General features: G+C 34.5%; 18 protein-coding genes and 2 long non-coding RNA genes across 42 annotated transcripts in view; 9 read left to right on the forward strand and 11 right to left on the reverse strand.

Annotated features, from left to right (window-relative positions):
* Positions 1-709: 709 nt before the first annotated feature.
* On the reverse strand, positions 710-6,906 carry LOC109546766 (blood vessel epicardial substance-A). Of its 2 annotated transcripts, none has more exons than XM_048665035.1 (6): positions 6,474-6,906; positions 5,899-6,079; positions 3,095-3,240; positions 2,794-3,014; positions 2,525-2,737; positions 710-2,463 (listed from the first exon to the last, which is right to left on the reverse strand). In XM_048665035.1, the coding sequence occupies exons 1-6, from the start codon at positions 6,584-6,586 to the stop codon at positions 2,252-2,254; spliced, it is 1,086 nt and encodes a 361-aa protein (XP_048520992.1). In that variant the 5' UTR covers positions 6,587-6,906; the 3' UTR covers positions 710-2,251. The 2 variants fall into 2 exon arrangements, with proteins under 2 accessions (XP_048520992.1, XP_019773432.1); XM_019917873.2 differs by having other exon boundaries at positions 710-2,466; positions 6,474-6,905.
* Positions 6,907-16,187: 9,281 nt separating this feature from the next.
* Positions 16,188-20,672, reverse strand: LOC109546716 (methylcrotonoyl-CoA carboxylase subunit alpha, mitochondrial). Its single transcript, XM_019917790.2, has 11 exons — positions 20,538-20,672; positions 20,300-20,483; positions 20,020-20,237; positions 19,817-19,965; positions 19,531-19,763; positions 19,292-19,475; positions 17,393-17,593; positions 17,216-17,337; positions 16,863-17,163; positions 16,587-16,780; positions 16,188-16,534 (listed from the first exon to the last, which is right to left on the reverse strand). Exons 1-11 carry the CDS (start codon positions 20,570-20,572, stop codon positions 16,226-16,228), a joined length of 2,130 nt encoding a protein of 709 aa, XP_019773349.2. The 5' UTR covers positions 20,573-20,672; the 3' UTR covers positions 16,188-16,225.
* Positions 20,673-22,107: 1,435 nt separating this feature from the next.
* On the forward strand, positions 22,108-23,251 carry LOC109546721 (chromatin modification-related protein MEAF6). Its single transcript, XM_019917795.2, has 4 exons — positions 22,108-22,382; positions 22,440-22,643; positions 22,703-22,739; positions 22,957-23,251. The coding sequence occupies exons 1-4, from the start codon at positions 22,308-22,310 to the stop codon at positions 23,196-23,198; spliced, it is 558 nt and encodes a 185-aa protein (XP_019773354.1). The 5' UTR covers positions 22,108-22,307; the 3' UTR covers positions 23,199-23,251.
* LOC109546718 (osteopetrosis-associated transmembrane protein 1) lies at positions 23,238-24,406 on the reverse strand. 2 transcript variants are annotated; one of them, XM_019917793.2, is made up of 6 exons: positions 24,315-24,406; positions 24,076-24,262; positions 23,912-24,026; positions 23,634-23,851; positions 23,420-23,582; positions 23,238-23,368 (listed from the first exon to the last, which is right to left on the reverse strand). In XM_019917793.2, the coding sequence occupies exons 1-6, from the start codon at positions 24,362-24,364 to the stop codon at positions 23,337-23,339; spliced, it is 765 nt and encodes a 254-aa protein (XP_019773352.2). In that variant the 5' UTR covers positions 24,365-24,406; the 3' UTR covers positions 23,238-23,336. The 2 variants fall into 2 exon arrangements, with proteins under 2 accessions (XP_019773352.2, XP_019773351.2); XM_019917792.2 differs by having other exon boundaries at positions 23,238-23,582.
* Positions 24,407-24,523: 117 nt separating this feature from the next.
* LOC109546720 (gonadal protein gdl) lies at positions 24,524-28,448 on the forward strand. Its single transcript, XM_019917794.2, has 5 exons — positions 24,524-24,787; positions 24,841-25,001; positions 25,567-25,703; positions 25,763-25,926; positions 28,118-28,448. The coding sequence occupies exons 1-4, from the start codon at positions 24,708-24,710 to the stop codon at positions 25,898-25,900; spliced, it is 516 nt and encodes a 171-aa protein (XP_019773353.2). The 5' UTR covers positions 24,524-24,707; the 3' UTR covers positions 25,901-25,926; positions 28,118-28,448.
* On the reverse strand, positions 25,941-29,194 carry LOC109546717 (1-acyl-sn-glycerol-3-phosphate acyltransferase gamma). The gene is made up of 6 exons (XM_019917791.2): positions 28,748-29,194; positions 28,520-28,692; positions 27,483-27,644; positions 27,093-27,431; positions 26,818-27,037; positions 25,941-26,758 (listed from the first exon to the last, which is right to left on the reverse strand). Exons 1-6 carry the CDS (start codon positions 28,923-28,925, stop codon positions 26,658-26,660), a joined length of 1,173 nt encoding a protein of 390 aa, XP_019773350.1. The 5' UTR covers positions 28,926-29,194; the 3' UTR covers positions 25,941-26,657.
* Positions 29,195-31,080: 1,886 nt separating this feature from the next.
* Positions 31,081-33,298, forward strand: LOC109546767 (general odorant-binding protein 70). 2 transcript variants are annotated; one of them, XM_048665037.1, is made up of 6 exons: positions 31,081-31,245; positions 31,862-31,964; positions 32,029-32,120; positions 32,725-32,760; positions 32,817-32,973; positions 33,026-33,298. In XM_048665037.1, the coding sequence occupies exons 1-6, from the start codon at positions 31,180-31,182 to the stop codon at positions 33,106-33,108; spliced, it is 537 nt and encodes a 178-aa protein (XP_048520994.1). In that variant the 5' UTR covers positions 31,081-31,179; the 3' UTR covers positions 33,109-33,298. The 2 variants fall into 2 exon arrangements, with proteins under 2 accessions (XP_048520994.1, XP_019773433.1); XM_019917874.2 differs by having other exon boundaries at positions 31,082-31,245; positions 31,868-31,964.
* On the reverse strand, positions 32,612-34,092 carry LOC125503904. The gene is made up of 2 exons (XR_007281152.1): positions 33,886-34,092; positions 32,612-33,109 (listed from the first exon to the last, which is right to left on the reverse strand). It is a non-coding gene; the product is annotated as an uncharacterized LOC125503904 (long non-coding RNA).
* Positions 34,093-35,560: 1,468 nt separating this feature from the next.
* Positions 35,561-39,724, forward strand: LOC109546770. The gene is made up of 10 exons (XM_019917879.2): positions 35,561-35,899; positions 37,089-37,266; positions 37,329-37,554; positions 37,608-37,802; positions 37,860-37,981; positions 38,038-38,199; positions 38,257-38,751; positions 38,807-38,992; positions 39,047-39,137; positions 39,190-39,724. The coding sequence occupies exons 1-10, from the start codon at positions 35,783-35,785 to the stop codon at positions 39,398-39,400; spliced, it is 1,983 nt and encodes a 660-aa protein (XP_019773438.2). The 5' UTR covers positions 35,561-35,782; the 3' UTR covers positions 39,401-39,724.
* Positions 39,725-40,649: 925 nt separating this feature from the next.
* Positions 40,650-41,915, reverse strand: LOC109546769. Its single transcript, XM_019917877.2, has 4 exons — positions 41,864-41,915; positions 41,742-41,804; positions 41,089-41,335; positions 40,650-41,035 (listed from the first exon to the last, which is right to left on the reverse strand). The coding sequence occupies exons 2-4, from the start codon at positions 41,748-41,750 to the stop codon at positions 40,737-40,739; spliced, it is 555 nt and encodes a 184-aa protein (XP_019773436.2). The 5' UTR covers positions 41,751-41,804; positions 41,864-41,915; the 3' UTR covers positions 40,650-40,736.
* Positions 41,916-45,159: 3,244 nt separating this feature from the next.
* Positions 45,160-53,461, forward strand: LOC109546759 (myb-like protein X). The gene is made up of 4 exons (XM_019917863.2): positions 45,160-45,366; positions 47,724-47,806; positions 52,446-53,125; positions 53,192-53,461. Exons 1-4 carry the CDS (start codon positions 45,343-45,345, stop codon positions 53,422-53,424), a joined length of 1,020 nt encoding a protein of 339 aa, XP_019773422.1. The 5' UTR covers positions 45,160-45,342; the 3' UTR covers positions 53,425-53,461.
* LOC125503879 lies at positions 48,862-50,255 on the forward strand. Its single transcript, XM_048664955.1, has one exon. The coding sequence runs from the start codon at positions 48,866-48,868 to the stop codon at positions 49,862-49,864; it is 999 nt and encodes a 332-aa protein (XP_048520912.1). The 5' UTR covers positions 48,862-48,865; the 3' UTR covers positions 49,865-50,255.
* Positions 53,462-55,050: 1,589 nt separating the features above from the next.
* On the forward strand, positions 55,051-60,669 carry LOC109546765. Its single transcript, XM_048664915.1, has 7 exons — positions 55,051-55,153; positions 56,218-56,501; positions 57,277-57,524; positions 58,171-58,475; positions 58,540-58,729; positions 60,143-60,325; positions 60,382-60,669. The coding sequence occupies exons 2-7, from the start codon at positions 56,233-56,235 to the stop codon at positions 60,606-60,608; spliced, it is 1,422 nt and encodes a 473-aa protein (XP_048520872.1). The 5' UTR covers positions 55,051-55,153; positions 56,218-56,232; the 3' UTR covers positions 60,609-60,669.
* On the reverse strand, positions 60,660-63,931 carry LOC109546764 (cilium assembly protein DZIP1L). Its single transcript, XM_019917871.2, has 6 exons — positions 63,730-63,931; positions 63,105-63,337; positions 61,906-63,050; positions 61,764-61,853; positions 61,535-61,709; positions 60,660-61,484 (listed from the first exon to the last, which is right to left on the reverse strand). Exons 1-6 carry the CDS (start codon positions 63,836-63,838, stop codon positions 60,855-60,857), a joined length of 2,382 nt encoding a protein of 793 aa, XP_019773430.2. The 5' UTR covers positions 63,839-63,931; the 3' UTR covers positions 60,660-60,854.
* Positions 63,932-64,194: 263 nt separating this feature from the next.
* On the forward strand, positions 64,195-69,911 carry LOC109546753 (endonuclease/exonuclease/phosphatase family domain-containing protein 1). Its single transcript, XM_019917851.2, has 6 exons — positions 64,195-65,059; positions 65,410-65,582; positions 66,985-67,218; positions 67,279-67,460; positions 67,519-67,749; positions 69,427-69,911. The coding sequence occupies exons 1-6, from the start codon at positions 64,520-64,522 to the stop codon at positions 69,705-69,707; spliced, it is 1,641 nt and encodes a 546-aa protein (XP_019773410.2). The 5' UTR covers positions 64,195-64,519; the 3' UTR covers positions 69,708-69,911.
* A 249-nt stretch (positions 69,912-70,160) lies between these two features.
* On the reverse strand, positions 70,161-72,374 carry LOC125503768. Its single transcript, XR_007281055.1, has 2 exons — positions 71,943-72,374; positions 70,161-70,807 (listed from the first exon to the last, which is right to left on the reverse strand). It is a non-coding gene; the product is annotated as an uncharacterized LOC125503768 (long non-coding RNA).
* Positions 72,375-72,400: 26 nt separating this feature from the next.
* On the forward strand, positions 72,401-98,560 carry LOC109546746 (PDF receptor). 6 transcript variants are annotated; one of them, XM_048664568.1, is made up of 15 exons: positions 72,401-72,483; positions 75,928-76,253; positions 89,953-89,980; positions 92,380-92,484; positions 92,557-92,717; positions 93,089-93,180; positions 93,641-93,770; positions 94,300-94,517; positions 94,895-94,964; positions 96,093-96,178; positions 96,751-96,931; positions 96,985-97,109; positions 97,390-97,455; positions 97,513-97,599; positions 97,753-98,560. In XM_048664568.1, the coding sequence occupies exons 3-15, from the start codon at positions 89,956-89,958 to the stop codon at positions 97,790-97,792; spliced, it is 1,386 nt and encodes a 461-aa protein (XP_048520525.1). In that variant the 5' UTR covers positions 72,401-72,483; positions 75,928-76,253; positions 89,953-89,955; the 3' UTR covers positions 97,793-98,560. The 6 variants fall into 6 exon arrangements, with proteins under 6 accessions (XP_048520525.1, XP_048520524.1, XP_019773389.1 ...); XM_048664567.1 differs by lacking the exon at positions 72,401-72,483 and adding an exon at positions 74,925-75,606; XM_019917830.2 differs by lacking the exon at positions 72,401-72,483 and having other exon boundaries at positions 74,925-76,253.
* Positions 91,157-91,799, reverse strand: LOC109546748. The gene is made up of 2 exons (XM_019917838.2): positions 91,482-91,799; positions 91,157-91,414 (listed from the first exon to the last, which is right to left on the reverse strand). The coding sequence occupies exons 1-2, from the start codon at positions 91,706-91,708 to the stop codon at positions 91,276-91,278; spliced, it is 366 nt and encodes a 121-aa protein (XP_019773397.1). The 5' UTR covers positions 91,709-91,799; the 3' UTR covers positions 91,157-91,275.
* Positions 98,561-99,220: 660 nt separating the features above from the next.
* On the reverse strand, positions 99,221-117,994 carry LOC109546747 (trissin receptor). Of its 3 annotated transcripts, none has more exons than XM_019917836.2 (8): positions 117,823-117,994; positions 104,697-104,909; positions 101,393-101,537; positions 100,826-100,985; positions 100,575-100,769; positions 99,920-100,057; positions 99,552-99,856; positions 99,221-99,485 (listed from the first exon to the last, which is right to left on the reverse strand). In XM_019917836.2, exons 2-8 carry the CDS (start codon positions 104,854-104,856, stop codon positions 99,335-99,337), a joined length of 1,254 nt encoding a protein of 417 aa, XP_019773395.1. In that variant the 5' UTR covers positions 104,857-104,909; positions 117,823-117,994; the 3' UTR covers positions 99,221-99,334. The 3 variants fall into 3 exon arrangements, with proteins under 3 accessions (XP_019773395.1, XP_019773396.1, XP_019773394.1); XM_019917837.2 differs by lacking the exon at positions 117,823-117,994 and adding an exon at positions 108,984-109,045; XM_019917835.2 differs by lacking the exon at positions 117,823-117,994 and adding an exon at positions 108,457-108,621.
* Positions 117,995-119,554: 1,560 nt separating this feature from the next.
* The window catches only part of LOC109546699 (tensin-1), a 123,938-nt gene continuing 105,674 nt past the window's right edge, over positions 119,555-137,818 (reverse strand). For 8 of the 13 annotated variants that reach the window (XM_019917762.2, XM_019917755.2, XM_019917759.2 and 5 more), the window contains 14 exons: positions 136,331-136,462; positions 134,379-134,635; positions 131,955-132,113; positions 128,858-129,096; positions 128,630-128,797; positions 125,133-125,299; positions 124,877-125,076; positions 124,233-124,556; positions 123,915-124,117; positions 122,864-122,926; positions 121,224-121,489; positions 120,867-121,167; positions 120,444-120,806; positions 119,555-119,858 (listed from right to left, as the gene is read on the reverse strand). In XM_019917762.2, the coding sequence (XP_019773321.1) occupies positions 119,699-119,858; positions 120,444-120,806; positions 120,867-121,167; positions 121,224-121,489; positions 122,864-122,926; positions 123,915-124,117; positions 124,233-124,556; positions 124,877-125,076; positions 125,133-125,299; positions 128,630-128,797; positions 128,858-129,096; positions 131,955-132,113; positions 134,379-134,635; positions 136,331-136,462 (3,002 nt within the window). In that variant the 3' untranslated portion in view covers positions 119,555-119,698. The remainder of the gene's footprint in view (positions 119,859-120,443; positions 120,807-120,866; positions 121,168-121,223; positions 121,490-122,863; positions 122,927-123,914; positions 124,118-124,232; positions 124,557-124,876; positions 125,077-125,132; positions 125,300-128,629; positions 128,798-128,857; positions 129,097-131,954; positions 132,114-134,378; positions 134,636-136,330; positions 136,463-137,818) is intronic. The other 5 variants (XM_019917757.2, XM_019917758.2, XM_019917763.2 and 2 more) reach the window with 5 other exon arrangements.

The raw sequence follows: 137,818 nt of genomic DNA on the forward strand, positions 1-137,818 counted from the left end.
GATTTGAATTATTGCCATACAAAAATTTGAGCTAATAAATACCGAAGAAGCACAATCTCCAGATGAAACAAAGTTACGCTACTCTAAGTTGCAGGAATTTAAAGAAACTTACTAAAAAATAAGCTTACTAATTGAGCACAAACTGAAAGACATCGAGGAATAAGGCAAAGCAAGAAAACCGGCACTTTGCAGCTTTTCATAGAGAGGGGCGACAGACATCAAACAAGTCTAATCAACTTTACACTCGAACATTATCATTTCGGCAAATAAAAGTTTGCAAAAAGTATTTTTTAATTTATTTCTACTTATCTTTAATGGACGGTTGCAACACTATTCTGCTTAGAAAAACATTCATTCCAAATCAAGGTGAAAATTAATTTTCAAGTTATAAAATAACTCGATAAGTTCTATATTCTTGAGGCGGATTCATTTTTTTATAAACATCTTGTTGGGTCTTTCGCCTCAAAAACGTTTGTCTATATTGGTTTTTTACAACTTTTTTACTACTACCCAACAAGAAGTTTGTATATAAAATAACTGTTTCACATGAGATTTGAATGCAACTCAGTATGCGGAAAAATTTTAAGTTGCTAAATCAAAAAACACTTTTGTTATTAAAATTAGTTTATATTTCCTTTTACAATAATCATTATATAAACGCGACAAATATAAACATACAAATATAAATATATACAACTATTAACATTATTAATATTAAATACTATACATAAAAAAACCAGTTGCAATGGAGATCATTACTTATAAAATATATATAGCTTATACTCTTTGGAAGGCAAATTGTGGATTTTTTGATCGTTTGAGATGTTCAGAGTCCTTTGTTAATTACTAGTCTATATTAAAATGCATTACAATAGACATTGATTATTTACCTATGTGACATGTTATATCGGGGAGTAAAATAAGTTTAGGCTATATTAGACTGTATAAATGTATCTTACATATAGTGAGACAATGTACAAGTAATTTCAAATGAGCTTTTCCTTCGATAAAATCAAATGAGAAATGTATTTGTACATTTTTTTGTATACGTATTGCAGCTACGACATTTAAACACGCACAACATAGTCGACAGGCTACTCAATAAATTAATTGTGCTTTAGATGAAAAACGAAACTTGCTGAAATGCTTTTGCTATGTAGGGTTCTTAGACCAAAGGCACAATTTTGTTTTGTGGTCACATAATTGGGCATTAATTATTATTGAGTGACTAAATTTTAAGTATCATTAATTTGGGGAAAAAAAATTTCGGTTTGAGATTCAATTTAATGCCACTTTATAATATCAAAAAATTATTGTTTTTACAGGAATAATTAAAACTTTAATAGTGCGAGAAATTTATAGCAAAGCAATTGCGCTCGAAATAGAGCACAGTTGTAGTTTGAATCCCCAGTCATTTAAAAAGGGTCCAAATTGAAAATATGTCGATGTTATAACATTAAACCCTTCACGTCCATCTAAAGCCTCTACAGTTTGTTTTCAGCTAATGCAACAAATGTGTTTTGAAGGAAAATATCAAAAATGTTTACGAAGTTCTCGAACAACAGCACTCAATTTCGAATAAAAAGGAAATTTCAGGAAACAAATTGACTTCATAGGAAAAGCAAATGTAGTTTATCACAGCGAGCAGTGCACTAATTAATTATATTACAAATTAGAAAAACCAGTCGATGGTAAAAAAATTACGCCAAATTCCATTATGAGTACAATTCGCATCTCTATTATACTGAACACGTCGATGTTGACACAAAAGTTAACTCAGCTAAACGTAGTTTTCCAAAAATGTCTTCTTAATGCAAGTTTGAAACGAAAATCAAGACTCAATTGTGCAAAAGTTAAACCTAATTCGAACAATTCCAATAATAACGAAATCACAATGTAGACCCTATAAACCCTAAAAATGTAGTAACATTCATAAACAATGTTTCAACTTCTAACGCGTTCCCTAAAACTTTCACTGATTAATACCAAAGACTCATCAGAGTATTACTGGATATTTGCTTGAAAACTCAGCTCAGTGATTAAATAAAAATTAATTCCAAACGAGCAAGAATCCAGTAATACACAGTACCACTTAATTTGACCATTCGAAAGCCGGCATTTTTCGATTTCCATCCTGCTAAAAAGGCATGTGATGTGGCACTGGAAGCTTATCTTAAAGTTGCAAAGAACTGTTTGTCTCAGCTACAGTAGTGGCTCTTCCAACTTCTTGAGTCCTCGGTATTATATATTCCTATTTTAGCGGCGCCTTAAATTTCACTTCGCGATCTTTTTTCGATCCTTTCAAGGATTTCGACCGCTGTGGCGGCGGAGTCGAATGAATCTCCGGTATTCGAAGACTGTTTGTAGAGTTTTGCTGGATAAATGGAGACTTTTTCGGGAACTGCGTTGCCACCACCGGTACCCAATGTTGGGGCTTGTGGCTCTGGAGTTTGCCCATCGAGCCTACTAAATCAAAGTTGAAAATTTTATGAAGTTGATTGTTTGGAAGCAAAAGTTAACTAACAGTTTGGGCTGAAAGGAGGAACGTTCTTGAACGAAGCTAGTTTGTATGCCTGAGAGCGCACCAAGCCGGATGTCCCGGTATTGACTGCATCCATTGACATGCTTCTGCTATTGGTCTTTGCCCACAATGCGTCTCTTTTGCCTCTATTTCTTTCATCAGTTAATCCACTCAAGTGTTCATTGAGCGCATATAGCTTCTGCGTTATGTCTTTGCCTGAAATGCGCTTATTGTCTCCAGCAGTTTGGTTGAAAGTAACAGTGATTTCTTACCTATAACGGCGTCGAGGACAGTTTTGAGCATCGGTCTATGTCGTAGAACTCGTTCCAGTTTCATTCTCGGCCAGCAAATGTATGTGGAGTCCTCTTCGGCGGTGATTGTCACTTGGAAAACATCATCAGACTGTTCGTGATTAGCCTCCCATTCTGGTGAGTCGACAAATTGATGTTGATTGATAAAGTGCAGATGAGTATCGTCACACGTAACACGTAATCTGCAATAGGAAAACTTGTTAAAAGTTGATTGAAGTGTTTTAACACTGACACAGTAAAAAGGAGGAATAAAAGCATGTACCTTCCCTTGAGCAAAATTGATAGTCTCTCATCCGCAGGACTTACGTCCTCCACAGCATATATATCACCGCATTCTAAAGTCTGAACTTTGGCTTCTCTAACCAGTTCCTTAAAGTGCTTTTTACTAACTCGAAGAGGCTTAAATACCTAGAGCAAACAAAAATTAATTTAATTTCCCTTCTGTGAGGCGCCAGCACTAAAACGCGACTTCTCATTATCGAAAAACAATATTTGCGAAAAGTTTACTGTTTCAGCGATATAAAATAAACAACTTGGGCAACTTCATTGAGCATTTCTGGAAGCCCTCCCTCGATGTTTACACGGCCACAATGAGACCACTTTCAAACACCTTCCCACAACACGCAAAGTTTCAGAATGCATTTAAAGTTGAACCAGAGCTTTGGTAACCTTTCAAACTTTGGCACGACTAGAATAGGATATCCGGCAGGCAAAAATAGCGCTAGTCAGATTTCAAAAATGAATTTTTGATATTTCCTTACAGAATGTTAGGCCTATAGATTGAGAGCACTGATATCCTGATTTATTTGCTGTGAACACGTGAAAATTGGATTATTTTGTGGGAATGTTTAGTTTTCCTGATGTTTCACATGCAATGACATGGTATGCGAAATGTTACACAAAAAGGTAAAGCATTATTTAGTACTTGTAAATATCACACTAATTCTTGGAATTTTTTGTTTCTTTGAGATTAATTAGCTATTTGACTGACTAATTGGGAACAAGCAATATTAATTAATTAATGGGCCTATTAATTTCCTTTAAGTACACTGAAACTGCATGCTATTGATTGTCCCATTAAGGGAACAATCCAATCTAGGGCGTCATTGACGATCTTCAGGTTAATTAAAATTAATTTGGCTCGGAATAACATTATAAAGGAAAAATTGGACTTTATATTCATATATTTGAAGTTGTTGCTGATAATGCAACATAGGGTTCAAAATCTGTTTGTTGAAGGTGCAATGACAAAAAGAATAAATATCGGAGAGATGAACGCAGCGACGAAATTTGAACAAGAATTCAGCTAAATGAAAAAATGTTAGAAGAAACAAACATTTACAAATACCGGAATAATGTTGTTTCGGTGCAGCAAAACTATCGATTATAGTTTTTATAAGTAGAGCATTCAATTTTGAAACTAATATTAGCAAGAAACAATGAAATTATAGCAAAACTCTAACAATACCCAATGACGACGATAACTTAAGTAACCAAGCATATTTTTGCCATAGCATAAGATTGCAAATATTAGAACTACACGCTTAGTTAAGCAGAGAAATAGAAGATTTTATTGAATTTGAAAAACTGGCAAATACACCAAATACAACTCTCAGAAACTAATATCTAATGAATTAAATAAAGAAACTGCATACAATGAAAGTTAAAATATGAACAAACAAATAAAAATATAGTTGTTTATAATGACGGCAACATTGAAGAAAAGACGCCAAGACAACAAGACATAGGAACTCAGACATAAAAGTTGAAATTTAATAATATTCTGAGAATAGCGAAGCAAAACACCAAGTTTAGAGTTAGTTTTAACTGGAAATGGAAGATTTCACATGTAAAAAAAGCTGTGCAGCTACAGATAAATCTTAAATAATGATGAGAGATATTAGATAACAGAAGACAATGAATTAAAAATAAAAACGACGAATTGAGAATTTAAGCGCAAAATCTAAAAACAACTAATAGAAACCTACGGATTATAAATGGTCAAAAACGTCGACAGAAGTTTAAAATGTTAAAAGTGTAAGAACTAATTAAGCTAACTAATTGAAAGTGTTAACATAAAGTGACAAATTAGCTAAATAGTAAGTAAAATGATTGAAACAGTAGAAAATCTAACACAAGCAAATGGAAACCTTTGAAACGAGCTCAAAATCAGAGCTGCGCTTTCCTCTAATTACAATATTATGGGATGAATCATTAACAATTAAACGTAAAAGCGCAAAAAACAAACAAGAATAACTAAACAAGAATTAATTGCGCAAATGTAACGAATAATTTAAGTGTTTAAGGCTTTCAGCAAGAGTCGACGGTGCCTCATAAAATTTATGAGAAGTTAAAGCCTAAGAACATTCTTTCTGTAAATGAATGTTTCAGCCTCTGTGAGGAAACAGCTGAGCATGAGCAAAATGTAAAATTCAAAAAAGTCATCAATATATGTAAAGCAACTAGTCAACAAATTCACATACATATAAAAGCTGTCAAAATACAACATTAGAGGCTAAAATTGAAAATTTTGCAGCATACTTTTGAAATTTTAAATTTTTAAAATTTTACAGCAAAAAATAGAATAACTGTAAAACTACACGCTCAATTGCTTCTTTTGAACCTTCTGAATAGCAATGAATCACAATAATTGTGCAAATCGCCGCTGAATAGTAACTAATTGAAGCTAAATACTCGACCCATATTATGCATCAACCCCCAAGTCATGCTATTGTGGTAAAATGCAAGGGTAAGGGCATCGAAAGTCACGCGAATTTTCGTATAAATTTCAACTGAATGGCTTTTTTCGCCTGCATTTAACTTTCTTCGGCTCCACAAATCGCTAATCTTGAGCAATTTGGTGTGGAAACGTATTGAAGCTAATTTAACGCAGACATGAAGATCGAATTCGGTAGTTATTTCGCAACTTACTCGGCAATTATTTGCTAATTGAAGTAGACGGTTTTCAGAAAACGCCCTTCCCGACTAATGGAGAGAATAAGAGCGAGAACTTGGTAAAGTTTTCGCACAAATTTCAATTGAATAAGTTCGAGGTTTATTTATTACCTTAATGTAAAGTTCGGTTAATTCCAGCGTAAGGGTTGGAGGTAGAAATCTCCAAGTTAGCAAGGCAGTATGTGTACAATTTAATATCACGATTATTAAATTCCATAATAAAATATCGGGAGCACAAACTTCGATTCCTCCCCAAATGGCCAGGAAGAAATATCCGAACGAGAGGAGAGCCCTGAAACAAACACATTTTATAAAGGATATTATGTTTCAGTTCATTACTGATGAAGTCCTTTGTTACCCCTAATTGTAGCAATGAATACGCAACACTGAAAATCGCCAAAATCGAATTACAGCAGTTGATTTGACCGGAAACGATCTGGAAAGCTTAGTGAAGCGTTGAAGACAAAGTTCAAAGCACCCGAACGAAACGCAACAAAGGCTCTTTGTATTTTCGGTTTGTTAAGGGGTGTTCGCACAAAGCACTTTTTCCGTTTCCAATAAAGGGTTTAATAGTTATGATCATTGATTTTTTAATCACGTTAACCAAGCAATAGATGCATATAAATGCGGTTGGTTTCACTGCAGGCTTTTGATATTTGGCAAGTGCATAAAACCTTTTTACTCACCTAACTAAAAGGACGCTTTGCTTAAAGCTCCCAGGAACCAAAAATGCGGCAGCGAAAAAGAAATTTGCCGTCTGGAAAAGGCTGTGTTGTGCTGGGGTCCATTCTTTGCACATCGCCCAAGACGCATCGTCTATCGTCCCTAAAATATATCTAAAGTAAATTCGGGTTTTGAGCAACAACACTCTTTGCCTGATTCAAATTCTAAACGTTTTCTCGGTTGATTTCTGTAACTTATCGAAGATAATCGAATATTCTTGTCCGATTGCAAACAAAAAATTCCTCTTTTTCTTTCTCATCAATGAGTCATCTGCTGTCGCTGGAAAAGCCAAGCGAGCTTTTTCCCTTTTATTACATACGACAAGGCGACGTCTGGACGCTTCCAAGAGCTGGGAGCTTCCAACTTTGGAACGTTATTATACTCACAGTTATTTTACCTTCGCCTTATATCCATTTATTAATGCAATTAGATAAAGCGGAGAACTTTTGTGTAGCTTGCCAAAGTACTCTTCGAAGCAATTTTCCGTGAATAAGATTTTGTTATCAATAGTGCTTACTGTGCGAGCTAAGCTTGAAGGTCCAAATAAAAAATATACTGGTCATGAAAGCATGTCGCATTGCTTTGAAGCTTAAGAAAAGGTGGGTTTGGAACCAATTTTTAACATTTATTTTTGCTCAAGATGTCTTGATACTGTGAGTGAAAGAAATAGACGTTAGTTAGATGTCCTAAAGTGGAAAATCGATGGTGATGAATTCGAGTAATCGCAACTTCATTTATTTTATTCAATTAACGAGGGTTGAAATTGGGGACGAAAACTAATAAAAATGCCAATAATTCTCACAAAAAGCTCGAAATTTATAAGTTTTGTTGTAACAAACAATTTCACTTTCCCACTGTTTATTGCAGCATAAAATATTTAGAAATTCGACAGAATTTAGAGTTTCGTTCTAAAATTCCCATATTAATTTCTGAAAGCTTAATAAGTGTGCTTAATCAATTCTTCAGCCGCAATTTTTTATTAGTTCAAATTACATTTTCTAGCACTTTCAGATTTCTAATTAAACTCATCTCAGGCATTCCCAAGACCAGTTTCAAGCTTATTAGCTCTAATAAGGTTGGCACTCTCACAACTTGTTCCTGTATTTCGAATAAAGTTTCAAAACGTGTTCTTAGTTGGATCGGAAACCTTTAGCAACTTTAATGATACCCAAAAGTTTTCTCATTATTTATTATTCAAAACGTTATAATTTGAGTTTTCGGAGGACACTTTGACACACTAGATTCTCGTTTTTTTATATATTTACCATCAATTTTTAGAAGCAGAGCTTAAATATTTTCTAGGTCAATAAATAATAGTCAAATACAATAATATACAACAAAAATAAACCACAAGACACTTTAAACGTTTAATAAATATGTTAACACAAACAATCACATGCATATCATTTGAATTGCCCTCGAATAGCGAACCAAGTGGTTTTATCAGCACAAACTGATCATTTCCATATTCCATAGTCACGACAATTTTGTAACAACGTGCTGATGGTACAAGAGCAAACATGTGACTATATTTAGTTCCAAAGTACGTCACTTAACAATTTCCTCAGCAATTACGAATGGGCACGTCTGAGAAGTGCTGGAAAATGAGCAAACGAACGTTGCCATTCCGATTCTATTTATACACATCGGGGGCCTTAAAGCTGGATTTAAGCGGAAAAAAATGTCGTACTCTTCGCGATTTTTTTTAATTAAAAGAAACTCTCGGCGGAAGTTAATCATTTTTAGAGCTGCCGATTAAAATATTTTTAAACTTTTGCGTGCTCAAAAAAAAGCTGCAAATCTGCATCATCAATCTAATATGATAAATGATGGTGCCCTTCATGCACCGACAATTAATCTATATAAGTAATTATGATTTCGTTTGGCGCTAGACTGTTTGGATTTGTGAAGCTAAATTCGATTAATAACCATAAGCCATTACCCAAAGTGGTCATAAAACTCTCGCGAGATATGATTGCTAATTAGATTGCGTGACTCTATAAAATTCATAGCAAGAGGAAACACCTCACACAAATGTTAATCAAACAGGCTGCTATACGTAGAAGAGAGTAAATGTTGAAATAGCCTCTGAATTAGGTGGAACCTGTTGCATGCATAATGGCGCCTCTAGAACAACATAGTAAAAAACACTATAATTATACTTGCCATTCATCATTTGATAGTCATAATCCAGTTCCGTGCTGTTGGACACATTGTAGTAAAAGTCACTAGTATTCCAAATGGAAAAATTTTCTAAATATGTATAATTTGACTTGGTTGCATTCAGTTTGGAGATTGTACGATTCAATGTAACGTGCATGTTGCTTTTCGGCTTCACTTTTAGCTTGAAGTTAGAAAAATTCGTTTTTGAAGGAACCAAGTTGGTAGAATAAGTCCTTGATTGGATCACAGATATTTCCATAATTATTTTACTGAAACAAGGAGAAATGTATTATTTTTGTAAATATTTCCATAACATGGCGTGTTATCTAGAATCTAAATGAATGGCATATGAAGGTTCTTTGGATAATTGAAAGCTTTTATTCTACTAGGAATTAAACACTAAGATTTAGTAAACGCGACAGAAACCACAGAAAAAAATAATTTCACACTGTTTTAACAATTTCAGGTCTTTTGCTTGATGATGTTGTTACAATAGTTTTGAGAAACAAACAGAACACAACAACAAATATTTAACATGTTCATTGCTGAAAAGCAAATGTTCATATGAAAGTGAGAGATTGAGACCGATGAAGAAAAAGTTTGATTTTCTTCTTGACAAAGCTTTTTGAACGTTTTCTTCTAGTTGTCTTTCTCTTTCATCTCCTCTGTTTCGGTATTTGGACAGATCAATATATATGGAATCAAGTGTAGATATATACTGTTGTTGTAGTTTAAAATTGCGATTTACAACTAATTCTTAAATATTTTTTGATCGAAAAAACAAAAATAACCTTTAATTTCATAACTTAATCTGACTGGTTTTAAAAAAAATAGAAGGCATAAAATTGCAACTCTTTTATATTACCTGGTAAGTATAATTAAAACTGTTTTTCCATCAAACGCAACATAGAATCATATCGTGTCAAATTTATTCATTAAACCGCTTCCCTCCTGCTGAAGCCTTCAAAAGAACTTCTTTGTTCGCTCGCAACCTTCACAAAAGGGCTGCTCCTGCTTGATGATAAATTTAGTCCCACAGAATTTTGCATTTGCGTGTCTTTAAAACCACCGAAACTGCCGCCTAAGTACTATGTAATCATTTGCTTTCACTTAGAAACGTGTTACTTTGTAATTTTTTGCGAATAAACCCCTATTATTAGGCATTGTTGTAGGCTTATCCTGAAATCGGTAGTTGTCTGGAAACTGCCTATAAATGAGCTGGATTATACGTTTTTATTATTCAAGGTAAATCCTGACAGAGCCCGGTTCTTATATAATTTAACTGTAAATTTCGTTAATGAATTGACGGAATTTTAAATTTATATTCACAAAGGAATTTTCAACTCATCGTCATTGTGGGGCATCTGCGTTTTGTCATCAAAAACTGCATACTAAAAATGTCGCCAATTATTTTGAGTATGAAGCTTCCAGTCGGCCGGCAATTTATTGATGAACTCTAGAGTTCAACTAGAATGGGAAAGTTTTATCGATTTCATGCGTTCGAAACTCAATTAGTCCATAGTTTCGTTTGTACCTTTAATCATAGTTTTCGGTTCTGACCTGAAAATTGGCATTAAAATGACCATTGAGCCAAAAATTGAAATTGCAAATTATCCAACACCATTTTTTTTGCTGGCAAGAATTTAACAAGCTCAGTAATAGATACATAAATCCCCCCAGACCCGGAATTACTAAAAAATGTGCCCCATTTTGTGCGCTTTGACTATGTTGCTGACGATTTTTATAGACTCAAATACAGGGCTACGCAGTACTAAAATATCGAACTTATAGGGATCGTCCACTGCATAATACAAGGCACTTGGATTGAGCCCGCACCGCCTAAGAAAATGTTGGCCTATTGTTCTGGATCACCCAGTATATTTGAAATGCTAAAGGTATATTTCCTTTAATAATGAATCAGCCGTAACTGCAGTCGGTCCTTGTAAGTTATCATACTTCTGGTTTTAAGTTATATAAAATGGCCCAAAGTTTTCTTTTGAAACACTGCCCGTGAAACATTTAGTACTAGAACTTGCATCGGAAGTTCTGAAACTTTGGAGGATTCTTAACTTTAAATATGATTTCGTTAGTAAGCAAACACATTAAAACAAATTTAACGAGTAATTTATGAATGTTTGTAATCACGCGAAATGCAAATATGATTGATACTTGAGAGTAACCGTGAAAAGGTTTGGCTCACGAATTGTGGTATTTTGACGAAGTTTCTCAGCAAAGAAACATCAATAAAAGTCTCGTTTGGGGCTAATGCATGCCCTTTTTCAACATAGGTAATGTGTCTATTATAAGAGGAGGTTAAAGCGTGGCAGCTTAAATTAAGGATTTTCGACACAAAGAGATGATACCTAGTATTAAGGAAATGTTATTTAAAGAAAAAGCCTTGAAACTTCAAAAGGAGGGAATATTATTGAAGCTTCAGAAGTTTTGCCTCTGTATGGAGCATCTATTTCACCGCTATTACTTTGATCGAATGAAAAATGCCATAGGGACTTTCTTATCTAAAAGTACTGCCAATCATAAAATAAAAAATTTAATTTATTAGTCTCTAAAATTGTCTGCTCATAAGTAAGTATACGAGTTGATAAAAAAGCTGGCGCTTAACCACAGCAGATAGCTTATCTTGACTTTAATACATTGATTGAAGTCGACAGGGATTTATCAATCCATTAGAATCTAAATACCAGTACAACCCAACGTGAAGACTTCGACAAAATAGAGATTTATAAAAGCCCGACTTATTAAAGCCTTAAACTCATGAATAAAATATACACAGTAAAGGTTGCCAAAGTGAATATATGAAGAGAATATATAAAAATATGCTTGCTTTTCTCAGTTATTTAACGATTTTTTTTGCCATTGAACAAAAATTAAAATCTAAATACACTTTGGCAGAGAAAACACCAAGTTAAAAAGTGGCAAACCCACGAAAATAAAGCCATTAATTTTCGGAAGTTATGCGGTAGAACACAACTTTTATTTCTCTAATTTAAGCGAGCAACAACTTTAGGTGTTTGATATCACGCAAATACTGACTAAACACCTCCAATAAAGATAAATTAGTGTTTATAAAAGCGCAATAAGAAAAAGCTATGGTTAAAGAAAAAAGTTCCGTTAGTAAAAAGTTGCTTTGTTTAAATTTATTGATTTCACGCTATTTTTAAAACGCCGAGGAAAGATTATTATGAAAATGTGCTATGCAAGATAAGACTTCGTTTTGTACAGTTTCCGGCGTTGTAACTGTGAACAGTATTAATTCGTGCAAGCATTTACCGTTGCATGATTCCGCACTATAGAAAAAATCTATTCTTTAAAATCACATAAATTAAAAACTATGGAAAAATTAGCTGAAAAACTTGTTAATGCAAATTGTTTTCGCAGTTAGTTTATGTATCCAACTAATAAATATATGTTGAAAATTTTTAATTAGGAACCAACCAGAGGGTTTGTTAAACCATGTAAGCAATAAAAACGGAAACTTACTTAAAAGCGTTTAAAAAATTTAGCCCGTTTCCATAGTAGGTTTTCAGAATGATAAAATTGTTAAAAAATTTAAAAATCGTACTTGTTTTATATTGAAAAAGTACTTGATTGATGCAATTTTCCCAGCATCTCAAAGACTAGCCCTAGTATATCGGGCAAGAAAATCAAAGACAGGAATTTTCCATGGCGACTGATTACCTGATAGAGGTCAGACTAGAAGTTTTTTCATTCATCTTTTGGCTTATATGGATAAGAATTTAAGATAATTAGTGAATTTGTATATTATAAATTAAAGTATTTTTTTGCAATTAAGACATATTTTTGGATGATGTTATGCAAAGAAGAAAAGAAAAATGATTAAACTCTAAATTAATTTTATGTAACGAGAAAACGTCCTTAAAAAACATAAGTGGTATCGGTGGAAAATTCCAGCTTATTGCAAAGCAGATTTTAAAGTTCACTTAATCAATAAGCAAGAAAGACCTACTAGAATTTTTCAGATACCAAATAGAGACACGCCCTTTGTAGAAATAAAAATATTTTTCTCACATTTTAATATAAATCAACTCCACATATAGTGAGATATTGCTGAAACATTCCTTAAACTTTTTCATTTAACCATTTCAATTGTGGTGTTTAACTTATGTGGTTTGAATTAAAATTCTACCAGCCGGTGCAAGATAAACATACAAGTTTTCTTTTATCTTTATTAATTTAACTACAAGTAAAATCAGTCTATTCAAGTCCATATTTTAGATCACATTGACTTTGAGTCAATAGGTTTTATGTAAAATGGTTTTTAGTATTATGAACATATCAAAGGCCAATTCAATCGGCTAATGTTGGCAAACGTACAGAAATTTCATTTGGCTGATACTATATTTTATATGCTAAATTGTGGTGGCAAAGTTGAAAGGATAGTTCGACATGCTAATATTATCCTAGATTAGCCAACATTGTGGTTTCCATACTAAGTGAGTCAGTAAAAGTGCATTTTTAATTCCAGACATCATATTGATGCTAAATCGGACAATAAGACACTTTTGGAAACATATTGCTACTAAAGTCGCGTATTTAGAAGAATTGAAAAAATTCAATAACTGGATATCTTGCTAGTAGCAAAAGCACCTTTAGGATAAAATATATTTGTCGAGCATATTTTATTAAAATCGTCTACCTTACTCATGCATGTGACTTTTATAGAAAGGCAAACTTGATGAATAAAACATCGTTCATTCGACTTGCATGCTGATAATAAAGTGATCTTGAACAGACTCCTGTTAATATGTACGTTTACCCACACCACACCTTCCTAAATACATAAATTACGACGATTTTCATAAAATAGTCCACGATATAAACAAACCCAAAAGCCTTAAATTTTAAGAGCGATTTATCGTCCAAAAGAAATACTTACAAAAAACGTGTCACACATTGTGTTAAGTTTTTACAGGAACTGAACACTCTAGGAAAATTACATCCACCTTTTTCATAGCAAACGTGTCCAGAAACTGTTTTGAAACGTATCCAGAGAATTTTCTTGTGGCGGCGTGGCTGCCCTTACGACACGCCCCGGACTACTGCCTCCCAGAATGTTTTCCGAGACGGATCCGCATCGATTTTCCTGGTTGTTTCAGTTGGTCAACTACCCCATTGTGTTTATACTCCGAATCGATATTTCAGAAAAAACTGAATCAAAATTTCAGTCGTTGCAGAAATTCCATCAAGGTGTATTGCATTTAAAGTACCAGAAAATTATTAGGAAGAACAGTAGTTAGTACTGCATAACAAAAGTCGTATGGTTCCCATGAGCGAGTTGGTACGTTAAAAAAAAGAGTGGTAGATTTTCAAAAATTCTTAGCATTTTTTTCTGGAGTTTGTTAAATTTCAAAAAATAACATTTCAGTCTCTAGTTGCAAAAAATGCATTTTTCAGTCGCTAATGGAACATCTCTTTATTAAATTTTCATTTGTTCCGATTCTTCTATTTCCAGCCAAGTCACTAATTGCATCTAAAATTCCATTTATTTCCCAGCAATGACACTTTACCAGTTTATTGCTAAGCTAGAAAATTTCAAGTCAGTTTATCTGCGTTAAAAAATTCCATTGTAAGATCATCATTTAATTGCATCGCCTTCAATCAATTAATTCCAGTCGCGTTAAAACAAATAGTAAACTTTAAAAGGCGTAACTTGAATTTACTTTTGGTCTGAATCGTAAATTTCATTTTCTAAGATAAAACGTAAAGCAAGTCGAAACTGTTAAGACTTCATAAATCTTCGTAGTGGAATGGTCGAATTTATCAGCTTGTTTATTGGAATGGAAACCGAGAAGGAATTTACACGATTTACCTCCTTCATTTGGTGTTTAAAATAATTCATTGTAGGCAAAAGAGTAAATAGAGAACGAAGCGTGCATGCGAAGCAATTAAATAAAACATCGCAAAGTCCACAAATTGTAAAAATGAGGAGTGAACCAAAAAATTGTCGCTACGTTGGAAAAAGAGTTAAGCTTGAAGAACAGCGAGCTTCTCACAACAAGGAAACTGTTGGGTCGAATGAATAAATGTTAAATGGAAAAATAATTCCTTTATAATGTGAGGAAATTTAATTAAAATTATGAAAGCAGTATAAAAAGCTAATAAACTGCAAATTCATGCACTTTTACGATAAGTTTATGTATTTCATTTTCAATAAACCTGCTTATGAAAGATCAATGTTCGAATTGGTAATAATTAAATCATTCTCCGCTGAAAACCGCACAAAAATTACTACACAGCTTTTAGTATTAGTAACGTTCATTTTCAAATATCGTTTTTTTAATTTGCAAATAATATTAGAACAGTAAACACTTTAAGTTAGTCTTTACACTTTCAGTACTTAATGGATATCATACATCCTTAAAGTGTGCAATAATAAAATGTTCACAGTTACGGTATAATAAAAAATAAGGCACAATTTAAGCCAGTATTAAGTTATTACTATAAAAACTAGACACTTGAAAGCATTTATCAAGTAAATATGGACTATAAAAATTATGCTATGAAGCTGCTTTGAAAAATGAGCAAGTTTAACCAGTTTTGTTTGAAAAACTATCAATTTGGAGTCATAAATTACTATCGGCTGGTGTTTTAGGTTTTGCGCACTGAAACCATTAAAAGAAGGTTTCGGATTTAGCAGAGATAAATGGCCACACTGGAACATAATTTATATTCATGAATTATAAAGCTCATCTTACTAACATCTAAACCACAAAGGAAATTTATATTGAGGTCAAGCCACAGCGTCAGCAATATAAATTAATTTTGCTCGTGTTTCTAATTTGGTGGCTGCAGTTGCAAATTTAAAATTATTTCTCAAAAATTGTTATTTTTATTCTTTAGTTTTCCTATTTTTAATGGCTTCATCTAAATCTATCAAGAGTTTTTCTGCTTAGTGTTTTAACAGTAACCGTTTTAATGAGACGCGACTTAACTGCATGAGATAAATAAATAACGGCGTGTCATACATTCTTAAATTATGCAAAGAGAAAGCATCTACGTTCAATCATAGTTTTTATTGAAATTTACCATATTCTAAGCCGGTGAACTGATGATATTTGACATCATTTGAAAAATATTGAATAGTTATACAAAAAATAACAAAAAAATTTGAAATGTTGTTTCCTGCTAATTCTAGACCATCAACTCTTTTCTAGTTTCGTTCACTTGGTGAAATTTCAATCATTCTGTTTGCTCAACTCCCTTTGCAGACGCGCATATTTTTAGAATTCCATCACTTTTATTGACTAATTTCCTTAATTTAATTGTTTTCCCTCCGTTGTAAAAGGGCTGACCACATATGGCTCGTAAACAGCAACATCAGCCTTCGAGGATGTATTAAATAATCGATGTTATCACCGTATTTCTAGCTGTCCTTGGACCCTAAGTAAATGAAAATGTGCTGTCCTTAAAATGGCTATTTAACGTGCGCTCGTTAAATTTTGATGGCGACTCCAGCTTCAATAAAATACAATTAAGACATGTTATGGTATATGTTTTCGCTCTGAGGCAAATATTAGGAAGTGGATTCTTCTGGATCTTCGAACTTTACAACCGTGGCATCCTTTAAAACACTTTGGCCAACCTTAAAGTGGATGCTTGCAACTTTAGCGTCTCCTGTTGCTTTCACAATATGCTCCATCTTCATTGCTATCAGCACGAAGAGGGAGTCGCCCTTTTTCACCACATCTCCAACGTTTACCAAGACTTTATCCAGAACTCCTGGCATAGGAGAGACAGCTTTCTGCGCGCTTCCCAGGGAAGAGCCAGAATCTTCGTCCAAATGGTATGAAGGAGTTGAAAGCTCGTACTGAACTTTACCTTTCTAATGTTTTCAACAATCAGTTAAGAAGCCGATAGATCAAAAATCGACCTACCTCAGAAAATACCGCCAGTATTTCATTGCTTCTGAACACATTCGCCGTCGTTTTGTGGCCATTTATTGAACAATTTATAAGGGTTTTGTTCCCAATTTTCTTCAAGGAGGCCTCAGCTTTGCACCATGTAGCTCCGTTATCACATGAAACCTCATAGGATCTTGAATTTGGAAATTTCACCTTTACAGTATGGTCTGTGAACAAATTAAATTAAACTGACATCGGAAAATGCATTTTAAAAAATTGGGCGCAAAGAGTTGACGAATACTAATTTACCTTGATCTCTGAACCGCAGCTTGATATTTCTCAAATGTTCATAATTGACTCTAAAATTCGGCTCCACCACAAAAGGGTTATAAGCGTCGTTGAGCTTCCTAGCTTTATCTTCTTCAGAGTTCCGATCCAATATCACCATAGATAAGGCGGCTTGAATCAGATCTTCATTTGCAAGAGCATCTTCTTCGAACAGTGAGTCGGACTGGTCTTTGATAAAGTTGGTGTGAACGTTGCCGGCTTGGAACTCTGGATGATTGGCCAGTTTAAGGAGGAAATTCACGTTGGTCTCCATGCCGGCTATCTGGAAAAGGAATTACTAAAATACCATTCTCACGGAGGAAAATGGTACTTACATTGTAATCGAGTAGTTTGGCGTTTAATTTGTTCAAAGCTTCCCTCCTATCTTGGCCCCAGACAACTAACTTGGCTATCATTGGGTCATAGTAGACCGAAACTTCATCCCCCTGCCTTACGCCTAAACATTTTTAAAGTTTTAAATATTTTTGACTTAATTTAAGAAAGTGTATTACCTGTTTCTACTCGCACATCTTCAGCAGCTGGTGGACTGTTTAGATATTCTAACCGGCCAGCTCCAGGTAAAAATCCTGCTCGCGGATCTTCAGCGTATATTCGGGCCTCAAATGAGTGTCCTTTCAAAGGAATATCTTCCTGTTTYAGTGGCAATTCTTCRCCGGAAGCTATTTTAATTTGCCACTCGACTAAATCGGTACCTGCAAAGTTATTGGCATGATATTAATRAAATAGAGTGASTCAAATTCGTATTGTCGGTGAATYGTTGGATKAGAACTTGTTTTTTTTTATTTAGGAGATGTCGAATATTTYGTTGATAMGTTCTATATTGTTGAGGGGGATTCATGTTTTCACAAACCTCAAATTTTTGCCTCAAAAAAKTGTTGTYTTTAAAAASGAAAGAAAAGTGTAATAAAAGACGTGAGGAAATTCTGTCYTTTTTAGACAAACATTMTTTGAGACAAAATACCCAAYAAACWCTTTGTGAAAACCGAATATYTTTGAAAAACGGATGGATAAACGCGTGAAAAAAAAASTGATTCRAAGGACTTTCCAAAATTATTCAGCTTTTTCTTGCAAAGCTCTGAAAAAATATTTGTAATTTTCAAACCAAATATTGTAATTTTTTAAGTGCTTTAKCAGTTACCGGAGGGTTGTGTAAATATCATAGAGGAAAATCAGTGAAATCTGGCAAAGGAGTGATTTTCAAAAATTYATCGAACTTGAGTGCGAGAACAATTCGTMAAGAGCACGTGCAAAGCACTGAAAAAATTTCCAACGTCGAAAGTAAGTAGAGCAACTATTTGAGGTTTTTGCAGGGCATACACGAAGCATAAGTTCATATGYCAGAGGAAAATTAGTAAAATCTGGAGGTACAGWCATKTTTAAATAGCCGCCAAACTTGAGTTTCAAAAAATTTGCCTTGGGTACCTGGGAAACTCTGGAATATTCTTCAWTTCTAACTTCCAAACAGAAATCAGTGGCTGTTAAATATTTATGGGRTATACAAAATACGTATATAAATACGACGGGAAAAAAATTGTAAAMTCTCRCATCGTATACATTTTTTTAAAGCCGCCAAAGCTTGGTACGAAAAATMGGKCCAAAAGCACGGGCAAAGCTCTGGAAAAAACTATTACTCCTAAACCGAACTCMGTATCGTTTTGAAATTTTAACAGCACATATTCGATACAGATATGACTACGCCAGAAAAAAATCAGTAAAATCTGGAAACTTTGTGATTTTTTTTGATAGCGTTGTCACGCCCTGGAAGAATATTTGTATCTTCCGAACTGAACACAGGATCCATTTGAAAATTTTACGGGGTGTACAGAAGGTACATATCGATGCGGGATCTAAATGCCACTGAAGTCGAGTAAAGCAGTAATTTCCTAACATCAGCCCAAAACAATTAGTTTTCAGCACGTGCAAAGCTGTGGAAAAAAATTATATCTACCAAACTGAATTCAGTGTCGTTTTGTAATTTTCACAGGACATTTCAGATAAACGTATAAAGACGCCAGAAAAAATTCACTCAAATCAGGAAAATTGGCGATTTTTCAAAATTTCTCAAACTTGAACCTTTACTGAACTGAAAATTTTAAAATTCTGGAGGGTATAAAGAAGGCGCATATTAATGCGGGGTCTTAAAAGCAGTTAAACCAGGAAAAGGAAATTTTTTTGAGCTCATCAGCAGTTAGCAAAGAGCACTTGAATGTTCTGTAAATTATAAGCTAACTCTTAAATCTAAAGTTGCAGCAACTTCACATTTTTGGAAATTACACATAAGGCATACAGAAATATCTGGGTTAAAAATTCGTGCACATCAATAACGCAGTGATTTTTCAAAAAGGTTCAAACAGGAGCACAGAACAAACTGGTAATTTCCAGGTTCTTACCGGTAATCATTTCCGTTATCGGATGCTCCACTTGAAGCCTGGTATTCATCTCCATAAAGTGAAAATTCAAAGATGTTCTATCCAAAATAAACTCCACGGTCCCCGCTCCAACGTACCCCACGGCTTTTGCAGCTCGAACTGCTGCTGTCCCCAACTCCTTTCTTAAATCCCCAGTTAATCCAGGCTGAAAAATTGAGCCAGAATAGAATTGAGCAGAATATTGCGGGTCAATCACTCACTGCAGGAGCTTCTTCGATAATTTTCTGATGCCTCCTTTGGACTGAGCAGTCTCTTTCGTATAAATAAACCGCATTTCCATGGGTGTCTGCAAATACTTGCACCTCAACATGCCGCGGTTCAGCTACGAACTTTTCCAGCAACACCACTGAGTCGGCGAAAGCCTTTTGGGATTCTGTTCTGGCCGATTCTAGTGCCTCCTCAAAGTCTTCTTCTGTATTAGCGACTCTCATTCCTGCAAATTTGGCGTTTCAGCGATAAGTTCTTTGGATACTACCGAATAAGAACCTTTGCCTCCTCCTCCTCTGACTGCTTTAATCATTACAGGAAATCCGATTCTTTGCGCCTGGCGTTTGAGGCTTCCAACAATTTGGTCTTCTCCATGATACCCTTCAATGATGGGAACCCCGGCTTTGGACATTATGTGCTTGGAAGTGCTGCAATTAATCCAGCTTAATGAACTCGTTTCTTTTTTACATGAATGTAGGTACCTTTTAATGCCCATATCGCGAATTGCTTTGGCCGGAGGCCCAATGAAGATAACGTTTTCCTTATGGCAAGCTTCGGCAAATTCAACGTTTTCCGACAGAAATCCATATCCTGGATGAATGGCTTGGCAATTCGCCTTTCTGGCCACATCGAGCAGCTTTTGGCCTTTCAAGTAGCTCTGAGAAGCCGGTGGAGGACCGATTTCATAGGCTTCACTCGCCTATAAAGAATAATATTGGTCCCAATTCCTGTATGAAGTTGGATTATGTTCAGCATACAAACCAATGCCACATGCAAAGAATTTTTATCAGCTTCACTGTAAACTGCAACTGTTCGAATTCCCAACCGCTTTGCTGTTCGTATTATTCTGCAGGCTATTTCACCTCTATTTGCTATAAGTAGCTTATCAATATGCTTGAAGGAACTCTTCAGTCTTAATGGGCAAGAAAACAACTGCTTGGATGAACTGAGGAAAGAACCCAATAAACAAACAATTTTTTGTACTGCCAAAAGTCCAAACCTTAACACGGTTATCCTGGGATGAAAATACATCATTTCACATGAGAAATCACCAATCCACTAAATAACTAACGCAACATTTTGAAAAATAACATCCAACGTTGTGCAAGTCTTTATCAAAACTGACGACGCGCTTGTTTACTAGTTGGTATTGTTTCAAGGCATGAATAAAGATAAAGCTGATTGTTAATTTCGGTAAATAAATGTTCTTTTAATGTGGATCTTTAATGGTTGAAATTGTGGTATTCCGAAGCAAAGTTGATGAGCACTTTTAAATTTAACCCAAATTAGCTAATGCATTGCGTACCTCCGAATACCTTAGAAAGGTTGAAAAAACATTTCATCTGAGTGAACTTTTAAGGGCTCTGATTATCCGAAGTGTTTGATTTTTCATATTTTTCGAAAACCGTCCAAGTTGAGTTTCGAAAATGTGCCCAAAAGCACATTTTTTCATCTGAAACTTTTACGCCACTAGCGAAATTGCAACCTTAAAGCCACCGGTAGGAAGGCCAAACATTTTTTCAAAAAAAACTGCTAGTCAAAAGCTCCAAATGCTTTTTGAGAGAACTGGTATTTGTGCTGGAAAACATGAGTAACGTGGGTCTTCGAAATGCAAGTTCATGGTAAAACGACTAAAATTTGGGGTTTTGACTAAGAGTAGCTTTTTAGGAAGCCAGCTAAAGACTTACAGAATGTGCATTTAAATTGGCGATTTTTTCTGAGGCGTAGAAGGTAGGAACAAAATGATCCCAAGCAACCCTGAATGTTACGCTACTGAAAAAACTACGATTTAATGGCCCTTGTGACAAAGTAATTTTGAGAAAAGTGAAAATTCGCCTTGCAGCTGGCAAATTATGTTCTCAATCAAACATTGGAATTTTACGCTAAAACTACTAAAATTCGAGCTTTTTAGTAAGAGTAGTTTTTTGAGCGGCCAACTATGGCCTTACGGACAGGGGATTTTCCTTGTCGATTTTTCGAGTGGCTCAGAAAGTAGAAGTGAAATAATCCCACTCAACCCTGAACTTTGTTCACGGACGAACTTGCCAATTTAAAAAGCCGGTATTTCTCAATGCCATAGTTTTCTGCACAATAAGCTGCTTCTCATAACACGCCCTACAATTGCAGGTTTTTGAGAAATCCGGTTTTTTGTGCTGAAAAACACGACTAAAAATAGATATTCAACTTGCAGCTGGCAGCAATTTTCGTCTTAAAATGTTTTTTTTTCCTAAAACGGTACGAACTTCGGTTTTTGGATAGAAGTTTTTTTTGAAAAAAACCGTGCCTAAAAAAAAATCTTTACGCTCCTAGAGTAGCTAAACTTTAAATAAATAAATAAAGTTTAGTTTTATAACTAACAAAAAAATTTTAAATATTAAAAAGAATAGGTTAATTGCTTTCTAAAAAACAGTCTAACATTTGTTTTTTTGGTTTGAAAGGCTTGATAAATGTTATTAAATTTTTTTTATTTCTTAAACCTTATTAAATTACCAAGAATTATCAGAATGTCCTCCAAAGGACAGAAATTGGTTTTGATTTCTGGAACGCACTTCAGTATCCATCAATGTCAATATAGTGTGTCAAGATTGCGGCTTGTCATCTGTTGTCATTTACTGTTTACTGTTTACAACGTGCAGAACGTGTTTACAACAAAAACGTTATTTAAGAAGTTTTTGTACAAGTTTTGTGTTTGGTGGATTTGAATATCAGCAAAAAAGTTAATAACATTCTCAGAAGCCCTAGGTGTCGATACTTATAAGCAAAATACCAAATGTCGACTAAAACCAATTCGATTGATGCCAGGCAGGAACTTGCCGATTTAGTCAAACGAAAAGCTGAAATTGGGGTACCTCAATTGTAATAAGTGATCGAAAAACACGTCTAAGTCATCTAATTTTTTCAGGAAACCCTGGCTAATTTAGAGCGTCAAATCTACGCATTTGAAGGATCTTACTTAGAAGACACCCAGCTCTATGGGAATATTATTAGGGGTTGGGACAGATATTTGTCCAGCAACAAAACGACAAATTCCAAAGCAGATAAACGCAACAGGAAGTTCAAGGAGGCCGAAAGACTGTTTTCCAAAAGCTCCATCACTTCTATGGCAGTAAGTACAGTGCACAAAAAGTTTCGCCATCTGCTGCTCTAACAAAAGCTGTTTTTCAGGCAGTGAGCGGTATAGTAGATCAGACTCAAGACAAAAGTAAGAATCATGAAGTAGATATCAACCCATATGCTTATACCAGTAATTAATGTAGTGTATGTTTTTAATTAGTTTTTATGTTCAATTTAGTTCACCTGTTATACCTATGAATAAAGAAATTTTACTTTGATTTTTGTTTTGCATGGCCTTACATTTTATGCATCCAAAACTGTGATTTTGCTTGGAATGTTGTGCTCTTAACAATGTAAATTCGTAGTTGATAGAAACTCAGACGACTCGCAAATGAACGACGATTCCAGCGATACGAATATGCCTTCAAGTAATCACATAGACACTGAGGTAACAACGGCAGGAAAACAATCTACAAATACCTCGTTTTCAACGAACGGCTCTTTAAATGGCATCGATAGAGGCAGCCCAGCTAGGGACATTCCCTCTAAACAAAAGAGCTTTAATGTTGGTGCAAAAAAACCAGTTAAGCGAGTAAGGCAGCGATAGGCAAATGTGTTTGTTGAGGTTTATTGAAAATAAACACAATTTAACTATTGGAATAGAATTCTTATTCAATTAATTAACACAAGTTAAAACATATTATAAACATAAATAAACTATATTCAGTCTGTTGTGAGAGTGTGCCTACCTATCTAAGGTGCTTAAGAACCTTGTTTCTGAAAATCACTAAGATTATTCGCAGTTACAATAAGCTGTTAATAACTTACGCTCCATGATAGTGGGCATTCTCTTTTTGGTATAAATCTGGGCAACTATGTAGAATAAAACGGTCGCAACAAGTACCAGCACAGTCGATGTGATAAAAACGATCTCGTTATGTCTGCGAAATTTGCAACACCTGCCTCCCCAATAAGTCCACGTTGTATTCATCTAAGGAAATTCTACTATAGCGCCAATCATCAAAAGTTCAGCCACTTTTACCAAGTCTACTATGTCCATACAAACTCCGATCTTTTCATTCTCATTACTGATGCTTAGGAAATAGTTCTGGAGCTTCACGTAAGTGTCCATACACTTGGTGCAATCGTCCTCACGACTTCTGTTCACGCAGTCTTGAAAATCCTGATATAATGACTGAAATACATGGGAAATATCTGAAGGTATTGGAGTATTCGTTCCATTCGCCAAGGCGAAGCATTCTAAAAGATTCGTGCGATATTAAAGAACTACAATCCATCCAGTCAGCTTAATGAACCAACCATAGCACTTGGCTCTGGTCCAGAGATTCACGCTATTCTCATACAGGGTATGCACGATTCCCAGCCTGTCTAGGTTCACAAAACTATTCAGGCAAGATGTGCCATTATCGGAAGCCTGCAATAGTTCATAAAACATTCAAGAAACACTATAATTATTCATTTACCTTGGAGATATTATTGTAACTATTTAACACATCAAGATACTCTTGGACACAGTCTGCACATAGAGTAATTGGTCTGGAATGATCGATAGCGCATTGAATAAACTCAGATGAAGCATTCGCAAACAGGTCGCGCACTGATGTGCAATTTGGGTCTATTGAGGGCTCCGGATTCAGACGAGCCAAAGCCCTACAAAACATTGTGTAATTACCAATTTACCTGCAATTTAAGCGGCTCTTACAAGTTTAAGCTCAGAATGACGACAGTTAGAACAATGTACGGGATAACCATTTCGTGAGGTTAAGCTGTTAGGCTATTGGGGGCTTTGTATTCAAACAATCATCTTTGTTTCTTTAAACATAATGAACTTTGTAATACCTAAAGGCTATGAACATAGATAAAGACAAGTACATAGAACAAGGCTTGACAAGTATAGTATAGGCTATGAACACAGAACATCACACATCACCCCAGAGGAAATATTCTGTGGCTTGAAGCATTGTTATGTTTTACTAACCTAGCATTTTTGTTGACAATCAAAACTGCTACACACATTTGTTATTTCTGATTTACTGATGAATAAGTACGTTATATTTAATTGCAGAATAATACGAATATACGAAGATAAGTGAGAATGGAAGACGCTCAAGTGCTGCAGAAAAAGCTGTACTTTTTGGTGGAACAACTGCAAAATATGGCAGGCGAACTGCCCCCGTTAGTTTTCCCATACATTTTCTCGTTTTCTTTGACTGTGAACATAATTTCAGTAAATATCAAATGAGATTGCCGTATGAACTGCTTTCGAGCCTAGCTAACTGTCTGCTCAACGAGACTGTGTTCGAAATAGTAAAAGGCTTGCTGGAGATTCAGCATGTAACGGAACAGCATCTTTTCCAGCAAAGGCTTCAATTTATTAACGCCAAAAAACGTAAGTTGGTTTAGAAGCAATTGCTGTTTAGTTCATTTCGATGCTGGAAATGGTAAATTGCTGCGTTCTAGCTTTTCACTTCATACAGTATTTTCTTCGAAGAAACGACGGGTTGTGAAATTATTTTTCGGTTTATAGGATCAGTACAGAAAATTTCAAAGGCACTAATTGCTACTTTGTATACTACTCCTTCAAAAAAGGTACGTGCGAAGTTTTTATTTTATGCAGAGCGTTTGGCCGGTTCGTTGTCTGGTTTGAGATAACAAAAAAAGTCCTATAATGGTCCTAAAAATGCCGAAGCCGTTGCTAATTGAAACAACAGCACTAAAACGCGTTCCAAATTTCCACTCACTGTACAATATTGATGGAAAAAACGGCGATATATCTATTATTTCCTCAAAGTTTGGCTCTCACAGCTGCGAATGACAATGGCGAATGTGTTAATGCTTCAAAAAAACCTAAAGTGCTTTCCTTTTCCATTCTAAATACAATAAAACTGTGGAATAAATATTCTGGTTTTTGCGTAAGCAAATGCGTCCTTTTTACACAAAACATGTATTTTCAGAAGAAGAACAAGAGTTGTTGAAGAAATATGAAACAAATTCCGACAAAAAAATCGAAGTCCTTCAAAAATTCATGATCGAACAAAAACAGGAATTGAAGGAGTTCGATATGAAATTAGTTCTGGAACTAGATAGAAAAGTGAGTGCGAAAGATCGAAAGGCAACTTTTACCTCAACTCCCTTATTCTATCTATGCAGGTGACTAATCAACAGGACATTCTGGAGCAGGCTGGAGTTCCGGGCTTTTATCGTACAAGCAATCCTTTGGAAATCAAAGTTCAGATGCATTTACTCGATTTTCTTCTCAGGCTTAGTCAAATGCAAATGCCCGTCTGAGTTCTCATGGCCCGCAATTGTAATGAGTAAGTGAAACTAGTTTTGCTTGTTATTTTTTTTATTAATTAAACAACTACAAACTTAATTAGTGTATAAATTAGTAATTCACTTCCCCTAAAAAAACAGAAAAATAGAACTTTGGAAAATAAACCACAAATTATATAGAGCTAAGGCTTCAGACTCTCTAATTTAAATCGAATGCTGTTAGGAATCTGTATAAATTCGCTTTCTGTTATACGCAAGCTTTTGTGCACTTGTGCTCATCGTACTACATTCTTGAGTGAAAGTTTGTTATCCTGACATGCAAATATGATCAGGCTTAAAACACTATTATTAATTAAGTACGCTATAATTGTCAGAACCAGAATCTTTTTACGCAAGCAATTTGAAACCACAAAAGTTACTTTAAACTTAACCTGCTATATTTTAGTATCCATAATATAATTATTATTTACGAATTCTAGAGCGCACAAGTGGATAAGTACATGAATTAGCATAAAACTATTTAAGTGCAATAAAAAAGAAAATTCCCATAAAGTTGGATCTTTGAATCATTGGGCAAAGCTAGCAGTTCTTAGAGTTGAGTATGTGTAGATTCGGGTGAAATAAACAGGTTGGCACATGAACATAAAAAATCCAGCCGATTAAATATTCAAACATAAACTGCCCACTTGTAGGTGTGCTCTATAAAAACACAAGAATTCAGCTAATTTTGTCTACCTTGTCACAATTGTGCTCAATGTCGAAGGAATTCTTCCTATTCAGTCTTGGTTGACTGCTGCTGATCGATCTGCCCTCCATACGATGAGCCATGTTTCGTTTCTGACATGGCAATTGTTCTTTTCAGCAGCATGTAAACTGAAGAATTGCGTTAGTGCCGTGTAGGTTTTCACTGCCACATTAAGTGTGATACTTACAAGTCAATATAAGCGCAGATGCAATAGTAAAGTAAAGAATTTGTCCACTGATAAACATGTTGACAAGACAATACAACAAAGGCACAAGAATGCTAATTAGCCAGAAAACTTGATTGAGCAACGGCCATATCCTGCGCTCAGGCTGCCAAGGTTCCACACGTTCAACTCCTGAGGTTTTGAAGAAATCCCCGGTATTTAGGAAACTCTCCTTCATTTTATCCTGTACGAGATTAACAATGGTTAGTACTTATCAACGTTTGAGCTTAAGTAGGTACCTTCGTAACAAAGAGTTGTCGCAAATATTCTTCTTGTGCTGGTTCTTCAAGTGGAACCTCGTCCAAGGGGCATCTCTTTATGTACATGTGAGCTGTAACCCGCTTTCCAAATAACAGATTTGTCATGGTGGGAGCCACCGGATCATTTTCTTTGAATGCCACCAAAGTGTCATAGATAGCAGGCACTTTGCCTCGCATGGAAGCCAAACTTGCCACAAATCCCTTGGTTCTGGGTAGGAGATGATGTTTGAGAACTGGAAGGTTGTTTTTATTCGCAAACTCAATGGAAATCTGGTGCTTTTTCGGGGTAAATCTCGTTCCTTCCGGGAAAAGTAACAACTGAAAATTGCTCGAATAGTTTAGAGTGATTCGCTTTTTCATTGCGCTTACCCAAATTGGGTCCGGATGGTCAGCTAGTTCTTTAATTTGTCGATTGATGATTTCCTTGTCTTTTTCATAAGACCGTTCCAAAAATACAAATTCGGAGAACTTCCATCCCCATCCGAGAACAGGCATGTACTGGATGACTTTTTTGGCATACGCCTTACAATTCTGGAAGATTGTGCATAAAAATTAGATTAAAAAGCCATAAACTGCATTTGTGGGAAGTTTAGAGCAGCGGCTTCTGATCCATATGCTAGTGGAAAGTCGTCTGGGCGTAATTGGCTCGTAATGAGTTTTTAAAAATTCATTAAATCCAATCTAGATCTATTTTCTCTATTGATAAAAAAATATATAAACTTCTTGCTCTTCGTTTAACCGATCTTTTAGCTTATTTTCTTCTTCTGCATGCAGAAGCTCGCTTTTATAAGCGATTAAATGCTGAGTACTTATTAAACTTATTAAGTTTAAGTGAAATATCAATTAATGTCTGCGCAAACAAGCTGAATAAAGAATAAATGAATCAATCAACTGCGGCTATAAATAAAAATAAGCGTAAATTAAACATCAGGCAAGTGCTGTTTTTGAAATTCCAAAATTAAGTAGTTCTGATCAATATTTATCTACAATCTTTCTCATTGCAGATAAGAAGCTACTTGACTACATGCAGTCAATCCCTTTATCACTTAGAATAATCCAAGGCAAAACACTTTATTATGGAAAGAAGTCAATAAACTTTCAATAGCCAGTCGGTGTCGGTAGTGACATTCCAGTCTAATTAAGTATGTTAAAGGTCGGACTACGGGTTAAAAACTGAATTAATGTGGATAGAAATGTGTGATTCAAATATTTAATAGTCAAAATTTGGCTGATGTGGGCATGTCTATGCAATTTATGTTAAATGAAGATTGTAATTTTGAGATTATGTAAAGATAAAAAGTACTTAATAATAAAATAACTGAACTACGGCAGAAATATTGTTTTTGTTGCCTCACAAACACTTCTAAATAAGTACTAGGAAATATTTAAATGAAATGGACATTTACCCCTAAGACCCTCATTTTCTCACATGCCATCCATCCCATCAGCCAATCAATTTCATATGAATGGTTCATGATGCAATATCCATGTTCCTTTCCAAAATAGGTCTCCCAATCCTTTTTGTCGATGTAGAGAAGGAGTTCTACATCTGCCCACCATTCTGCTACACAAACTAACTCTGAAACAAATTTGGATTTTGATAATTGAAGCTGATTAAACCGAGGAAAACCTACGAGAGTAAAGACTGTAGCAAAGGTACCAGTTAATCTTCCTATACAGGGCTTTGTTAAAAGGTCGGAGTCCCAGATAAAACACTGCCTGAATCAGGTTCAAAATAAGCCCCGATGAAAAAAAGGTCATGGCAAAACATAGATGTGCTGTACGGGAGCTTTTTAGCAAGTTTATATCCATTGTGTGGTGATTGTTTAGAAGTATGCACAATAGAAACTCAACTGACGATTTTAATTGAAATTAGTTGACCTTTGCACTGAACGTGTGTATTCTGTGATGACCAACAGCCGCTAAGTTTTAACCGCTCAAATCTATCGCGAAACACTGGAGTTAATAAACATTTCGTATTTAAATAAATACCAATAACAATAATTATTTTAGGTTGAAGTTTGAAGTTGATGACTATTATACAGAGGATAAAATAATCTCCCCTCTTTATTTACCATAGACATATCTAAAATGTTATTTAAAATATAGTAGTACGGAAAATAGGGTTTCTTAGTTCGTGAGAATTCAACACTACCTAGACTTCCGAACACTGGGTGCCTTTGCGAAGATCTTTTATTCCTTCAGCCGCCGGGCAAGAAAAAACAATTAAAATATGTCTACTTTAATGCGGGCTTTATTGGCCATCTCACTTGCACGCTCAAATTATTTGGATGTTCTGCGTCTGAGGGGCATGATGTTCGATAATTTTTTGTGACCAATTAATTTGATTTTGTTTCCTTCTGATATACAAGGTGCTTCACCATAAACGTTTTGTTTAAAATCGTTTTGGGATTATTTTATATTTACATACTTCTACAGACAATTTGTTCTGATGATCAAAAGTGCGTTGACTCTCATTTATTTCCTAAAATTAATTTTATTTGAATGGGAGTAGTACCATGCGCGTTTCGCCCGCTTAATATTTAAAATAAATCCAGATTTTTAATATTTTTGGCAAAAATTAACGAGTTTCTTGATAGTAAAGGTTTTAGTCATACTTTAGATATGATTTTTTTAACGATAGTGCAGTTTCAGCTGATAAAACGTGATTTTTAAATTGGTACATTTCTGACGTGTCCTGTCAAGCTGGTACCACCATAAAAGCACGTTTGGAGTTAAAAAAATGTACAACCATTTGAAGTGTTATAATTTTCTTTTTTTTGATTCAATAATTTATCTCAAAAACTGTGATGTTTTGCTTAACATTAATTACACTTTATTTTTTAAAGAGTTGATTAATTCTATTTTTTAGCCTTCAAGAACAAATTACAATTTTCAGTTGCATCAAAAAAACAACCATTTGTTTTAGAAAGCGGTTTTCTAAAGATCAATACTTCGATTTTCAAAAGTTTCTTTAACTAAACTTCCCAACTTCTTCAACTAAAAAAGTAGTGTATATTCACTTTCCTCACAATATTAGATACAAATTTTTATGGTTAATAATAAAATAAAAAAATTAATGAGCGCAATTCTAAGATTTTTGTATAAGTTACGCTTTATAATTGCGACAATCTGCCATTTAAATATGCTGAGTTCGTCTCCTATCACGCCCTGTATTTAGAAATATTTTTAAAATTACATAATCTACTTGATTATAAGTGGCAATCGTGGGAACAATCAACAGGGTGCTTCATAATTCGGTGTTCCAACTGGATTATTTCAAGAATAAGGTGTTCATTTTCACCAAAGTCTAAGAAACTTTATATTAGATGAGAACTAATTTTGGATCTCAATCTAAGCATAATGGATGGAAATAATGTTCCTACCTATTTCTGTTATATCAGCCTATAAGGATGTGCTCCTTATTCATATGGGAAATAATGCCACTTACCTAATTATCTTATTTAATACAGGAATTTACATATTACATGTTTATCTTCTTTTTCTGAAAGTGAAAGCGCCTTATGCGGTTTTTGTACAAACCAGGTTTCATAAAACAAGTTTATGTCGGATTTTGCCAATTAAGACAAACGCAGTTCAACTTAGCAAGTTTTTTTTGACTAGGAAAAATGGTTTAATTTCTAATTAAAAAATCACTTGTTCCAAAAAATATTTGCTTGGCCTTTAATCAAATAATTAGCGCACTTTTAACGGTGTTTATGAAAGCTGTTATTCCAGTTTTATGAAATATTTAACTTTTGCGTGTCTTAAGCAGATAAAGAGGAGTTGCTTAAAACCATTGCTTTATCTGCAACTACTTTTTGCAATTATAACGTGTATTTTTGTCGTAATTTGCGATGAATTCGATTTTCCCAAAAGGTAACGTAAACTGCATATAATGGTTCGTGTTTTGCGTGAACAGAGGGGCTTGCCAAAGACATAAAGAAGGGGCAAAGTCGACGTTTCGCAAGACCGACTTTTTGTGATCAATCGTGTAATTTGTTCTATTATTAGTTTAGTCTAGAAGTGCATCTAACGGAACGAACAATAAAAAAGCAGCCAAAACATGTTCGGTTTTCGAAAAATTTTTCTTGTCTTAGTTTTGGTTGTCTTTGAGTCGCTAGCCTTACAGGTAAGAACAGAACTTAACTTTCGTATTTCCCCATGTAAGTAAATATTTGATTTTAAAGTACACTCAAAAATTCAGCATTCGCGCTGCAACATTTTTGAAACTACGAAATTTTTAGATTCAGGCAATTTTTGAAATTTGTTACCAGAAAAATAACAGAAAGCTTTTTCAAAACGCGAGCAATAAAATAAAAATAAATGTGCGTGTTTTATGCCAAGTAAGATTTTTTAAATAATCTTGATTTGAAAGACGTTTTGCCCCTCAAATATTCTTATCTGTTATGTTACCTACTTTTAAACTACAAAGCCAAAATGGCATTAATAAATGATATTAAATTAAATAACAATTGGGGTAATAAAGTGTGAAATTTCTTACAAAAATGTAGGAAAGAGTTAATTTATTTGATACCGTCATTTTACAGTACCTACATATCATTTCCGATGATTTTAAAATATATTTACATATAGAAATAATGAAAAATATGTATTTTCCTGTAAAAGCAACAATTTGGAATCGGATCACTTCAATTCCAAACGATAAAAAACTGTTCTTTTATTCTTGCAGCCAAAGTAACAAATCGAAAAAGTGACCGATTCATTATTTAATTATATTATTTCAATTGCAGAAAAACAATAAGTGCGACATCCCTTTATCAGCACCGAAGCGAATCGAAGAGGTGATAAACACTTGCCAGGATGAAATTAAAATTGCTATTTTATCAGGTAAAACATTATGGCTTCTCTTCTCTGTCGAATATACAAAAGAGAAATTTTTTGGTTGCTTTAGAAGCTCTTGAAGCCTTCAAAGTAAATGAGCATAAAGTGGTGAGCAGAGCAAAGCGGTCGGCTTTCAACGAAGATGAGAAGAAAATCGCTGGGGTAAGCCACATTTATTTAAATAGCGTTTTTTCTTCGAAATGTTTGTTTGATCCTGATTTATGATTGGTTGATTTAAGCCCAATAATTTCGAAAAATTCCTTCTAACTTAAGAAAATCATGTCGACATTATAAGAAGTATAAAAACGAATGTATTGGTTCATTTTCATCTATTGTTATCAATTAGCCATGAACTTTCAACCAGTAAACTCACGCGTTGCAAGTACCTACCTGTAGAAAGTGTGTCACTCACTGAAATTACATTGCTAGTTGATTATATGAGCCAATATACGTTTTTCTATTATCAGCAATGTTGATTTTAAAAAAATACATGGAATTTCTACATGATTAACCAAATGGACTTTGATGGTTTCAATAAAAGAATTAGCGTTTCTTCCTTAGAAAGTCGCCAACCAGATGAATATTAGCAGAGCAAATGTATAATTATTACCCATCAGTTTGATTGTGAAACTGAATATACACTATGAAGACTATTTGCATACAATCAAAAAGTTTTATTAATTGGATTACTCATACTAGAAATTGTCTAATTGTTCCGTGTGAATACACATTGCAAATTAACTAATCATTATTTGTACTGTTCTAGTGCCTCTTGCAATGCGTTTATCGCAAATTAAACGCCGTAAGTACAAATAAATCATGTGTGATGGATATTTTGCAATAAACTCGCATCTTTAGGTCAATGAATACGGATTTCCCACTGTGGAAGGACTGGTTTCTTTATACACTGAGGGAGTTACTCAGAAGGAGTATGTCGTAGCCACTCGGCAGGCTGTGACCAAATGCTTGGAAAATGCTCAGAAAACTCATGAGATTAGTACAAAAACTGTCGAAGGTACTTTACCTATACGTTTCTGGAGTTTTTGCTTTATTTGCCTCAATTGCAGCATCCAAATCATGTGAAGTGGCTTACGAAGTCTTCGACTGTGTTTCCTTGGAAGTTGCAAAGTACTGCGGACAAACACCTTGAGCTGGAAAAACGATTAAATGCCTATTAGTATTGGATTTTGATAAATGCAACAAAAGGATGTATTATAATTTCATTTCCGTGTATGCCTTATAAATTAAGAACTTAGTTTTTTATACAATTTGAGCGTCTAGTCCCAAGTACCTATTAGTCTAAACAGCGCCTTGATTCTAATAAAATGAATTCTAGTCTACTTATTTGTCTTAATTGGCGATTGTTTGTTCAATGGTAAAACAGCCTATTATCCAACAACTCGAAAATCACTTCAAGCTATAATTGTGAATGGAAAACTGTAGCAGCCAATGTAATGAATGTTCACGTAATTGCATCTGTAACCTTGATGTTTACTATGGTTTATTCGATTTTTTTGCTAGTGTTTTCATGAACTCACTGACTCAGTACTTTTCAGTTTTACGTAGATGGTTGTAATCAGGTTTGCGGCTTTAGTGTAACTTTTTTCGTAAATAGGACATAAAAAAGCAATTTTTTGCATATTTATTTCAAATGCGTTGTTTGTAATATTTTATTATTTTTGTTGTAATTCATGAGGTTTTTATTTATTGAATTCATTTACAGGGTGTTTCTCGACAAACACAAAGCAAAGCATGCCAATTGGAAAGAAAGTCGCTATAAATTTCCTAAAGCTGCTTCCTTATTTCTAAAGCAGAGTAATTTTTGCATATGTTTGCTTATCTTTCTTTTATTGTCACATTAAGTTTCCTGTTTCTTTCTTACTTGCTTCAAAAATATTTTCAAAAACCTTTCTTAATTATTACATACCTAACTAATTTTTTGCTTGAACTATCCACATGTACAAGCACGCAAATTACTGAACATTCAGCAATTAAAAAAACCATCGGGTAACCAATGAACAATCTTTGACTGTAGTCAACCACATATGAAGTCAATAAACACACTATTTTGCATATCAATGAATGATTTTAACTGTTTATGGAATTAATTAACAGGTTTGACAAAAGCAATTAAAAATCCAATTTATAAAACATGCCCGCACTTGAGCATCTTGAGAATAGACCCGCAATAAAAAATAAATTTTATTTCGCAAAACAGCAGATCGATTTTTGATGACGAAAAGAACCGAGCAGAAAAATACCATCAATTAAAAGTCATGAACTGAAGAAACAAGTTATTTTAATTACACTTGAACCGAACAAACCCCTACGAAGACAGTACAAGTTATTAAATGTAATTAAAATTAAAGCGTTACTATTTAAATAAACTAAATACCATAAGGTAAGAGGTGTTTTTGAAAAATTATCAGATTGTTAGGAGAGGTCAACCGGAAAAAACCCTCGGCGTGGGCCAAATTACCATTTATTTGCTACTCAACTTAAGTCTTCAGCTATTTTATAAGTCGTTTGTTTTAATTAAAGCTTCTCTAATGGAATCACAGAATTGAAGAAGATTTTTGAAGATAATTAAATATGTGATCATTACGCTCGAAGTGATACTTTGAAATAACAGTTTGCTGGCCACAGACTAATTTCTTAGTTTTACTTCTTCAGTTTAAACAACATTATAATAGTTTAATTTTGTTATATTAATAACATTAACAAAAATCCATTGTTTCGTCTGTTTCCCACATTAAAAGTGGGTGTCACTTAATTACCCATAATAAAGCCTGCCTGCTTGTGCATTATTCTGCTGCCAATAGTTCAAACAATCCGTGGAAAAAATCAGCACAACATCCTAAAGATTTATTAATTAATTGAAATAATGTAGATACTTAAAACACAATAATTCACTAACCAACTTGTTAGTTTGCGTCAGAATTATCGATTAAAATCGTCGATGCATATCTGCATCCTTGGAAGGAAATGGACATGCATCCATCACCATTTCTGACATAATTCCGCTGCAAGTATCCAATTGTGAAATTTCCAAATTTTATAGATACAGCATCAATAATTCGACTGTTGCAATCGCTAGGAAAAGTGATCTAGAATTGATGAGTTGTAGTAGGTGGTCAAAAACCAAGAATTCTATTATATTTTTCAGTATCACGTATTGTTGATCTGTCCTCGTATCGCAGGAGGAAGCGACAAAGACGCGCTAGTTTCCATGACCACGGATCTCTTTCTCTCGCTCCTGAGTGTAACGGAAACAGTCGATTTGATCCGAACACTTTGTCAAGTCAGGCCTTTGGTGCTAGGTGGTGCAATCAAAAATATATAAGAAAATAATTTTTATCAACCAAATTTCTACTGTATTTGAATGGAACTTAGACAATAAATAAACGAGTCGATTTTTCAAGAAAAACTCGCTGTTATTCATACAACCTAGTTTGAGGGGTTGCTAAATTTTTTCTCGATTTGGATTGGATTTTTCTAATGATATAAACTAGCAAAGATTTTGAAAATAGCACACACAGAAAGATGTTTTCATTGAGGTATGAACAGCGTAAAAGATATTGCTGGTCGATTCTCTTCCATAAGCTCTGGTACTACTCCCATTGTCCTGGAACCTTAATTGTGGCCAACAGACCGTCTCTAAACTTTATACCCAACAAGGACATCTCTGATCTTTACGCTAGAAGAAATTCCTTGCCGTCCAACAATCGTTTCTTGAATAGGATTCATTACCTTAATAAATTTCCTATGTTTGGGTTATCCAATTCATGTGTTTCATTAATACAATAGCGTAAAGATAAGAACTAATGTGCAACCCCACTTTAAAATGCAGTATAAAAGATTTTTTTACATTTTTCCTTCTTCAGTTTTATGCGGGATTTTGGGCTAATTTTTGGGTGACAATGAGTTTTTTGTATAGGAACGTAAGTTGATTGCTGTGATTCGTGTTAAGTGGCCTTAACCCATTTTGGATTAGTATTTTGTGTTTGTTGGGGCGTGATATAGTGACCTTTTCTTTATTATACTTGTCTTATAAAATAATTTAGCTCTTTTGCATACGTTTGAATGTGTATAGGAAATCATGATTATATTATTCCCTAGCGTGTAACGAAACGAATTTTAACACAATATACGCACTATTTTTTTATTTGGTAACTTAAACTGAGGGAATTTTTGTAGCGAACTAATTTTTAATAATTAACCTTAGAACTGAATTGATTGAAGTGCTTGTAGTGTCTTCTCTAGTGATTGTGTCCAAAAAATATTTGTGTAAAACAAAATTAATTTTAACAAAGGAAAACAAATGTGCTAACATTTAAACAAACACCACAAAATATTTTCCTCAACTTTTGTTCATTTAACTTTCACTTTTCTCATTAATGAGCGAGAATTCAGCAAATGACGCTTTAAAGTAAAAGTTTATTAGCAGAGATGAGCATATAAATATGTTTAATCAACAAGTAGTTTTTTAATAAAATGTTGTAAAAACACCCACTTCCTCCTGATTTAAAATTGTTTAAAAATTAAATAAGGCAAATTAAACAATAAATGCAAAACAATTATTCAATTTTTATAGAAAGAATGATTGTATTTTAATGCTCGTTTAAAGGTACAAACGTAGCTGAAGCCTATACTTAAAAAATATATTTTTTGCTATGTAAAAATTCATGAACAAATTCATATACTTACACTGTGTCCCAGATTGAACTCTTTGTAGGTAAGCTGGGCCTTTTCTAACAACGAACAAAAAACAAATTAACAATTGCGCCAAATTATTCAATGCGAAGCAGCGCTCACTCTGTACAAGCAAAAAATGCTTTTCTCAGGTGCAAATCATGTTAATTTGCGCAATTTTTATAAATTTAAACATCCAATTAAATCTCCATTAAGATTAGTTGTGCTGTGTATAACTTTGCATACTTAAAACTAAATGATAATTACAACAAGGATGACGTTAGCAAATTTTAATTGTCTGCATATAATCATTGTTAATAAATTTATAAATAAAGACATTAGGTATCAGCTATTGCAGGTTATACAGAGGGTACAAGCTAGCAAGCAAAAAATGTTGCCGAAATAAGGCGAATATTAAGCCTTATTTTTTTTCCAAAGGTAATTTTCCATGCTATTTTAATTGGATGGATTCGAGCAGCTGAAGATGATTTTAACATCGTGCATAAAGACGGTTCTTTTGAATTCGGATACAATAATCCTGATTCGTACCATTTTGCCGATGGCAACAGAAACAACGTGGTTAGAGGCGAATTTGGAGGACGAAATCCCAAAACTGGTAAACCTACTTCCAACACAATACGTGATAATTATCCACTAAAATTTTATTTTGCATTTTAGGAGCAATTGACACCACAGTGTACACAGCAGGACCCAGAGGGTTCCGACCCCGAGGAAAAAATGTCCACAGAAAGTACGACTTGAATCAGAATGGCCCACGCCCAATAGGATCTCCTGATGACCCCTATTACGATCCATATGAAGATCCCAGCTACAACTTTGCCTTCCAAACGCGAACCTACACAAGGCAGGAGAATGCCAATAGAGTGGGCGATGTTAATGGGCGGTAAGGAAGATCAACCACATATTTTAAAAAGTAATAATGAAGATGAATTAAAGATACACATATTTGGATGATGTTGGTGAGCGCCACAACGTAGAATACATAGCAGGAAAGAAGACAGGATTCCATGTGAAAACTCCATTTCCTGACAGCAACCCTCGAGCGTACGGGCCTCTTTACTTCAGAGGAAGAGGTCGACCGATACCTAGAGGAAGAACTTCAATTCAACGGGGCCTTGATGGAAGCTATAAGTCAGGGATTCACGGAAAGTGAACTTGAGCGCTCATTCTAAAGCAACGAATTTCCAGATTTGTTTCGGCTGGTCCAGACCAAAGACGCACAGAAGTCAGTGACTCCACTGGACACGTTAGGGGCTCCTACACTTACCTGGACGATAAAGGAGTTCAACACTCTGTCCACTATATTGCTGGTAAATACTGAAAAATGCTCCATTTAAAATACGTTAAGCAAAAATGTTGCTTTTAGGTCCAGAAACTGGATACCGAGTGCTGAAGACTGTTAAAGGGGCGCATTTGCCTGCAGTTTTGCCGTTCGACAGGCCTGAAATAGTTCCTCCAGACTTTTACGACTACAACCCAGACGAAGACTTCAATGTGGCTGCAAGTGGCAGGCCATTTAAGCCAGGCGGTAACTCACTAACCTCACGATCCCACCAAAGAACTTCGAAAACTTCTATTTCAATAGGCTTAGGAACTGGCGTGGACGTAGGCAAGGAAGACTTTAACCGCTTTGATGGAGATAAGCAGCAAAGCCCTGGCTTAGTACGTGGTGACTCTGGAAAGAATAAATCCAACTCAACAAGTCCTGGCCGTCCGTTTTCTTCATCACCGAAGCCTGGAGTCGCGGGTGGAGCTGGCAATCTGGCTGATGGATCAGAGGGGGGAAGCGATGAAGATTTTGAGGACAATTTGTTTGATAGTGGTGGTGGAGGTGGAGGCAGCAGCACAGCTCGGCCTTCAAGTAGTTCCAGACCATCGACTGGACGCCCTTCTAGTAGGCCAACTGGAAGGCCTTCAATAACCTCCGCTAGACCGAGTTCCAAACCGTTCGCGTCCGAATTGCCTGGAGAATATGATGATGGCTCCTACAAGCCCGATGGGGATGATTGCTCCTACAGACCAGCCAGTGGACAGTTTGGTTCAGGAGGAGCTGGAGGTAGTTCTACAACTTCTCGACCAGGTTTGCAACTCCTTTCACAAATAAACCTCCACTGCTCACTCACAAAGAATTCTAGTTGGATCAACTACATCATCTGGATATCCATCAGGAAAACCTTCCAGAGGCCCGCCTTTTGAGGATAAATTCGAATCCAGTGCGGCGCCAGATAAAGGGCCACAAGGTGGTAACAGTGGCCGACCATTTGGAGGCGGTGGAACTGCAGGAGGGCCAGTTGAAGGAAGCTTGCAAGTTGGCGTTGGAGGTACCAGTAGCTCGTTGGACAACTCCCAAAGTTTGAATAATTTGTTGGTTGCAGGAGGAGAAAAACAATGCGCTAAATGCAAAGGAACCATCGTCACTAACGTAGGCCAGAAGCCCTTCAATGTACCTCCAGGGCTGTCCGTTAGGTAGATGTTGCCACACTAAATGTACGGAGTATTGAAGGTTTTGGTTTTCCAGGGCTCACGTGCAGTCAATTGATCTTTACCCGTTCGAAGGAGTTTCCCCAAGTGAAGCTTTTAAGGCGGACTCAAAATTGAGGAGAGAACAACTGAACGAGGCATCCACAGAACAACTTCTAAGTTTCAATGAAGGAGAAGCTGACTTGCAGTTTGATGGCGAAGAGGCTTCAACTGCTTCTAGTAAAGCCACGATAACTGAAAATGATTAGGAAATTATTTGGGTTGAAAGGTTTAATTAGCAATGGCAATGTGAAGCAAAGCGCATGGAATTAGGTAGAGTAATTAACTAGGTGAAGAGAAGGCACTTTTTATAAATAAGCCTGGATGTCAGGATCTCTATTGAAAATTATATAATTTGTCCTCGATGTAAGGTACCTTTAAGTAGATTTAAATTAGTCAAATACCAAATTAAGTTAAAAATATGACTTATTGTTAATTAAGTGCTGTTATCAGTTAGGAGAAACAACGAGTAATATTTTTTAATTTCAGAACGTATTACAACGTGAAAAAACATTCAAACAAAGTACAATTTTGCAGATGTGTTTTACTTCTCTTGAAACTCCTTTCATTTTCCAGTAAAAATTTTCCCTTCTTTACCTACTTTATTCCTTTTGACTTCCTTCGATTGACTTTGTTTAATTTAAATATCGATCTTAATTTCATTCACCGTTTGGTGACAATGCAATGGAATTTATGATTTATAAATGTAAAATTAATAATAATAATAAAGATTTCCTTTCTTTTTCGAGTTTGTTTTATAAATTTGGCGCGATTCTTACGATTCAGAAATTGAATGATCTGAGTCTGAAATTAATTAATATTTTTGAGCATTTACCTAAACAGTCTAGAGCATAATTTTAATAATATTGTGATTCCGTTCAATGTAATGATTGGATGGTTTGCTTTGCGCTCGCTTATAATTGATCGATTTTGTGTACTTTTAAATAACATTTTAATTTTCCAGTTAAAGTTCATCAAAAGTAAGTTTATTTGCAAATGCCTGTAGTTTGCAATTATATTTTTGTTTTGTTGAGTTAATTTAATAACATTATCAATAAAATACGGATTGCACAATTTAAAAATGTTTTTGCATGTTCGAGAATGTTTTATAATTTTCCTCGCATAATTTTGTCCATATTGTCCAGTCATATAATTAAGCAACGGTTTAAACACATTTTTCACAGCAAATAAAATATAGAACTTTCTGCCAATTAAAGATACCTTATAAAAAAAGTCGGCTGTTATCAGGAAGGAAAAAAAATTGTTAACCTCTTATGGACACCTGATTTTTTCCTCCTAATATTTGAAAACTGTTCAATTTTATGAATTTTTAAGATGTGCTCCAATAAAATCCCTAACAAAAGGATTAGAAGATTTTTTCAATCAAATTACTTTAATGTTTTTCTACGCGTTTTACCGAAGATCAGGCTCAACGTGTTGGTTAAAATTCAAACAAACTTTACCCACAAATTTTTATTGTTGTTCATCCACACCAATATTCCCCAAAAAATCAATTGATCTTCCCCAAATTTCCGACTCTAATCCTTATACGGTTCTGACCAAAGTGTAGGGATAAACGGCTGGAAGTGCTGGAATTGTCGAAATCAGGGGACCGTTAGGAAAAACATTGATCGGAACTCCCTGAACTCCCGCATTGTATGTTTTATAGTAAATCGTTTCTAAAGGAGTGCCAATTAAAGGGGGCGCGATCGGAGCCAAATACTCCACTTTTTTGGCTTCTGATGCACTGTTCAAAGGTTGCAGTTTTGCGCCATCAATTTGCTTCGGTTGTTCCATTATTGGGCCTGTTGATCGAGATTCGACTTTTGATGCGCTATGAGCCTCTAAAAATTAATTAAATAATTATTGGTATTAAATACAGTTTTTCTTGACGTACCATGCTGAGTTTGGGTTGTTTTAACATGATGTTCGACTCCTACAACTGGCAAAGGTTTGTCTTCGAGAGCAACTGATTTCAGTAAAGGTTGAATAATGGGAACTGCGTCGGGAATAGCGGCTACTCCACGAGTTTCCTGGATATTGTAGGAAAACTCTGATCCAGAATGTCTCACGTCCACGTTGGAGGATTGTAGTGGAACCACGGTTGCTGCTTGAGCCCAAGCAACGACAGAAATTAAGCAAATCTATAAGTAAAGGAAGCAAGTTGGAAGATGAACTATATGCAGACTATTTGAAAGACCTTCTAAAAAAATTGCAGTTTCTGTTACGGCTTTTTAATACTTAATCTCAAGTCGATTTATTGAAAACCTGCGCGCAATTAAAGCAGGAAAACAACAATTCAACAAGCAAAACGATCTTAAACTAGAACATCGCAAAAATAAAAAGACAGGTTTATATCGGTTAACAGACAGGTAGTTCCATAAATGGAAAAATGTTTATCTGAGATCCGTTGACCTCAAATAACTTGTGCGGACTACTTCGTAAACCGTTGTTTTGAATATTTAAAAATCAACCGACAATTTTAACAAAATTGGGAAAAAGACGTTAATTAATGATCAGTGATCATCAACTACATGTGTGAATGCTTACCAAAATCATTTTTATCAAGTCTAGTCTCGATTGTCACTGGAAGAATACACTCTTTTAACTGACCTATCTCAAGAGTAGGGGATGATTATATAGAAGGAAAAATCAAACAGCAAAAAACATACTCGCATCGTTGATATCGCTTCTTCGGATCGGATGCAATTGTCCAGTTTTGCGCTGAAAAATGCATGAAAAAGACCAAGTAGCATACTAAGTGAAGACCTAAAGTTGATGGTTTCCACCAATAGTCAATTTCGTTATGTTATAAGACTCAGTTTTAACTTTTAAATTTATTAACTTTGGCTAGTAAGGAAAATAAGTTGGTCTACATATCTTTTCATAGAATTAGAATTTAAATCTGTTCGTCAATATTGTCCAGAACAAACGTATTTAAAAGAAAAATAATAACAAATAAATTGAGATGCATGCAAAACTAACTAAGCAATTGAGAACATTGTGGCCAACGAGAGTTACAAATATTACACAAACGCAACAAAAAAAAATTAGACCAACACCAATTTGAGAAGAACAATAAAATAGAAGAAATATTTATTACCTATATCTCTTTCATCTAAACAAGCCAAAATATAAATGCTAAAGAAAAGTTTAAAGGTGCTGTGAAAGTGAAATCGATTTGTTAAGCGTTTTTAAATCAATTAATGTTGTTTGAAATTTGTTATTCCAAGGCGCTTAAATGTACAAACCAATAATAAAATTGGGATTTATAGTTATAAAAAATTAAAACCTTCCCAAAGTTAGTACGGTTTTTTCTTTACAAAAAACTTAGCAATATAAGGGAAATGGGATGCACTTACATATTATAAACAGTTTACTAGAATAGTTTATATTAGTTTTGTTGGTAAATGGCGCAAAGCTCCAACAACGGATAAAACTGGTTTGTGCTTGCAAAGAGGTATGCATACCTACATAGAAGAATTCACTTAGTTAGTAGAACCTTTTTTGAGCCTTGAGACTCGAGCAAGGGAATATAAAAAAATGATTTTTGAAACCGCTGAAGCCAACGTTTGCAGAGCAAGACAAAGAACAAGAATTAGTCGAGTTACTGAACTGTTTTAGTATGTAAAACGCACAATAAATTAAAAAGTAATACCCAATACGACAATTGCGTAAATTGTAGAATTTAAGCAACGATTATAACATTCAGGTGACTTTCATTATTACGGTTAAAATCGTGATGTGACTGTTTATAGCTTGCAAGTCTATCTAAATACCTCCACTAGTAAGAAAATCAATCAAATTTCTGTAAAATCTTCTTATAAGTGTAAAAAATTTAATAGTTATGGACTGGAATTTGAAATGTTTCTTCAGTTGGCAAACTAATTAATTCAGTTAAGTTAGAACGAGTTCTTCTAATGACTAGGAATCTCCTATAGCATGAAATAAAAAACTTTTTAATATGCATGTTTCTTCAAGCCATATCTGCTTTTAGAAGGCTGTTATGGATATTTTTTTGTGTATTTGCTTAGTGGCTTTTTAGTTATAACTTTTATCAGCATCATTTGTAAACAATTAAAGAACGCAGATGACGCACAAAGATTTAATTAATAGCAGAAAAATTAAGTACTTGCAATAAAAGATCAATTATGTTTTGCGGATAGCAAATATATACAAACAATATAAATACTATTGTTGGTCGCCCCCATTCCCTGATTTTCTGATTTTGGAACACAAAAATAGAAAATAAAAAATTTCAATTATCATAAAAAAGAATGAATCTTAAAACAGAATAAATACAGAACACAACAAAAGCAAAAATCAATTGAATCAATGACAATGGTGACAAAACCAAATAGCGTTTTTCAATTCAATAAATAATGTTGGTTTAAAGGAAGATTTTTAGAGTTTAGAATAAATTTTGCATGGGGTGAGAAAAGTAGATTCTGTAAAAATATAATGTTTATAAACAAGTAAAAGCGACAATTTCAAATACAAACCACATTTAAATGTAGTGTGAAATGTGAGTCTCAATTGTGACTATACTTTATATATAATTCTTTAAAGATGTTGAAGGAACGGGAAACCTGAAACTTCATGCTTGAATGCGGCCCGAGCAACAACAGAAGAGAACTCAGAGTGAAGGAAATTTAGCAAGAAGACTAAAGAACCGAGCGAGCTCTTGGCCTTGTATTTCCAAATCCAGTGATTTGGGATCTAAGCTTCATTCGATTGCCTTTGCTTCAAAGTCTGTTATTTTATTTATTTACCTCATTTTGCATATCTTCAGGACATGCAATCTGCAGGTTTCAGTGGCTTGCCTTGCCTGTGGACCTTGACATTGCGAGTCGATGAACTTGCCTAGCAGCTCGAACAGAAGCAGAATCGTGATGTTGACTCGATGAAAAACTCTTCACTTCCATCAGGAGCTAATTTATTTTATTATGGAATGATTACGGTACATTGGTTGGTGTGGGCATCGGATTTAGACAGCGGGAAACCGACAAAATGGAGCCTTTGCCAAAAAATATTTATTCGCAGATATTTGAAAAGCGATGAACAAACTGGTTTTGCTTTTACGACTGGAATAGTACTTGGAATATATTTTAAGAGTCAAATACTTGAAAGAACAAATATATTTGAAGATGGTCTCGAGGCCGAAGTTACATGTTATTGATTTTTGTATTTTGGAGCTTTAACAATATTTGGTTAATTTAGGTGCAAAAGAGTTCTCTAAATCGAAGCAACTTTATTTTGTCAGCCAACGCATTTAATTACATCAGTTTTATTGATGGTTGCAAAGAGTTTAGGACTTTTCCATTTAATTTATAACTTCTGCAACATTCAATTAACTTTTTTCTGTACTCGTTTCTAAATACACTGCTTGTTGCTCTGAGTGCTAAATTTATATAAATAAATATGAATTGAAGGAAATTTATTTCAAGATCTTTTCGTCTATTGTCCCATAAAACCCCGATGGATAGTAGCAAGGATATGTGTTTCTTCGCTGTAAAAAGTCGGTTTTCGAGTCAACTTAAGTGCACGCATTAACCCAGATTGGTCAACATTGAACAAGAAGACAAACCAGAAAAGGTCCATTTTAAGGCACTCAGCTTTTTTGATTGTATCTTGATAAGAATTTAGATCAAAAGTTCAGTTTTGATGTGCAGGGCGATAATGAATACAAGGTACTATCGAAAATGACGGCAAAAAACCTGTATAAATTTTGATCGAATTATCAGGATCTATTATACATTTTGTTCATATTAGCATTATTTTTACAGATACTGATAGTCATTTGGTTGTAGGTAAGCTTGCAACTGTGTCTTTTATAAAATTTAAATTACGCGACCGTTGAAGTCATTTGTCTGGAATAAATTTCAACAAAATCGTGCTAATTGCCTTGTTAAAAGCCATTTGCACCTGTAAGCCAATAATCATCGGTGAATTCGCTGGTTCCTCGTATTCTATCGAAAATTTCGTTATATCAACGTCCTCGATTTTCTTCATTCTGACCGGTACCATCGCATACAATCGACTTCTTCCGTTAGTTTTAAAAAGCCTCTATCTATATGGTGGATGGCAGTCGAGCACACGCCTTATGTATGCAGTATAGTGTATAATTCTATGCCAATACCACAGTTATACAATGCGGTGTGTTATTCTTATTTGGGTATGTAGATATTGTTTTTAATCAATACTGGGTCGATGGGCAATAGGTTTTTATGTCAGGACTGATTTGGATGCAAAAACTTTTCTGTATTATTTTTTTGTTCTTATCAGGAAAACTTTATGTATATATTAGTATGTATGTCTTCTAATTCAGGTGCTACATTGCTAGGAGAATTAAGATTTTGTGAAGATTACTGGAAGAATTGTTATCGAGTAACATTGTTTTGCAAATTTTCCGCAGCTTGGTTTAGTTTTAAAAAGTCTTCATATAACTTGCTGCTTGCTACTGGGTATGTGGAAGATTGTTTGTTTTTATAATAGACTGCTGATTTATATTATTTATAAATTATTTTTTTCATACCTGCCTTTTAAACTTTCCTATTATTTTTTTTTCTAATTTGTGCTTAAATCAAGTAGGCAGATTATTTTATTTTGATTGCTCTCTATTCTATCTTGTCTTGACTTGATGGATTCCGCCCATTGGCAAAGAATTTGCGTAGTTGTAGAAATAATACCTACATTCGCCTATTATTTATTCATTAGGATTATTCAGTGTTTGGCCTGAAATTCTTCAAATCGCGTTTAGAATATATATTTGGACCTTGTGGTGATTTGGATGTTACGAAAAAAGTCAAGATGATGAAAATCGCATATACACAACTATCGTAATTGTGACTGGGTTTGAAAAACTATTGAGAGAATAAGACGAAAAATTGGTATGAATTTTTCTTCAGAAAGATTCAATAGGTTCCTGTTTTAAAAAATTATAATTTATTTTAAGAGACTTCCAATTAAGACTTTGAGTTAAAAACCGGATTTCCATTAGCAGCATAATTTATGCTAAACTCGATTTTGTCAACATGTTTTAGATGGAGTTAACAGATCACTTCCATCAAACTATGTGTAAACTTTCTGCCAAGAAGTAGGTAATTGGTCTTAATTGTACTGAAATACTTAGTGGAAAAACTGAGATAGAAGAAGCATTTAAACAAATAATTGGGGCAAACACTTTAGGCATACGTAAAAAAACAGAAATTTAATTTGTATAATTGGATTATGATAAAACTTGATAATGATTGTTATACTCAAAAATTTCTAGTATATATTCAAAGCTAATAAAAACCATCGTTTTTATAGCCTTTTTTAGACGCACGTTTTACCTAAAAATGCATTCATATATAGGAGTTTCACTAAACAGCATCAGCTTTAATCCGCTAATTAAGAGCGTTTGAAATATTTGATTGAACTACATAAAGTAAAAAATAAAAACGATTATTAGCAGTTCTATAAGTGAAGTTGAAACTATGCTTTTCTTTGGACAAAACTGAACTTTCTACTCATCACTAAACATTATCGTGAGTAAATATTATTCCATACAATCGCTTTGGAATTATCTTTAACTGGCCGCTTATTAAACATTTTAAACCTGATTCAGTTTACTCCCTTGCAATCTTTCCTGACTTGCAGTTAATACCTTTAATCGCCCGGTGTATAAAAGCGATCTGTTCAATATAAAGAATTGAAACCAATCACAGAAGGAAACTTTACAGACAGAACCAATAATTGAACTAATTCTCTCTAAAGCAAAATATACAAAAATCTTGGGTACAGTGCAAAGATCCAAAACACTAAAATAATAAATTTCCTCGCCCAAGACAAAGCAAACAGTAAAATGTATATACAATCATAATTTACAATAGTTTTTTTCAGAAAACGCTTTGGGGATTTCTGCTGTCCGGACCTCAATATTTTGGCACACTTAAAAAATGAATTTTGATTCATAGAATCAAATAATAAAAAAACTCGAGTGTGGTTTATATTCTTAAAAATCTTTTAGGTGCATTTTTTACCTAAAAATCTAATAATATTTGATATATTTACTAAACAACATCGGTTTCAACCCGCTGATTAAGAGGGTTTAAAATGTTTAATTGATCTACTAAGTAAAAAATAAATCATATAACCATTGTACAGTGGTGGATGTAATATGAACTGAAGCTATACCTACTTTTATTTGGCTAAAACTGAAATTTATCCTCATCACTAACTTTATTTAAGCCAAAGTCCAACAAAGATCATCTTGAGTTAATATGAACTTTGAATTTTTACGCATTGTTTGATTTAACGTAATTTACTTCCTTACGTCCTTTCCTAACTAACAATCGTACTGTATATAGGAAAACCTATTTATATGAACAACTGGAACCAATTACTCAAGAAATACGTATAGTAAAAGATAAATAGTTGCAAAATTTTTTGAATAAAAAATCTCAAAATGCGAAATACAAAAACAGTGATTTTTCTCACCCATGAAAACATAAATTCTGGATAAAATAATAGTTAACAATTTTTTTCCAGGTAACGTTTTGGGGATTTGCCCTGTCCAGACCTCAAACTCAACCCAGATTGGAGACCAGAACTGAAACTCAGCCCCAAGTAGAGTAAGTACTCTTTCAACCATCCAAGATTCCCATTTGAATCAATTCCCATTGAATCATTCCCATAAAGCTTCCCATTTGAATCAATGATTTTTGAGCATTTTACTCTTAAGAATATTACAACGTTTACTAAACCGCAGGTGAGAAAACTATGTCCATATTATTAACTCAATACTAACCAAATAAGTGTATATATAAAATGTACAGAACCGCAAAATATTGGCTTTGAAGGCGTGCTGTTGTACCATAATTTCTGTTGGTGTGAGTGGTTTTTGCGCTGTCGTGCTAATAGTGTAGTTAGAAGATAGTCTTCTTGTTCTTGTCTAGGTAAGTTAGAACTTGCTACTACTAATTTCAAGTAGATGTGTTTATTTCATCGCACTTTTAAAAAGTAAAAATTCCCTTCATTTTCTCTACTCTTTTCCTTGTAGGATTGAACGACAACTGCTGCACGAATTGATCCCTTTGGACAGCACGCAGGCTCCTCCAAACACACCTCAACAATCCCAACGGAAAATTGATGCCAATACAAGGGAAATTTTGGAAAAAATCGCGCTAGTTAACAAGCAACAAGGCCTGGTTCAGAAAAAAGCCATGCCCAGTTACTTTCACTTCCCATTCAGCTACTCCAGATCGCAGGAGGAGTCAGGGAGTAGCAATTTCAAGTTCTCTAGAAACCCATTCAGTAACCCCGTTCTGGACTATCTGGAAAAAGACCCAGTCCCAAGTTTCCGGAAGCCCAATTTCGAGAGCGGACACCCTCAAGACTTCGGAGTGAGTGTGACGGACACAAATCCAGAAATCCTACCGGAGGATAATATTCCTGGGCAGTATATCAAGAGAAAGGTTACACATTATCAGTCCTTTATGGTACCCAACCCTTATGCCCTCAACATGTACAACAGCGTTCCGCCATCTGGCCCCGCTTACCCGATGCCAGCCCCAAATTTCAACCAACAATATGGATATCCTGGGCCTAATGTAGGCTTACCTACAAACTCGCAGCAAAATCTAACCCAGCAGGCTTTGGATAACATCAAAGAGGTGCTATTGGGCAGCCAGATGATCCAAGTGCCCAACCACCCAAGTCCTGATCCGAATTCTGCACTCAAGTATTCCCACTCCAATTATTACCAAGCTCAGATACCGAACTCTCCAAACAAAGCGAGGCAGAACTGGAACTGGCCGGGCGCCAATCTCTTCCCCATCTACGTCCGAGATCCTTTTCTGCAGATGTACTATGCAGTGACCAACATGATTGAATATGGACCAACCGCTGGCAACGAAGGCCCTTGCAAGCTGACTCCCAGGCCGCAAGGCTCAAGAGTAAAGTTGAACTCCAAAGCTGGCGATGTTGGGCAACAAGTCTCTTTGGAGCTGAATAGGCGCGATAATTCTGGACAGCTCAAGATTGAAGAACATGATCAGGATGCAAGTCATGCAATGGATTTCTTGAACTTGGAGGACATAGACGTTGGGGACGATGAATTGGTGAAATTCACTGTGAACTTTCCAAGTTCCTCATCTCCTGGAGCTAGAGATTTAAACGACCATGTTCCCAGTAGCGTGAGCGTAAAGAATATGTCTGAGAAATTAGACTCCAATGTAGCAGCCGAGTCGAAACAAGCACCATTAGTCGGGGAGCCAACGCTTCAAGTGGAAGAGCTGGAGGACGAACTGCTGGAAGCTGAGAAAGCCGAGGAAATCGCCATAGCCAATCAGGGCAGCAAAAGGGTTTTCAGCAGAGACAACACAGGAAACGGAATTTTTATCCAGAAGCTCAAAGTTCGCAAAGGCGGTGTTGCTATTGCTGGACCTGGAGGAATAGCGACAGCAGGCAGCGGCGGCACAGCAATAGTTGGCCCAAATGGCATCGCCTACACTCATCCGGATGGTTTGGCAATAGCAGGATCAGGCACGCAAGTTGTAGCTGTCGATCCGAACATAGACCTAAACGATGTTATCAAAAATACTGTTTTGAACGGGACTCGGCATGTGCCCAACACTAGAGTAGGCAAAGTGGTTGCGGTTGGTCCAGTCGTTTACTATAATAGAGGGTAGGGGTTCTAAATATTTGTCTATTATGTAGATATTATGTTATGCGGGAAGGGAGCAAATGAACGAGTTGAACAATGGAGTAAGATCTAGTGTAAATTGAAAGATAGGCTTGGTGGGAATTGGAAATAATATGCCTCGCAGAAAAACATAGTTGCTGCAAAAGCTTTCGGTTTAGTTCTTTGATGACATTGAACATTATTTTAACAGCATTAAGATTAATGTCTATTAGTTTTTGATGTGCACCCAGGAATTTGTTAAAGCGTAGTTTGTGAATTTTATATGGGCAAATCTTTATTTTACCCAGCGCCTTAGGTATAAGAGAAGATTTTCTATATTCTTAATTGTTAAGAAATGACTGATGAACCAAAATGTAAATAAATAGCAATAAAACTCAGCCGACTTTTATCACCCCCAACTCACATTCAATTGCTGTTCCCAATCAAAAGCTTTTGCAATGTCGCGCTGTAATACTATAACATTAATTTTGGCATCGTTCCATAACATTAATTGTAATTTAAGCTAATTCTCCGATTTAAATTTCACATTTCATCACGCCTAGTAATCTTTCTCTGCTCTTAGATCTTCAAATTCTGGACCTTCTTCACGACTACTGCTTCCTTTTCCTTCACATCAAGGCCCTGGCAAACCTAACCAACACCCTCCAACTGCCACTTTTCGGTTCTACCGCTTTCCTAGGTACTTTGTTGAGTCCAACTTTAAGAACGAAGAAGAATTTCGAAAGTTACTGATCAACCTCACGCTGGGAGAACCGAGAAATGTTTTTCCCGACAAGGAGAAAAAGGCGGAAAAAATTGTTAGCGATCTAAGGCAGCTGGATGGGAACAAGCCGCCTTCTTTAGCTCCATACAGACTACATCCATTGTTTCATTACATCCAGAATAGAAATACGATAGCTGAAGACAAAGTGATACGCTTTAGAACATCAAACTTCATAAATGAAGGTGATGTTACAACGCTGATTCTCAAACCTCAAGCGACAGCCGTAGCTGGAGTTGAGGGCAAAGCGGTTTCCAATCCTTTATCCAAAGCCATCCTCAGGAAGGGCACTAATGCGGACATTTTATTTGAACCAGCAGCTGTAGCTATAGCTGGACCTGGTGGGATAGCACATGCTCAAAGTGACTTAGAAATCAGCTATGACTACTAAACGTGAAAGATTTGTTAGAGCAAATGTGTGTAAAAGTGTTCAATTGACGAAATGTACACGAATAGTTTAGTGCCATGCTCGTTTCCAGGCTTTTTTCGGGTAGTTCGCGGAAAATAAGCAAATTTTACAGACGTAAGCATTATTAAATTTATGCTAAATTTCCACAGCAATAATTGCTAATAAATCCAATGTAAAGTTGTGATGTACAAGGTACCTGTAATCATTAACTGTAACAATTAGTCTTAAGGACAAACGTAATATATGGTAATAGTGCAATTGTAAATAAATATTTTGTATAAAATATATATTCTTTTATAATACAACATTATAACTTGTACTGATCGAATGAAATGTGTTGCTCAATTATATCTGCATATGATTTCGTATTTTATTTATTAATCCCAACCTTAATAAACTGATGGAATTATCTTAATACTTGTATTTGATAAATGATAGCCATTTAATTTTTAGTTGTTTGTCTTGATCATGATTCTGCTCTTCTAACACTCAACTAAAAATAATAACTTTATTTAATATTTATGTTAGAAATACATATTAAAAGTCATTTATATCAGGCTTTGTATATGAACTATTTCGTTCAATTTATATGGACTTTGAAAGAGTTTCTCGCAAATTTATTATGCTAGTTTGAATGCATTTTCTCATCAATTGTTGTACTGGCTTTTTAGACGCATCTATGCATTTATTAAACAGAATTTTAGTAGCTATGTGAGAACTAGTAATTTTGGGTGAATGGTTTGGCACTATAATAAAAATGTACTTCAGTTGGATACAGAAATGCATAAATATAAGTTAACAACAGTATTTTAATTTATTATTTAAATGTTTGTCCAAAAACATATCGACAAAAAAACAAAAATTAATGCAAAAACACGAAAATAAGTTTGCCCTGACTTTGGATCTGGATAACTTTTGATTGCTTCAAGCCATTTGGCTTCAGCTTGAAGCATTATTTAGCCCCATTTGTTTTTTGTTATTCAGTGTTTGGATAAAAACTAAGCTTCTCTGACAAATTGTCTACAGGATCGAAAACGAAATAATGTAAAATATCTTGTTGCAAAAAGTTTGGGCTTGCAGCGATAACTTTTCTGCTCTTCGTCCAATTTTCACGATGTAGATCTCAAAATGAAACTAAAGGTTCATATGCAATTTACGATGAAAATTAAATTTACAAGGATGCATAAAAAATGTCGCAAATGAAAATTGCCTCCGGACTCTGATGATCGGATGTGATTCTGGTATAATTTCAACTAAGATGAAGTTTACTTTGAAATATTTTATGTGCATTCGTTCATACAACCCGGCATATTGCAATAAACCAGATGGTAGAAAAATTGAAAAACTTTTTCGAGATATCGAGAAATCAATAGCTAAAAAACTGTTTTTTCATTGTAGAGACACCACAAAAATAACTCTAGTGCCATTTTACGGTGGTGGCAAAGGCCAATCCCTGCAAATAACTGCAACAGCCGAAGGCGCCGTTATTTCCGCCATTATAGTGAAAACTCCGGATCAACCAATTGTTGAAATGGAACAAACCGAAATCGAAAAAGAAATCGACCCAACTGAACTTGAAAATCCCCCATTGCCCACCAAATTCGAAACCGAACTCTATGAAGGGTACGAAGGTTATATCAGAACTATACAAAGTAGAGCAAATGACATTGTTAAATTGCAGGAGATTGCAAAAAAGAATGGGCAACTTACTCCCGAAGAGGAGAAGGCGTATGCAGAGCACATGAAATCGATTAATGAGTCGGCAAAGAAGTTGGCGGAAATTCAGGAAAGTCCAAATTTGCTGACTGAGAGCCGAGAAGGGTTGAGTCAGTGGTTCGAGCGCAAGAAGGATAATACAAAGGATAAGAACAAGAAGCGCGAGGAAGAGAAAAAGCGCAAAAAGGAAAACGAGGAAAAGGAGCAAAAGCGCAAGAATGAGGAGAAAAAGAAACAGCAAGGAGCCCAGAAGGAGCAAGAGGAAGAAGAAGATGAACAAGGGGATGATTCAGTCGCTATCAATTTGCCGCCGGATGATGCTTCTGTTGCTGAGGCCAAACCAGTCGGTCTAGCTGTAGCAGGTGATCATAAAGAGCAAAAATGTAATAAATGAAACAAAAATATATTATTTTATTTTCACAATATAGGTGTTGGGGGAGTAGCTGCCAGCAAACCCATAGCGACAGCAGTAGTTGGACCAGGAGGACTAGCAATCGCTCGTCCAGTAGCAACAGCAATAGCAGGAGTTTCTCCCGATCAGGCCCTAATCCCGATTTATGGTGGCGAACTTCTGTCAGGTGCCCACAAAAAGAGTTCAAACAAGCAGGACCAGATGAGCGAATATTTGAACAAGATTATTAGCAAATACCATCAAACTTGATTGTGTTTTATTCGAGGAATATAATTATTTTATTTTTGCTTTTGTCTTACCTGGGGGGAATTTGGGAACTATTGTGAGAAACTGCAAGACAAATGCTACTGCCCTACAATGTGATAGAAGTTAGAAAATGAAAAAGAAAAAGAAAAAAAATTGGAAGAACAAGAATTCAATTCGAAAATGGTTGAAACGCGTTGTTTTTTTAAAAATTACAATATTTTGAGTAATTTTCTGCTTACTAATCTTGTTCTGAGTAATTTACGTATTACTTGAGGTGCACAAAAGCAACATAAACTAAAGTGGTGTATCGGACTCAATAAAGTAGACTCGAGTTACAAATATAAATTAAGTTTCAAAAAATCTCAATTATTTATTAAACATTTATGAAAAGTGCGCAAAATATATAGAATATCAATGGTTCTCATGCTAGCGAATTATTGAAAAATCGACTACTTTATCTTATTGAGACTGAAGAATCAATTACACCGTGTATCCTAAAAGCATAATTTTAAAGGTTTATAGTTTTGAGATCGAAGGAAATGTTTCATATAGTTGCCCCACTCTATCAAAAGATATTGGCTCATTAAAAAAAACCATGATATATGAACAACAGCAGGTAGGCAATCCAAATTTAAAATTATAATATTAAAATCACAATTTGAATATGGGATTTCAATTGAAACAAGTCTCGCAGTTTTATCCAGCCAAATTCTTAGAATCCGTCTTGCTTTATTTTACCTGCAATGAGGCACAATTTTATGGACAAAATTCTTACGTACAACTTTTGCTTATCAGTTGTAATGCGTAATAAAAAATGCCCAGTTCTAAAAAATCCAATACATTGAAGAGTTTCAAGAATATTTCGCAAGAACACGTAGTGAGAGCTTTCTTCGAAATCACTTCAAAAAAATAACCCAGTTGCCTGCTGCCATTTCAATAAACACAATTCACAATTAAACATGTGGGTGGCTGATCTGGATTCTTATAAATAATGATTTTTTAATGCGCCTATTGTGCTACTGTCTGCCGATGTTATCGACGGTGCTATATGGAAATTTCAAATAATTTTGTAAACTTTAAAAGTTGATTATTCATCTCGATGTAGGAGATGGACTGAAAAGAATCTTCTTTAGCTAAGAGGGCTAACAAAACATACTAAATTCACAATTGAAAGTTTACCCTCAAGGCTCCAAAGGAAGTTCGAAACATGCTCTGAGCGAGTGTGACAATTATGATGTCGATAGTCGATCAGCGAAAACTCAAAATTGGAAAACTTGAATGTTGAATTAATTCGCATCAAGCCCCTAGTTTTTCAAGCCAATACAAAATATCTAGTTGGTATCAGACCAAGTTACAAATTTCAACTTGAATGCGTTTTCTTCGTTGTTTTTTTAATGGCCTGGGTAGAAGAATTCTGTTTTGCATAGGTTTGCATTCGCAAATGCAGTCCGTGCATAAATGTGGAGCACCCAATCGTTGGTGTATAGTTTTGGGCAGGGCCTTAAACGCACCCCTCGAAAAATGCGACAAAAACAATACTCTAATTTAAATAGCTGATGGAATCTCATCAAATAACAAAAATAAAAATTGGCCAACGTTGCCATGGGTGGGCCCCACCTACCAACGTGTATAAGAAAGGTCGATGGTCCTGCCATCCGAGTCATTACAGCTAAGTAGTGGTGCGGAGTGAACTCAACTTAAACAAAGTTAAGAAGAACAGGCTTTTTTTAGGGTAAGTAAAGTTGAAGTTTTGTTAAAAAATCCTTGAAAAGATTGGTTACTTGAGGCATTTCCTTGTCGTTGTTTGGTTTTATATAAAATACTTGAAATATTTTTTTAACCACACAACGGCGAGTATTTTACCGGTGTTTTTCTTGGATCTTGCACAGAAAAGCTGTATTTATAATTCAATTTTTTTGGAAAATTCAAAGATAGGTATGCTGTTGAACTTTCATCTGGATCACATATTTTTATGCGAAATAACACATTCTAAATTTTGAGGCATTTATCGATTATTTTTTGTTTGATGTTTTTGCTTAAATGCGCTGATTCGTCTAAGCCTTAAATTACTTAATGGCTCTCGTTAAGTGAGTTAAGATGTAAATTATATTCTCAATTAAAACCATTATGAAATAATCCCTTTTTATTACAAGTCTAATTTGTCTTTTATGTAGTTTAAGGGAATTAAGATCTATTTACGCAAACATGTTTTTTTTTTATTTGGAAAACTCGATTTCTTCATCTTAAAACAGTGAAAATTTTTTAATACATGTATCGAGCAGTTTTCGATATAATATGCCACTTAGAAATTTAGACTATCGCATGTCAAAATGCAATTATCATAAAAAATTACATTGTCCTATAAGCGGTTCCTCCTATTGTTAGGCTATTTGATGGTTTGAAGTGAAACAATTTCCCCGCTCAGTTCACTTTCTTCTCTATTGATTATTACTTGTGTTGTTTGCATAACGCATAATTATGGTTCAGTAAATCACCGACATGGATTGATCAATATGACAATTACTATGTCCACACAAATCTATTAATATCTACTCATTATTTCCGTAATTCCGGGCGTATCATGAGGGTTGACAAACGTTTAAGACCAGATATATAATTTGAAAAAAAGCTCTTCCATACATTTATGCAGGTTTGGCTGCAAATAAACCATTTTTCTACCCTCACACTTCCTGTCTGTAATCCACTTTCCAAATCATTGAAATAAAAAAAAATAACATCACTTAATAGGCGAACTTTAAAATGAAACTCTTCCCAAAAAACATAACTTGCTTCCAGTGCATTAAGTCAAAAATGTGGCTCAAAGTGTTTCCAACACTAGCACTGCTCACAATAGCAGTTTCACAAAAAGCAACCGACGATGTTGAGGGAAAACCTAAGCAAAATGAAGAACTTAGGCCCCAACTGTATATTGCCACTCCCTTAAATCAAGCTCAGAATGGAAAGGCTGGATCTGTTCCTCTGGAAGTCAAGGAATTATTTGACCGACAGCAATTTGCCCCGGAATTGTATGGGCTCACTTATTTGCAACCTCAATATCAAAGCCAAATGCCATTAACTAGGTATGTAGCCATTTTGTAAAATTCTTAAGTTTTAATTGTTTTTTTGATAAAAAGCTTCTAAGTGCTCCATTCTTTAATGTTGGGGCTTGATAATGAAATTGAACACCTCGGACTAACTATGTTGGACAACAAAAAACTTCTAGCCTGGGCGGCTAATGGTGTTACATTTTTCGACCTCAAAGTCCGATTGAAGTTAAACTAAACGGCTGGTAGCAAAAATTACTTTTTAACCAACTAAACCGGTTGCAAGCGAACTACCCTTCACTTTAAATGTGTTTTCATGAGATCAAACAATCACGCGAAATATTAGGACGGAGATTAAAAATTGCCGGTAGATTGAGCAATTGGCAATCGCTTTAATTTGCACGCACCGTTAGTTAAGTGCCAATATAAAAATAAAGATTTACATTTAGATGTTTGCCAGCCAATGTAGATGTGATCTGATTATATTGATAAAACATTATAGTAATATAGCAGGTTTAATCGAGATGTTGGTGTGAAAGTTTACAACGGGGGCAAGATTCGGCTCGAAGGACCAAACGTAAATGTTTAATCTTGCTTTCTTCTATGCTCACTGAAACATTTGACTTTAAGATTCGTCTGGCAAAAATGGATATTTTGATCTCAAACAACCGAAATGGAAAACGTTAGGGATCAGTTAATTGAAAAAACTTCTGAGTTAAATACGAAGTCTTAGAAAAATTTTTTGAAAAAAATGCAAGCACACACTACGATTAACAAAAGTGAAAAATTCTACCTTACTTATATTTTTCAGGCTCCAGCCTCAGATTGTTCTGTATGGGCCTGGAGGCCAAGGCCAGCCCATTCTAATCAATCCGGGAAATCCTCCAGGCAATTTCCTCATACCTCAAGGTCCAGGTCCCAATGTTGTTGTTAGGAACACTCCTCAAGGACCGGGATTTCCTGTAGCTGGCTATCCAAAGCCTGCTCACGTTCCGCCAATTGAGAAAGATGCTGAAGAAGTTCCTACTAATCCAGCAAAAGTGCCCCCTTTTCAAACAGGTATGTAAACCTGGTCTTGGAAACTGTTTATTTAATTGTGTTTTTGATGGTAAATAATTCAATAGAAAAAAAACCATATCTGAGACGCATACAAATATTGCTTGCATTGTACAAATGGATGGATTACAAGGAAATGAAGGCAAATTCCCATTATGAGTCAATATTCCAATTAAATCTATGGGATAATTGTTAGTATTGCAGAATAGTCGTGACCATGAGGCCGACAAGAAAAACGCAAACAAAATTGATACACTGAATAAATGTGCGTTTGAAACAGACAATTTACATACTCAACGAAATTGTTTGTTTATTAGTAATAATTGCTTATCTAATTGTAATTCTATCAGCAAAAAAGAGGTCACTGTCAAACCCATAGAGACCAAAAAGTCTTTGAAATTCCGATTGCGTGTTTAAAGGTACAATGACATGTCAGTTTCGTGCAGAGAATTTGCATTCAGGATGCGTAACTTGATCTTCAACTACTCATTAGATTGTTCGGATTGATTGCTTTGTTTGCCTTCCGGACAAACTGTGCGTAGATTAATGCCTGGCACGTATTTTTTAACGCAAAAAACATGGAAACGCTTTTCATTTCAATCGATCAATCAAGGTCTGTTTTGTACAAAACGCACTTCAACATTTTCAGCTCAGCCCACCAGCAAACCGAAGAGCAAACCTGAGAAACTAGAAACTTTTACGGAAAGTAATCAACCGGAGTATAATACCAAAATCGGGGAACTTCCTCAGCTCAATCCTGGTCAGCGCTTTTTCGTCTTGAATGGCGACAGCATTTACAATTTTCCATTTGAGGCACAACAGGAAATTCAGGACTTGTCCGCGTTCAGATACACCAACGCTCAACCATTTCCACAGTCTCCTCCAAAGTTTGTGCAACCATTCGCACAAGAACCACCTCAGTATGTGCAGGAATCAGGATCTCCTCAAGCTCCCGTATGTTCACAGTACTATTCTATGTCTTCTTTGTCTACTTCTAAATCTGCGATTTTCTAAATAGGTCTCCGTTCCTGAGATACTTTTACGCAACTCATTTGTAAATTCAGATCAACAAAAGGCACAACCGAGGCCAACTTTCAGGACGGCTCAACAATATTTCAGGACAGGAGAGGCGCCCAGTCAATTGCCCCTTCCAGGGAATATTCAAGATTATTTCGCTGAACCCCAATCGTTTGGTAGAATTAGCCAAGGTAATGAATGGAAAAAATTTGAGAGAAAAATATTCACATGCAAAAGTTGTAGATAATATAGTCTACTTTATTTTAAGATAATACCAATTGATATATAGTGTCTCAAATTCAAGTGGCAGACCAAACTTATATTTTTTTAAATAGAATGGCATAATTTTTGTGCAAATGATCGAACTTTGGCCCATTTTAATCGCTAATTGCACTAAAAGTTGGGCGATTTTTCATATTTTTCGACAAGTTTAAACATTTCTAAAAAATCAGCAAAATTGGGGATTTTTGTAAGTAAGTACAGTGTAAGTGGTTTGGGAGTTTCGAATTTTTGTTTAACTGCACTTCAAGTCGTACGGTTTTTTTTCTCTGTCGAGTTTAAAAATTTTTCAAAAATCAGCAGAAGTGGGGACTTTAGTAAAATTTGCATAAAGCATGATAAATTTAATTAATAATAATAAAGCCCCATACTTTTCAGTTTGTTGATGTAAGTGGTTTGGGAGTTACAAGTTTTTGTTTAACTGCACTTCAAGTTGTACGATTTTTTAATTTCTAGTCGAGTTTAAATTTTTTAGAAAAATCATCAATCTATCTATCGATTGCGAACATAAATCATGATATATTTAATTAATAATAATAATCTAGCTATCGAAAAGCGAACATAAATCATGATATATTTAATTAATAATAATAAAGCACCATACTTTTGAGTTTGTTGATGTTAGTGGTTTGGGAGTTACGAATTTTTGCTTAACTGCACTTTAAGTTGAACGGTTTTTTAAATTTTCTGTCGAGTAAAATTTTTTTTTTATCAGCAGATGTGGGGATTTTAGTGAAATTTGGTCCGCTTTTCGATAAAGCATTTTTCTTTATGGTGCGAAAATTTCAGATTGTTGATGTAAGTGGTTTGGCAGTTACGAATTTTCGTCTAACTACACTTCAAGTTGTACGGTTTTTTTGTATTTCTCAAGTTTAAAAATTTCTGAAAAATCAACAGACGTGGGGATTCTTATGAAATTTGTCCGATTTTCGATAAAACCTTTTTTCAACCCGAAAATTTCGGTTTATTGATGTAAGTGGTTTGGGAGTTGCGAATTTTTGCTCAACTGCACATCAAGTTGTACGGTTTTTTATAAATTTTCCTTCTTCTAGAACTATGCGTATAGTTCGAATATGCAATAAAAAGTGCGGCATTCCATTTAAAAAAATGTAAGTTTAATCCGCGGTTTGAACTTGAGACACCCTGTATCAATTTGTATTATCTTAAAATAAACTAGACGTTATTATCTGCAACTTTCGGGGTGGCCAAAGTTCAATCAATAGCCCTATACCTACACATGCCTAAAAAAGTTTAAATTGGAAACCGTACCTGCATGAAATCAATTTTGTTAACTTTTCCATTCGTTTTCTTTTCTGGGACTCCAGGAAGAGAAACGGTGCAGCCCCAATTAGTGGGTCAATTTAGATTCACCCCCAATGGAGGCCAGGATTTCTATCAGTACAGGGATGATTTGGAAAATGACGCCATTGTCGTGGATGCTACATTTGATGCTCCACAAAGCAGCTTTGATGGAAGAGACAGTTTGAGAGATGAAGATGCTGCAAGCAGTAATTAGCTAGAGGAATGGAAATTTTGAGAGTTTGCTTAAATGGGTAACTTTCAGGTACTTCGGCTGCACCTCCACCAGCTGAAAATGAACCAGAACCAAGTATGGCGCAAGCAGGTCCTCAAGCTACTGCCATTGCGGGACCTGGTGGAGTAGCTGGATCTGCACCTAGAGCAACAGCCATCGTAGGTAAGGCAGGATTGGCGATATCAAGTCCTCAAGCTACGGCCGTGGCAGGAACTAAAGAAGAGGAAAGGAAGAAAATCCCTGCAAAGAAAGACTAGCTGCTAATGATCATGATGAATGTTGCGCCGTAAACTAGTTAATAAAAATAATTGGAACCAAGATATTTTATAATGTGATAGACTTTTACATCTGCTAGATGGAATAATACTACCTGCTAAACAAAAAGTCGTTATTTGCATCTCTTAATCATGTAAATACAAACATTATAAACCTCATCAAAAACAAACGTTTCAATACCTACTAAAAAAAATTAAAGTTTCACTAGAAATTGCAATAAATCACAATCAATTCGATAACTCGCTAAGATCAGAATCTGATACATCATCCAATTCCTTTTGAACGTTGCCACTGTTTTCCTGCTGGATTTCATTTTTGTCCTCTAAAATCGAGCTGGCAATACTCGTAGTGCTTCCACCTGCTTTAAGTATAGCGGGCTCTCCATCATCAATTTTACTCGAATCCTCTTCCAAATCAAACAACACCTTTTTTTTGGACAACGATCCAGCCGACGGAAAGCTTTTCAGCGCGCCCTTCTGATGGTCTTTGTTTATGTTGTCCAATGAATCTTCAGTTGAAGACCTGATGTTGCTCAGGGATTTTATTTCTGCAACTACAGTTGAGTATCTTGCCAGAACCTCTGAGGTTTTACTGGCGATTGGTTGACGTGGTTCACTTTCAGTGTCTGTTTCATATAGGGAGCGATTCTTTATTTCCAAGGGTTTTCGCTTAGAAGCGCCTAGGTTTCCTTTGTTTGAATCTGTTTGTTTCCTATTGGATTTAATTCGGTAAGAAACTTTGACAATATTTTGCAAAGCTTCCAGTTTAGGCGATTCACTCTCAAGTTTCCTTCTACTACAGGTTTTTTCGAGTTCTTTTATAATTTTCTTTTTGGTACTATTAAAATTTGGATGCATCTTCAAAATAATTAATTTTAGCACCCAACGATCAAATATTAATTAATTACCTTTTTTGATAGTGCAGCTTGATGATTAATTATTTCCAGAGCTTTATCAAAGGACCTTTGAGGCAGACGGTTCCAACTTTCAGAAATACCCAGTTCGTGCAATCGGTCAACTAACTGGATTTCCAAGTCATTCCGTATGAATTCGTCTGATTTTGTTAAATTCGTTTCTCTGACTCTGTAATATGAGAAGCACTCGAATATTAAAGGAAAAAGTAATGAACTAGATTACCTGGAAGTTTGAGGTCTTGCAGCAGTTACCTCGGATGCGACTGCGATTTTAGTCTCTATTGCAGTCTTTTTGGTCGGGCTTTTGAACACTCTAGAACAACATTATTAATTCTACGGCTAAAACTTAAAACACCTTAACATACTTTCTACTGGGACTTAAACGCTGATTCTTATTTGCTGCTTTCTTCACTAAAACAGTAGTTTTTTGAATAGGCGGTTCTGATTCCTCCTCAGTATCGCTCTCTTCTGATACCGAATACGTCTTGTTTCCTTCAGAATTGCTGCTTTGTGATGAATCTGGCCTCTCCAAGAACTGTGGATCCACTAGCACTGTTTTCAATGCATCGATATTTTTAACGGGAGATTTTTTTACTTCAACCCATTTCACTTCGCTTTCCTGCTGCAATTGCTCTAACTCGCCAATAGCTGTTTTAAGTTTATCAGCATTATTATTTGTGCTGCCCGATATATGCGTCGGCTGACTAAGTTTGCTTCTTGGTTTGGCTTTTGGCTTAATCAAAGTGCTATCGCCGGATTGCGCAGATGGCTGTTTCTGAGGGCTGGTTTTATGCCGTTCAATTTCATTTAATTTGCCCCAAAATGCTTGCATTTGGTCCTCGATTCCGGCTAATGTTGTCGATATTCTGGAGTCTAATGATTCATTTTTTGGTTGATCATTGGAAGCTGGCTCTGCTAGATTCGCATCAACACTGCGACTCTGATGAGGACTAACCGCGCGTATTTCAGTGATATTCTTGTAATTCACATGTTCAATTTGCAATTGCTTATCAGTTTGCGTTGTGATTTCCATTTTCGGGATTTCCTGAGGGGTGTTTTTTGGCTCCAAGTTCTCCTTGTTCTGAATGGCTATTTCAAATAACTTCCCATAATTTTCTTCGTAGATAGCCTTTTGCATTCGAAGTTCCTTGAGCTCTTCATCGACTTGGTTTTTAAATTTTTCGAACTTCTCCAACACCTCACTCATTTTCTTAACGTCGTTATTTGGTTCAGTTTTCTTAGGGCTCTCCTGCTCTTTATCTTTGAATAGCTTCTCTGTGTTGTTAAGCCTTTCTTTAAGCTCTTTTATTTCCATATTTAGTTTCTCCGTCTCGGAGTTGTAATGATCGTTGCCCGAGTGTCTCCTTTTGATGTGCGCATTCAAATGGTCTTCAGATGAAAATATTTTAGCGCACGAATTGCATTTAAAAGTTGCGTAAATCTGCTGCCTAGTTAAAGTGTCGACATGCCCCTGTAGGTCATCGGCTAGAAGCTTTAACTCTTTAGTTTCCTGAAAATTTGTAATTTATTTGCTTTTCCTAGTCGCAGTTTTCCAGCAACTTACTTCGCGGTTTTTAACTAATTCCTTTTTAAGAAGCACCACAGTATTGTCCAAGTACTTTTTGCAAAATAACAAATACTCAACGGCTAATTGGCTAATTCTAAATATTTTAACGAAATTCGTATCTAGCACTTTAGCTTGTTCTTCATCTAATATGTACTGAACCACTGTAGAAATGTGATGGTCTACTGATCCAACGTCTCGTTCCCTTACTATGCGATCTACATCTACAACACCTATAAGAATAATTGTTCAGATTCTCTATTTTGTGTGTTTAGGTATTTTTTCAGTATTCGATAACAAAATTCTTACAAAGTACATAAAGTTAAATACCTAGCTAAAACATACTTCTCTGACCATAAAAATGAATTATTCACGATTTTCATAACAGGTACTAGTAAATAAAACAAGTACCGATTTACCAAATCAGAACAAAATTAAGCTTATTTCCCAGTCAAGTTTCTTAAACCCCTCGTAAATATCGCGGGAATTTGTACAGATTTCTTAAAGATTTCCTGTATAATAAAATACTAAAAATTATTCCAAACAATACACATATACTTTGAATACGTTTCAGAAACATTAATTTCATCTGAAACCAAAAAATAAATATAAATAATGTTCTTACATATTTTATTCTTATCCAATGAAGCGGATTTGCACTTTTCAAAGGCAAACCCGGTGTCCCACGCAAGCCGGACATAATCGTAATGCCATTTATAGTCTTCAAACCACATTTTTTCTTAAAATCAGGGCATTTTCAGTGATTTTCCTTAAAACTTCCTCATTTGGAAAGTGAACTTTTACAATACAAACATAAAATTTTGATGTTTGCTGTCATACAGTCAAATTTATTTTCAACCTTAATCAAGGGAATATTTTGATAAAACTTCGAGAGAAACAGTTTTGCGAAATTAATTCAAACTGCTCAGAAAATTAAACTTTTTTAAATAAGTAATTATTTTAATCCACAGAGCGGCAACTGGGCGATCTCTGTGGATCTCAGGCGTTCTCACTCCCGTATATGAGAACAAAAAGGACCGACCATACACAGAGAGCCCTATAATATCGTCCTGCCTAAAATCATTGACGTAGCCCCTAATCAGCTGATTGTCAAGTCGCTGACATAACCTACAAGGTTCGATTTCGTTAAAAGATAATTGTATCTAAACGATACTACAGTAAAATGTATGACGAAATCTCTGAGTAGTGCAGTACCAAATTGTCTCTTTGTAGCAAATGACCGAAGGTTAGCAGTTACAGTTACGTGGGAAATCACTCACAAACAAGAGGCCCCCGTGTTGTGGTGATGGTGATAGTGGAAAGTTTAAGTGTAAATTATTGTGATGCGACGAGGAATTAAATCAATCAGTACCTAGTTAAAGAGGGTCAAAAGTCATCACAGCCTGCAGAGTTAAATGGTTTTAAATCTACATGCGATGGGTAACAATTCCAGTCTGCCCAAGGGGCGTCGGAAATCTCTACGGTCTTTTGTTAGAAGATCGTACAGCAGGCCCGGTCTTAGTCATACATTCACAGTTCCCGACATTGACGAGCAAATGGAACTGTTGAACATCAACATAGCTACAGAGGAGGAACTGATGACCCTGCCTGGTGTTAACAGGGAAATTGCCAAAAGTATTGTGGACCACCGGAAGGCAATTGGGAGGTATCGAAAGGTGGAAGACCTGGCATTAGTTAAAGGGATCGGGGCCCTGAAACTGGAAATAATGAAACCGGAGATTTGTGTATCTATAAGGCGCAATCAGAGCATCTCATCTAGGGCTCCCAGCTATGACAGCCTTAGAAGCACAGATTCCAGGATAACAACGAGATCAGCTAGATTAGTGAATATTAATAAGGCCACTGTCTTTGACCTACAGAGCGTGCCAGGGATCACTCAGGAAATTGCTGCCGGAATTTTAACACATCGCAACAAAAAAGGGCACTTCAGAAAGGTACGTGGTCTTTTGTAAATTCGCCTAGTTCATATCAAATGGAAATCGATTTAACCAGAATGACTGATGAATGCTGCTTCACTTTATTAATGTAGGAATACAGGTCAATGTCTAACATGTTTGCACATTTTTAGCATAATAAGTAACGCGAGCTGTTTATGGCAGTGCTTTCCAATAGTTACCTTATCAGAACTTACCTATTAACATATAACATCGGTTTTCATTCCATTTAACCATTTGATAGCCGATTTATGTTTCAATGCTTGGTAATTAAATTTACGAATAGCTTAGGTACAAAAATCCAACTGCGACCAATGCTAGCAAAAGTAATTCGTCCACTTTTATTATAGATTGATGATTTGCTTAAAGTAAAACACATCAGTCGAATGCGCCTGGATAACATATCGAAATATTTGACTACTGAAGACAGTGAAGATAACATAAGTGAGTCTTCAATATCAAGGCCCAGTATACTTACTAATGGATTCGTATCAACTCAACATACCAATGGGCGATTTAATAGGTAATTCATTAAATTCTCGTACATTTTGCTACAATTTACTGTAGGTATATATTTTTTGCTAGGATGCTTTAAGTTCAAAGAGCTGATTGATAGGATTTCGGTTTAAAAAATTATTTTAAACAGTTGGGTAACTGGAGTCTAACAACTAAGGTAGTTAAGCGTTTCAGATAAATTTTTTGAAAAGAAAATCAGTCTTTAAAAATTTTTTATTTATTTATGTAATAACCAGAATAATTTTCTGCTTTATTTTGTGTGCTTTACTCTCGTTTTTTCGGCAAAAAAGGTCGGCAAGTTATCTCGGTAAAAGGCAAAAGCTCTTGAAGTAAGCTGGCAAATCGATTATTTGTAGTGTAATTTCGAAAAAATGCTGTTTACTTGCCTTCCTGATAAGATATTCCCAACTTTGTCATACGTTCAATTTCAATGATTCGTGCTCACTTTTAGTTATGCAGGGTGTTTAAAAAAGAGGCGCTCATATTTGCGCCAAAGGAGAAATGTACACGGCAAATTTATGAAAAAATCGTTTATTCAAATATAGTGTTGGGAATATATCGATTCAAAGGTCCAGGGTGCTAAAATTCAGTTAGAGTTTGTCGGTTAGTGGAAAATGGGACTGGATTCATTCATGCGAACTAGAACAAACAGATTTTGTACTTTTGGAAAATGAGGAAGTTGTCCGCTGTTTACGTCAAAGTGGACCACACTAAGTTTGATATGAGAAATCATATTTTCGAAGTATTCTGTACGACAAGGCATATTTGGAAATTTAAATCGCTGTTTTTAAAGCAGCAAAAATCGCGGTTTATTCAAGATGTGAAATAAAAATTAAATTATTAAATTTGGATAAAGTGTGCTCCTTCGTACGCTATTTGAGTTAAAAGTGTCTTGATTGATGGTGAAAATAAAAAAAATATATTTATTATCATTATGAAACTCCGAATATTCTAATAGAATTTTACCGGCTTTGAGAGCTAACAAGATTTGTGTATTTTGTGCTAGAAATTGTTGATTTCAGTGGTGCCCGTGGCACGTTTAGGAGCATGCAGGAGTTGTATCTAAAAGTACCTATACTAAAATCTCCAATAGGGAATTCTTCGACTAACCAAACACCGTGTATGTTTCGTGTAAATCACCGCACTTGAATATTTTAAAGTTGTTGATTTGGCTAGAAAATTTCCGTTTTTAGCCCCGAAAATTCGAATTAATGGACCTTCAGGAACAAAACCAGCTTGAAACGCTTCAGCCTTTCCTCACTAATACTTAACATTTACAGCTAGAAATCTGGAAATTCCTGCTTTGAAAATGTCTGGTAGCTTATCAATATCAATAAATTTAGGATTTAGATTATCTGCATTGCCAAACACCTCTTTCAATTTTCTAAAAGTATTTTATATTTTTTCAGACCGTCATTCAGAGGTCATGTTCCTAACGGCCTCACTCCTTCAACCACTTTTGATATTTTCGAACTGTTATCGACTTATTCGCCGCGTCCAATTTTGAGTGAGGTGTTTAAAAATTCAAGAAATGGTGAGGCCGCTGCTAGAATCGGTTCCTGGAACTTGCACAAATTCACCCAAGACAAAGCCACCAATTTGGGAGTGAAGGAAGTGATTTGCCGGACTATTTTAGAAAATGGGTACAAGCCAACGTCTATAAGTTAAATTCGTCCCACGGTACAACTAATACTTTGCTTCAGATTATCCTTGCTAGCTGTTCAAGGGATTAAGGAAGTAATCGCTTTGAAAACGATATGCGAAGAACTGAATAAGCCCACTTTACGAAGGGTGGAGGAATGGAAGGAGAACAGTCAAAATTGGAATTTTTGCATGCTTGATGTGCATGATTCACAGTTAGGGTTTATCTACGACTCTGGAAATCGTAAGCTATTAACAAAGTGGAAGTTGATTCATAATCACGATAGTTATTTTTGTTTCAGTCGCCCATATTGAGTTGAGGAACTTATTGGGAAATCCGGAAGAGACACAAAGCGAATGTGATGCTTTGATTGCGCACTTTTTAATCGGCGATATCAATCTACAATTGGTCAATTTGGCTTTGAAAGTCGGAGCCAATATCGCACTGTTAAACGAAAAAATCGCCGATCTTATCAGTGAAGAAGAAACGGTGGTCCTTTGTATTGATTTGGCCAATTTTCATGAATCCGACGGTAAGTCAATATAAATATTTAACTGTGTAACTGGGGACCAACATACTAAAATAATTTTCCATATTTACTTAAATTTAGGTTAATACGTTTTCCGTATACATTGAATTTATGATTCCTTTTTGGTAGTTATATCTAATCTTTATAGTATTAGTAACGCATTTTTTTGGTTTTTATTGAACAATTTGCTCAAATACGGGAAATAATCTTGTGGGTTCTTATTTATGGAACGTGGAATGATTATATATTTATTTATCTTTTAGCAAAACAGAAAAAATGCTAAATAACTACATAATGTTTTAAAGGTTACTTGTAATTGATTTTTAACTGTTGTTAAATTAGGGCGGGTTTATTTGGTAAATATAATGCAAGGGATTTTCAATAGTCAAATGTGCTGATTACAGCGCGCCAAACTGCTAAAGTTTAACTAGCAGCTAAAAGAGTAAACTTTGAAAGTTCCAACTGCGAACAGAAACAATATTACACATCGGTAGAGATTAAGTGGATTTTGGTCTAAACAGATCATCCCTTATCTTATCAGTTTACAAACCCTAAGTCTATTTTATCAATCGGCATTATCATCAGTTACCCATTTATCTTTATTGCGATCAAAGATAATTTCTTTGTTGTCAAATTTACTCTGTTTTCTGCTGAATATTATTAATGATGTCGCGGATTCGACAAGTTCGTTCAGCACAAAGCAAGTCACTTAGAAACAAGGAAGTTTTCAGATTTTTTGAGTATTGTTGAGTTTTTGTTTTCTCGAGGTTTTACTCAAATTAGATCACGATTACATTTTGCATTGATGTTAAAAGATGATCTCGCTAAATAAAAATTGTGCTGCACTTAAAGGCAGTTTTCATAAATTCATCCAGTAGGTACAATAGATAGTTTTCAATAGACTTTTTTTTTCACTTAAATTAGATCACAATTGAAATATACACAGCTGTTTCAAGTTGACTGGCTAAATAAATTTGCCCTGCATTTAAAGTCAATTTTCAAAAATTCCTCGAGTTAAATCCAGCTCTTGTACAAACTGGAAGTTTTCGCAGCGTTTGCAGTAGACCTTAGTATCCGTTTAGTCCAAGTTTCACTCTAATTAGATGTCCAATGAAATATACAAAGCTGTTTAAAGTTGCCCCGCTAAATAAAGATTGCTCCCCACTTAAAGTAAATTTTCAAAAGTTTTTCGAGTGAACACCAGCTCACGTGGAAACTGCAAGTTTTTACATCGTTTTCAGCATGCTTTAGTCTACATTTACTCCAGGTTTTACTTACATTAGATCACGATTGAAATATACAGAGATGTTAAAACTAAACCCAGTAAATGAAAATTTCCTCGCACGATTAAGTCAATTTGCAAAAATGTGTCCAGTAAAAGCCAGGTCACGTAGAATCTGGAAGTTCTCACCCCGATTTCAGTAAGTTTTAGACACTATTTACTCAAAGTTTGACTCGGATTAGATCACTATTGAATATACCTTTGGTCTCTTAAAAGTTGATTTTCAAAAGCGTGTTCAGGACAAACCAGTTCTCCTAGAAACGGAAAGTATTCACATGTTTTTGAGGACATTTCGTCTCCATTTTCATTAATCTTGCGATTGGCTTCTATAGCACCGCTATATAATATTTTTGTCGTGACAATTCCAGATTATTATTTGTGGAATATGATTGTTTCAGATTCAGCGTTAACATTGGGAGGTTTAACGCCCATATTCCCAAGCAGCACAAATACACAGTTTCCTGCTTTAAAAGCGGGTTACCATTCTAGTCACATATCAAATATACTGGTAAATGCACAAATCAAACAATATTTAACTGGTTACAAAAATATCGTCAGTAAAGGAATTACGCATCTGGCCATCCCGAATGGATGGTCGTGGGGTGGACCAGTCTCATCCAACTGTCCGATCTGGATGGAACTATTCATTGCTAGGAAGTCTGAGGATAGTAATTTGTGATATTTGCTTTTATCACTTGTGGTTATTGTTTTGTTCGATATTTTATTTGTATTGTAAAAAATGTGTGGTGTTTTGTTATGTGGTGATTGTCAGGCAGTACAAATTGGTTGTTAGTGTAAATAGAGTAAAACGTTTTGCTTCCCGGCCATTAAAGCTACTGTATTTTAGTGAATAAATTAGCAGAGGTTCATTTATTTTCAACAACCGTCGGTTTTAGTTTTTCCTAGTTCCTTCCTGTTCCGAGTGACTGAGTAAAATTCAGCTTTTTTAGCAAGTAGTTCCATAAATATTGCTTTTAACTCGCAGTTTTTTTACTTGCGTTATGTGTTCACGTTTTATGTTTAAAATCATATTACGATCTCAGGTTATTTCTACATTGCATTGTTTATCGCTAAATACAAATTCAAATAGGAAAAATTCCATATTTAATAAAGCCTAGTGAAACTCAAATGATATATTTCTAACAGTTAAATATATTATTCATATCAAGCTATAAAGGTGTTTCTTCTCCTCCTCTTCCTCAAGCTGCTTCCATTGATTTCTGCCCTGAAACCCATCAAGTTGGCTAACTCCTTTGATTAATGCGATTATTCTTAATTATTGCACTCATTAACCACACTAGAGACACATTTCAGCTGATCCCTTCCCTTGATTTCAATTATTAACTCTATTCCTTTCAAGAGCTTGCAGTATTCACGCTTGCATTATAGTTGGAAATCAAACACTCTCGGCTATGAAGTTATAAAGCAACTATTCGAATTAATAAACCAAACTGCTGGTAACTGAATCTGAATCTCATTAGAAATGTAGCCGACTTCAGGAAACTTGTACAAACAGGAATTTAAACGACGGCAATTAAGCAAATACATTTATTTTACTATTATTTTCTGAAAAAGTGTTTTGCAATTACGCATATCTTTGCCCGTCTACGATGTCACATCAATTCGATGCCACAATCCTGATAATCCCGAAAATAACTTCAGTAATGCGAATGAATTGGTCCGGATGTGGTTACGCAAATTCCTGCATCCAAGGCAGCAAATCACGTGCTGGAAAATGTGACTCTTTGTTACGGGGTTGGTGGGATTTCCTGATTTTGCCTACCAATCGAATTAACTGTTAAATACAAGGGGTCGTTATATGGGTTTACTTTACTTCGAAGTTGGTTTTCTTGAAATAATCGCAATTTTAAATGCAGGAAATTCCTAGTTTTCTAGTAAGAGTTTTTTTGCTGGAACCTCTGTTCTAAAAGTATATATGTACTTGAAAGTACAGGATGTTTTGCTAATAAAATCCGTATATTTTGGGGTTCAATGGGATTATCTTGGTTCTTACTTAGTGCCAGCGAGGAAAATGGCAATTTGAAAGCACTCAAGCTGAAATATTGACGATTTAAATGAAATAAAAATTGTCCGTAAATAAACGAGTTAAATAGTCGCTGACCGGCTTAGTTAAACGTTTAAATTTTGATTGTTCAGTCTTGTTACTGTTTGTCTAAATTTATTGTCTAATAGAACATGAAAGGTATTTTTAAGCTAAACTTGGCTCATGTTGAGCGCTTTTCGGAACAACCATTCTTTCCGTTCCTGGAATCCTTATACCATGACTTTTTCAAACGCACACTGTTCCATATTTCTTGCAGATAGAAAAATTCTTATTGTTAAATTAGAAATTTTGATTGCAAATAACGACTTTGATCGAAATAATTAAAAAGTAATCAAGCTGGGAATGAAAATTAGCACGAATATCTGCTATATGCGTCCGCAATGAACTTTATTAGCCTCTGGGGATCTTCAAAGAGCGTGGTCAATTTTTTTCAAATTCCCAATTAATGATATGGCCATCCACGTGGTTTATCTGACTTTATGTTAAGCACTTGAGCTGCACAGGCAAATAATATTATTAGTTTCACATTTTCCCAGAGCTCTTTCTCCTATTTTCTAGCTATTATTCGGTTACCAACTAGCGTTTCATTTACCAAATTAAAGCTTCTAACGCAATGTCTGGTAATGACATGGTTATTCCTATTTCGAAGAATTCCTTGTTGTATAATTAAATAACATGAAAACCTCTTTTCACGTATTGTGCTCAAATTTCACGTTGCAAAACACGTGAAATGTTGTCACGTTGCAGATTTTTACGAAAATACTGTTGGTTCATTTAAGGTAAAGAAATTAACTATTTTGCTTTAATTTCTTTACAAGAAAAAATTGTTAATGTCCTTAAAGTACTTACGTTGTTAACTGCAGGAATTTATAAGCCCTTTGAAGTCGGTTTCCATTGCAATTTAGCAAGCAACTTTCTAAACAAAATTTTATTTAGATCTATCGAGGCAAATTTACTACCTACGCTTGAGATAATATTACAAATTAATTAATTTCATTATAAGCAATTGCTTGCACCATAAGAGAGATAAACGACCCCTTGAGGGGCACCTGATTTCTAATAAGTGGGATCACAATAATTTTTATCAATCTTTTCACATTCACCAAAACAGTCAATCCACTTGAAACAAGTAATTCCTGTAATTCGTCGACTTCTTGCCGATTAGAACATTGTGATTAATTTCATAAAAATACTTGAAAAATTCGTTGTAATATGAAAGGACGATTGTTCAGATTAGCGCTAATAAAGCCGATTCATGTATGATTATTGAGGTATTTTGATTTCAGCTTTTAGGCGGCACTTTAAAACGTGTGTTGATTTGGAAAAGACACTTTCAATGTGAATGTGAATGTGAATATTTTGTGAAGTGTTAGTTAAAGCACAAGTTAAAGTAAATATTTAACAATCTAAACCTAAAAAATGGCAAACACAACTGAGTTGTTTTTTTTTCTTAAAACTCCTAATAAATTCCAATTTATAATTTAGCACAATATCAGCGATTCATGGCCAAAGAGAGAGAAACTGTGCTTTATTTATTGGCAACCATTCAAAGTAACAGCTTCTCCAATACAGCAATAACAATTTGCTGAAAGCGAATTTACTTGCACTTGAATTATACGCGAATCTTCACTGTTGCCTCTTATATTTGATAAATTTACATTCTTTTTTGATTCCTACGCATTTTCTTTCTGCTCAAATAAACGTACTTGTTATGTTCTACTTGAAGTTAATCAGAACTTTGTACCGAATTGAACTTTTGATTCCGAGCAGGGCAATCTGTAAGAACCGTTTAGTTTAATAAAGAATTGAACTCTTTATCATGAAAGTTCCTGAAAGATGTGGTTCTTTACATAATTTATAGGCTCATTTGCATTGTCAGGAACATGCAGGATACTTGGAAATTTGCTTCTTTGATGTCTTGGTTGCTCTCATTGCTCTCAAACAATGTAGCAAGTAGTTTAGTTCTATGATAACGAAAGAGTGGGGATGTTTAAAATTTAGCTAGTAGAGGTAAACTTGATGTTTTTCTCGTACTTTTATGCCATAAACAATAGCATTCAAGGCAGGTTTTAATCTGGCAATCCGATAAATTAACTTAAAGCGCTCGTTAAAATATTTGCCGGATTTTTTGTCAATAAAATTATTAGTTGTCGAGCTAATATTGGAAAATTCAAATCTATACACATAGACCACTTATCTTTCCAAGCAAATCCACTCGAAAATCGCTCGCTAGCACTTGAATATGTGGCCTCATTGGAACTCCGTTTTATTTTTCTCTCGGCTCCTACCTTTTGCTGCATCCACAAAAACGACTTTGAGCCTTAATTCAGTGGAGAAATCCAATATTGCATTTAGTATTATCGATTTTTCGTCATTTAAACCGCAATTTGCTCTACTATTGTACTTAATATTATTGGATATTTCGGTTCCCAGGAGCCCCTGGGGATGATTTTTGCACTGGACTAACCATGAGCAGATGAAGATGGCTTGAATTGAATACATTTCCTTTTAACGTATTTGACTGGATGTTCAGCCTATTTGAAGAGTTTGTGACCTGTAAACTCAAAGGGTTTAATTCCTTCAAAAATTAGTGAATTTGCCTGGTTATATTTTAAATCATTTTGAAAGAGGGGCAAATATTTGCCTTCCAAAGCTCCTAGACAAGTCACGCAATTGAAATAACAAAGGCATTGTGTGCCCAGCGAAGCTGGAAAATTATATTCTCCATTACATGCACAATCTCCATTGTCTGCAGTTCTATACGTTACAGGCTTTCTTCGCCCACTTTTGTTCCGTTTTTCATGTTGAATTAAAGGTGACTTTTTGTCAAAAGGATTTCGAAATTAATCCGGATACTGGCTCCAGTTTTTCCCGGAATTTGTTGCCTAAATTTGAAGGTGAACAACAAATTTTTGAGCTCGAACAATAATTACAAAAACTAAATCATACCCTCAATTATCATTTCGATATCATATTTACCGCTGGCATACTTTTCGAAATAATGGCATTTTTCCTTTCTATCAATAGAAGTAAAAAACTTTTGTTTTCAGCAATTAGTTTAAGTGGGTTTTACCTTAATGCTCTTAAAACAGAAACTAAAGTCTGTTTAATCAGAAAACGCTGCGTTTATTTGTAAATTTGGAAGATAATATTTACTCAAGGACTTAGCTATGATAAGTTGGGAGTTACTAATTAAGTCTATTTCTATTCATCAGCCGCGGTATCATGCGAAATCAACTGTTCAACGCATGGTCTTGATTGCTTTATTATTGCCTAAATAACCAATTTTATGAAAGCAAGTCAAATATACAGTGGAACGTTTAATTGAATATTTTCTGCCTAATGCCGATTAGTAGCTATTCGCAATGAAAGATTGATCTTCGGGGTGACGGAATTTTTCCAGACGTTACTTTCCATAAACCAGATCCAGACTGGATCTTTTATTTTAATTTGTCATTTTTAAAACCGCCACATTTGGTTAACAAAAGCTTGTTTTCTCTAGTTTAAAATTTCTGCCACAAAAGATCGCAACATGAGAAGGATTCAACTTGTTCTGGTTCTGGTGATTCTGGTTAGTCACGATTTAAATTGTATGTCCGAATGATTTGTATAACTCAATTTTCCTGCAATTTTAATCTAAAATTCTGTTATATTTCAATTGCAATCTGTTCCATTTGCTAACATCTCCAGTTATGCTTGCAAATGCTAAGTGGCTTGATTTGGCAATGTTGAAACAAAATTCGTAGTTTTCTTTCTCAAAACATATCAGTTTCCTGAATAAGTCTTCAATTTTGTTTTTACAAAAAAAAACAGGTTTCAAGTTGTGTAAAATGCTTTTTTCTTGTGTAAATCAATACCCGAGGAAATTGTTTCTTGCCCTGAAGGCAAGATTCAGTTGTTGTGAACTTTTACATCAAAAACACATTTCAATAGGGTTGATAAACATCTAGAAACCATCTGGAGGGATTTTAAATCAATGTAGCCACTATTGTGTTAATATGCAATTTTCTGGATTGCACAAGAAAGACAGAACTTTTCCGTGAATATCGATTTATTAATGCATTTTGTTAAGTATGAAGACGAATACAGCAAATTCAAATTATTTAAGTGTGTAAAGGACTTTAAGTGCGATAGTTATTACTAATAGTGATTAAGCGTATTGATAAGTGTTTACTTAATAGATAATTTGGAGGTTGTTTGGTAAAGACAATTCATACAGGGTGTCTCGAAAAGGTGCGGAAGAAATCTTGCCAAACCAGAGACAAATCTTGTCTCTGGTCAAACGTTCAATGTTGTGTATTGTAAAAATATTCTGCATTCGGGTTTCATGTGGGAAAAATTAAAATGTTTCCTTCTAAAATGTAAAGGCGTCGCATTCGTGGCCGACATTTATTCGAACAAAAAACTTTTTGGCCACATTATAATTTATAATTTTTGTTAATTTCCTGTTTCATTGTCGAATATTTGGCAGTATATTTAATGGTATATCATTCGAATGGTGGTGAATATAAAGGTGAACTTGGTAGGAGTTGATTTGAGCAGGGGTTTGCACTTTGAAAATTTTGCATTTTGTGATAGTTAGATACAACCGAAAGTTATTTAAAAATAGAGCACTTAGAGCTTTTGGAGCTTTGATATCGTTCCCTGGGATAGTTCTTTTTAGTAATGGATAATTTTTTGAGGGTAATAATCTGAAATACAATTAAAGCATCAAGTCAGCCCCTGCGATAATCCAATAAGATTTTGAATAATTATTGAATATTGTTCCAATAATTTTGAAAAATTATATCACACCACGGACTCGCATTGTTACTATTGACACAATTGATTCTAGTTATTTATAATTTGCTGATAAAACTCGAACGATCGAACATCATCAATATCAAAATTTGGTACCAATTTGAGCATCGAACAAGTGGAAACAGACAGTACATTTCGTTATCACTGGGTGGATAATCCGATTTTATAGATAAGAATCACTGAAAAGATCTGACAGTAACCACATCGATTTGATGTAGTCGAATTGAGAAATTTTAAATCGGACGCTAATGAGAAATCTGTGATATTATTAGTGTGAAACGTGAAATGGATGACGATTCAAATCGATAAACAAGAATTGCGGTGGTGACTTTCAGTGGGGATTTAACAATTTTTGTGTTGGTAAGTAAAAGATATATCTAAATATTTATTTCATCTAGAAATAGAGTCGCAAAACAGTATTGTTTGTACCGAGAATAAATCTCTAATTATAACCCAAACGTTGCGTCTTTTGAAGCCGGAAATCAAATGAATGAAATATTTGTGGAAATAAATAGGTTCTTGCATCTTGAATGAGTCAGGGGTTTAATTGGTGTAAATATCAATGGGTCAATAGATGGTAAAAGTCACAAAGGAAATCAGGTATCAAACTTCAAATATTAAAGCGGCACTTAAGTAAATGCTCTTGGCTCCATTTCTTCATACCTTGCCCCATGCATTTAAAAATGTTATTAGATTGTCGTCTTTTTGCCCCAGAAGGGAATGCTTGCCTCACCTGCATCCTTTGCCTTTACTGAAAACTTCTTCAAAGACGCGCATGAATTTTCACATCCCTAAATCATGGAAATTTGGACAGGTTTCTTCTGTGTTGTGTGAAGTTGAAAACCGGCGCGCGATTGAACGTTCTGCCAGTATATTTGGAAAATTCACTCGGGATACTTCCCGCTCGAATAGTAAAAAACGCGCGTCTGGATTGCATTTAATGTGCGCTCTAAGTTACCGAAAACATTACCGGAACTTCAGTTTGTGATTTAATCAACCAAAGTGGTGAGTTAATTAATCTCTTCTTCAAGATTTTCAATATGTACTCAAATGAATATTTGAGAAATTCAAATTTTTTGCACTGATCAACCTTAACTAGTTAATTAAGTGTGTTATAAACAATTCATATTTCATACAAAATCTAACGTTGATTAAGCGCATTGATTCAGATGTTTATAGAAGCGGCTTTTAATTTATTTATCCATCTATTCAGCTAGCCACGTTTTGTGGATTGTTTATGAAATTATAACTTCATCCTTCTTATTATCCTCTGTATCAATATTTATTCACGTCTTTTGATGGACCAGTTTTAGTTTGTTTTTCTGACTCGATTCCAAACTCCATATTATTTTCGATCTTTAAACAATGTTTTAAATCAGAAAGAAAAATCTTCAGTATTTGAAATATTTGGTCTTCTCAAATTACTCTAGCGAATCAAGTCAGCAACCATGTAAGTCAATTCGAGTATAAAATACATGATAAAAATTCTAGTTAAACCCCGTTTACGCTATTTCTTGTTATTTTTTATACAAACATCGTTTTATGGTAGGATTAAATTTTCAAGTATTATCTGGTAATTGATAATGATTATCTAGTAATTGATGGAAATATAACTGCAGATACAGGCACAAACACGAGGGTGTAGACATTTCAAAAACCTCTGTCCTAAATATCGCAGCTTTAGTCAAAGTGTTAATTATGCAATTTCCGTGCAGACATAAAAAACTGGTCTTTAAAGGGCGATTTGGTTATTTGGAATGTGAATTCTGCAGAGAAATTTGCAACTACAAACGCACACAGTTTACACTAGCAATTGTGACTCGAAATTTACAGGTTGTGGGTTAGTTTTTCGCGTTTTAAGGCCAAGGTGAAAAGGAATTTTTCTGATGTTTCGCAAGCACGAGTGGCGCAAAAAACTCATCAACAACTTCAAACAATGACTATTTTTACAAATATTGATACAGGGAAAGATCATGGAGCCAAAGAAGAATCTAAACGTGCTAGAACGATCAGCATTTGATCTACTCGTATCTCTTTAACTATCGAAGCCTGTGAATCACAATTTAACCGGAAATCTTTCGGATTTAACAAATCATTGTCCTGTATATTTTGTTGGGCGATTTTGATTTGCCAGATATAAGTTTAAAAGAAATGTCACCTTAATCGTCGTTTATTCACTCGCTTAAGATTTTCGTCTTTGAAGCTGTAAAGAAATGTCGCTACTTCAAAGAGCGATTAAATCATCAATAGACTTTATTCTTGAGTAAAAGTGGAAGTAACACAATGGCATAAAAGGGTATTAGCTTAACATTTTAATTAACTTCTTTAGAGTAGATGCCAGATTATGAATCTGGAAATTTTTATTCAAAATTTGTTTTTAGAATGTTTACCATGTAAGATAAGCTCCTTCTGAAAATGCAAAAAACAATTTATTTCATTATCTTTCGAGGTTGCATGTTTCTTTTTACGGTGTTTTGTTTAGTTGTATTTTACGGTTTGTTATGTTTAGACCGTGAGTAGATCCATGTAAAATTTGGGACAGTCCGAAGCTGATAAGATTGGGAAAATTATCAAGTATCAAAGGTTGATTGGGAATGATTTTCAGTTCAAGTTATAGGTAGTGGCTGGAATAACAATAAAAGTGGTACCCAATGTTGAGGTTGAATGGTTTATATCGACTTCCATTATTCTACAAAGGTGAAAAATGAGCGCTGTATGAAACAAATCCTCATCTAACTTTGAAAATTTTCTCAAGAGTCATTTCTAATATTTTTCTAGGCGTAAAGAGTGAATCAATTTTAATCGACTAGTCTTCTGTTGATTTGGTCAATAATCGCATCAATACGAAACAATATTTGTCAATGATTCTCTCGCTCTCAGCACCGCAATCTTTACATATTTATTCATCGCCTATGGAACGTCCGAATTAAATGGAATTTGAATGAATAATTAATTCAGATCTGATGTTTAATTTAAAATTTCGTACAGTATTTCCTATTATTTAATGGAAAATTTATGTTAATCAAGAAGTTCGTCGATTTTAAGTCCAGAGAACTTTAATGTTCCGGTTTAATGTTCCGGAATTAAGTTCCGGTATTAATTAGCGAGTTTGAAATTATCTGGCCAATGGATCGCTTACATTCGGTGTAATCTTAATATATTTTGCTCTCGATAATTTATTTAGGTACTTAATGTTCCAGTGGTTTTATCTAATTGTCGTTGCTGTTTTAAGTGTTTCTAATATTACAAATTTTAATACAAAAGTGAATCAGCAAAGAATTATTGTTAGATTTTCTGGGATTGTTTTCATGAAAATCGCATCAAATGCCCTCATAGGTTTTTTTAACTTACCATCCATCGCCAGATCAAATGCATTTGTTTTTGTATATTCGCCGTTTTTTATGTTTTCTTTGTTTTATTACCCCAGAAATATTCACAAGACTGAAGACGCAAAGTAATATGGATAAGAAGTAAAGATCATCAATTTTAATGACATTAGAAAGTCGACAAAGTTCAACAATTCAAACGTTCTGAAAGTTTACTGACCCAACGGTTCTGAATATTTTAAAGTTGAGTAAAATACAAACGAACGCCCTTTAAATGCAGCGCGTTAGTGGTGGATTTATGTTGATATTAAAACTTTAAATTTATCAAAAATGTAACATTTCTATTCACTCTTTATATTCACTCAACTTACAAGAGCCTAGGCATCCAATTTTAAAAGAGCACCTTTCAACCGTAAAAAATAATTGAAATTAAACAACGAATAACATCTACCATTGGGCATTTGGGAAAGGAACTAAGGGAGAGCTAAATGAGCTTTAATTCTCATATTATAAAAAATATCCCACTCCAATTCGTCCTTGTAATGTATCTGAAAAGTCAATAAAGTCCTGATAATTAATTATCTTGTCATCAGAATATCGTGTCATCTGTTGATTCTGCTGCCCTCTACTAATTAGAAAATTATGTTCTAAGGTCTCGATAATGTTGCAGTTTTGGCAAATAGTGGTTTAAACGTAAAAACCACCTAAAAAAAGTTGAAAAATATTTTCCTCTTAGCTAATCTACTGATAGATTGTTTTAGACGGTCAGTGCAAATCTCCCAGCTTGGGTCACCTAAATTTAAATACATTACTAACACGCCCAAACTATATTTATATAATTCTTCTTTTTTTATAATTAATTCAAAACAAATGGTGAATGGTAAACAAATTGGTCTGCCTTATTTTGTTTAGTTTGGGCTAATTTATGGCACGGTTAATGATCCAGGGATCTATCTAGAATCGATTTCATCGTCCAGTTGATTGCAATTAAAGAAAATCGGAAACTGTGGTGCAAGTCATGTGCAGGAAACTCTATATTTAGTAGACTAGGCAAAACAAATCAAATTTACAATTGAGTAATTTATTTTGTGGCAACTAATGTTCATTTCAAATAAAAAATAACGTTGAACTCTAAAGTATCAACTGCAATCATTCAAAAATTATAGAAAAACAAAAATCGGCAACCTTCTGTTAACACTTTATCAAATATCGGTGCATTTGCTATTAATATTTTCATGCTTTGTCTAATTAATAACGATAAGAATAATAGAATAATAAATAAGCCGCGAAAACACGTTTCCTTAAAGTTATTCTTCAAGCTGGATTTATTCAGCAGAACCCATTTATTTCCTCTTCTAATCAAAACAGCTAGTTTGATGATTTAGCCATTAATGATTTGGACCACAGGTAATTTAGCTGAACTTACCTCCGTAAACATTTGCAAGCCGGCAAGCAAAACAACATGATCCCTGTTATTTGTACTTAGTAGAGTTATCCTACATCTTTATTGTTTTTAGAAAATTTGCATAACAGACGCTGAAATTGATTACTAAACCAACATTGAATCTCAATAAATTAATAGTAATATCCATTGTTTGACGGTTTTATGGATTTCACTCTTTCGTAAACCGTTCTGTGGTGAAACCTGTTGAAAATATTGAATAGTTTACCATTTGTAATGCTGCCTAATTACTTACTATGTTTGAGATCAAAGAATTTTGGCACTTTATCGAACAGCAGTATTTTTTGTAGCCACTTCATGCATTTGTGTATGCTAAATATTCAATATTATTGCTCGTAATGTAGTGTGGTTTGGTGCACGCCATTGATGACTTAATTTTAATTTACTTTTATACATATTTTGACGTACTTTTCGATAATTTCTGTGTTTTAAGGCTGTATTATTTGAAATATATTTCATATAAAGATTAGAAATCTGTTAAGTTTTTAGCTGAATGTTAAACAGTAATTTTTGTATATAACAATTTACTACAAGTATCGGCAGGCAATTGGCGCAATGAAATCCATTGATGTATATTGCTCAATAAACGGTTTATTTTCCTTTTAAAAAGCCCCGACTTTGATGATGGAAGTATTTTCATTTTTGCTATTTTCGTTCAAATTTCCTCGTTTGTACTAAATCGTTTAGCAGAATTATATTTTCCTGGGCGGCACCTGGATTAATACATTTTAATTCCCGATGCGTGGATTGCTTATATTCCATAAATCCATCAAAACAAAATTTTCATTCAGCTGTAAATAGTCAAGTGGCAGTTGTAATAAATATGAAACCTAATTTTAGAACGCATCTTTATCAAAATATACATGCCAAACCGAAGTGGAAAAGATACATTTATTCAAAATTTCGAGGTTTATTTACATGCGGAAATTGTCGAAAATCTAAGTTTTTTAATTGGGATTTTAGTTTAAAGGATATTGATTTCAGAGTAGGACTTCGTTTCATTCGCGACATCGAAAGATATAGAAGGAAACAATTATAATTTTCCTGACTTTTCAACAACCGTTTTCTAGAATCATCTTTTATCTATAAGGTTTCAGTACAAATTGCTAATCGCTACAGAGTTAGAAGCAAAAACTCAATTTTCCGGTTATTCTAAGCCTAGAACAGTTTAGATCTCGGAAACTGTTGGAAATATCTGAATACATCACCATCAAAACTATCTTTCACTTAAAGAAATTTCACCAAAAATTTCAAACTTCTAAAAAGCTGGAAGAAAAAATATGGAATCAATTATTTCAAACAGATTATTTCTTAGATGACAATGAGAAATAGTCCTTAGGACCGTTTTGATTGAGGGTTTCGATACCTATGGTTTCCTCTTCAGGCGTCAAGAGACATTTTTGACCTTCAAAGAGATTAAGCAAAGAGAATAAACAGTTGGCCTATATCTGAGAAACGGTTGAGAATTATGAAATAATCATTAGGAATATTTTACTAGAAATTTTTGTGAACCGTTTTTTTTATTTTAGACAGGTTTTATCAGAAATTTCTGCTGGTTTCAAAGTAAGAAGCAAATTTATCATTTTTTTGCGGCGGTTCAAAGTCGATATGCGTTTTTGGTTCAAAAGTTCGTTAGTTTGATTATAAATTCCAAATCTCTAAAAAATCGTTTTTAATTTGTAGAGGACGTAATTTGTAGCCGCTACTTTACCAGTTTTACTCTTTGGTCTTCAGGTGTTCAAAGTTTCAAAGTCCTCATATATTCGAAACAATTGAAAATAATTGATTAGTTGTAATAATATGTTCAATAGTTCTTCTCTCGGGCTACCTTTTACCAAGTCCGGTTAAATTACTAATTTTTTAATAAAGGCTTTACTTGAGGATGACAATCGTTGCATTAAACATTTTCGCTATTATTCCATTGTGTTATGTTATATTGTCAATTATTTGCAGGAAAAATCCACACAAGTTTAGCAGATCAAATATTTGCCGGCAATTTTTCCAGCTTCCGTCCTACATAAATAGAACTGAAACCAATTAGGGATTTGGAATGCACTATTTTTACGCATCAAATGGATAAATAATCCTTCTTTATGTAATTGCGAGGCAACCCACCAATTCCAAAATAGTAATAATTTTATTATTTGCCAGAATGTGAACGATATATTTTTTAATCCTTGCGGAATATTAGCGGAGCTTTGCCTTGAGGGTATTTTTGGGAATCAAAAAGTTTTATTTCGATTAAGCAATAAAAAGTGCACTTAATGAGGCAGATCAACTTTCTACGCGTGTATTGATATATTTATTGCACTGTTCAAAGGAAGTACTTAAGAAGCTCTTGATATCCGTGGCTGCATTAATCGGTAATGTAAATTTTCGCAAATATTTCAGTAATGGTTAGGATTATACAAGGTGAATGATGATTTTTTGCGCACAAAACTACTTAATTTAGTTTAGCTTAAGAATGTCGGCAATTTTTCCCAAGAAATCATAAATTAAAGTTCAGGCATGAAGTAAGTAGGACGCGAAATCCCCATAATTTATCACCTAAATTCCTGATTATTATATCCTAGGCAGGTAGTGCAAAAGTAAGTTGGTCTGAATAGCAAATGCTATTCAATTATAAACTGTTTTCAGTGTGATTATAGCTTATCATTGAATTTATACAGCCTGTCAACGTTTTGTTGCTGGGACATATAAAAGCTCACATTTCACAGTCCCTGTTCTATCCAGACTCCAATTATTTATCGTTGCTGTGAGCGCCATTAGCATTATCAAATTGTACTGGTAGAAATACATTTTGAATATTCAATTCAATGCAAATTTTTTAAACTGTTTCAAAGCCTTAGCATAATCCACCGGAGAAAATATCAAGTGCGGACAGAAAATAAGCAATTAAAATTACTTCACACCATCTTCAGCCCGGCTACCTCAAAATATGTTTGGCCAAACTATGATTAACAAACAATATTTAATAATTTTCATTTTGAATGTGCGATAACTACCTAAAAAAAATAAAGCTCCCAAATTAATTACCGGTTCCAGGTAATTTGTGGCTCTTTTCACGGCATAGAATGCCCAGGTGTTAGGTGAGGTGTGAACAAACCTCCCATGGCTATCAGATGTTGGCTGGTTTTATGTGCCATTTAGTATACAAGTTGCAAGGAAGTGTAGAGAAACTTTGAATTATTGCTAATTAGTTGCCTACGAGAAAATTTGAGAATTTCATAAAACATGATCAGCGTGAATGTACCCGTGCCAAGTGTGGTAGATAAATTAAGCAACATATTTCTAATAAGTTGGATTAATGTTTCGCAAGTAAACATTATTTTGTAAGTTATTATCGTCACTAATGTCTTTATAGTCTGTCGCTAGATCCCGGATGTTTTTATATCAAAACTATGTGAGCTAGAGATGCTAAAATCTATTTTTAAGAGCCCTATGTTTTACGGCAATTTAAATAGTCCTTTTTACTTTGGGAATCGCAGTAGATACCAAGAATTCCACAATTCCACTGTCATTAATTTTTCCTTTATTAATTTCTGTATCAGGTATAATGTAAAACTGAACATTTAAATTTTATATTTTAGCGTTTTTACTATTGGAAATATTGAAAAAAATTAAATATGTTTAATAGATAATCGTAACTCACACAACTTGTGTTTTTTAATATGGCACAGTCTGTATATTTTGATACCATTAAATAGTCCTACTTTTTCCAAGTTCAACCATATTTGATACGTAAAACTTTTAATTAGGTTTTGAACGAATACAATGCATTTGCTTTTACTTACTTACTTTGGAAAATGCGATGCAACTTAGCATAAAATGCACTCAGGAAGATGTCAACTGCACAATACTGTTTTTCTGAAGCTTTAAAAAAATTTAATAGCTTTTGGATCATTTGAAAAATTGAGATTTAAAAAATACCTGACAAGCCCAGCATTAAGACAAGAACGTTCGAGGATTTCTCAATGCTTACGCGTGCACTTCTTCTCAAAAAATTGAATTGTTCCAGGAAAACTCCATTTGCAATTTTAAGATACCATAAGTACGAGAGAAAAATGGGAGAAAATGCAAAGAATTTTTTTTTCGAAACTTTGATATGGAGTGACGAGTATCCAAATTAAAGGTTCCTTGCTAATTGTTACAATTTCCAAAATAACCCATAGTAATGACAAATTTTTCCCACCCTGTATGTTAAATTGTTGTTATTGTTGTAAACTTCAGGAGATGATTCTCTTTACATGAATGCTTAATGCCTGTTTTATATTTGATTTGTCTTGACTTTGATGATTATTATCCAATTAAGTCTAGCTATTCTCCAAATCCACTTGCTTCTAAATCATTTTGTCAAATATGTGAAAAACTGCAAATTTTACAGATTTTACGCAAAATGTTAAGAAAGTAGCACATAATAAACAACACCTCAATCTGTGAACGTTTACTTTCAACACGTTGACTAACGGATATTTGCAGACTCCCATAATGTTGGTTTCGCTTTCCAAAAAAATGCCAGTGATTACTTAAAAAAAAAAAATAAAAATAATTTAGAGAATATCTTAGTCTCTAATTTCATAGCTAGACATTTTCCTAAAAGCTTTAAGTAAAAAGGTCGATAAATGTTTTCGATGGTTTAATTTTCTGCCCTTTTTGGTCATATAGTGATACAGTGTCTCTTCAAACTCCTTGTACAACAATGCCGATATCATCCGCATGACACGATGCTTTATGTAGCCGGAGGGCGATCAACCTCTAGGCACAGTAGACGTCTAAAACGCCACATTTAATATTTCTGTAAATTCAACCATTATCAATTGTTTTTGTTCAAATGCTTTTATTTACCGTTCGCCTGTCGTTAATGTTCCATGTGATTTTTATAATAGTAATAAATTAAAGATATCGATGTTGAACAAAGGCCACTAACACTAGATTATTGGTTTGGTGCTGATAATAGATTGTCTTAGACAGAAAGATTAATTGTTGCGATGTTCTCCCAAGTGGTACTCCCAATTTTTATAATCAGGCATGCTTGAAGGTAGTGCAATAAATAATAAATTGTTGTTAAGCTCCAGCTCGCCACATATGGAATAGTGGCATGAATGCTTCAACCGGGATTATTTGGTATTAGGACGGTAGCGTTCGAGTTCATTATTGGCTAAATTGGAGCTGAATCATTGATTTTAAGTATTTATTCAATGCGACGATCGCATAAGGTGATTTATTCCCAGTTATAGTGAAATAAAACAATGTCAATGGCTAATCACTACATAGTAGATTTATCTAATCTCCTTCCGATCCTTTGTGGTTGTTTTTTTCAAATTTCCATCCACATCAAGAGTTTGAAATGATTTTACATGTTTTTTTAATCTGCCTGCTGGGTCCTATTTCGTCTGTGTCAAACTTACGTGTAGCAATCATCGTTAAAATGCTTTGATGGATTAATAATGGCTTAGATGTCTGGGAAATGTAATAACTCTTTATCAGTTGTCGATTCGTCTGGTGTTCTCATCAGTTCTTTTTTTTAAATAAAGCAGTTGAGGTCTGAAAATGTGGAGTTCAGCTAATATTTATCTGGGTAATTATTAGATGGTTCATGAGCATTTATAAAGCTGAAACATTTCTGATGGATTGAAGGTTGCAGTCTTTTGGTGTATATTAAGCGACGAGGTTCAGCCCAAACGGTTCCCATCTTGAAACTTTTGAGTTTTTTAGACGAAAAGAGGGAAAAGTTTTTCTTCGACGACCCAAAAGCCTAAAAAACTTTCCAGTTAACTAACTCACTTGAGTAATTTTTTTATTTGAGACAAATATTGTGAAAAACATTCCACTAGATAGACATTGAAGTGCAATATTTTGATTTAGTTTCTGAAATAGCAGAAAAACCATTCTCTTTAAAATTTGAAAATTGGATAATACTTAGCCAGATACCTATATGTAAATATTTGCTTATACTACTACTGCATATTTTTTATGGTTTTGAAAAAGATGTAATGTTCGTCATCAAATACTATCCTGGGAGTTTCACACATTCACCAGAAAAGTACGCTTTCAGTAACGCAAGAACAGCAGTGCCTCAAGGGAAAATACGAGTTGGTAAAACGCGCAAAGGGGCTGAAACCAGCTTCAGTTCAACGTAAAAGCAATTTTAAATTCATGGAAAAATAGTAAAGAATAGAAAAAGTATCGAAAATGACCAATATAGATTCAGAGTCGAATGGGTTCATAAGAGCATCTCACAATCATCCATCACCATTAAATTCTTTAGTTGAACTAAATTGAGAATACGAAAAACAATCGCATAAAAAAAACAGCTCGAAAAAACCAGAAAATTTCCCTCTAATAAAGATGCCATATTAAATCCAGCGGTAGCAAACGATGTCCAGGTTGAATAAAAAAATAAAATAATCTCTATAATTAATATTTTCGCATTTGCTCATATCGCGATTATTCCAAGAATGCCCCAATCGTAAATGAAATAGTTCAAGGCTGACTTTAGCCTTATTAGTTTCCATCGTGTGTTAATTAAAAGATAAATAACGAATTGTTCGGTTTCATGGCATAAATTGGTGCTTCAATAGAATGCCAGACTTTTCGTTTGTTTTTTACGACTTGCTGATTCATGAATATTATTTCTATGGATTTTTTCATAAAATTATTAATCATCTAATGCATGGTAATCTGGAAAATCGTAATTAGTAGTTGATTTATTGTGGTCGGAATTCAATTGATTAATGATCTAACTGGCGTATTTATGCTGTAAAAGGTGTTAAAACTCTTGTTAAAAAGTCTTAAAAAGTTGATCTAAACTAAACCAAACCAACCCAAAGAAACGTAAAATTTTGCTCCGAATTTGAGCTTTTAAAAAACTTAACAACATTTGAAGATTAGATCATTTTTTTTCAAATTTATTTGCTCCGCATATACTTTAAAGTGTATAAAATGTATTTAAAGCAAATGACTAAGCTTGTATTAATAGGGATTTAGATATTTAGACTTATAGTTGACAAATTCATAAACAATAACTGGAGCAAGTGAGTAATTATTAATGTTATTTTTGATTGATAAATTGTTACTTATACTTAAGTTAAATTAACCAAATTTCATCATATTTATTTTAACAAACCTTTCAGTGAGAGATTAAAGTCACACTTATTGTGTGTATAGAGCTTGATGAATATTTATGAAACCCCTTTTTATGCTTCACTTGGAACTGGCAAATTATGAAATCGTGTAGTTAGTCTTTCTTAATCGCCTTATTTTAAGTTGCTTATTAACTATTTATTTTCCTTCGCCGTGATTTAAATCATATTTTTTAACACAAAAAATTGGCAGGTCAGCTTCCTACAGACTAAAAGACAGTAAGTTTATGGATGTTTTAAGTTGGAAGTTCTTCAAAGCGTTAAATCATTTATCGATCTAGAAATAACACGATTACATTGGGATCAGTAATTAATGTTTAATTATTTAAATGAACATTAGATTTGAATTAGTGATCCAGAAAAAAGTGCATTTAATTATGTTGCAATTCAATGTCAAGGTTTCCTTTTCTCCCAAGTAAGAACACAGGAAAGCATGAAAAGAAAAATAATAAAATCACACTGTTTTCTGAACTCGGTGGAAGCAATTTGTGTGCTTGTCTTCTTAAAACACTATTGGTAATAACTTTAGAATCAACTTGAACAAACAACTTGAAAACTATTTTATGGAGAATCTAAAGCAGCAAAGTCCAGCAAATTTAACTGAGAAACATGCACACAAAAATACCTAATTTTTCCTACAAAAATTCACGCGAAAAGTCACTAATGATACAATTTCCAATGATGAACAGACTATTTATAAATAAACTAAAAGGGCTAGAAAAATTAGTTCAATCAAATGTGCTTCTAGGAACTAACAATAAGATTATTAAATTGTGAATCATACCTTGTTATGTTATGAATTTATTAAAAATTGAATTTATATTGAACCGTTGGCTCGTATCAGAGCTACCAGAGGAGAAAATTCAAAATGACGTCCTAAACTTAAAATTCCAAATATTTTGCTGTAATATCGATGTTGGAAAATCGCGCTGAAAGCACGTGTAACAATTTAAAAAATAAATATAGTTCCATTCCGGAATTTTATCATTTTAAATTTGATTGACCATCATCGGCCAACATGTGCGGAGTTTTCAAGCTTCTTCATTATTATTTTATTCATATTTGTTATAAGCATTATGGGCGAAAATTCAACTAACCACAAAGGGAAATTCAAATTGACCTCTTAGGCCTAAAATCTACTTAACATCTGGGGAATTTGCAATAAATCCCCTTATAACAAACTACTCGCTAAACTAGAGATGAGGCTTGAAGCTGGATAAACCTCGTTGACCTATATGGAATCCGAAATGCTGCTGTAATGAAAAACCCACTTTTCGTCTCAATTTGAAAAGAAAATTTTATTCATTTTTACAGCTCTAATCACAAAAATCCTATATTATATGTTAAGTATTCCACACCTGAGATCGGCGATAAAATGAAACGATCATTAAGAAATACAAGATCGTTTAAAGGCCAAGGCTGTAATAATTCCAAGTGAAAAAGTCCTTCTTCATATATAATAGCGCTAAATTGCTTTCTTTTGTGTCCGATGAGCGCTTTCGCCTTACGGCTGAACCATATTCGTAATGTAAGTATGTAATTCATTCCTAATGATGCGTCCTCATATGCAAAGTATGAGATTAAATTATATTTTATTTATTATGCAGGAGAGATTATAGGTTTTAATTGGATATTTACAGGTAATGGACTATTCGATTCAATCGGTTTGAATAAAACTGGGTACAAAATCAAAGTAAAGCTGCTATTAAATATTTTAAGCTTCTAGTGCGTAGTAATATTTGCAGTACCAACAACGTAGTAATATTTGCAGTAGCAATCAGATCTGAGCAATTTTGCGTAATATGAGGATTATTGGGCTTGAATGACGCAAAAAGGAGCCTAAAATTTGTCCATGTTAATGCGCATAAATTGCGTTTGATTTAGAAAAAAATTGAATTATCTCAAAAACAAAACGCGCTAATATATATTGAATGAAACGCAATTTTCGCCCATAAAGAAAATGTTACTATCAGTTTTCGGTACGGGCAAAGAACACATGCGCAACTCGTCTAATCGTGAGAGGGAATGAATATCCAGTTTCTCCTAATGGAAATCATAGTCGCAAATTTTCAAAATGCTTTGTTTGCTGTTTTTCTAGTCCTTAATTAACCTGTTTTTTTCTGTTACAGAAAATGCTCTCACCTGACAATTTAACAGGTAAGTCGACCCGCATAATCACGGAGTGAAAGCTAATTAAAGCTGACCGGAAATTGTTCAGCCTAACTAAATTTCGCTTTTTTCGGCCCAATTCAATCTAAGTGATTAAATCTGATTAGTTTTAATTGAAATACTATTTAGGAGATGGAAAACAATCTGATTAACAGATCATAAAATTGGGTACAGCTCTCCAGTAAAAGTGACTTCAACTGGGAAATTGATCTAATTCCATTCTCGCCACAATAAACATTTGCCACATAAACGAATAAAATTGTGCCAATAAGCATCAACCAGACCAGGAAGAGCTCAGACTTGACTAAACAGCTCCCAGCTAATTTGCAATTAGATTGATAGAAGTGGCTTGATACCATCCGATCCTCATTTTGAAGACTTTCCAAGGATTTATTTTGTAATTAAAGTGTAAAAAGAGCAGATTTCCGGATTTAATTTATATTAGTCTTATCTACAGTTGATGAAATTTAACAACTAAACTTTAAACAATCAAAACTTCCGTGGTGTCCAACGATCGCCGGTTTAATGATGAAAATTAAGTTAGTTTAATGTGATGAGATGTGACAGGCTTCTGGGGGGAATTTAGTTTTTTAGTCTGAAGGCAGTTGAGCCAGTTCTGCTAAGAAAAATCCCTTTCGAACTTATAAATTAACGGACTACGAAAAAACTCTTCATTTGTAAAGTTGAAAGTATTTTCTTTGAAAAGTCAAACTCGGATAGTCCCTTTAAGCTGATAGATTTCAAATTTGCGATTCATATATGGTGCTAAGTAATGTTTAAAACTTTTTTTGCATTTTAAAAAATTGTGCAAAATTATTTGTAGACTTACAAGAGCAAATATCAGCCTTTCATTTGAAGCCTTTACATTCGCAAATTTCCACCGTAATTATAGAGAAGTTGGTGCAATGATTAAAGTTAATTAGCAAATAATAAAAGGCGCATATTATGGGGCGGGACTGAAATCAAATTTACACAGTTATTAAAAAGGCGTGCGATTTATAATTTGAATAGTTCAACTATTTGCTGTTCATTAAGCGAGATTATTTTGGATTTCAGATTTTAAATGAATTGAGTTTTAATTAACTATGAGGAGCATTGAAAATGATCAACTGAAGCGAAAAGCTGAAGCAATTTCAGTAAAATAAACAAATGAAAAGCAATGGATCAGAAATACTGAAAAGGTTTTATTTTCTTATGGGAGAACATTGAAAAAAACAATTAAAAATGGGAATGTAAATGGCAAAAGCCTAGATAACCAAAAAGCATATTTTATTGATATAATTTTAGCGACGCTTTGGTCGGCGAGCTTTTCTTCTTTTGCTGCTTTGAGCTCTTTTGCGCTTTCTTCTGCGAGCTTCAGTTATTCCACGATTTTGCCTAGAAGGCTTGTCCAGCGCTTTAATCACATTCCCGAGAACATACCTTCAAAGCAATGGTCAATTTCAGTTCTAAAATGTATTTTAAATTGTATTTAGTGTTATGCGCTCACCTATTTCCCATCTTCTTGTTCACTGCTCCAAATGCTAGCGCCTTTTTCAGAGTATTATTCAGCTTGATCATATTTGATAACGAATGTGGATACTCTTTCTTGATATAATTGTAAATATTCTTCAATGTGGCGCCTCTCGACCCGATTTTCTTAATGGTCGTAAACACTACTCTGGCCACTTTACGCGTGTTATCCAGAGTAGAGTTTGTCCTTTTCTTTGGGGACATTCTACGGTAATTTTGATGAAATGAACAAGAATTTTTGCTTATCGACTTTGACACTGTCGATCTGTAATTCTAACAGCACGAAAGGTGTTGTTTTGTCAAAAGCTTTGTTGTGGATTCTGAATATTCCATTGGTCCTAATTCGGTGCAATTTTTCAAAGGGATACAGTTTTTTTTATTTGGAAACTTTCCATTAGCACTCGGATTTTTTAAAATGCGAAAGTGCAGCAGATCGATAAAAATGGAGAGCCAAGTTTACTTTCATCATATCACAAGAAAATCTGCATCTGGATAATTTAATATTGAGCTTCCGGAGCGCATCTGTGTACATAAAATATACAATATTGAATATATTAAAGTTTTGCCGGGAGTGTTAGAATATTTCCCGATTAGGCGCGTTCTGCTAGGTTTATATAAAGCGAACCAATGTCACGAGTTAATGGAAATAAATAGGCATGTTTTTACACAGGAAATTCGAGTTTGAAGCAAAAAACAGAATTCATTTGTGCGTTTATCTTGCCAAAAGCACTGAACTTTTCGTAGAATTTGGGCATCTTTTGAACATTGCAGATGTTGGTAGTTTTCTAGCTAAATGTAGGCTCACTTGTTATTTACTGTTATTAATTGCTCTTCTTCTTATTCTTTTAAATTTTCACTAATTCTGTCTTCTGCAGTAAATTGTGCGGAAACATGCGACGATTGGTTGTGTTGGCCGGTCACAAATGCGGGTCAAAACGCCTCACAGCCGTGCCCGCAAGTAAAAGGCACCCTTGAAAATGGTAAGTTCTAAAATTAGGTTTTTTTTAAACTAATTTGATATTTATCCATTTTGATTAACACTTCGATTTCAGCTTTAGCATTCAAATTCTGCACCAATAACGGTTCTTGGGAGGTGAAAAGAGGCAGCGAAGGTAAACCAGTAAATTTCACCCATTACGAAGCATGTTTGATCCCCCAACTTCAGCAACTTACCGAAATGTGTAGCGCCCTTGGGGAGGGTGAATGTGGTGGGGTAAGTAAATCGGTATCCTTAATTCTTCTATTAATAAAAAAACTGCAACAAAAATCATGCATTTTTAGTGGCATACTGAGATAATTTCTAAGCGATGCAATACGCTTAGAAAGTAGTAGGCGGTTTTTTGTTTACAGCAAAATATCGGCGCGAATTTTAAATTCACTTGTATGTCTTATTTTAGCCCCTGGTGGCCATTTTATATCCGAAAAAGGTATTTGACTAAAAGGAAACTCAAGTAGTTATATATCGGCACTAAAAGGAAAGCGAAATTGTAGCCGCAGACGAAATTTAGTGCCTTCAGTTCAGCAGCTGAAAATATCTCAATTGTTTTTCAAACGATTCTAATTTTCTCTTCTATTCTGTTTCAGATTGCCAAACATACAAGAATTATAGAAATGGTTGGCCTTTCACTATCGCTGATATGTTTAGTTGTTTCCTTGTACATATTTTTCTCATTCAGGTAAGAAATTGCTTAGTAACTTCAATTTCAGCTAAAATAATTCGGCTCGGCTCCAATTATCGTAAAGAAAAGATCCGCAGTTTTCTTGGAAATTCTAACGCCACGTTAGTTGATATTAAAGTTTTACCAACAATTTCAGCGAAGCTAAATTTCAATTTTGCTTCATTTTAATGAGGCCCCAGTCAGAGAGTGTCGTGTGATTTCCTCCATTATTAAACCTTCGAAATCCATATAAACATTGAATTGGCTCGAAATTAAAGTTTGGCGATAGAATATTATTTGTGTTTTATTTGAATTTTCAGTCATTGTCGAATTTCGCACAATTTCTTAGCTGGTTTTGTGATGATATTAATTATAACTGTAAAACTGAACATTAATCGGAGTTAGAAGAATGTCTGCTGAGCACAGGATGAAAAAATACCTATCATAGTTGATGGTAATACATAATATGTTTTTGCAGAATACTGAAAAACAACAGAACGAAGATACACAAGAATCTATTTTTTGCTACCTTGTTCCAAGTGCTTTTTCGATTGATTAAATATATCGATCAAGGCTTGGATGAGAACAACAAATTTCTATCAGATGCGGTAAGTAAAATTAAACAGCGAGAACAACATTTAAATTTTATCACAGTCACTTGTTCATTAACCTATTTTCTTAGCTCAAAAGTTGTCTATAAAAAGTACAATGTATTTAAAATTCTTCCTTCATTCTATGTACTTTTAACAAACCTTTAAAAATCCTTTTTTGGTTTCTGTGCGAGTTGAGAGTTTCCTATTCAAAGAAATGTATCCAAAATTGTTGCCTGAGAATTGCCAACATTAATCATTATTACATAGAAAATTGTTTAAAATTGATAAAAAAAAGTTCAGAAAGAAAATTTGGCATAACGACAAAACTCATTTATCGTTTTCGTAAAGCTTTTACATTGTTTAACTTTGGTGTAAACTGACATACTAAGTGTTATTGTCTTGGACATTTTTTAAAAATTTCAAGGCTATGGAAATAAAAATTTAATCACGTGTTGATGCTCAAGATGACAAATTACTGATTTTTCCGGATACAATTTGTTTTTCAACAAGTATTTTAATCATGACTAACCTAGGATTTTTTTAGTATTATCTGCATGAAGTATGTACAGTCCTAATGGAATATTCAAAAACAGCGATGTTCAGTTGGATGTTCATCGAAGGCCTGTATCTTCACAATGTTATAACAGTGACAGTATTTCAAGAATATGTGTATATTAACTTGTATATTTGGTGTGGTTGGGTAACCCCAGCCATAATGACGGCCATTTGGTTGTCTGTTATGATCATAGAACATGTAAAAACGTAAGTAGCGCGAAATTTTAAACATACAACAAAAATACAAAAAATTTCAACAATTTTGATGATTTACGTTAAATATTCTGGCAAATCTATTACACATTTCAATCCTCGGAAAACCCAAACGTATCCAAATGCGTCTTAAACATTTCCGCAATGAATTGGAAAACACCATTATATGCCGATTTTATCTAAAATCGTATTGTCGAGTGGACGTGATATTTTTCTAGGAAAACTGAGTCCTACCGAATTAAATAGACATAGATAAAATTTCTGGATATCTTCTAGTTCAATAAACCTGGATATCAATTTTATTTCCAAACTATGTCATTCTACGTCCACTTATGCGGGCGAACTGAACTTTGAATTTTTGAACTTTACAGGACATGGGAGTATTACTACTTTCTGCCGTATTATTGGATTCTGGAAGGACCTCGGTCTTTTCTCATAGTGGTAAGTGAAAAGTTTTCCAATTTTGTAACAGAATTCAAATTATCTGAACTTACACACTGGAAAGTATTATAAATATGTGGGAGATAGATCTCAATGACTATAGATAGTTTTCTTACATTCTGACAAGTTTCAATGAAAATATTCAAATACAGCAAATTTGAAAATGCGAAAGCTGAAAGGAGAAAAGCATGTGCATTACGCGAAGAGGCGTGAAATTGGCACAGACAAAATTAAGCGAAATCAAATTTATTCAGTTGGGAAAATTTTTGCAAAGCATACGGTTGTAAACATACTCAAAGAATTAAGAGAATGTTAAATCCCAAACGAACGGAAATAAATTGATTAGCACATTATATTCAACATCTGGATCATGCTATTTTTATCCAGTTAATATATTTATTGTGTGTTTGTCTGCCTAATCAACGTTTGCCTTATGATATTTAGGCCACAAAGTGCGTTATCGATCATTTATCTACAATTATAGAGAGAAAAAGTTCTGCCCTAATTTAACTAAATAAATAGTAAATATAATAAAAAGTAAAGTAAATTTGAAAAGTTCAAACATTTTCATAAGAATGCTTCTCACCAGTCAGTGTTTATTTCATAATTCTTAACTTGGATGATTGATTGTTTGATTTTTATTTTCCTTTGCGTTCAAGCAAACTTTTATCTAATCCTGTGACCCAGTTTAAAATGTTGCAAACATTCTCAAGTTCCTGAAGCAGAAGACGGACGAGGCAAAAAAGATGCCGCTCACGAAAATGTAAAATGCATGCATTCTTTTCAAAAGCTTTTCTCCCAGCATTAAACATGCCACTTTTTCCACAGCTCGAATACATGCAAGTTTCTTCGGGCAAATTTCAACTATTCCAGTTGTACAGCACGGTATTTGAAAGAGTTTCATGCCATTTTTTCCCTTGATCAAATGCAATAAATGAGTGCAAAGTGTGTATTTGTATATATATCGTAAATATTTACAGTGATTCAAGTAACGTTGAATTTTCCTGCTATCGATAAAGCATACCTACTAGGGAAAGCTGAAAAATTGCCATCAACAATTCATGTAAACAAACCGCCGTTACTATTGTATATTTCAACATTTCTGATTGCGCTATCTTTTTTTTGCAGATTAATTTTTTGTTCCTTCTTAATATTATTCGAGTATTGGTAGTTAAACTAAGAGAAAGTCGCTCTAGTGACATCGAGCAAGTCAGGTAAGTGTGTTTTATATTTGTATGTAAAAAATAATTCCAACAATATATTCCGAAATTTAATAAAAATACAACAAACCCAAATCTCTCAAAACTGTCCAAACTGCTTAATTTAATCAGTTTCAGAGTCGATACGTTGAGCTAGGTCTCTTTTTCTTCAAAATGACCAAATTCAGACCTTTAGTAAGTCGAAAATAGGTCTCTTGATTTAAAAAAACTAGATCTAAGTAATATGTTAACTTAATTTAAGTCTTTTTCAGCAGTTTGTTGAAATTGTTGGCATAATCTCCATTCATGTATGCTTAAACTAAAAGCTTCTTAAAGCCAAAAAACGCACATTGGAACCTCTTTTACTAAGGGCACAATATAAAACCCTTCTGATTGTAAATCATAACCATTTTGTACTGTAAGAGTCAATATCTCCTTTAGGTTACACTTAAACTAAACACCATGTACATTCACATTGACTAACTCTCAATGTGTTTATTGTTTATAAAACTTAGGTAAAACTCAAATTGACCGCTTTTTACGCCTTTTTTGCATACATGTTCCTTGCAATATCTATGATTTTTTAGAAAGGCAGTTCGAGCGGCAATTTTTCTGTTGCCACTAATGGGAACTGCACACATATTATTCTTACTGGACTATCAATACACTGAGCTATGGAAATTGAGATTGTGGTTGTATACCTCTTATTTCTTCAATACATTCCAAGGCTTCTTCGTTGCTGTCTTATACTGTTTCCTCAATGGAGAGGTAAGAAATGGTGTCAGTCAAATATTTAAAACACTGAGAAATGATATTGTCAGGTACAATCAGCAGTCAAAAACAAATATTTTCCTCGGGATTCACTGCGGAGGAACACTTGCACTTCATCGCGAGGATTTTCTTCCCTAACTGTGGTAGGAACGTATGGAAGGGTTTACCATGTTTCGTAAGTAGCTCGCTTCAAATCAATCAGTTTGCTTTAATTGGAATATATAGTCAACTTTTGCGCAAATCAAATAATGAATCTGCATACGTGGGATCGTTCTATTTGGCTGGCACTGATTTTAATCAATGTGTCCAGTTGAGGGGCAAATTGGAAAATTCCGTAGAAAATTTAGGTTGATTGTTTGATACAAATGCAAATATCCAGTACAGTGACGCTTGGTTGCTGCTGTTATTTAATTGTAATGTTTGCCTGCCCAACATTTTTCTTTGAATTTTTTTAGGGATAAATTGAGATGGTTGAAATGTTGCCGCCGACCACCACAATCGCCAGAAGAAAAGGAAGTCGAGTAAGGACATCGTTGCACAAATCACTCAAAAGTTTTCAGATAATTTTACCATTTTAGCCTCTGTGATATTAGTGAAAAACCTGACAGACCAACTTCAATTACCATGGTGGAAAGTGTTCCCATGATCAATAAACATACTGAAAGGTCAGAGGTTTTTTTATTTCATGTTAAAGAATCTACTTTCCCTCTTTGAAATGAAGCTAATGAAACATTTGATACAATTTAATTGATTCTCTTCTTTAAAATGATGTTTGATTTATTGAATTTTTCCTTTGATCTTTTCATTGTAAATTTTAGTAATGGTTTTGGTGACCAACACATCATCAGTGAAGAATAAATTCCCACAGATGCAAAGGAAATTTTACTAATTAGAACATAATACCTGCGTAGATCGGCTGATTGGATAAGTTTAAATGTAAATGTGTTGTTTCAAAAACCACACTCTAATGACTTTATTAACACGCCTGGTTTGTTTGCCTTAAATTCAATATTCTTCCTCCAGTTTCACTTGGTTTATCAATTTTTTTCCACTTTTAAAACAACTTTAAACCTCAACTTATTAAATTAATCTTTAGTTTAGTTTTGTATAAAGTTAAGCGAATTGTCATTTGTCCATTTATAAATAAGTTAATAAGTCAATATGAAAACTTTTGTACAAAGGTAGACTCTGGAGCCTTATTTTATAAAGGCCCGAATATCTATTTAGCAGCATTTAGGGTGTAAAATGAGATAAAAGGCTGTAAAGAATGTATGAAACTAAATCGTTGTTTTACGACATTATTGTACAAAATATTTTATTTCACTACAAAATATAAAAATAATACCTGTTTTTATGGTAAACGTGTATGGCTATTAGATAATCTGTGAAAGAACAGTGCATTTTAAAATGTATATGTTCAATGCGCCTATATACTTCTTAATCATTTAGTAGTTGAATGTATTTAAACTTGTTCGTCTTCATTAGTTATTGCAAGGATTTTTTATATCGGAGCATTTAATAGTTTAAGCTACAAATCAAGTATTACCTTTTAGTTTTGTGTACCTGATTGTATTTATACGTGTTATTTTTAAGACTTGTTTATTTGATATATGAATATTTTTTTTATATTGTATTGACTGTTATTTAAACTATTATATGCCGAAGTCAGTACCAAAATATTCAATAAGCTCAGGAATAGAGGCATTAGATTTTTCTAAATCTCTGAAAATAACCCATTGTTATAGTCTCCTTTACTGTTTACCTGTACGTCCGATTACTCTTTTTTTTATCAAAGTCAAGCTACTTTAAATGCGTCAAACATTATAACTTTTCACCGCAAGGAAGTGAGGAGCAAGGAGTGAGGAGGAACAAGCTCGGAAATACACACGATATACTTTAAACAGTTTAACAAAAAAGTGTCTGGCTCTTTCTCAAATGGTTAAATCTTTAATCGACTTTTTATTTCTTATTTTGTTCTCACACACTCGACATATTCAGGAGCTTTTTAGGTCGACAGCTGTGCACTGGGCTCAAAAAGCATCCTTGTAAAAATTAATTTTTAGCCGAAGTAATTGTAATGTACAACTATTTTTTTCAAAAAAACTCAAAATGCTTCAAATAATGGCAAATTATCCATCGCAAGAAAGCGAGGAATCTAATGAAGTCAGGAATAGACACACTAAATCTTTGTGAGCCAAAATTATACCGTAGCATTCAATTTTTAACTGACCATATCGCTTCTGTTCAGAAACGAGTAGATAAAATAGGTAAAATAAAAAAATCGAATTACCACCTCATTTCAATATAGTACTAACACACTGTTTATGGTACATTTTTACAAAAAATATACAGAAACTGAGTTATTTTCAGTCAGATTTGCCCGAAAATGTCCAAACTGGATCAAAGATTGTACGTGAAATTATTCGGCTTTGGATTCTGAACAGCAGTGATGTTTGTTCGAAATGTTGTCCTTGTGCAGCATTTTCGGTCACTTAAGCCTCGTTTGTCGCGTTTCTTCTTGTGGGAGCAGAAAATCAATTCGCGAATTCCCCTGGAAATTAAATTAATTCATTTAAAGCAAACTTGTTGTACTTAATGTAAACCATCAAAAACCTACCTTCGAAAATTCTTCGACAGAAAGGCATACAAGAGTGGATTAACACCCGAATTAACGTACGTGGATAAAAACGTAAGTGGTGTTAACAACGCGCTAAAATTAGTGTGCCCTTGATAGTTTGGAGACCAATATTGCCACATTTTCCTAGCATGGAAAGGCAAATTGCACAAAGCAAAGGCACAAACAACAATAATCAACATCTTGATCACTCCGCGTCGAGCATTCAGAACATTCTGCGTTAAATGTGCGTTGTTTGCGCTGCCATTGGTGGATCTTTGAAGCAAACTTCCGTTCCCAGTCGAGCCCTAGAAGAGTCCGGATCAAAGGGGTCAGCAAAACCCCATTACTCAGGCCTGCATATAACTCACTCGCTTGTCTAGCTTCTCTCGCCTTGACTTCTTCGGATATAAAGTTTTATAGTAATTTAGATTAGTGGATGCGTCCAGTTGCAGCTTCAGCTGCTCCGAACTGTTCCAAAGACAGATTGCTATTCTAGTGTAAAGTAGCTGGAAAGAGTTGCTAAGTTAATGGTTTCATGGGATATTCAGGAGGTTCATTTTTAGTCTGCTCAGTTTATTAATGCTTAAATTTCTAAAAGAGAAGATAAAATTCTTCTTACACGCAACGTTTTAATTTCAAGTTATATCAGTTTATTTTTCTAAGATCTGAGCTCGGGCAGATGCACTTTTGCTGTCAAAGTTCAAGCAATATTTTAGAGTAATTTAATGATCCTGATGCAAACTATTAGTAAGGCACGTGATACAAATTAAACAATTCGAAAGTTGCTTATATTTAGGCTATAAAACCTCTATCTGGAAACATCAAGACTTTATTGATTGCGTATGATAAATGCTGTTTACTTTTTTGTTATGCCCAATTGTATAACAATGTCGAACATGCATAAAATATACTTTTCTTATGGAGCTTCTAAAAGGAACCAACTTGGAAAAAAAACGAAATAAAAATTGCGACTGAACAGCAAAACCGTTTTTGAGTTTGAAGTGTTTTCGTTTCCGTACTTACCGAAATGATTGCCAGTGGAATGAGGTATAAAAGTACAAAATGTATGATATCAAACAGTTTCGAGTTAAATTTCTGCCTATTAAGAACACAGACAGTTTCGCTGCTGTTTTCCGTTGTAACTGTAACAGTGTTTCCCCAGTAGAACTTTGGGGAACTATATAAAACGCAGGACGTCCAGACTGTGAAAATAATAAACTAAAATACATTTTTTTAATTGTTGAAAATTTCCCGTAAGCTTTAATTTCCCTTACCTTGAGTCTGATATTGGTCAGGATCTGCTTGCAAGTGATCGGATAGAGGATAGCAAAATATCTTTCGGTACATATCAGAACTAAGATCACTATGCTGGCCGAGTTGCTTAGTGATTGAATAAAAACGTACATTTTGCACATGAATTCACCGAACATCCAACTATAAAACAGTAAATGGGAAAATTAAGACGATGATTCTGTTAACTGAAAAATACTTAACTCAGCTCTTAGGTAATTAGGTAATAGATTGCTAACACTTAGAAGAAGAGTTAATTTTCCGTGCCAAAGTAAGAAACCCCTGTTCGGAATCGGGTTAAATGTGTTTTAGGCACTTGGTAATTAGCACATGTTTAATGAAATTACAGAGCGATGGGTGGAACTTGATTATATAGGTCACAAATTATGCAAGTTATTTACGCACACAATGTGCGCTTTTCTTTTGCCTTTAAGCTTTACACTTAGGAAATTCATTTTAAACTAGCGACCAAATTAGCAAGATTTTGCCAGTTTGATCGTAGTAAAAAGTGTTTAAAGTATCAAGCAAACATTCTTTATTGGGTGCCTTACTTTTCAACAATGTAGATCAGAAGGTTTTGATAAACGCAAAACACAGCCACACAAACATCTGCGACGGCCAAGTTGGCTAGGAAACAATTCGTCGTTGTTTTCAATCTTCTGCTTAGACATATCACAAATATCACCAGCAGGTTTCCTGAAATGGAACAAAAACTACTGAAAAAATGGTGTCTTTTTGCAGGAAAAACCTCATTTTTAAAATTCACATTTGTTTGAACAGAGGGGTTTTATAAATCAATAAGTGTTTAGAGAGCAGGATTTAATACAAATCAGTGTTATTATTTCAAGGAGGCGGTTTCCTTGATTTCAGCGCGGCAACTGTTGAGAGGATGAAAGCAATTTTTTGTCTAAAACTAAAATGTGTTTTTTGCACTAAATGCCAAACGGCAAAGCAATATGTTTTCGGCGAAAGATTTCCATAGGAAAAGTTGCTTTACCCAAGATTAATAAGCAGGAAGATAAAAAGAAAGCCTGCCGAAGGAAGATCTGATATATTACTCTGGGGATGTGTAGGTGCGGACCACTGTGGTATTACAACTTGTATTTTTTCACCATTTCCAATTTGTTTTATGACTACAAATGGAAACCGTTTAACGAAAGTACGGACCGACCATCGCGTAGAGGGAATAATCGACTGAAGACCAAAACATACGTGCTGGGATAATGCATTTGGGTAATGGAATAATCAATGAACTGATGTGGTTTGTTCGAGTTCAAAACTGCAGTTTACTCATATAATTCTTACAACTGTTACAGCGATTGCAACAATACTTGGATAATTGCTTTGTTTGCCCATTTCCTGCAGGAGCTGCCCGGATTAAACGAATCCCGATTAATGCTTTAGGAGATACGAGACGTTGAATTCGTATAATGAAATTTGGAAACATCGGACACAGTTTTATTTGCTTTTGGTTTATTTATAACCATCCTACAGCGACAGAATGTACATTATTATTATTATTGACATTAGGGAAGAGATACGGATCGGGTGATATGATTGGCAAAAAACACTTGGATTATTTCAAAATATCACAAAATGCGCTGGCGGAAGATAAGGTTAGATTAGGGAATTTTCGATCCCCAAAAGTAGAAACATCCACTGTTTTCACAAACTGCAATAAATCACAAGCACCACAATGAAATTTTCAGCTGAACAGAAAATATTTGATGAATTATTTTAGAAAGGAAAGGTCAATGAGAAATATGTATCTGAAAGGGAAATTATACTTTAAATAAATTAGTTATGTGACTGATCAATTCACCTAATTTTTCATTTTATCAATTTTTTAACTAATTTCGACATTTTTTCAAGAAAATGTTTAATTCCATTAATTCGTGTTGATGTCTGTCTGAGTTTAGCGGTCTTTTTTATTTTCCCTTAAAGGACACTTCACTTGGTTTCACTGAAGAAACATGCGGATAGTCCATAGAATCACTATTACTAAATAGCGACCTTTAATATAAAAAATGTTAATGTTAAGATGTTTGAATTTGGGTCGGTACAGGTTCATTGCTCATCTTTAGTGCATATTTATGATTTTTCATGGAAACCGCGAAAAAATCCTTGGAAAAATTTGGAAAGTATTATAGAAGAAAAATTGAATTCTAACTAAACTAATCCAATAGTGAAACAAAAAAGGTTTCTTAAGGAAATATATGCTTGTTACTTAAAGGGATTTTTCCCACACACCCTGACCGACATGGTCAAAGTCTTGGACTCTGTGATGTATTTTGGAAGCGTTTCGGGCAGGTAATTAATCTAATTTTACGCAATTTTTAAATGAAACAACTTGATCTTTCCAGTGTTGGGATCAAAAAACCAGCGACAGACAAATTACAAAGAGATTTCGGTAATGATTCATTTGGGCATTGTTTACGCGCTTTTTGTGAATACTCCGGATAAAACCGTCTGATTATTAATAGGTGGTAGAAAATCAATTGGATTGAAACATCCACGCAAAGAGATTACCAACCAAACAAACAGTTCACTGAATTAATTTTATTTTAAAATGTGCAGGTAAAAAAGTTGCAAAGTTATTTCGTTTTTTTACTGAGATTTTTTTAAATCAATTTTTGAGGAGGAGAATTGAGTAACTATTGAAACATAAGCATTAAAAAATGGCTAAGCTAAGCTTTTAAAATGCTTTTACCACTCGCTTTCCTTTAAACTTTCCAACATCCTTTAGAAAAATGTAAAAAATTCTGAAAGAATAACGAAGAAACAAGTGGAAAGGGCCTTTAGAATAAAATTACATTTTATATTCAAATTTCAATCAAGGAGGATTGATTTTTAAATAAAACTAGCATTTTCCCAGAATAACCGAACTAAAAAACGAACCGGTTTGACGGTTTCCCTAACGATTTTGAAAACTTTAGAAATTCGAATCGAAACAAAAAAACCACGCAATTTATTATAATTAATTTTGAATTGAATTGAATTTTTCCAATGATGAAATTTCTCAAAGAATGACAAAGAAACTAGTAGAAAAGATCTTTCGATTTATTTTCATTTATTAGATTTGAATGTAAGTCAAGAAAGTGAAAGTTAATACTAAATTAAAAAAACATTCTCAAACATAAATTATAGAATTTTTCAAAACTAAAGTTAAATTTTTCCAAAACAAATAGGATATATGTTCCTAAATAATAAGGATCTTTCGAGTTGAAATTATATTTTATATTTTAATTTGAATCAAGAAAGTGAGATTTAATACCAAATTAAGAAAAACACTCGCATACATTATGGGAGTTTTAAATAAAACGTGCATTTTCCTAAAATAACCGAAGTTAAAAATGAAGCAGTTTGACTGTTTTGCACCGATTTTAAAACTTTAGAAATTTGACAAGAAACAAAAGGAAAACACCCAATTTATTGTAATTACTTTGAAATTGAATTGAACTTTTTCAATGATCAAATTTATAAAACAATGTCGAAGAAACAAGTAGAAAAGGTCCCTCGATCTGTTTTAATTTATTTATGTTTATTATATTTGAATTTGACTCAAGAAAGTGAAAGTTAACACCAAATTTCAAACAACTCTCGCAAGCGTCAACTAAATGATTTTTAAATAAAACTAGCATTCTCCCAAAATAACCAAAGTGAGGAACGAAGCAGTTTGACGGTTTCCTCATCGATTTCATATATAACAATCGATTTCGATTTTAAGCTGGACCCTTTCTATGCTTCGTAAAATTCCAATAAACCCAGGTCAAAAACTAAACGATCCGTACCCGTGAAATTTCTCTTCCATTCATTTTTCACTTAAAATCTCGATAATGCTGATTTCGAACTTACCGAAGAAGCACAAACAAAATACAATCGTGTACAGGCAAATGAAGATGACTCTGATATAAGTTTTATCGAATATGTAATCTTCGTTGTATGATTCATCAATCCATGTATCCGAGTAATTCGTCTCTAGGTAGTTGGAATGTGTTATATTGTCCTCCATCATGAGAGTTCTAAACGGGTGGCGATATGGGGTTCATCACTGCTGTTTCTGTTCAGCTGCAACAAAATTTGTCCATTGCACAAAGAGGTGTTAGCTGGAGAAATTGTCCTAGAAAATTGAAAAAAAAGTTGCTATTTAATTCCTTATGATTTTGCTCATTTGTTTTGCGTGTTTTTGAAACTTGGATGATAACATTACAATCTTCTGTGTCCACATATTTTCATCCTTTAACAAGGCATGGGTTGTTGAGCGAAGCTTCTGGAAGTTGGAATGGAGCTTTACCATTAAATGCCGGGCAATTTTCAGTTAGAGTTAAATTTTGAACCTTTATCTAAATCTGTTCTTTCTGCGGCAATAAATAAAATTAAAAAATAATTTTACATGCAATAGCCATCATCTCTCTAATTTTATTCATACATTCAATTATCTCCTTTAACTGAGCATATTTCAGTTACAAATAGATTTAGTAGTTTGGTGCAATTGTTGCAATTTATTATGAGATAAAAGTGCGCTTTTTTCCATAGAGATTTTAGCATTAAACGCGGAGCGATAATTATTTTGTATTATAAAGGAAACGGTAAACATTTGACTAATTTTAATTAGAAGGTTTTCCATTTTATGCATTAACATATTATCAGCCATTAGCTCTTCAAAGTAATTTAATCCCACTTTGTCGCGATGAGGCAGAAAAAAGTGGAACTTCTCCAACAAAGAGTAGTCGGAGCATTATAAAAATCGATGCTACTTACTTCAGCTCGAAGTTTGTCATTATAATTTGATATTTTAAACACACATTTTCAGCAGATGAAAAGAGTGCAATTTAATATACTTTCAGGGTAATTTCCTAATTGCATTTCATCTTATTTTTTCTTAGATACTTCTACAAGTTTAATACTCGTCAACTAACAGGACATTTTGTACTAACCAAGTTTCTCCGATAATTTATGAGGAGCCGGAAAATTGTGACGAATATACAGCTCAACTAAAAGAGCAAGAATCCTAGAGCTTCCTAAGAATTGAACAAGATAATTGTAAAGCTATAGCCTGGGTTGTATTTAGAAAGTTAGCGGTGTAGAACGATCGGATCAAAGCCACGGTTTATAAAGGAAACCAGACGGAAATTACTCTAAAAATTGCAGCTTTATTATTAATTTAACAACGGATCCAATTATTTTTTTAACGAATATTCTTACGAGACCAATACACTTTGATGCTGATTGATCGAGGTTTTACTAGGGCACTTAACTTATATTTGTCTTTCGTTTCAAGGGGTTCTAATCGATCAAGCTCTCAGATACAATTGTTGCCTACACCTCAATAATGGAATTCTTAAAAAAAAACAGTTTGTTTCTCAGTTTCCGCTTCATTAATTTGGAAATAACATTTCGGTGGTGCTCACATTCACAGCACAGTTGAACAAAACATTTCTACGATCGTTCCGTAGAATGGGCCCACGCACAGTCATGGAAATACAACCCAAGTATTTTTGGAATCGGCGCTAAGTTTTTCGGCCAGATTAATGATGAACAGTTCAACTAATCTCAATTAGTATTTGACGTAAATTTCCTCCAAAAAACTCAGTGTCGAGTTAATGACCTATTAGAAAACTAGCAGCCAATGAGAAAATTAGTCAAATTAGATAATAGGGAACTTTACTACCTCCGGGTGAATAATGTATTTGTGCGCAACGGCTAATGGGATTGAGGTTTGACAATAAAACTTAATAATATTCCGTAATTTGATCAGCGCAAAAGAATTGTGAGAAGTTAATATTATTCCCCAAATCCCCATTTCCCAGCACCTAAAAGTGACTTTCAACTTAAATTGCTTTTTTACTGCCCAGGAAACTCTAATAAAGATGGAAATTATTTAGGGTTGTAGGTTAACTTTATTAAGAGCCGTTTCTTCAAATGTTAATGAAATGCTGTATCATGTTGTTCTAAAGGGGAAGTTTGGACTGAAAGAAACTGACTAAATTTTCTCTCTGAATTTTATATGTTTGGGGTCTTAATTCAGGTATCTAGAAGCAATAAACCGGTTGATTTTACTTCCTCTTATTGCGACAAAACAGATGTTTTCTGAGGTCTTTGCAATGCGTTAAGGGGGTTGGCCCCGGTTCAGGTAAACGTTGAACATTCATTTGGTTTAACGTATATTTTCGATGACGACCGACCAAGTCGACAATTAATATTTTTAGGTTAAACAGAGATATTCGGTGCATTAATTGTTCGAACCTCCAAAGTGAGCAGAACTATTACGTGTGTGAAAAATCTTCATCCGCCAATAAATTAGAACTGAATAAAAAATATTGACATCCTGCATCAACTGGTTATGGTCTTACAATGTCATTTGAAGCAAATATTCCTAATTGGATTTTAATTACCGATAATTAATCGATATTTAATCTAGTTTCCGCGAAAATAATGATAGCGCCTGTTTGAAGATGCCAATGGATATCTTTTGAATTTGGTCAAAATAAGCTGAATGGAGAATTAATGATTTGATTCAATAATTAAGCGCCATTTAGTTAGAGTAGATTTATTATTTGCGGGCGTTGCTTCTTTTAGTTTAAGATTATTATGAAGCTTGGAATAGTTACTTAAAAAATTTACTTTCTTTGGATATTTTTGCTACAAGCCAGGTGAGTTAAACTGTCTTTAAGCACAGTTAACAAACTATTTATCTCTTTTGCTTTGATGTGGAGTTTTAATATTATTTTTCAATATTTTACTGTGGACTTGTTGCTTTACAAGTTTAATGGGGATTATCGGATTTTAGAAGTTTGGAATTTTCTAATCCCAATGGATTATTCCATTTTGTTGTAAAAACAATCGCGGACTAATGCTAATTTTTACGAAATAATTTTTGACTAAACCTTAAATATTTTAATATTTTGGGCAGCTTCACTTTGAATCTGTCTGAACAGCATCATTACAGGAAATCCATAGCGGGCGCATCTTTATAGAACAAAACGGTGTGTAATAAACACAATTTACTTCAAGCCTTGAAACCATTTGCAGCATATTAATTTATTAATGTTCTCATACCGGAAACTAGGTTAATAAATTGAAAATTAATAATCCTATATAAGGAAAACTAGAGCAGGGGCTCAATTATCACAGACTCTGAGATTCCGTAAAAATTATTGGAGAAAATTGAGGCAAGCGACAATTTTGATAAAAATCGTAGATATGTTTGAACCACAGCAATTAAACAGGTGAACAATTATTCAACTGAATTGTGCAAATAAGTAAAGATCGATGTAAAGGAACAGCACGGAGAGGGTTTGAATTTGAATGTAAACAAATGATTCCTCTGAATTAAATAAAAAAAACTTCTTAGTTCATTGAAATGTAGCGTTTTAGCGCAATTCTGGACAGAATGAAAAGTAGCTCTTTTGGTTGTTTAATAATAGCAAAATTTAAATATATCTAACATGACATTGTGGCTTCCAGGTTAATTAATCTCAGCTAATCTCGTTTCAGGTCCCAAACTTAAATATTTGTAGCAAAGCAATTTAGCTTGACGCGTTGAACCGAATTAAACATATTGACTCTTCTTGATATAAAACTAAAGTAACCTGGTCTACGTGCTTAAACTTACCATAACAAAGTTTCATGAGTGAATGATTTTGGGGCAATTGATCACCACTGTATTAGCAACTAGTTATGAAATATCCTGGAAAATAATGCGGGCTGGTTTAATTTTCGCCTGCGGCAACAAACACGCTTGAAACATGAAACACTGATTTAGAAAAAGGATAGATAAATTCGATACGTATTATAGATAAGAGCAGCTAAGGATTTTGGTAAATAACTACCGAATGTTAGCAAAAGCAATTATAAATCAAACTGAGCCATATTTCCTTATGCAGTTGCTAAAATATTATTGGTCATGTTAAATGCACGTGTCCTAGTCGAATATTAACCCTCTATTCAGTTATTGAAGTTCAAGTTTAACACGATTTACATTTTTAGACGGTTAATAATAGGATCGAAGTTAATCGCATTCGGGGCTACTATCGGGACCTGCAGCTATGTGAGGAACTTTATGAAAGCTAATGACATAATCGAACTAATCCAGGGTAAAGGGGCATTTTGAGACCTAACCATTAGGAGCTAAAAGTTTACCTGAATTGAGCATTAAAGCGGATTGAGAAGTGGCTTGGATGCACCAGCTTCACAGGGAAATTAATATCGAACTGATCATTGTATTATAGTTTGGATTAATTTTACTTTTCATCTGTGATTAGTTTAATATTAGAAGATTTCTCATTCTCTATAGTGATTTGCTCTACGGAAATTGCGACTATTAAAGCTAAACTGTGAGGAGAAAGTTAGCGGAATGTTTTGTCCAAATTACTTGAGAAACAATTATATTTATTTGGCTTTCTTTGATCATTTTCTTCAAGAACTCTGAAAATAGAAACTGTCCTTAGGTTTAGCAAAGTGAATTTGTATTTGTACGGTTACTTCCTCACATTTATTTACGTTCGCATCAAAATCAAATTGTGATTTTTCTGGCAAAGGCTGCCAAAGCACTTTTCGACAAAAACGTTTTAAATTTCGATGCTAGTTCCGCAAAAAGTGCTCTCTTATTTGCTACTACTCACCTAATTCAAATAAACTGAAATTTAAAAGTTAAACTTTGTGGGCTATAGGGAGGGGATAGCTGCAACTTTTTCATTTTTCTTAATGTTGGCATGATTTTATTTCTGATCGTATTTTCGGTTGGATCGCTTAAGATTTTCAAACCTGTTATTATAATTATTAGACCGGGGCGTCGGAATGTACTACCCCTGACGTTTCAATAGCATTATGGCTAGCATATTCGGAGGTACGTTAGCTTCGGATGCGCACAAACCGGACTAATAACCCGAAAATATTGATTGTATCACATTTTTACAGTTACTGGCTTTAAACCCAAAGAATGTATTAAATTTTTAATCCCTAGGATGTTCGGATTCAAGCAGTAAATATTCAAACTATTTATTTTCTTTCAAAAGACTCGACTTGTTTCTGAAGCCTCTTGAGTAAACCAGAAGATTTACGATGAACTCAATGTTTTTCCAGGCACGGCGCTTGTCCGAAAATATTTAGAACATTAAAATTATATGCCCAGCTGTACTCCAATATTGCTTTTGGTAATTAAGGAACATTTTCCAGAATTTCAAAAACTGTGCATTAATTACGTTTTTGCATGTTTTTTCTCCTCTTATAAACCCGGCGACCATCCACGGCTTCCAGGGCATCAACAAACGAAATTCTGTGTTTTTTTATAGTTCCGAAATAATTTTCCTATAAAGAGAGAGAATGTTGTTGCCCTTTAATGAAAAAAAATTATATCGCAGCTTCGTTTTTTCGTTTAAGCGCAGACCCCGAGTAAAGTGTTTCGATCTGTTTAATTATTTAGCGCATAAATAAATTGCTACTGTTTGCTATGGTGATGGTACAGCTGAAAATTAAATAGATAGCAATAAGACAAACTAAATGGATTGGTTAATTAAGGCCTTTGCCTCTTCGCTAGACTGTCAAGGCATTTTCTCAGGAAATATACGCGTAGCAGTTCGGATGATTAAATTTTAAAGATGGACTGAAATTTAATTCCGTGTCGTTTGGCCTTTAATTGGGTAAATAGTCACAGTAAAATTTGCCTGCGATTACTTTGCTTAAATCTGCATTAATATAAAGTAATGCCGTTTTTATGAACACTATATGTGTTTTACGCTGCCATCCGTAACATCCCCGAGTTAACTCAGGGGCGGATTAAAGCTTTACGAGGCCCGGGACTGGAATTTTTACACCTAAAAATAGAGCACCACAATTTTTTATATGTAACGTTTTACTTGCTGAAACTTTATTTTAACACCTAAGAAAAGCTCACCTTACTTTTTATAAGGCAATTACTCATCCCTTCAAAAAATAGTTCCTCTTAATTCCCGGCTTGGTTTTACAAAAGTGGCCAAATGTACACATAAAAAACGAAATTTAAATATCTACAAGATTAGGCCAAAATATTATGTATTAAGCCATTTTTTGACCATTTCTGGATACAGCATGAAATTGCTGTTTTTGTTGTGTGTCTTTGAAAATATTGCTATGCGAAGAGGCACTTTCTACAAAAATGTCAGCAATAAACAATCTGAAATTGCACGATCAAATATAAATAATTCCATCATGAAAGGGCGAACTACAGTGCTGGTCAACAAGTAAATGATTCATGCTTATTCTGTATTTCGGTGTCTTTTTTTCGAAAAGGTCTATCTATGTGTATGAATTCAGTCTGCTACCGGCAGTGGACGATACTTCCTTGTGTCGTGTTCTTAGTTCGGAAGTGGCCTTTATCTTACCTGTGGTTTGCGGAATTAAAATTTTTAATTCGAACTGGATTTTCGTTCTGTGTAATGTGAAAGTATAATGAACTTTTTGGCGATTAATGGGTAGTAAATGGAGGTGAGACCCCACCTCCATTTCTCCTCATCTCCTCCAGCTGGCCGAAATCTGGTAATGATCTCTAATCTATAAATCTTTTAGCTTGAACTGAGTTTAGTTTTCCCAAAAGCAAATGAAGTTTCATAGATTCTTTATATTTATCTCTCTTTGCGTTGCTGATTTCAAATAAGTTCGGCTTTGGACAGAAGCATGATCCCGCCTTTTTCAACGTTGCTCAAAAATCATTTGAGCCTCAGAGTTCGTTTTATACCATTGGATAGAGAGCTGGAAAATCGATTCAGTTATAACAACGCGCGTGAGTAAATTATGGGAGATTGGTCACAAAAAGTAACGCAAAATTTGAAAATCGGACATTTAGCTGCAAGGTTACGTCAAAATTTCATCAAAAAAAGCATTTTCTACAGAATATCAATCTTTAAGTTTCTACTGGCTTTTTTTGAAGTCTGCAGTTGCATAAAACAATTCATTTTCTTATCAACATTTACGAAGCAAAACTCAGCATTTCATGTGACTTGAATGAATTTTTGAAATTTTTGTAACAACATTTAGAGCGCACTCTGCTTTACTGAACGCACAACTCTGAACTTGTAGGCCTTCCTCAAGAAGCAATAAAACGGCGCTTTCAATACTCGAGAGGTTTATAATTAAATCCGACCGTAAATTCGCTTTATAACACGTCCAGCTCTTAAGATGTCCCTTGCCATTTGTCAGCTGCTGACCACAAACAATATTTCCAGTTTAATCCATTATTCTTGAGCCCCAAGTTTTATAACATCTTTTGGCAGGATATTGCAAACTAACCCGTTAAAATGACGGCAAAGTTATTGATCGGTGTATATCTTCATATTGATTTCTTTTTGCTTGATGTTTGCTCGGAAACAACGGCGATAAATGCGATTTGAACGAATTCATATTGTAAAGCGCCCGGTTATGGAATGGTTTTTCCTCATAACTCTGTGGCATTTGATGGATAAAATTCGAACTCTGAGAGTTTTTATAGCAATTTCTTTTATAAAATGACGTATCATCTGCCGGAAGGGGGAATGGAGCTTCAGTTTAGGCCAGGTTGTTTTTTCGGTGCTTTCACTGATTTTACGCAAAAAGAGGGTAACAAATGTGACGAGTTTTTGCAATTTTACGCGAAAACTGAAGGGCTCAAATCCTCGTTTAGTGCAATGTGTTAAAGCTAAAGTATTCTCTATAGACTGTGAAGATTTCAAGTTTCTACTTGCGCCAATGTATGTGTATGAATTTTTCCACACTTTTAGAGGCAATTGTCTTCTACAGAGTGTCCCACCGGGACCCCCGCGATCGATATCTGGCAAACGATAATAAAAATAAATTTGAAAATTGGACGGTGTGTCGAAGTCATTGAGGGCCATCTTGAAAATATTTTAGACCGTTTAAATATTTGCAAGATGGCCACACTTCCGGTTATACCGAAAGTAGGTATCAACTTGCTTATGTTAAATGGAATATCCTATACATTATTAGATTTTTGGATTCTACTTCAATTATATATTTTTTGTATATTTAATGTATAATATCCTATACATGTCTAACCGTTTTTGATATATTATAAGTTTTATGTAAAAAATGACAGTTGCAGCCAATCGAATAGTTATAAATTTTTCATGTAACGAGTAAATAAATTTTAAACTGGGCGGGAAAAACACCCAATGTGTGGCTAAATTTTATAATTTTTACATTTGCTCCTTGACACCTTTAACCTGGTTCTCTAACCGAAACTCATCTAAAACGTGAAGAATCTCCCGAAAAATTCGCGGAATTTTCGTTTATCCGATGGCAGACGGAAAGACCCGAAGAATGGGAAACGCCCCGATGACTTCGGCCAATAGGAAGCGAGGTTGCCCGAGGAATTTGAACCGACGCGATAATCGGAGCCTTTTAAACCGGATTCGATGCGCATGAAAATCGATTTCGAAAGAATGTGTAGTAAAGTAGCTAAAGAAGTAAATGTTACCTTGAATGGAATAACGTAGTTTTCGCATGTTGAATGAATTCGAGTGGGGTGTTTGGGTATTTTGGATATTCGCTGACTCAAAATAGACTACAAAATAGCCATACGAAATCATTAAATTGGCAATATTTCGAAAACTAAACACTTTTGGAAAAGACAACTTTACATAAACGTACCCTCATTTTTAATACTGAATAAGATAAAATGATCAAAATTGGCGGTTTCCAATTAAAAAAATTTATTTTGGGCGGTTTTCTCAACGTCATTTTGATAATTTGTATTAAATTTAACACTTTGTATTAATAGTTTTAAAAATGTTGTCGGAAATCCATTAAAGTAAGTCCGTTTCAACAAGAAGGGTCATTCACTAAATCAGAATAAATCGGGATTTGGTAAAATTCTGACTAAATTAGGCAGAATTTGAGACTGAAGACTACAAAAATTTGGAATTGGTGATCGCTACAGATTAGAAGTTAGTCATTCTTTAAACAAAGCGACATATGTGTGAAGCTCTGATTTTCTAGCCAACATTCATTAACTCAGCACAATCAGGATTTCTGGAAATTTTAATGAAATTTACCAGATTTTAAGAGTGAAGTGTATCAATCGCTCTAGTGTTACTTTTTAAACGGTAAACGGTAATTTAGATGAAGAAGTTCCCAGGTGGCTTCATATTGCAAAAACAACATTTTTGCTAAAATTTATGCGAAACTCGGTTGAGCGCCCGTAAAATAATTCACGTCATTCAATGTTTCCAAAATGAGAATTTGACTGAAAAAAGAGACGATTTATGAGTGCTTTCTGTCAGAAATGTTGTGCCTGGAAATTCGGGCATTTACGTCGATTTTACGACTCACTGGGTCGCATTATACGTGAAACTGGCGATTATTATTCATTTTTTTATACTGCTCGTGTTTTCTTAAAAAAGTGTCTTTATTCGTTTTTCAATTGATTCCGTCCCCAAAATGGACATTTCCTAACTTGAATGTGTTACAAGTGTTCCACACAAAAACCGATAATGTAAATATGTGGTATTTCATAAGTATCACAATTGCGTTTTCAAACGATATATTCATAATGTGTAATGTGTTTCAATAATGTATTGTTCCAAGGCTGTTTGTAATGGATTTTCACGTTATTTTTCCATTTAGCTACCGTTAGTATTTATATCGTCTTTACATTAATTTGATGGCGGCAATCGTAAAACGCAAAGCGTCAGACGTTGATGGCACCAGTCCATTCAGCAGCTCAAAATACATAAAAGCGTATGCAAATGAGAAAAACATCCCGATTTTTTTTATTGGCTTTCAAGGTTGCAAGAAAATCATCTGCATTTGTTACCAACTTGTCACGATTTTTTACGCCTTTTTCTTAAAATTTTTTGTATCGCTACGCAGACAAAAACACTACTGGATCCAGCAGGTCGAAACACGTGACAAAATATATAATTTAAAACAAATTTGAACGATTATGGTCGTTACAGGCCAATTTATTGTCTTTTTTGACTAGTTTTTGGAGTTTTCCGAGAATGTTTGACCATAACTATTTTCTGTCTCCGAAGAAAATAAAATAAGGTCCTCCCTTACCACAATTAATGTTTCATTTATTTACTAAAATTAGACCCATCGAATTAAGATGAGGGCCGGCTTCTGCTCCTTCGTAACGAGCAAATGTAATCCTGTCAACGGAAGGGTTTTGGTAAAGTCCATGAACCCAAAGACAGATTTCATTAACAGACGATCGCGTTTTTTGCTCGTTAATTAAATAGAACTGGGCAAAGTTCTGTTTATTTTATTAATTGATTTTCTGGAAAGTTTTCCGTGTAACTTCCGGAGATTATCTGGGTTTGAATTTACTTTGCCCCGTAACAGAAGCCACAATTGCTCAATACAAATAGCATTGCGGAAATGGAAATTATAATTGAATCAACAAGCAAATCAGGTGCGGATTATTCGCAGTGAACATTTGATTTTGATCCTTTACAACCCAGTTTCCACCACTGGCAAGATGAACTTCCAATCTTGGAACAGTTTCCACTCGATTGAAGCTTTCAAGTCCATCGCGGTGCAGAGATGTTAAGGAAATTAAACTTCATTAGCTAGGGTGGCCTCACTCAACTCCTCAACTTAATATCTTCTAATCTGAAAGTTTAATGTCTCCTCTAGCATTTAATATGCAAATAGCACTATTTAATTTGTTTTGTGTGCGATTTATATCGAAATAATATTCCGGGATTTCCATGTTTTCGTAAACAGATCCGTTATCATCGAATTTTAATAAAACGATTAATTTTTTTTGCTGATGCCAATACCGATTAAGTCTATGTTGAAATGGAACTCACTGATTGACGCTAATTCCTTATTGACTAATTCCATATAGTTTCGAACAATTTAAATCGAGCTTTTTTTGGCCAATTTCTGTGATGCAATTCCTTGAAATCTCATTTTGTTTCCACTAGTTCAAATCGCGTCAGAATGCCACAGATGCTGACAAGGGTCTATCGAAACAAAGGAAAAATTCTTTCGAAATAAATGTTAATCGCTGAGGTTATTTAATCTCGAATGGGGATTTCGGTGATATGTTCGATTGTAATCCTATAAGAAATTCAATTAATATTCTAAGCGCCCCAATGTAACAGGGATTTATACGTCTGCTGAGACTTTGGCTGTTTACAGATTTTTCGGTTTTCCGACAAAGTTTTTGAAAATGGAGTTAGAGCATGTTTACAAGAGATTTTAAGCTTATTCCACATAATTTTGTCATTTGCATTTTAGTATTTGAAATGTTAACAATTTAGCTTCTGCAGGAATGTTTTTGAATTTTCTTTTGATTAGAAACTTGAAAATGTTTATTTCAGAATAATCCAATTATCCCGCCAGATTATTAATGAAATTTTGTCAAAAGCGCCATTTAATCAGAATCCTTCGGGATATTTTACTTTCAACGTTTGTACTTTGAATTTGAAAAACATATATTTCGATTTTTTGAATGTGTTTCTGAATTAAATATAAAACTTACAAGTTTTATGGTAACAAGAGTATAACAAGTAACAAGTACAGAGTTTTATGGTAAAAAAACAGCAATACTCGTGAAAACCTTTTAAATAATAAATTACGGATTCAATATTTTATTTCAAAAAAATTTTTGGTAAAATAAATTCGGAATGTAGTCGCATATCAGTTCCTCATTTTGCACAGTATCCAATTTTTCCAAAACGATCACGAAACAAGATTTTTTAATCTATTACCGATCCAGTCGAAAGCCACAAGGTCTATTTATCCCCTTTATTACCTACAATTCTTCAACCTTAAATTCTTGAAAACCACTCTCGCTTTTCGAGCAAACTTAATTATACTACCCTTGTGTGTCATAAATAAATGATACGTGTTCAGCAGGGACGAGAAACTATTTGATTATACCGAACTTTATTCAATGGGATCTACAAATCACTTCCATTAGCCTAATTGCTGACAAACGCCCGGAAACAATATACACATTATGATTAGAGCTAGAAATATGAGATGATCTAATTATTGATATAATAAAAGTTGTTTTTGGTGTCATTTTGTTTGCTAGTCTGTATCTGTTCTAATATTCCTTTAGTTTAGATTAGAAACAAGAGAACTCAATTTCTAAGACTGAGGATGGAAAATAACGTGCTTTTCAAATAAGAGATATCGTGATGTGTTAATCACAGACACCTTCTTTTTATTTGCTGCTTATTGATTAGCTGCTTGATTTGGCGTAATAATAACACAATTAAACCGGTGCTTCTGGCAAAATAAGGTCCAGGTTTCGGTAGAGTTGTTTTTAGCCTGAACGCAGCTATTTACAGTTAAGGGGCCCTCGATCATCTCAGCAACATTTTCAAAGTTTAATTTTTCATCTATCTCAAGCATACTGAAAGTCGATTAATTTTACTTGCTTAATCAATTTCGTTTGAAAACATTCCCTAGTTTACACTAGTTTAGTCGTGTATTAAAAATCGATTTTAAATATTTGTGGGCAATGTGTTTTGAAAAATAATTTACATCGAAATCTTTCAACAAGTCGGAGATCATCCAGAAGATTGCCTTGCTGACACGTGAACTGGAGCATAAACTGATATAATTATAGCCGAAAGTATTAACTTTATGCTATCATGTGTAAGTAAATAACGCCGAATTTAATAATTTATTATATTGACTTAACAGAAAGCGGATTTTGTGCAATTGCTGCTAATTTCGGTTACTGTTTTTATATTTTGTCAAATTCTTAGACACGTTTTTTTGTGTGTGAATCGGATATTTTTCCATATTTATGGGAGGCTATTCTGGCGCAAAGGCGCCGAACTAATTCCAAGTTTGTACATTTGAGAGTCTTCGTTCTCTAATTGATATTTAAAAATGACGAAAAAAGTTCTTCAAATCCGATTTAACACACTTTCGTTTTCCTGATTGAAACTTTTAGCGAATTTAAAATTTCCATAACTTGATTTGACAAAACAATTTGATTTTAAATCAATTTTTACATGAAAAAGGGGGTGGTTTTACTTACGCATTTTGTAAAAACGGAATTTGTTGATGCACTTTGAACGTCAAATCCAAAATAGTGAACTTTGTCAGGGAGCACTTTCATGCAGAGTCGATTACGGTCAACTTCCGCGGAAGTTAACGCGCACACTGAGTGTGCGAACTATACGTTGAAGTCGGAACTTCCAGGAAGCGCTGTGAGACGACTGAAAAAGCGCAAACTTTCTGTTATTGTACACACTATTGCTTGAAATTGCCGCATTCTGAAAAAGTGCCTTTCAACTCCAACTTTGAACTCTTTGCATTACATTTATTGGTGCTATTTATGCAGGTTGCAGTAGATATCAAACTTTCAAAGCATCGAAGACTTAAAAAAAATTGTGTTTACTCACTATTTTAAAAGAAGTTTTATTCCTTGTTTATTAAGTTTGAAAGTTACATTTTTTAGAAGGTTATTTTATTTTATCATATACGAAAGAGCTCATCGGCCGCCACTTCAGACAATTTGTCTGAATGAGGCATGAAAACCTAGTAATTTAGCGAGCTTCGTGTTCTCATGCCTTCATATGTAATTAAAGTTGCTAGGTCTAATTGGCTGGATAATGAAATGTAATTTAGGATTTTCTTTTGATTGATCGAAAATGAGGATAAATAAAAAAAGAGAATAGTTAAATTTCATTGTTTTCCTTTTTAACTATTTGTTTGTGGAAAAAACCTGATGAATCCACCAATTTACTAGAAGCATTTACTAAAATGACTGATTATTCCGGGGACCTGTAAAGCAAAAAACTTACAGAATGCGCTTACTCTGAACTTAGGATTGAAGGTTTGCATGGAAGAAAACAACATTATTAAAGGTGTTCTCATCGAAACAATAACCAGATTAGGTAATTTTTTTTGCCGCAGTGTTTGATAAAAACGATTACAACATTGAGTCGAAAACGCATTCAGAACTTACCTTCCACAAACAAAGTTTGTTCGCTGTTTAGAGTTAATAGTTTTTAGACCAATTGTGAAAGATCAGAATGTTTTTCTTCATTTTTTTGTTTTTTCTTTGGCCTGAAATGTATAAAATAAAACACATTTTTTGAATTAGTATGTTTATTCTAACTATGATTATTATAATCAGAATTTTAATATATCTAATTTTTGATTGTAGACACGTAATGTGAAACATAATTAACTGTTTGTACCGAATATAAGCAGATAAATACTAATGTTAACATAACATCTATTATCTCTGATAATAAATATGGCAATACTAAAAAGCTTTTATGGAGATTCACGAGAAACTAAACATTTCTATAGAGCAAGTGATTTAGTTGAGGAAACTAAAAGATAATTACCCTGCAATCTAATTAAAGACAATGGTTTGGCGACAATGTTAGTGCGTATATGAAAAATGCGATGATTGCAAACACCGAAGAAAACGATTAAATGATCTCTAGATGTCGATTATGTATCTAACAATTTTTCGCATTTATCGTTTGGCTTATTCCGAGATGATTTTTGTTAATTTTCCATAACAAAAACACTAACAAAGTCCAGAAAACAACAAGCAGTGAAAATGCTGATATTGAGAATATCAGCACATCACACAACCCGATACAGTTTGTAGGTTCACTTACAGGCACACTTAGTGTAAACTAAAACATAACGTGGCTGGTTTATTTACAAATGTTCTGTGAATTAGACAATAAAATATTTATAACATTATATAAATAAAAGACTAGGTACGGAAAAAAGGACACAAACAATTTCCAAAAAATAATAATTTATCTAATTTAAAATTATACCAAACAATAAGGGTTTCTTTCTTTACATTTAAGTAGTTGATAAATACTGCTCTAAATTTAAAACAGGTGATGCTATTATCAAACTAATGTGGTTTTTTATTCAATTTACACCAGGTTGGGTTTGATTCCATTTGAGGTCAAAACTTTATTGACAAAATTTACAATGGCTGTAGCGGGTTGGTCGGGGTCCAGTTCGGCAAATAAATGGCATTGGTTGTCTGGATTACTCACATTTGGTTTACGGGCGACAAATCCAAAAATTCGACTGAAAATATATTAAATATTTACATTATTTTCAAAGTGATTGCCATACATCCACATCTAAGGCACAAACTTGAACACAATTTTGCCTGCGATCACAATTTATCAAGGTATGACACATTTTGTTAATTTTGGGAATTTTATGCATTTTAAGCATTTAAATGTGTAGTTTTTTCCGTTTTATACCAGGTAGGATATGCGTCAATTCTTCGGATTGATAATTGAGAAGTGTAGTCGAACAAAGTGTAAAGTGCGACAATTTTTACTCAACCATTACACTGACCCACGTTTTTCCATAACCGAAAACACCGGGAATTTTGTTAGACTTCAAGATTATTTAGAAATCGCTAAAGTGTATACAAAATGTATTTGAACAATATCAAATAAAACACAACACTTAATCATTTTTAGAGAGTACTAATAATCACCCCCGAAGAAATACGCCAGTTTTTAATCCCCCGAATGATTCCAAAATATCTTTCAACATTGAACTAACATTTCACGCTGTTGCAAATACTAATTACTCATGTGGCAAATGTGTGCGTAAAAATGCTTAAAAGTTCGCACTTTCATAAAGATTGAAACTTACTTGGCACTTTTCGCTGACCCAGTTTCTTCAATATCCACCAGCCACTTGCGCTCCTCCGGATCCAAACCGCAATGCGAAATGGTGTTGATTGGATAGTGTTTTCTGAAGAACAGCTTCCTCTTGCTATCAGTTAGAGTGATTCCTTGGCCGTTAACTTTGAAATGAACGGTCGCTATGCCTGGACGATTGGCTTGATGCTCTTGATCATTGGCTCTTTGCAATAGCTGAGTTACCGCCTTTTTCACTGCATGAGGTCCAGTTAAAGACTCCATTTCCAATGTGCAAAGATAGTGAACGTTGCAAGCGGCTCCCTGGATCTGGATTTGTTGGTGAAGAGCTTGGGAGCTGTTTCGGCTGTCGTACCTAAAAAATCAACGGTTTGGCATTGGTTTCGTTAGAGGTGTTGGGATTGTTGAGTCTTACCTCAGGTCTCCTTCGGGTAAAGTAAGGCGGCAGGGCAGAGCAATCTGGGTGATAGAATGTTGGTAAATTAGAGCTGACAGTGAGCTGAATACTGGCTCATTGGTGCAGCCCTTCAAACGGACTCCTTTCGACGTGGGCTCGATCAAGAAGTGCCTGATTAGTTCGTCAGAACCTCCGGATTTCGCCTGGAGGTTTGATGGAACTGTAGCGACCCGCAGGGCTAAGCCGAAGGCTCCAGGAAATGAATTCGAATCTCTAACCACAAAAGTTCCTGGAGGTTGGTCCCGAAGCATGCTAATTGCTGTAAAATAGAATTTTGCTCAATTTGCTCATTTGCTCAATTTTTCTACTACGAACCTTCTTCTCTGGATATGCCTGGTTTATACCAAAACTTGCTGGTGTCCCTGACGATTTTTACATGAGCCGCCAGGACTTCGTGGGGCGCTTGGTCGTTTGCACTGGACGCTATTGATCCTCGTCGCGAATGTCCATAATATGTGGGTGAGGAGGAGCCATTCTGGTCCCGATATCCAGTGGCAGAAACGCTTCTTTGGGCTACAGCATGCTTGTATTCCCCATCTGAGACGCCATTGAGGTCGGATGGTGAGGTAGGGCGGTCCTTTCTAAAGACCCATGAAATTTAGATTTTTGTTCAATTCGGGATAGTGCTTAGCGAACATGCGGTGAAAAGTAGAAAAATTACAGCGACCAATGAATTTAACGGCTGTGTATTTTCTAGTTGTGAAAGGCAAATGGGATGCATGTTCTTCTTGGTTTGGTTTTGTGGTGATTGTCGCGTTGCGAGTGTTGAAACGGTGCAAACAGAAAGATCTGTGTTCTGTGCCTTGGTAAATTTAAGATAATTGCTGTTTTTAATTACATACATTTAATTAATGACAATAACATGCATACACTATGAAAGAAAACATGCTTCAGTAAAATTGCTAGTTTGTTCCTGAAGGGTGGACGACTAAAAAGTGATGAATCTGGAAGAGTTTAACTATGATGATATTGAATCGATACTAAATTTCCGGATTTTTACTCAAATATTGAAAATCAGCCCTTCAGTCGCATGATGATATTTGCAAGACTTTAGGCTTTTGCCTATTTAAAGGATTCTCTCTTTGAAAATGTAGAAGTTACCCATGCAAAGATTCATAAAATGGGCACCCTGTATATACAAAGTGCTAAACCACAAAAGGAACAATGGATTTAAATTTCTTAAAGATAATTTCAAAATATAAAATTATAGCCAAAAAGTCAAAAAATGCATGTTATGAAGCACAAGAACATTTTTTTTAAATAAAATGTGGTCAACTCTAACTCTTAGAGGGCAACAACTGGGTTAGTTTTTTTTCAACTTTTCATTTCAAAAAAGGTCTTTTTTACGAAAAAAATTTATGTTTGCATTACATTCTTGGGTTACGTTTATGCAAAAAAGTAGTATCTTAGTTTTCGCCCTGAAAACTGGACCATCCTGTATACTAATCCTCAATAGAAAAATATTTTATCAAGAATAGATAAGCTGCACCAATCGGGAATAGAATGTTTCGTTCATTTCATTTCATTATAATAATATTAAATTTTCGAACTTATACGTTTTGAAACAATTTGACGTTGAAAACCTAAGAATCAACATCACATATTGTTGCCAGAAAAGGTTCGTTAACTCTCTGTTTTGTTTCGTTGGAAGGTAAGTCATCCATGCAGACTTACTTCGCCTGCAAAATATTCAAATAGCGAACCGTGGACGACTAAAAAGTGATGAATCTGGAAGAGTTTAACTATGATGATATTGAATCGATACTAAATTTCCGGATTTTTACTCAAATATTGAAAATCAGCCCTTCAGTCGCATGATGATATTTGCAAGATTTTAGGCTTTCAAATGAATAACTTGAGAACCTTTCCAATAGTGATCAATTTACAAAATGTGCAAATCTAGTCTAAACATCGAATCATGCCACGTTTTTCCACATAGAATTCGTTTACGTTACCTTTCAGGGGAAAGAGACCATTTGGCATTTTTAGTCAACGTGGCTGATGGAAAGCTTAATCGTCTATAAATTTGATAAATAAATCACGTAAATAAATGCCTTGTATTCATAAGATTGATATTTATCAACAAAATGTACAGGATGGTCTAGTTTTCAGAGCGGAAACTTCAGGGATTGGAAATTGAACAGTATTCTAAGCTCTATTTGATTTTTTTGAGTTTCTCGAATATAGTTTATAATCATGTAAGTTTTCCTGACTGTATTTCTAATTTCTACATAAACAATGCTCCTGGGTTTCGGTCATTTATTTAGAATATCAGAATTTAGTCATTAAACAACAACGTTTCGGTGCTTTTCCACCATCATCAGTTTGTTCGTGTAGGCGGTTGTTTTGCAGTCCTAAAACGTGCGTAGCAACAACCGCCTACACGACCAAACTGATGATGGTGGAAAAACACCGAAACGTTGTTGTTTAATGACTAAATTCTGATATTCTAACTAAATGACTGAAACCCAGGAACATTGCTTATGTATTGCTTTTCGATTTCAATCCCTAAAGTTTCCGCCCTGAAAACTGGACCATCCTGTATAATAATCCTCAATAGAAACATATTTGATAGAGAATAGATAAGCTGCACCAATCGGGAATAGAATGTTTCGTTCATTTCATTTCATTATAATTATATTAAATTTTCGAACTTATACGTTTTGAAACAATTTGACGTTGAAAAACTAAGAATCAACATCACATATTGTTGCCAAAAAAAGTTCGTTAACTCTCTGTTTTGTTTCGTTGGCAGGAACGTCATCCATGCAGACTTACTTCGCCTGCAAAATATTCAAATAGCGAACCAATCAGTCGCATATTTTCACCGCGTTAAACCCAACTGATGAAAACTAACAGGCTCCAAACTAGCCCTGAAATTGGCTGAAAAAACACAGTGACTCGGACGATTCACAGAAGCAATTGTTCCACTCAAAACGGACCTCAAACTCTTCGCAAATTCGTAACTCAAGAGAGTAAACTTGAAGACAAAGAAAAGCGACTTACCTCTGGGTTGTAGGACTCTTGGGAGGCAGGCGCTCATGGGACAAATCGAACTGCACAGAAGGGCTTGAGGAATTGAGGTAGGGCGTTCGAGCCAACACAGGAAACGCTGGTGTTTGCGGCCTTGGAGAAGAACTATGTGATGGCGATATATCAGCGTCGTTGGGCGTCGAAGGCGACCTCCAAGTGTACGAAGACTGCTCGAACTAAACAGAAAATCTTTAACATCTCCGCACTGAACTTTCGGGTTAAATAGTATGCAATGAATGAACTATTGACTAGCAAGTAGCAAAAGTGTATAGAAAATGATGTGGTTAGTACCTGAGACCATGCGGTCGTGTTAGGGCTATTACTAGAGTGTTCAGAGCCGCTTGATAGGTTAGCGATGAGATCGTCTAGAGCGCCAAGCCGAGAGTTCTCGTCTCTTAGCGGAGACTCAGCACTGGAGCCGTTTGCAATACCCACCGATTGTTGGTTGTAGCGGACTGGCTCAGAACTGCCCAAGTACTGGTTCTGACGGTACTGAGACTTCTGCTCCACTAGGGACAGGAGGCCGCTATCCACTTGGTCAGAAGCGGTCCGTGAGGGCGGCCGCACTATTTGTCCCAGCGGATTCGCTGCAAGAGCCGCCACTGGATCGTGAGTCTGAAAAGTTAGGGTTGATGGTGTTATCGTGAGGTTAGAATGGAATCTAGTTCTACAGAAGTTACGGATTTTAATGTGGACGGTGACAACAACTTTTCATTAAGTTTCTATTTCCTACCCTGAAAAGTAGTACCTTCTGGCAAAGCTGGCGATTTTAAACCTCTTTTAAACAAAACAAAGCTTGAATCTCATAAACAGCTTGATGCTACAGGAAAGTTTTCTGATTCTGCCTAATATAGGTAAAACTCCCGCAACTTTATTGTCATTAAATGTGTGCACTATTGACTTTGAGCGAGTTATTGATCCGCATGGTTACTTACTTGGGAAAATTTTTCATGGGCTCGTTTCACAGTCATAAAAGGGCGTTCATTCTTAGCAATTGTTGAGTAATTGGACTTGATGGTGCTGTACTGTGAAGAACTGGGCGTCACCCCATTTCTCTGCATTGTATTGATATGTAATGGTATCGTATAGTCATCGTCATCGTCTGCAAAAGCCGTGGTATCACTTGTGTAACCATCTGGAAAACCAATCCAAAAATTCTTATTTGCTTCCAGTGTTTTTTTAATGGCTTACCAAGTCTGTGACTGGCTGTGGGTCGCATGTGCCTGGACTGAACCTGCTTCAGTTCGGATAACAGCCGCGTTTCATGAGGCTGGCGCTCTTCTTGCAGCCTCAATTCTCTTCGTTCTTTGAGTTTTTGTTGTTGTCGTTGCAGCCAGGTAAGATTGCCATTTGCGTATCTGTAAGCAATAAATAGCGTCTTTAGCGCAAACTGTTGGAAACAAAGCTGGCGGATTGTGCAAAAGTCAGACGTTTATTATGCGAGCATTAAGTCCGAATAATCTGCTGATAAATTATAATGGTCATCGAACTCGACAGAAGCTCCGTTCCAATCTGGTGGAAGACTTTTCTTAATTTGGTAAGACAGGTACCCATGCGGTACTACGAAGCAAAAAGGTACCGCTTTATTATTATTAAGTTTCACCGTACAAGCCACTTAAACAAATAAGTCTTCGACCGCTTTTTTCGTTGGATTAACTGGGACAATTTTCTGTTTGTGGAAAGAGAAATTCGAAGAGTTGCCTCAAAACGATTAAAAATCGAAGCACAAAAAATTAATTACTAAGTTTGGCTATTAAAAGCCCATTTGAGCCAATCAGGTAGTGTCATACAATAATGCAAAATGCTGCAGAAAGTACATATTTTTCGTGTGTTTTTTGGGGTTGCGATTGGTTAAAATTCTTTATTTCCAACAGAGAGTGGTTTTCTTCTTCTGGTAGAGTTTTTCGAAAAATCACGAAAATGTATCTAATATTTAGTTTCTCGTAGAACGTCGTAGAATTTCTGAATTTTACTACATTGTTAGTTTCTGTTGCCAATTTTTAACGGAGATTTTCGGATGACCAATACCGCCATACGTTGGAGATGAAGATGGCCTACTATTAACTGAAACCTTGTAATAGAAACATGTTTGTAAGTCCGAATTAAACGTTTAATACATTCTGAACATCTTCGCAATCGTTCATATAATTTTATACATTTATTCTCGGTTGTTGGATGTGAGATCAGCATTTTTTCTGGCTTTAAAATATTAGTTCAAAAGGAGGCTTGCTTTTTAATGCATTATCGATTTCAGTTGAATTTTTCTTTGAGGATTTCAAAAGAAGGAAGAGCGACTTCCAAACAAGCAAATCTGACAATATTCTAAATATTATATGATTTTCCCTGAGTTTATAGTTTTTCAGAAATTTGTCGCATATTTCAATTATTAATTGAAAGTTATTTTTTGAATCCTTCAGAAGATCATTAGTGGTTATATCTGGCAAATTTTGGAAACAGAATTTTTTTTCTAAGTTCAGCAGATTTTGAAAAAATGTCCATTTCATATTCTGCCTCAAAAATTTGCAGTTTGAAATTTTCTGAAGTCAGCAACTCAAACATGTAGCTTATTTCCGATAAAAACCGGCGAAAAGTAAGAAAAGTGGAAAATACTAAATTCCATGTTATAAAGCGCAAAAACTCTTTGTATACATGTAGTTAAAAAACTGACTTAGTTTTAGCGCTTTTACAGTTATAGAAAAAGCGTTAGTTTTTAAACACTTTTATTTAAAAAAAAACGTTCTTGTGTTCTTACAGCGTAATATACAGGGTGGCCATTTTCTGAATCTTTGTATGGGTAACTTCTACATTTTTCAAGATAGAGAATCCGTTAAATGGGCAAAATTGGTAAGAATTTGATTGCCTATTCATTACCGTTTTCAAAATTTAGGTACCCGACTTTTTAGGTACTCATACAAAGATTCATAAAATGGCCACCCTGTATATACAAAGTGCTAAACCAATGGATTTAAATTTCTTAAAAATAATTTCAAAATACAAAATTATAGACAAAAAGTCAAAAAATGCATGTTATGAAGCACAAGAACATTTTTTCAAATAAAATGTGGTCAACTCTAACTCTTAGAGGGCAACAACTGGGCTAGTTTTTTTTCAAGTTTTCATTTCAAAAAAGGTCTTTTTTACGAAAAATTTAATTTTTGCATTACATTCTTGGGTTCCGTTTATGCAAAAAAGTAGTATCTTGATAATATTCCGCGTTTTCCATAATTTTTAAAACATTCAACCCTGAAAAGTTCACATATTGTGATTATGAAAAATTTGGTTACTTCGAAATTGGAAAATTAACAGACCGACCGCAAGAAAACATATAAAAGGAAGCAAATAATAAACGTGAAGAAACTGCAAAATGAAAACATATCTTTGGTGTTTTTTTACTTTAGCCCTGATTTAGAGTCATTACTCATCGAAACCTTCTTTTACATAAAAAAATCTCTTAATTTGTTTCTTAGACAATACCGTTTATAAATGTGCAAAATGTTGTTGATTAAAATGCGATTTCTTAACAATTATCTACTGTTAATGGAATCTATATAAACACGCAAATAACGTTTTATAATATAATAGTTTCAAAGTCTAATTAAATGGGAGCTGCTTGATTAAATATGTTAAGCAGTAACAATTGAACAAAATGACAGACAATCAATTGTTTTCCATTGGCTCATTTAAATGAATAGCCAGCCTACGCTTCACGTGCTAAATTAAGATGCGGCTTATTATGGTCAGGATCAGGAATAATCAGTGACGTTCCACAAACAAAATTAAGTGGGCATTTCTGATCGTTTTTAAATGCTTAACGGGTTTATTGCAAAAATTCCCAATAATAATAATTGCTAAATCTTCATTGAACATTGAATATAAACCCCGCAGAATTAATAAAGACCAGGTTTTATCTCGATAAAATGTGCGATACTCTTCCTAATGTATCTCTGTTAGGAAAAATGCCATCTCGTAGGAGGATAAATAATATGGGTATGGTCAGTAATTTCGATCTAAGTGGGTGCAGCAGGCTCAGCGATGCGATAATAATTGAAAACACGTCCTTTTTTTGGCCTGCAAACGAATCAGCATATTTTCTTGTTTTGGACACAATATTTAACCAGATTTTATGCTGATGCAGTCGATTCACTTCCAATCGACGCAATCGGCCAATTAAATCCAAAGTTAAATATTTCAGAACCGAAACCAAACCGAGCTGTTAATTACACTGTTTTAAAAACAAACAGCCTTTTTCGTGTCATCGATCCATAACAGTAGACATATTTCTCCGCCAACCAAGTTGATTTCTCACAGTTTCTCAAATACGCTTTTCCATATTAGTCTCAGCCGCTTCCTTATTAGACAAATTCAAGTCACTGTAAATACGTTAAAATCGATAGTATTTTAGTTATATAAAGGAAAAAAGCCTTCAGGTGGACAAAGAGGCTGTTTAAATTATTCTGCGCACACAATCGCGGGAATTCTTTGTTCTAAGTTTGTCATTAGCAAATATTTTCTTCGGAATGTTTACAATATAAGCCAAAGTTGAACACTAATGTGACCATAAACTAACACTGCTAGAATGTGTGTCGGTGTAGAAACAGTTTAAATGCTAGAGGAAATGGGTTAATGGATCACCGCCAGCATAGCGCCAGATTTAATGAATTTCGGAAACTATCTAACAAATTACTTACGTCTCGTGAAAATCCGGAGATTTGGAATTGTTCCGAAACTGACCAGGAGGCGACAGGCTTTCGGAATCGGAATAAGGGCTGGTTACTGTAGAACTGGTCTTGAAGCTCACTTTATCAGGGCTTCTGCGAATGGTCCCATCTGTGTAGCTGCGCTTTATTGGGTCAAACCTAAAACACCCCAAAAATAAATAATTACATGTCGACTAGCGCTGCAAAACACCATCATACCTTTTTCTTTCATCTTTATAAAATTCCTCTCTATATTCCTTTTTGAGTGGTTGTGCGTTCAAGGCACTTTGTGTGAATAAGTTATCAATGGGATCGCGGTCTTGTAAAGGGGTTTTTCGTTGAGGTATCGGCGAATAACCGCATTTTCCGACAGAGGAATAAGTCGAATTGTAATTATACGATGGGTCAGCTTGAAAATTTGGCACTGGCTTGGCGGAAGGGTAAACTCCAGTTTGAACCTGAAAAAAAAAACATTTCATAATTCAGCATCTTCCAGCCTAATTCCAGCGGAATGTAATCTTGAACGCTCATTAATACCAAAGGCGTTATCTGAATGAAACATCAAGAATTTTAGTGGCTGTACATAATTCTCTTTTAGCGCGCTTCGTCTATCATCAATTCAGTTTAAACCTCTTAAGTATCGTTTTACTGAGCCATTTCCGAAAAACCCAAATAAAATATGTTCACAGTTAGTTTAATCAGTAAGGAAATGTTGGCGCCTTAGTGTTTTGAAATCAGCCGCTTGTATAATACGGATGTTTGACTTCGAGCCGTGTTGAAGATGTTTGCGTTGTCATTGAGTAACAATTTTACAATAATGGTTCAATTTGTTGGTCCAATTGAAGTAGATAATATTTTAAAAATTATGAACACAAGTGCGATTTTAATTGAGATCGGAAAATTTGGATCAAAAGTATGACATTAAGTCAGATGAATCTGAACAAACTGAAATAAACAAAGCCAAAAAAATCTAGTAAAAGCAAACAAACCGAATATCGAATTCAACCCAAATGAACCTAGAAACCCAAATCAACACAAACTCACCCAAATGAACCCAAACAAACACAAGTGAACCCAGACAAACGCAAAGAAAGCTACATAAGCTCAAAAAAGCTCAATTGCGCCAAAATAAAACGAATCCTACCGAATCTAAATAAACTCAAAAAAATCTAATTTATATTCAAATTCTAAGCAAGTAATTAAAATGAAAAATATGATGCACACAATTAAAAGTTCGTGAGGTTTCTTTGGCCAAACTAACCCACTAATAATATTCGATTATCTGCAAGGCTTCTTGCCTAGTAAACCGAAGTTCCCTGAATTAACGGTTGATTTAAATTCAAACAATCAGACACTCAGACACACATAAGCACAAGTAAACTTAAACAAACTGGAAGAAACAAAGCGAAAACTCCCAAACAAACACCAATGAACTCTGGTTAACGCAAACGAACCCAATCAAACCTAAACAAATGATCCCAAACAAATCCAAATAAAACCCAAAGAGCTCAATCACTATTTCGGTATGCTTCAGATCTATGTAGCTGTTGGGTTCAATAAGCTCAGACGAACTCAAAAAACTCGAAATGAACCCTAACGAACAAATTAAGAGTTAGAAAGATGACAATGTGCACATGTTCAAATGTTCCTAATGTTTCTCCAGCAGTTTCAACGCTCAACAATATTTGCGAGTGTTACAGTATATTGTCTTCAAATGTTATTCCCTCAAGAGGTCTGTAAGTTAAAAGAAACAAAAACTCTATTTTTTGGAAACCAGAAACCTGGTGTTAATGTAGATTTTTATACACAGTAGTTTTTGTATTTTAATTTCAATTGTCCAGTTTTTATGTAAAATCGAAGTCTAAATTACACACATTCAAATGTGAATATCGAATTTCAATGTTTGTATTTTTGAAATTTATTGAATTTGCCGAAACAGAAAATGTCTACACAAAATTGATAAAATATTCCTGCTGGTTGGCGCTCAGAACGCAATTAATCGCAAAAGAAATACAATGAATAAAGAATGTTTTTCTTATGGACTTAATTATTTTGCAGGATTTAAAATTGTTTGTCGAAACCGAAAATGATTAAATAAAATTGATGAGATTTCTGTTGGTTGCAGCTCAGAACGTTGTATTTCATCTCAAAATAAACACAATTAATTAAAAAATCCCTGAAAATAAATGAACGTAATGGAAATATATTACATTCATTCATTTTCAAGCGACTTAGTTTGAAGCAAAAAAAATTAGAAATAAAATAATTTAGAATTGCCAACTTCAATTTTATGAATTACAAATTATACAAAAGCATTCTTATTTCTTCCGATTACATTTTTCTTTATTGGTAGTGGAGAAAACGCTTTGGATGTTTTACCAAATCTTTATACCAAACATGAGGCTTCTTAAAACTTTTACACACATTTTATGTCTTCTAAATTCCAAACTGTTAAAATATTTAAATAGGTACTTGATTTTTTCATTAAATCATATTAGGCGATCTTTAACCAGCATTTTCCTAATTCAGGCGAAAATTCGAGCCCGGAAAAGTTGAGTTTTCCAATTTCCAGACGATTTCAATAATTCAAATAGCTTTATTAATATTTCAAATGCAACTGTGTTCAGCTGGGCATTAAAATACTCCATGTGCAATTAATCTTCTCGAAATATCACTTCTTCTACATACAATTTAAAAAATGATTTATTTATCATTAAACAGTTTGTGGAACGTGAACTTGAACACGTTATTGAGAAATTTACTCCACAACAATTAATCTATCTACTATTATTTACACCAATCGATTAATTTGTGAGATAATTCCGACATAAGTAGGTTTATCAACGTATTCCTTATCTGATATGTTTTCGTCGATCAAATTCCGAACTGGCTTGGCATAATTGGACGCCCACCACCACATGAAATGCCTGTACAATGAGAAAACCCGACATTTATTAGAAATCGTAAAATGACACAGCCTAATAATTTCACTGTTAAATGCGTCTATTTTCCCGTAATGTGAGAAAATTGAGTCAGTCAACATGGTGTTTTGAGCGGATAAAAGCAGACATTATGTCACAGTCGGTGGGTGCGCTTATAGGCTGTAAAAAGGGCAGAAAATGAGAAATAATCAGTAAAGCCTCGGCAAAAATAAATCATTCACATTTGCGTTACTGCACTAGAAAATGGATTTTGTAAGCTTTTGACGGTGATGTTTACAGTCCGCACACTAGTTATCAAGTTCAAAAACCTGATCTCAATGATGTGAAAAAATCACTATTATCTCCTCGTCACTTTTTCCCGTGGAATCCCTTACCTTGGCTAAAGTATCGCCATGACTTTTATTTACACTGGCTTTGCGAACAAGACTCGGACTGGATAAACCTTTTGAATCCCCAATCATATCTTGGTTGATCCCGTAGCTGAAAGGTTTGCTGTTTTCCCTCGCGTGATACGGGATTTCCTTTTCCTCTTCCTGAAATGAAGAGCAAATCCACACGTTAGTCTGCAACATGCTAAATGGAATTTAACGATTTATTTAACACTTTATTTAGTTTTCTCATCGCGCTCGCACTTGTTTATATTTGCAATCGAAAAAGTATGTTAAGACTACTTCCTCATTGCAGGTTCTCTATAACAAACACGGAGGTAATGCAAGAGTGCATCGAAGTTCTTGTAGGTAGAGACAGTTTATTTTACTGAGCACACATTATCGGCAGAATATATATACCGGCTTTTAGAGTTGCGCTTGTTTAGGAATTTCGTTTATGTGCTTTATTTTTAATGCAAATTTACTTAATACATGTACACAAAAAGTATTTTGGTCCCCAAATGAGTCAGTTTGTTTTACGAGACCCATTTGGTGCAGACTTTATTAGAAATTGAGTTAATTGATTTCAAGGAATTGAGCATGAATGAAAAAGTCTCTACGCAGATTTATTTAGAAAGTAAGTTTGTGAAGAATTCCGGAACATTATTGCCTAAAATTGAATCCACTTGCTACCAAATTACCAAAACCTGACCAATGTTTCTCTATTTCATATGCAAATTAAGCCAACTAACAAGCAACTTTTTCAGATATCTATCTATAACGCGGTGTCTTGTAGCAGCCGAAAAATTTCAACACCACCGGAAGAAATGTAATTTTTCGATGCCAAACCAGTTTTATTAACATTTCTGACGATAAAATCTACATTTTAAATCGCAGCTCGTGCAAATAAAAATTGTTTGATACGTACCCTACATCTACACAGCGCTGAAAGCGCACAAGAGTTATTTTTGGTTCTTCGAACTAATTTCTCGTTTTTAATGGAATGCTCGAGTAAACAAATTATGCTAATCAATAATATGAAAGGCAAATTGAATACCGCAAAGATCATCGGGTTTTACAAAATTGCATGCTAATTAATATTGAGTACCTAATTGAAATTCCTGCAGTATTAAATAATAGCAAATAGTTAAAATTCCTGCCGTATAACGTTGGAATGTTAAGGATGCCATAACTCATGTGATCTTGATTGGTTTTTGATCTTTTATTCGGCTTTTACGCATTTCACCAACTAAGCAAACGTTCAATTACCTCTGAAATTTTTAGATTTTGCGGTTTAAAAATGGGTTTAGTCCAACTTGAACCGATTTTTTTTTAATTCCAATATGGAAGGTTATCTTCGTTGGTGGTGTAAACTAAAGATGTTCAGATTATGTAAGGAAAATATGGAATAAATACATTTGTTTTGCAGTATTCACTTTTCAATTTCAGTTTTTTATGAAGAAAAAATGAGAATAGGTACCCAGAAATAACAATGGAATATTGTAAAAGCTTTGTCTCAAAATTGGTTACAATTGACAGTAATATTATATATAAATTTTATGTAGAATATAAGTTAACATAAAAAGTTGCTCGAGATTTATTTAAATAAAACCATTAAAAATAACTTCGAACCCCTGTATTTGGGTTTCCGTTGACTTTTCTTCCAAATTTTCTGCGCTAAACGGTATTATTTTGATCGATAAAACTAGCCGTTAAATATTTTGCCATTACTTATGGGACATCCTATATACAGCGAGTTTTAGGCATGGAAAGTACAGAAGTCGGGTTAGAATGTAATTAATAAAATGCATAGAAATATATCATAAGGGATAGGAGCTGAAGATGTAAGTGATAAAAAATTTACTTTTAACACCCTGTAACGCGTAAATAAGGCGTGCATTTTTGCCTTATTTTTGCTCAAGTAAAAAATAATGGTGCCAAAATAATCTTCTATAGGATTTTTGGTATGATTTAATAAATGTAACTGAAATTTCTTTAAAAGAAGAAATAATTTGTGAATCTAATTTTAATACATAAGGTAAGGAATACATTTTCACCCCGATGGTAAGTCTGTCGAAGTATGCATATAAATTTTCATACTTTTTTGATGATAAAATAATATGATCTACCTTTCTTCTCGATATTTCAAGAAGTAAAACCTTGCCAAATTGGAAATTCAAATGCGGGCTTTACGAAAAGACCATTTCACCAAATGTATCTTCAACCTGCACTTCATGCATTTGAAATCGCCAAGAAACAACTCTGGAGGTTTATCAACCAAATTTCATGAAGTATAAAAAAGAAGAGAACCAAATTAAGTAGAGTTTCGGAAAAAACACGAAAAACTTGCCAGTTAAAAAACCATTCTTCCCCACGTTCAAGCTCTAAACAAGTAGGGTAAATAGGAGTAGAAAAGGAAAGTGGACTTACCTTTTGGAATTCCCTCTTGTAGGGATTATGCTTATCCTCGTCGTCTATGTAGCGAACATTGTCGATCGAAAAGTCCTGGTTCGCGGTACGCGCACTACTATTGGTCGGCTTAAAGTCAGGAATGCTTTGTACGGTCAGCATCATGTCGGAAAGGAGCTCGTCAAGCTCACGATGCTGATCTTCAGGCGTCAGTGGGGAAGGTTGTGCCGTAGGCGGGGGACTCCCGGAGGCGTTGGTGTTGGCGTTCTGTTGATGTCCTGCAAAAGAATCGCCAAAAAATTATTTACTTATTATGACTCAACGTCTCCATTTTTTGTTTCTCCAATTGAGTACCAACCAACTTTAACAAATTGAGACAAATTTTTCCCTTCCTGAAATGAAGGCAACTGGCGTCTTGTAGATGCTTTCTATATGCGTTTATGCTGAGTTTACACATGGGAGGATTTAGTGGCGACAGTAGTAAAGGCTTACACATGATCAAAAATTGCAGCTATGCCACTAATAGTGCCGCTCTTATATGCACGTGCGCATTTGATTTTTGCAAGCCTTTAATAAGATTAGTGCCTGCCATTGTTTGTGTACGTTTTCTCTTGGCACAATTTGATTCTTCTTTTATTTCTATGCAGGGTTGCTCATTAGTACGCCAACGTGCGATATTTCAGTAATTATGAATTCTAATAGAAATTGTTCCGTACGAAAGTTTGAGCTGATTAAGAGATGCGAATTAAAAAATGTTTTCCGATATCTGTCATAAACGTGTGGTAGTAACTAGCTACGATTTTTTAAATAGAAAATCCGAAAAAATTACGATTGTCGAGTTATTCAGAAAAATATGAGTTTTTGAAAATGAAAAGTATTCAAATTTGTCTTCTGGGGGCCCAAGGGAACCAACTACGTGTTGACGTGTATTAATTTATAAAAAGTGCTGCCCAATGAACCTTTAAATTGCACTGTTTTAAAGCTCAATAACTTGCATATTTTCAAATTGAACTTTACTTTGATTTTCAATTTTCGGATTTATTTCGGATTATTAGTTATTCGTGAAAAATTCGAAAATTTTTAAATGTTATGGCATCATCATCAGTGCTTGCTATTTTGCCGAAGAACTAGAAACGGCAGGTTCTAAGGTTATAACACTTTATATAAACTGGCCCGAAAATTTGACAATAAATTTGAAAATCTAGGGAAAATTGGGTGGTTCCATTGAAAGTAGGCAAGCTATTGAGGTTTAAATACATTTAAATTTTCGGGTCTGATTGCGCGGTTTGTGCAAAATTTTCATAAATTAACACAAGTTAGCACGTAGATTATAGGGTCCTTTTGGAGCACCAGGACACAGATTTTCAAAATGTTCATATATGTGTCCGAATAATTTGAACACCGTGGGTTTTTCGTTTGAAACAACAAAGAAAATCTTACATTAAAATTTGATGGTAAATACGAAAATTGCAAAAAGATGGAAACGAGAAAACGAAAATAATTAAACTCAAAAAACTTTCGTACAAAACGTTTTTTCTAACATTTATGTTTACGGAGATGTCGCACTTTGACGCTCTCCAAAATTTGTCGGCACACTAATTTTGAGTTAAATTTTTGCATTCCTAAGCTGGAAAGTTGATTATGCTGGTTGACTTTTTTCATTCATTTTGCTTCATTAATGTTCTTGAGATAGTGAAGTTTATTTCGCTTTAGTTTAATTAATTAGTATTCTATCTACTCTTTTAGCCAAGATAGTGCTTAAATTAGCAAAGAATTGGTGAAATTTTGCGACTGAAACGCTGCAAGTAGGTCTGAGAAATTTTCCTACAAAAGAGAAACTGTTCCAAACAAATAGGTTTCAAAAGATTTGAATAAGCAAATGCATTTTTAAAATTTAAAGCATCTAATCGCAAAGAACCTGCCCCCAATAAAAATATTATCTTGTGATGGAAAAATATAAAAATATTGCCTACCTGCAGAAGAGATTCCACTGTCCATAGACACGGTCAGAGGACTTGAAACTGCTCCTGGAGATAACTCCGGTTTTTTTGCTATTGTTGCATAGATGCTTCCATCCAGGGGTCCAAATGTGTGATTAACATCATCTGTAATAAATAAATATCAAACACATAAATTAAGCAAACTAACATGTACCTGAAATTGCAAAATTGTCAGCACTGCCAAGTATTTCCTGGCAAAAGTTTGCAGAACTTTGCAAAGAAATACTTCAATGCGATCGGTCCATAAAACTGTTAAGTATTCCTGTCGATAAACGTTCGAAATGGTAAAAAACGGATTAATTATTGGCTAGAAGCGTGATTTATTACACTCATGAAACGCGGCACTTTGATAAGAAGCCACCAATTGCAGTCGCTACCTTGGTTGATCAAAATTGATTCATTGGCGTAAATTATTGTAATTTAATTCAGTTGCAAGGCAAAACATAAATCATACTTTTGAGTGCGTAATTGTGCCGTATTTACACCTTATTGGCGGATTATACACTCAGTATAGGTGCCGATGGTGGAAAACCGCCACATCACATCTCAAGTAGTCACCACCGTTATATTTGATCTGGTAATATCAGCCGGAACTCAGAAAAGGTCCCAATTTATTGTTTCGAAATGTGTAATAACCACTTAGATGCGTGAAATGTCTTCGACCAAACCATATAAGGCTTGGGGCGATTTAGAATGTCAATTGATAGCAAAATAATGGAAATTAAATTTGCCATTTATAGGGTAATTTGGGTTAGTGACGAGAATTCTGGTGCTAAATGGTGAAAGGTTCTCCAGGAAATGTATGCAGTCAATCAATTTTGATTGAAAGGCCAGTTTAAGGTGCGCTTGATTTATTGCAGAAAAATAGTTTTATGTTTTGCCTAACTTCATTTCTTCATTCAATAGCATCTGGTCTTCACAGGTGCTTCCAGACAAACTTGCATCAACTTCATCATCATCATCATTGTCTCATTGGATTCAACTTTCCACACTTATCCAACCAGCTCAGGCACTGAATTCAGTTTCTTCAGTGAGAAGCATTAATTAACTTCAACTGTTGATTATGACGCCTTGTTCGCGATATTTTTCCTAGACATATGAAACGCTAAAACCCATTAACGGCTTTTTGTTAAGCGAAAACAGTCGGATTTGACATTAGCTTTCACAGATCGAGCCGCATTAGTTAAGGCAAGATTTTTTCAGGGCATCGCAAGATTAAATCTTCGAGCTCTCGTCCGTTGTTCAGGTGGAAGAAATCGGCCATATAAGGACGTCAATTAGTGGCTTAAATATGGAATAGGCTGAGAGAAACATGATCGAAATGGTGCGGTTATTGAAAATCGACCGACAATTGGGTCTTGAGGCATTTCCTTTTATGTGTTTGTAGCAACAGCAACCGACACTTTCCTTTTGATCCTTTCGCATTAGAACATGAAATAGTTTAGTTGGAAAGTTCGCCAG

The sequence above is a fragment of the Dendroctonus ponderosae genome, unplaced genomic scaffold, assembly GCF_020466585.1.
Source record: "Dendroctonus ponderosae isolate FM_Combo_2020 unplaced genomic scaffold, Dpon_F_20191213v2 Dpon_F_20191213_3, whole genome shotgun sequence".
NCBI classification, from domain to species: Eukaryota; Metazoa; Arthropoda; class Insecta; order Coleoptera; family Curculionidae; genus Dendroctonus; species Dendroctonus ponderosae.

Excerpts from the sequence above, each read along its gene's own strand:
- LOC109546766 (XM_019917873.2), bottom strand. The coding sequence starts at position 6,586 with ATGTGCAAAGAATGGACCCCAGCACAACACAGCCTTTTCCAGACGGCA. Across the intron at positions 6,080-6,473 it reads CAAAGCGTCCTTTTAGTTAG|GGCTCTCCTCTCGTTCGGAT; the intron begins GTGAGTAAAAAG and ends TGTTTGTTTCAG. Across the intron at positions 3,015-3,094 it reads TCAATTTTGCTCAAGGGAAG|ATTACGTGTTACGTGTGACG; the intron begins GTACATGCTTTT and ends TTCCTATTGCAG.
- LOC109546721 (XM_019917795.2), top strand. The coding sequence starts at position 22,308 with ATGTCGACTAAAACCAATTCGATTGATGCCAGGCAGGAACTTGCCGAT. Across the intron at positions 22,383-22,439 it reads AACGAAAAGCTGAAATTGGG|GAAACCCTGGCTAATTTAGA; the intron begins GTACCTCAATTG and ends TAATTTTTTCAG. Across the intron at positions 22,740-22,956 it reads AGATCAGACTCAAGACAAAA|TTGATAGAAACTCAGACGAC; the intron begins GTAAGAATCATG and ends GTAAATTCGTAG.
- LOC109546718 (XM_019917792.2), bottom strand. The coding sequence starts at position 24,364 with ATGGTTATCCCGTACATTGTTCTAACTGTCGTCATTCTGAGCTTAAAC. Across the intron at positions 24,027-24,075 it reads GTTACAATAATATCTCCAAG|GCTTCCGATAATGGCACATC; the intron begins GTAAATGAATAA and ends GAACTATTGCAG. Across the intron at positions 23,583-23,633 it reads GTATGGACATAGTAGACTTG|ATGAATACAACGTGGACTTA; the intron begins GTAAAAGTGGCT and ends GAATTTCCTTAG.
- LOC109546720 (XM_019917794.2), top strand. The coding sequence starts at position 24,708 with ATGGAAGACGCTCAAGTGCTGCAGAAAAAGCTGTACTTTTTGGTGGAA. Across the intron at positions 24,788-24,840 it reads ATGGCAGGCGAACTGCCCCC|TAAATATCAAATGAGATTGC; the intron begins GTTAGTTTTCCC and ends ACATAATTTCAG. Across the intron at positions 25,002-25,566 it reads ATTTATTAACGCCAAAAAAC|AAGAAGAACAAGAGTTGTTG; the intron begins GTAAGTTGGTTT and ends ATGTATTTTCAG.
- LOC109546717 (XM_019917791.2), bottom strand. The coding sequence starts at position 28,925 with ATGGATATAAACTTGCTAAAAAGCTCCCGTACAGCACATCTATGTTTT. Across the intron at positions 27,645-28,519 it reads AGAAAATGAGGGTCTTAGGG|AATTGTAAGGCGTATGCCAA; the intron begins GTAAATGTCCAT and ends ACAATCTTCCAG. Across the intron at positions 27,432-27,482 it reads ACCATCCGGACCCAATTTGG|TTGTTACTTTTCCCGGAAGG; the intron begins GTAAGCGCAATG and ends AGCAATTTTCAG.
- LOC109546767 (XM_048665037.1), top strand. The coding sequence starts at position 31,180 with ATGTTCGGTTTTCGAAAAATTTTTCTTGTCTTAGTTTTGGTTGTCTTT. Across the intron at positions 32,761-32,816 it reads TTTATCGCAAATTAAACGCC|GTCAATGAATACGGATTTCC; the intron begins GTAAGTACAAAT and ends TCGCATCTTTAG. Across the intron at positions 32,974-33,025 it reads TAGTACAAAAACTGTCGAAG|CATCCAAATCATGTGAAGTG; the intron begins GTACTTTACCTA and ends CCTCAATTGCAG.
- LOC109546770 (XM_019917879.2), top strand. The coding sequence starts at position 35,783 with ATGTGCAACCCCACTTTAAAATGCAGTATAAAAGATTTTTTTACATTT. Across the intron at positions 37,982-38,037 it reads CTCTGTCCACTATATTGCTG|GTCCAGAAACTGGATACCGA; the intron begins GTAAATACTGAA and ends TGTTGCTTTTAG. Across the intron at positions 38,200-38,256 it reads CAGGCCATTTAAGCCAGGCG|GCTTAGGAACTGGCGTGGAC; the intron begins GTAACTCACTAA and ends CTATTTCAATAG.
- LOC109546769 (XM_019917877.2), bottom strand. Across the intron at positions 41,036-41,088 it reads AACAACCCAAACTCAGCATG|AGGCTCATAGCGCATCAAAA; the intron begins GTACGTCAAGAA and ends ATTAATTTTTAG.
- LOC109546759 (XM_019917863.2), top strand. The coding sequence starts at position 45,343 with ATGCGGTGTGTTATTCTTATTTGG. Across the intron at positions 45,367-47,723 it reads GGTGTGTTATTCTTATTTGG|GTAACGTTTTGGGGATTTGC; the intron begins GTATGTAGATAT and ends ATTTTTTTCCAG. Across the intron at positions 53,126-53,191 it reads AGTCGGTCTAGCTGTAGCAG|GTGTTGGGGGAGTAGCTGCC; the intron begins GTGATCATAAAG and ends TTCACAATATAG.
- LOC125503879 (XM_048664955.1), top strand. The coding sequence starts at position 48,866 with ATGATCCAAGTGCCCAACCACCCAAGTCCTGATCCGAATTCTGCACTC.
- LOC109546765 (XM_048664915.1), top strand. The coding sequence starts at position 56,233 with ATGTGGCTCAAAGTGTTTCCAACACTAGCACTGCTCACAATAGCAGTT. Across the intron at positions 58,730-60,142 it reads GTTTGGTAGAATTAGCCAAG|GAAGAGAAACGGTGCAGCCC; the intron begins GTAATGAATGGA and ends CTGGGACTCCAG. Across the intron at positions 60,326-60,381 it reads AGATGAAGATGCTGCAAGCA|GTACTTCGGCTGCACCTCCA; the intron begins GTAATTAGCTAG and ends GGTAACTTTCAG.
- LOC109546764 (XM_019917871.2), bottom strand. The coding sequence starts at position 63,838 with ATGTGGTTTGAAGACTATAAATGGCATTACGATTATGTCCGGCTTGCG. Across the intron at positions 63,338-63,729 it reads ATTGGATAAGAATAAAATAT|GTGTTGTAGATGTAGATCGC; the intron begins GTAAGAACATTA and ends TTATTCTTATAG. Across the intron at positions 61,710-61,763 it reads GCAAGACCTCAAACTTCCAG|AGTCAGAGAAACGAATTTAA; the intron begins GTAATCTAGTTC and ends CTCATATTACAG.
- LOC109546753 (XM_019917851.2), top strand. The coding sequence starts at position 64,520 with ATGGTTTTAAATCTACATGCGATGGGTAACAATTCCAGTCTGCCCAAG. Across the intron at positions 65,060-65,409 it reads AAAAAGGGCACTTCAGAAAG|ATTGATGATTTGCTTAAAGT; the intron begins GTACGTGGTCTT and ends CTTTTATTATAG. Across the intron at positions 67,750-69,426 it reads CAATTTTCATGAATCCGACG|ATTCAGCGTTAACATTGGGA; the intron begins GTAAGTCAATAT and ends TGATTGTTTCAG.
- LOC109546746 (XM_048664565.1), top strand. The coding sequence starts at position 78,558 with ATGGTTTATATCGACTTCCATTATTCTACAAAG. Across the intron at positions 93,181-93,640 it reads TACATATTTTTCTCATTCAG|AATACTGAAAAACAACAGAA; the intron begins GTAAGAAATTGC and ends ATGTTTTTGCAG. Across the intron at positions 96,932-96,984 it reads ACTGTTTCCTCAATGGAGAG|GTACAATCAGCAGTCAAAAA; the intron begins GTAAGAAATGGT and ends TGATATTGTCAG.
- LOC109546748 (XM_019917838.2), bottom strand. The coding sequence starts at position 91,708 with ATGTCCCCAAAGAAAAGGACAAACTCTACTCTGGATAACACGCGTAAA. Across the intron at positions 91,415-91,481 it reads AACAAGAAGATGGGAAATAG|GTATGTTCTCGGGAATGTGA; the intron begins GTGAGCGCATAA and ends ATTGCTTTGAAG.
- LOC109546747 (XM_019917836.2), bottom strand. The coding sequence starts at position 104,856 with ATGATGGAGGACAATATAACACATTCCAACTACCTAGAGACGAATTAC. Across the intron at positions 101,538-104,696 it reads ATTTTGTTTGTGCTTCTTCG|GAAACCTGCTGGTGATATTT; the intron begins GTAAGTTCGAAA and ends GTTCCATTTCAG. Across the intron at positions 100,058-100,574 it reads TTCCACTGGCAATCATTTCG|CTACTTTACACTAGAATAGC; the intron begins GTAAGTACGGAA and ends AACTCTTTCCAG.